General features: G+C 34.7%; 4 protein-coding genes across 12 annotated transcripts; 2 read left to right on the top strand and 2 right to left on the bottom strand.

Moving 5' to 3' along the window:
• Window positions 1-19,091: 19,091 nt before the first annotated feature.
• On the top strand, window positions 19,092-71,767 carry CDase (neutral ceramidase). 8 transcript variants are annotated; one of them, XM_085948330.1, is made up of 15 exons: window positions 19,092-19,166; window positions 22,136-22,318; window positions 53,720-53,885; window positions 57,342-57,485; window positions 58,676-58,852; window positions 59,393-59,520; window positions 60,347-60,551; window positions 61,474-61,683; window positions 65,129-65,251; window positions 65,338-65,541; window positions 66,931-67,158; window positions 68,049-68,144; window positions 68,266-68,433; window positions 69,896-70,014; window positions 71,233-71,767. In XM_085948330.1, the coding sequence occupies exons 3-15, from the start codon at window positions 53,769-53,771 to the stop codon at window positions 71,405-71,407; spliced, it is 2,094 nt and encodes a 697-aa protein (XP_085804456.1). In that variant the 5' UTR covers window positions 19,092-19,166; window positions 22,136-22,318; window positions 53,720-53,768; the 3' UTR covers window positions 71,408-71,767. The 8 variants fall into 8 exon arrangements, with proteins under 8 accessions (XP_085804456.1, XP_085804453.1, XP_085804455.1 ...); XM_085948327.1 differs by having other exon boundaries at window positions 19,092-19,327; XM_085948329.1 differs by having other exon boundaries at window positions 19,092-19,332.
• A 5,651-nt stretch (window positions 71,768-77,418) lies between these two features.
• On the top strand, window positions 77,419-83,695 carry LOC147071433 (uncharacterized). Of its 2 annotated transcripts, none has more exons than XM_085948317.1 (4): window positions 77,419-77,525; window positions 77,605-78,503; window positions 80,100-80,162; window positions 83,427-83,695. In XM_085948317.1, exons 1-4 carry the CDS (start codon window positions 77,517-77,519, stop codon window positions 83,440-83,442), a joined length of 987 nt encoding a protein of 328 aa, XP_085804443.1. In that variant the 5' UTR covers window positions 77,419-77,516; the 3' UTR covers window positions 83,443-83,695. The 2 variants fall into 2 exon arrangements, with proteins under 2 accessions (XP_085804443.1, XP_085804442.1); XM_085948316.1 differs by lacking the exon at window positions 83,427-83,695 and adding an exon at window positions 80,655-81,414.
• LOC147071432 (cilia- and flagella-associated protein 45-like) lies at window positions 83,692-92,432 on the bottom strand. The gene is made up of 9 exons (XM_085948315.1): window positions 91,317-92,432; window positions 90,226-90,418; window positions 89,266-89,401; window positions 87,966-88,237; window positions 87,356-87,534; window positions 85,376-85,525; window positions 85,164-85,268; window positions 84,984-85,063; window positions 83,692-84,452 (listed from the first exon to the last, which is right to left on the bottom strand). The coding sequence occupies exons 1-9, from the start codon at window positions 91,434-91,436 to the stop codon at window positions 84,272-84,274; spliced, it is 1,416 nt and encodes a 471-aa protein (XP_085804441.1). The 5' UTR covers window positions 91,437-92,432; the 3' UTR covers window positions 83,692-84,271.
• A 5,273-nt stretch (window positions 92,433-97,705) lies between these two features.
• On the bottom strand, window positions 97,706-134,576 carry lds (transcription termination factor lodestar). The gene is made up of 17 exons (XM_085948326.1): window positions 134,474-134,576; window positions 133,972-134,196; window positions 132,396-132,619; window positions 129,805-130,089; window positions 129,160-129,333; window positions 126,628-126,757; window positions 124,749-125,051; window positions 123,196-123,336; window positions 122,154-122,353; window positions 118,369-118,578; window positions 117,303-117,494; window positions 104,668-104,812; window positions 103,935-104,167; window positions 102,274-102,430; window positions 100,381-100,544; window positions 99,452-99,609; window positions 97,706-98,974 (listed from the first exon to the last, which is right to left on the bottom strand). The coding sequence occupies exons 1-17, from the start codon at window positions 134,493-134,495 to the stop codon at window positions 98,824-98,826; spliced, it is 3,114 nt and encodes a 1,037-aa protein (XP_085804452.1). The 5' UTR covers window positions 134,496-134,576; the 3' UTR covers window positions 97,706-98,823.
• Window positions 134,577-136,725: the final 2,149 nt, after the last annotated feature.

Genomic DNA, 136,725 nt, shown 5'->3' with positions numbered 1-136,725 from the left:
ATAAACTATACATTGGGCTGGGCGTAGACAAATAAAATCACGGCAAAAAAATGATTTGTAATTATTCTCCAGCACCCTTTTTAGAAAAATTTCTTAGATTTTAATTTCTAACACAAAAATTTCGGAACACTAATGTCGGGTTTTTTTAGAAACCCAATCCTGGAACTGTCAAAAATTTCTCGGTGTCCACTCAAACTCCAGTGTAGGTCATGGCTGGGGAGGGCTGACAGGGCTCTAGCATGGGGGCCCGGCGTGTCAGGTTGACCAGATAAGTGAGATAAACACACATCATAAATTAGCTTTAATAGCAAAAAAAAGTCGCCTGTGGTGCTATTATACTTTATGGCCATGAACATGTTAAATTATATAATTGTGCAATATATTTTCTGATTATTATGTGTCGATACTCAACAGCTCCATTATTATAGTAGATGTATTAAAAATCGCCAATAATTCACTGTATAAGTAGATACCCTTAATTTGAACTAAAACACAATTTGAAAAACGTTAATGTAGTGTTTCACACTGCCTTTAATCTTAGCGGTAGGTAGGGGGCCCGCCAAATATCCTAGTCTGAGGGCCCGTTTCAGGATGTGGGGGCCATGGTGTAGGTACACCGAGTGCAATAGACAAAACACAGATAAACGAGAAATTAGGCTGTGTTGTGTTGAGTAGGTTTGTGTATAAGTTAAATGCAATACTAGCTGTATGTACTGTATATACTGCTATACTTTTTTTTGTCCATTTTCAATTAATATTTTAGAACTTCAATAAAAAAAAAAACAAAAATCGACGATAAACATTCGGCGAAAAGAACGACTACACCCACTACAGTCGGTGGTGGTGTAAATCAAAAGAACATTTTTTTCAGTGGAATTCGGCATAAATATTGTAGCTCTTAATTACCAAATACAACCCTCACCATAAAAAATGCCTCGAATGCCGTATCAGGAATTTAACATCGATGTCAAACAGCCATGGATAATGGTTCACCTCCCCTGATTTACGAAATAACATCATCACAACGCATTTCGACAGCGGCGAAAAGGGCAAGTACCTGAGTCCAGCTACTAGGAAATGGTAACTTGCCGGGAGACAAACAAAAATTTACCGTAATTTGTTTCATCCCTTTGCACCCCCCCCCCCCCCCCCCCGCTGTCTCATCACCCATAGATCCGTCGTAGATAATTGAGTGTAGTACAAATTCTCCCGGGAGAGTGGAAGGTGTCTAGGACCACGCGTTCGGCGTGGCCCGGCCGGCTCTCCTCAACGCTTGTCTCAATATTATAATTCAGTGAATCTCTTTCCCCGTTATCGTGTTAATAATAATTCATATAACCACCCTCAAAACGAATTGTGTGTCCGATAAAGTGTTTCGGTGTTGATCTCGGCAATGTGCCTAAACATTAACCCGCCTCCGTGTTAGCTTCGAATGAATTAAAAGTGTTACGGCAATGGCCAGTAATAATAACGTGTCTTCTCTGTTGTAATCTACAATGTAATCTATAATGTAATATCCGTCGATGTCTGTATAATTTAGTGTAAATAAATCCCGCCTGCGCAGGGCTGTTAAATCAAAAGATGTGTTTTATATAAATTAAACCCCGTGATGTCACACATCTCCCAATCAAAATAATACTGAAGAAGATTCTACCACCGACATACATGTGAGTTCCTCTCCATTCTTCCGGGTATTACTCTCTAGACCGAGCGGGTAGCACAGCCGATATTATTTGAGTAATGTTATAGCATACTAGGCGCACATGTCCAGCATGGTCGCTGTTAGTCACTTCCAATCCGCCAGTCGCTGATGACACGCTCAACGGTTACCGCCACTATGCCTCCAATTAAAAAAAAAACTAGGAGAAACTGTAAAAATATACCGCTGTGTTTAAGTAGCATAGTTTTAAATAATTTTCTAATAAGGAAAATAGGTAAGTACGTACCATGATTTGCCTCATTAGGCTTCTTCACATTTTTCCTGACTGAAAACAATGTAAACCATGGGTGGCCAACCTTTTCAGCAACCGGGCCAGATTCTAAAAATGAGATTTCCTACCGGGCCGCACAACCGATTTTTTTTATTATACAAAACAAAAAAGAATTATATATTAATTACATTAATAAAATAAAACAAAAATGAGAATCAAACATAGACTTTTTTCAAATAATAAAAAATAAACAAAATAATATAAAAATAATAAATTTTAGTGAGAAGTTTGATTTTGTGTGGCAGAACTAAGTACATCAATATCGATTTCGAGTGAGGTTGTTCCTACACGCAAACAGTTTTCCAAATGCACACCAGTGATTTGTGTTCTCACTCGGGATTTGATATGCTTCATCCGACTATAAAGCTGTTCACACGTGTAAGTGTTTCCAAATAGCGAAATCATCATTAGAGCATGTTTGTAAAATGCAGGATATTTCTCCTTGTTCAAATATGTTTTGTAAAACATATTTGTTTTTGTCCTTAACTGTTGTTCCCAAAGCCCAAGTTTCTGACATAAGATGAGATGGCGTTGGAGAATTGAAATAAAGCAGCATTTGATATTATTTTTATTTTCTCACAGCTCCGCGGGCCACAAGTTGACACCCAGTGGGCCGCGGTTTGGCCACCCATGGTGACCATGAATGACCTAGTCTAGTAGAATTATAGTTAAAATAAATTATTATAATAGTACCTTCTGGTCTTCTATTAACTTTTCTTCATTCAAGGGTTTTGCTGTTTCGGCTGTAAGAAAAAGAAATCAGTATCAAAACATAATACATTCAAAATTAACATCTAACAGGAAAGAAATTACCAGAGAACGAATAAAGAGAGTCCATTAAACAAGTCCATTAAACTGTCATCGATTCTCAAAAATCCATTTTACAGTACCTACTAACCACCTTTGTGCATCATGGTCCTGTGTCTCTTCAGGCCGGAAAATTTGCCAAACGTCAGCCCACACTCATTACAGCTGTATATGTGGTCATTGTGATCCATTATTTACTTAAAATTAATTAAAAATATAATGAAATCCATTTTACAGTACTAATCACCTTTGTGCATCATCGTCCTGTGCCTCCTGAGACCCGAAAATTTGCCAAACGTCAGCCCACAATCATTACAACAGTATTATATGTGGCTATTGTGATCCATTATTTACCGATTATTTAAATACAATTTATTTTATTAACAATTATTAACAAAAAATTTCGACTTGTATACAGATCATACAGATATAGAAAAAGCAAAAGTGAGTTCAACTGTTTTAGTCCATTTGTTTTAATTTAAAATATAATTCGATTGTTCCATCTTATTTTTTTCAATATAATTTAAAGTGTTGTTATACCTATATGTTTTCGGTTTGAAATACGTGGGTACCGAATTTCGGCAGTCCGAGGATTAAAATATCAAGATATCAATAAATAATATTGTTTAGAACCAAGTGAACCACAGTTTACGTATATTTTCTATGACCCTAGTCATATTTTAGGCGTATTTAATGGATGTTCTCGAAACCCTCTGGTTTGCGTGTCATGAGAGATCGAGATTGAAAACCCACTTTAAAATATAAATATTACTAGCTGACCCGGCGAACTTCGTACCGCCTCAGAATCAATAATCGTGTGTTAACTTATTAGCTGAATTAAATTAAGTTTTTTGTTAAGTTAAAATGAATACTCAAAATGAATAAGTTCATTAAATGTGCAAAAATCAAATCAAAATGAAAAGTATTTTAATTACATTGAACTGTACACACTGTACACCCACGATGACCGCCGGTCTATAGTGTCGAGGGTCCCTGGTTCGAATCCTGGGTCTGGCAAGTTCACATATTGTTTTTCAATTTGTGCATAAGTCAGAGTATGGTCCTAATAGGTTGAGCAAGTGGCTGACATCCGTTTCTCGTAAAAATAAAGTCCGAAATGTGATGGAAAAGTTAAATTTGATGTCCGTTATGTAATTCTTTTAAAAAGCGTCCTACAAGAATTTCTTCTTGAGATTCGCGAATAAGCCGTTTGCTATGAATAACTTTGACGAATACGAGCAACATTTTACTGTAATGAATTATACCGAAAATGCAACGTTATGCAGAATGCTGTGCACAGATTACTTGGTTGAGTGGTCAAATCAGTATCCTGATTTTCCATGGAGTAAAATCGAGGGAGATATGGAGGGAAAAATGCTGAGATAATTTATTGTTTGAATGCGCGATAGAGATCGGCGCTAAACCGCAATCCCGAGCTTTGTATGCGACCGATATAATGCTAGCGTGGGAAAATAATGAGAAGGGAGAAGAAATCGTGCAGCCCAAACTGCTGGAGATGAATTGGATGCCCGACTGCAATAGGGCATGTCAATATTACCCTGATTTTTACAATGATATCTTTTCTTTATTTTTCTTGGACAAAGTGCCTGAAACCTGTTGCCTGTCAGTTGAAGATATTTCAGAATGAAATAGAATTTTATATCTTACTTATTTTTGTAATAAATATTAACCTTATGCTGTTTCTAAAATGTTTGTATTTTATATTAATGATTGATACAGTGAAATTGAAGAAGTTATTTTGTTCATTCTTTGGTTGTCATAGACATACGGCGAAAACTCCTTAACTACCTATGACTATTAGCGTTTACCTTGAGATATAATTTTTAATTAATTCAACCATTTTAAGGAATTAATACTGTATCTGTTGTGATTAGTGTCCACCCGTTCATAAATCGTACAATAGTATTAATAAAATGACTATCCAATTGTGCACTATTCTATTTGGTAAACTCCCTCTGATAGGCACTCTTCGCCATTGTCATGACGTGGCAAAATTTAATCCAGAACTGAAAATCATACGTGCTAATTTTAACAGCATATTACCACCTCATTTAAAACTCCCCCAAATGAGCATGGATCTATATTTTAATCTGTTATCTAACTTGTCGTTTATAATATATATTTACACCTACTGTGGAATAGTGGCACTGTCTTCTTCTGAAGCCATAGGTTACGGGTACAAATGGCTATAAACCTTATCCCCACACTCTCTGTGTATGCTTCGATTATGAGATACAATGGGAAGAAATAAGGTTTATCAATCCCTGGATTCATAGGTATCGAAAATAGCTCGGGATCCCGGGATTGGAATCCCTAGTTATGAGGTCCTGACAAAAAAGAGGATGTATTTAATATTCCATATACCTAAATATTTTTTTTTTTCGTTTCTGAGGGGGGTCTGGTTCGGACCCCCCCCCCCTTGTGTGCGCGCCTCACCCTGCTTGGTCTTCTCTGTCACAAAAAATTAATAATAATTAGAAATATCTTTTAAAATGTTTGACTACACGATATTTATATTTTGTACTTAATCCATAATATACAAATATATACAATAAAGCCGGGCTCACGGATTTAAATCCCTTAACTAGCAAATTCGCATGATGTTTTTCAATGTATGTTTTATCCAGAGCAATTACCTAATGGGTTGTGTTAATTTCTTCCCCCTTTTCCTCCCTATACCCGAAGATGAAGGACTCTAGAGCACCACGCACTATCCAGCCGGGAGGTGTTGTAAAGAAATAGTATGGGGCGGCACTTTGCTTAGATATGTCACTGTTAACCCTTTTTATTTGTAATTTACACTTTGGGATCCTAACAGATGTCATCCACGTAGGAGTTTCTTGAGATTATACAAAATGGGTTCCAAGGGTTCCGCCATCCAAAAAAAGTTGAAAATCATTGATTATTCTCTAAGGTTGCCATGAAACGATATTGAAAGCCATTGCTTTAACCTATTTTGCTATCGGAGCTGTTTTCTGGAATCAGATATATTATTTTAAATCATGAGTGCAAGCCATACTTACCGTTTGTTTACATATTTTGATATTTCAGTTCTTGGCCTACACAAAGTTGTGATGCAAAAAATAATAATATGAAATTAAGTGTTTCTTTGGTATGGATTCATTAGAATAAATAAATATTTTTATGTTTTGTGTCCAATTATTTCATTAATTTTTCTTATGAATAATTCATATTGGTCATCTCAAATAACTCCACATAGTGAATTCTAGTATTAGAAATATTATTTATCATCATTGGTTCTACAATATGCCATGGATTTTAGCTGTCTTCCGAAGAGGTTTCTCAACAGATTTTTATAAGAGATTGTTGTTATAATGGAACAACTTAACCTTGAAATTGCGCAGATTGCGATTTCTTCTACTGCGCACAAATTACATAGGTACTATGTAGTACATACATTATGTATAAGGTATATGGCGAGGGGTGGAAGTAGGCTGTTAAGATTCGACATAATAATAGTGCACAATAAACTTTGTCAGTCATACTTATTTGTTTTCATTGACCTAAGAATACAATTGCAGATGGTGCTGGTTAGTTTTTAAAATTCAATTAAACCCTGCATAAACCAAACCATAATAATTTAGGTATGCTATGGAACATCCGACAAAAATAGTGCACACCTTTTCAGTCATACTTATTTGTTTTCATTTAATTAAGAATACATTATATTGCAGATGGTGTTAGTTATTTTTTTTAAATCTCAGCCCTGTCTACTCAAAACCATAATCGATAAAAAATATTCTCTATCTTATTAAATATCTAAAATTATGTATTGTTTAATAGCATATACATATTTGGATGTTTTATAAATAAATGTCTAGTATGGCTTGCATTGGCAGGGTTTAATTGAATTTTAAAAACAAACAAATACATTTGACTGACAAATATTAGTGTGCACTATTTATATCGGATCTTAACAGTCTACCTCCACCCTTCGCTACTGGTATGTATTACAATTCGTTACCGTTATTATTTCCGACAAATCTTACATGAAGCCTATTGCATCGTTTTCTCTCGTTCGGCGTAGCTCTAACTACGTCATATTTTCTGCCAAAACTATCGGACTTCACTCTTATAAGGTATGTTTACAGCCATTCGATCAATAGTTAGGTACCTACTAAGTATATTATATATATATATATATATATATAGCGAGGGGTGCAAGACTAGTAAATGCGCTCCCTAAAGACATAGACATTTTCAATTATGTACTTTGCATTTTATTTTTGTAACTGTATTTTTATGTATAAAATTGTATTTTCGTTCTCAAAAATTATATTTTTCTGTATTAAATTGTACTTAAGTATGTTTTGATTATTTTTTTTTTGTTATTATTATTGTTATTATATATATATTTCTTTTTCTATATTCTCTTCTCTCTTGTGAGGGTAATGTTTGACTTATAATGTAAATCTCATGCTGTGTACGTCTTGAATTTAGATTTGTTATGTACACAATGTTTTGTATTCTTAAATAAATAAATAAATAATAACATGTTGATTTGCCAGTAAAGTTGCGGAATTCGAACTTACGATCTACGGGTTTCCAAGTGGACATGCACTGGTCTTTTGTATGAATGGATACAAAAGTTTCACACCGAAAATAATGTAGTGAAGTTCTTCTATAGCTACAGACAGGATTGATACTTGAAGAGTCCCTAGACTAATACGTCGGTATTGGCCCTCCCAAAAATCCAACTTATTAAAACAGATAATTTATTATATTAAATACCGATATATTAAATACCGGTATTCGTAAAATAATTGAAAAAAACAGAAGTATCTACCTACCAATAAATATAATATATTATGTAAACATCAAAAAAAAAATTATGACGACATACAAAGTGCATGTGAAGCTGTCTCAGCGCATGATGCATTAATTGTAATGGGAGACTTCAATGCCAAAATTGGAAAAGAACAAATATACGCAGAAATTGCTGGAAAACATAGCATGCATGAAACAACCAGCGAAAATGGAGAGCGTTTGTGCGGCTTTGCAGCGGCTAACAATCTCGTAATTAGTAGCACCTGTTATCCACATAAAATGATACATAAAGGCACTTGGAAAATCCCAGGAAGCACGGAGTGTAACCAAATTGATCATTTACTTGTATCTAAAAGAAGAGCCACAACAGTTGAAGATGTACGCTCTTGCACGGGGGCCAACTGTGATTCGAATCATTTTTTTGTGAAAGCGAAATTGAAGCAAAAAATGTCAAGAGCTCAAAAAAGCGATGGAAAGAAAAGAATAAAATGGAATCTGGAAAAACTTATGAATTCAGACCCCCTGAAAAACTACCAACAAGCGCTAGATAGCAAATTACAAGTGACACCAATTACTGATGACGTAAATGATGATTGGGAAAACACTAAAAGCTGCATAATAGCGAGTGCCACTGAAGTACTAGGGGAAAGAAAAGTACAAGCAAATAACGGCTGGTTCGATGATGCTTGCAAACAGACAATTATAGAAAAAAATAATACAAGAAAAAAATGCCTACAAAGAGAAACACGCCAAAATGCGGAAATTTATAAAGAAAAAAGAAAATATGCAACAAAACTCTGCCGTGAACGAAAACGCGAAAAATGTTGAGGAAAATGGTGGAGGGTATGGAATCTCAGAGAAGGTGCAATGAAACTAGAAAATTCTACAAAACTTTCCGGGATCTAACTAAATCATACCAACCCAGAATGAACATTTGCCGAGTCTCAAATGGAAAAATTTTAACTGAAAAAGAAGATATCATGGCAAGATGGAGAGAATATTTCTATTCACTGTTAAATCATGCGGACAATGAACAAGGAGGACATGACGATGAAATGGTATATCATACAGCGGAAGAAATCATTGAAGAACCTACGCTGAATGAAGTAAAGCAGGCACTAAGGGGGTTAAAAAATAATAAAGCTCCCGGTGTTGATATGATAGCTGCTGAATTAATCAAAAAGTGGGGACCAAAGCTGGAAGAACATCTGTACCAATTAATTCTCAATAAATGGAAAAAGGAAACACTCCCCGAAAAATGGAAGATGGGTATTATAGTACCTATACTTAAAAAGGGGGTTAAGACTAAATGTGAGAACTACAGAGGTACCTATCACTCTCCTTAACACAGCGTACAAAGTTTTTTCCAGTATTCTATATGCAAGATTACTAAGGTATACGGAGAGCATCTTGGGAGAATACCAGTGCGGATTCCGCCCCAATCGATCCACCGTTGATCATATTCACCTGATGCGGCAAACTATGGAAAAGGCGTATGAGTATAATATGATTTTGTATCATGTCTTCATCGACTTCAAACAAGCTTTTGACAGTATCAACAGAGAAAAAATGTTGCATGCACTAAAATTACTAGGAACCCCTCAAAGCTTGGAAGACTGATACATGTATCCCTAACTGATTCAAAGGCCGTCATAAACATACAAAATGAGCTAACGGACCATATTGTGATTGAGTCTGGTGTAAGGCAGGGTGACGCACTCACCACCATGATGTTCAACCTGGTTCTCGAGGCCATAGCCCGTAAGGTTGATATAAGGGGTTGTGTTAACTCTAACAGGTCAATTCCTGAGCACAGGACGCCAAAAATCATGACCAAGTGGATCCCACAGTGGAAACGGTCTAGGGGCAGACCAAAGAAGAGGTGGGCTGACTGTATCGAAGAGGACAGGAGAAAGATGGGGAGGGCTGGAGACTGGAGTGGAGCAGCCAGGGAAAGGAGCGTGTGGAGGACAATTGTAGAGGAGGCCAAATCCCGCCCCGGGATGTAGTGCCGAGAAAGAAGAAGAAGATGTAAACATTTCTTTAAAATATTAATATTTTATGGAATGTCCCATTGATGGTCACCAAGAACGATGAAGGGCCACGGAAGTAAACCAAACATCGCGTAACATGACAAAAAATACAGTCATGTTTGTATGTTAATTAATACATTTTGTTTCCGCTGTCAATACCGAATATATCGGTATTGTCTGATTTTTAGAACCGGTATTTCGGTATCGAAAAATACTGGGATACCGGTATTGCTATCCCTACTCAGTAGGTAACGCACGGCTGTACATAATTTTGTAAGTGTCATAAATCATAATATAATTTATTATATACTAGCTGAAGTACCCGGCTTCGCACAGGGTCGCTTCGTGGTTATATTTATCTTAGATATTATTTAAAAAATAATGAGAGGTAATTATTTCTTTAATATTAAAATATCAGTGTAATACCATATGGCAATATTAAAATAATTCTTATAGGAGTAAAGGTCAAACAAAAGAACACTAAATTAAAATCGAATCCAAAATATGCAAACGTTATTATTTGTATTAATATGTAGTAAAAAAAATCAAAATTGAATGGAACAAACTTTGTATTTTATATAATACTAATATAGAAACCTAAGCAGGTGTGCGCACAACAACTGACAAAAGTTTCATCGGAATCGGATGAATGGTATAGGAACGCATACGAATAGAAGAAGAAGATGATTTTCTAATTCAGAAATCTTTGTGGGCATGCGCACGACAATTCACCAAAATTTCGTTGCAATCGGATGAATGGTATAGGAACAGTGGCGCACCCAGGGGGGGGCCAGGGGGCCTTGCCCCCCCCAAAATATGAAAATCATCAGAATGATTTTACACATTGAAATCGAAAGCCAATAAACTATACCTTGGGCTTAGACAAACAACACGGCAAAAAATGATTTGTAATTCTCCAGCACCCTTTTTAGTAAAATTTCTTAGATTTTAATTTCTAACACAAAAATTTCGAAACACTAATGTCAGGTTTTTTTAGAAACCCGTTCCCTAATGAAATTCTCGGTGTTCACCCGAATTCCGGAGTGGTATAGGTCATGGCTGGGGAGGGTTTACAGGGCTCTAACCTGGGGGCCCGGGTTGTGGGGGGCCTGGCGTGTCGGGTTGACCAGATAAGTGAGATAAACACACATCATAAATTAGCTTTAATAGTAAAAAAAAAAAAGTTTATATAATTGTCCAATATATTTTCTGATTATTATGTGTCGATACTCGACTGCTCCATTATTAAAGTAGATGTATTGAAAATCGCCAAAAATTCACTGTATAAGTACGCTCAATTTGAACTAAAACACAATTTGAAAAACGTTAATGTAGTATTTCACACTGCCTTTAATCTAAGCGGTGGATAGGGGGCCCGTCAAATACCCTAGCCCAGTGGTCGGCAAACTCATTAGTCAATAGAGCCAAATATCAACAGTACAACGATTGAGATTTCTTTTGAGAGCCAAATTTTTTAAACTTAAATTATATACGTAGGTAGTAAGTAGGTACACTGCTAATTTACTTAATAAACTTTAATTAAAGTTTTAAGTCCTAATTAAATTATAGGTAGGTACACTGAATAAAACTGAATATCATACGTAATAATGATCTTATTTATTAATAAAAATTAAATTGTAAGTCAGGTATCCATAAAATTGAATCATGACAATGACTGACAAACTCAATGTGAATAATGGCCGTCCATCTCCTTGTAAAGTTTGGGTAAGTCAGGTTCGTATGTTGTTGATTTAATTTTAAGCACGATTCCAGGTTCTCATCAATAAATCGATTTCTTAATTTACTCTTGATTTCCTCTCTTGGAAATCTTTTTACTAACCACAAAACTTGCAATATTAACATTGTTGACAGATTTTATTCAGTACCTAATTAAATACAGAACTTTATTTTTATTGACTCTTCTCCTCAGCTGCTTTCTTCCTTGCATCATCGATAGAATATTTAGCGCAAAATTACGAGTTTTTAGTTGTATCTTTCTAAATTTCAATGCGCCAATTTTTCCCGACACATACATACATAAATACAGGTCGGTAAGCCATTTAAGTTTTGAATAAACGCGAAGTCTCGGTCTATTCAACATTACATTTACGGTTATCCTTTTCCATTTTCTTTGCTTCTTCTTTGTAGCCATGTCAAATATGGCAGAGAGCATCTGTGGCAGAGCCGCACTCAAGGGGCCAAAGAGCCGCAGTATACCGACCACTGCCCTAGCCTGAGGGCCCGTTTCAGGATGTGGGGGCCATGGTGTAGGTACACCGAGTGCAATAGACAAAAGACCAATAAACGAGATATTAGGCTGTGTTGTATTGAGTAGTTGTGTATAATTTAAATGCAATAATACTTTTTTGTCCATTTTCGATTAATATGTTGGAACCTCAATATTGAAGAACCAAAAATTTACGATAAACATTCGGCGAAAAGAACAACTACACCCACTACGGTGGTGGTGTAAATCAAAAGAACATTTTTTTTCGGTGGAATTCGGCATAAATATTGTAGCTCTCTAGACCAGTGTTCCCCAAACTTTCGACATCTGTGTACCCCTTCTATAATTTTCGTAACACTGAGTACTCCTCGTCAAAGAAAAATGCATATAAGTACTTTAATAACAATCAAAATATATTCCTTTTGTAGTACATAAACAAAATAATAATAAACGAATAATAAAATTCATTCATAATAAAATATAAATAAAAGTTATATTATAAAAAATAACATTCATTGGTTATTAATTTTAATCTGAGGTGCGGTTCCACACCCAAAAGGCTGTTCCTTTTTTTACGTAATGTCTAGAAATGCTGAAAAAGCAACTTCACATAGATATGAAGTTGGAAAAGGCAAGATGTATTTCAGGAATGTCTCTGTTAAAACTGGATACACATGTTGCATTTGCAACCTAAATGATGTTTAAGTACACTCCTTATATTTATTTTGCAAGAATCCGTCTGAAGCTAATAATTCCAACAATTGCTCTTCTTCCGCATGCGATAAACCTTCTAGCATGGATATTGTATTAATGCTTGTTGCACAAGGCGTAGCCATAACCCGGTGCAGCGCATACCCCCACCAAACTCTTCCCGTACCCCAGGGGGTACGCGTACCACACTTTGGGAAACACTGCTCTAGACCAAGCGGGTAGCACAGCCGATATTATTTAAGTAATATTTTAGCATACTAGGTATACATGTCCAGCATGGTCGCTGTTCACTTCCAATCCGCCAGTCGCTGATGACACGCCCAACGGTTACCGCCACTATGCCTCCAATTTAATAAAAAACTAGGAGAAACTGTACAAATATATCGCCGTGTGTTGTGAAAATATCTAAAAATATTTATATGAAGAAGAAAAAGAGCCTATGGGACTAATTTACATTCTCCTCCTTGCCCCCCCCCCCCCCAATAATAAATCCTGGGTGCGCCACTGTATAGGAACGCATACGAATATAAGAAGAAGAAGAAGATGGTTGTGCGCGAACCTTCGCGGGCGTGCGCACAACAACTGGTCAAAATTTTATCGCAATCGGATGAATGGTATAAGAACGCATACGAATAGAAGAAGATAAAATAGAAGAAAAGGAAGAAAAAATGGTTGTATCAATTCAGAAACCTTTGCGGGCGTGAGCACAACACTTGATCAAAATTTCATTGCAATCGGATGAATGGTATAGGAACGCATACGAATAGAAGAAAAAGAAGATGGTTGTACTAATTCAGAAACCTTCACGGGCGTGTGCACAAAAACTGGTCAAAATTTCATCGCAATCGGATGAATAGTATAAGAACGCATACGAATATAAGGTAGAATAGAAGAAAAAGAATAAGTAATGGTTGTATCAATTCAGAAACCATTGCGGGCGTGAGCACAACACTTTATCAAAATTTCACTGCAATCGGATGAATGGTATAGGAACGCATACGAATAGAAGAAGATACAATAGAAGAAGAAGAAGAAGAAGAAAATGGTTGTACTAATTCAGTAACCTTCGCGGGTGTGGGTATAAAAACTGACGAAAGTTTCGTTGCAATTGGATGAATTGTATATAAACAATACGAATAAAAGAAGATAGAATGAAGAAGTATAAGATGGTTGTACTAATTCAGAAACCTTTGCGGGTGTTACCACAACAACTGACGAAGGTTTCATCGCAATCGGATGAATGTTATAGGAGCCATACGAATAAAAGAAGATATAATGAAGAAAAAGAAGAAGATGGTTTTTATAATTTAGAAACCTTCGCGAGTGTGCGCACAACAACTGACGAAAGTTTCGTCGCAATCGGATGAATGGTATAGGAACCATACGAATAAAAGAAGAAATAATGAAGAAGAAGAAGAAGATGATGATTTTTCTAATTCAGAAACCTTCGCGGGTGTGCGCACAACAACTAACCAAAGTTTCATCGCAATCGGATGAATGGTATAGAAACGCATACGGACAGACAGACGGACAGACAGAGATCATTTATATATATATACTCTTCGCGAAAGTGCAAGCAATAAGTTGACAAAGTTTTATCGCAATCGGGTGAACGGAATGGCAGCGCATAAAATACGAACAAACAAACAAACAAATATTGATTTTTATATATTAGATTATATTATGTGGATTTGTCAAAAACCGAACGATCAAAATATCGCCCTTTGATTAATTCGAAGGTTAATTTTCTTTTGAATTTATCGGAGCGGAAACAGATTGGCGGAAGTACCATTCGTGACATATTGACATTTCGAACACGTAAGAGAACCGCACATTAATTATTATTTGTATTGTTTTTACAGATTGCTTTTAATTATGCGATACAGGAAGTGCAGCTATTTATAACACATGAATAGTATTTGACATTGAAATGATAAAAACAACACATATATCGAATATTTTGTCCTACGATTCCCCATTTTCAAACCTTCTGAATTATCCGCATTAAGTATATACGTTTGGCTGTGGTGATACATGATAATGAACAGTGTACATATACAATTTTAATATTTAAAAAAATATATAAATTAATCCATGTTTATCCTCATAGCGTACGATAACCAACGGATAGCTAGTGTCCGCCTGTCCTTCATTTTTAACATAATTTTGTCTTTTGGTGTTGACAATTTTACTTTATTTTTGCCGAACCCGAGAAAATACCTAGCACCCTACAGATTGGCATCTTTGAGGGGAAATGATTCAAAAAGGAACCAACGGATTCGATTAAGTATTTATTTTTTGTCCCGGGAAATCTTTTTGATAGGAAACAATGCAAACGGGAAAAAGTTAGAAGGAAAGCTTTAAAAAAGCTGTCAATCAGGATTCTGGATGGACTTTTTAATTTGGGGAAAAATTGGTGGGAAGAGCTAAAAAGTTGTCGACCTGTTCTATACGGAATTTTGAATCTACGTATAAAGTGTAGCAAGCCGGAAAATGTATCTTTGCACAGGTGCCTATAGATACCTACCAGATTTTCAACAGGTAGTCAGGTAGTCACTTAATTAAGTTATACAATTACGTAATTAAAGTATATTAACACCTTCAACCCTCAGCTGATTATAATATGGGTATCCGCAAAATGGAGAATATCGTCACTGTTCTGGCAGAAGACACTAATTCGAAAAAATGAATTATGAGTTAGTTATACCAAAATGTTACTTATTTCAAACTTTACCGTCTGGAAAACTTCTTAATAAATAAACAGTCTTTATTTTAAGCCATCCTTTTTTACGATTACTTAATAAACTCACACCATTTCAAACATTTTAACAACTTAAAAGTCAAATTACTCAAAACTAGTATTCTCCAGTTAGTGTGTTCTGCCAGAACAGAGACGATATAATATCAACATACTTTTTACGATGAATCGTTATTAGCCATACGCTCAACCCGTTCAGTCATATTTATTGCATTGGATTAACACACACAAAAAAATGTTTTCCAATCGTAGTATTTGAACATTGTTTCTCGTAGTTAGGGTTGCCAAATGTCCCGGAATTGAAGCCCTTGTCCAGGATCCCCGTTGGAGCTTACCCGGGACGCACAATATCCCAGATCTTTAAAAAAAACTGACAAAGTACAAACGTAAAATCAAATCGTGAACGTAATTATTTAAACATTCTGAAAAAAAATTTGGCTGGAAGAGCCAAAAAACGTTTTCGACCTTACGGAAAAATGTCCCAGAATTTTCTGAAATAAAGTTGGCAGCCCTACTCGTATCACCGGAACTACTAATGTAATTACACCATGCGTCAGCTAGGTCGGGAGAGAGGTAAGTGATTTTTTCGTAGAACTATCGTAATATGGCATCCCATTATTGAATAGAGGTGCCTTTTCGCGCTGTCGCTTGTCGCTACATAGGTAATTTATGTAAATGTCGTTTTTACTTCGTTATTGTGCTATGTAAAATTATTTCATATGCTTACCCCCTAGGAAAAATTTTGTTTAATACTCACACATATGAATTCATAATACATTTTTCTGAAATCTTCAGGTATCCAGCGGCAAAATATTTATAAAAGACAGCGTTTACATTATAATCACAGTGGGAGCCATGAATCCTGTATCCTGTAATATCCATCATCTCTTCAAGTGATGGAAAAATATTGAGAGATTGCCATTTTTGATATTTCGGCGCCAAAGAAGTAGGCCTCAATAATATTCATTCTGATTTATTCTAATTATTCATTTGAAAATAAAATACTCAGAACATTCAGTCGAGTGGAAATTGAAGCCATATAAACCAGCACTATCTTGTGATTCCAATGCCCGATTTATTTTTCTTTCTTATTAATCTCTGGTTGCAAGGGTGAAAGTATCACATTATATAAGTACCTGTACACACCTGAATAAACATTTTATAATAAGGAAAGTATTAAATGCCATTTAATTAAGAATTAATTGTGTATTTCCTGCTACCGAGGTAAACACGAACAGACAAACCTGCTACAAAGCTATGGTAAAACGTATATTAGGTAGGTATGTACGCCTTTCAATGCCTTTCCATACTGAACAGGACCGTCATAAGTAATTTCGAGTAGTGGTGCTAACTGTTAGGTATACAAAAATATACGAGATGGGGAATGTAATTGGCAAAAAAATGCTAGATTTTCACAAAAAACTGCATATAAATAGTACCTATAAATCGGTATTTTTTCAATACGTCATAATTTAAAAGGTTTTCGCGAATCTTGAAGAAGAAACTATTGTTAGTTACTAATACCTATAATAAGGGACAAGAATTGAAAGGAAGTCCAGAAACTCAATAACAGTAAGGAACATCCGAAACGTCGCAAGATCTGGATATCTGATGAAACATGGGAGGCCATACAAACAAGAGCCAATCTTAGAAATAAGGGACTTAATTCAACTATACAACATGCAAGGTACTCTGAACAAAACAAAGTTGTTCAGCGACTCTGTCGGCGGGACAAGAATCTTTTCCTTAGAAATAAGTGTGAAGACATCGAAACCCATGCTGTCAGAGTAGAAACTCGCGATCTTTTCCAAAAAGTGAAAGAAATCACAGGAAATTTTAAGAAAACGAACTGGGCCGTCGAGGAAGAGGACGGTACACTACTTATGGAGTGGGATAGGGTCACGGCAAGGTGGAAAACATATTGTGAAGCCCTATACAGAGATACAGAAGAGGATGATGATGTGGTTGACGTACGTATCGATGAGCAAGAACCTGAAATACTTTTTGGTGAAGTGATAGAGGCGATAAAGAGACTAAAAACCCACAAGTCGCCAGGTGGCGATGGTATATCCTAAGAAGCCTTAAAAAGGTCAATGATGACGGAATAAGAATCATACATCAATTATGCAACATGATCTGGAAAAGTGGTGTATGGCCCAAGGATTGGACAGAGTCAATTTTAATCCCCCTGCACAAAAAAGGTTCCTCACGTAAATGTGAAAACTATCAAACAATCTCACTTATTCCACATGCAAGCAAGATCTTATTACATATAATCAGCAGACGTCTGAAGCATTTCATCGACCGACAAATATCCAAGGAACAAGCAGGTTTTGTTATGGGCAAGGGAACTCGAGAACAAATTCAGAACATCAGACAAATAATTGAAAAATGCAGAGTTTAATACCCCTATGATGTTATGCTTTATTGACTATCAGAAGCCAACACCAAGTACATTCCAAAACCTCGAAACAGTCGACGAGTTTGTATATCTGGGATCGACCATCAGTGGAAAGGGCGGACGCGAAGCGGAAATAAGAAGGCGCACACAGATTGCAAAAAATGCGATGACACGCCGTACCACTATATGGAAGGATCGGGGAATTTCGATTGCCACAAAAATGATGCTTGTGCAAACATTAGTGTTTTCGATATTTCTATACGGAGTCGAGTCGTGGACCCTAAAGGCAATATAACGGAAGGCAATTGTGCCTTTGAGATGTGGTGTTGACGCCGAATGCTTCGCATTTCTTGGACGGAGCACAGGACGAACCAGTCAATCATCCAGAGACTGAAGATAAAGGAACGGCTCTCGACGATATGTCTGAGAAGAATTCTGCAGTTTTTTTGACATATTGTCAGGCGCGGACCGGACAACCTGAAGAGACTGATAGTTTTGGGTAGCCTCCAGGGAAGGCGAAGCAGAGGAAGAGCGTCTGCGCGACGGAGCGACCAAGTGAAAGAGCTGACTGGGGGCACCATCCATTCTGCCCTGAGTGAAGTGGAAGATCGAGAAGGATGGAAAGTCTTGGTCGCTCAAAGGATGGCGAAATTTAAATGTGGTCACGATCCTCAGCCATGAGTGCACGACCAAGAAGAAGAATATAATGAGTCATGGTCAGCGATCTTCAATTATTCAATACGAACACTCAATTCATATTATTAAATGTTATGAAACAATGTAATAAATAAACACCCAATTATTATTCTGTAGTATCATAGTGTAGCACCGCTGCAGGGCGAGGGAGGATTGGCCACGGCGACGACCAGGTCTCACATAGTGGGAGGTGCGCTTGCCTTATGTTCTTATGCTGGAGCGTAATGTGGTGAAGTAAGTTGAAGCATTATGGTGATTATAATATTCTCCAATATCACAGTGATACGTACCTTAATAGATATTCCAGTAAAAAGCACCGCCATACACAATGTTCAAAGTTCATTTAATGGATGTATCTTGGACTGGACTAGTCTTCAAAAAGTGAATTGGTCATGGAATACGAAATCTGTACATATCTCATTTTCTGCATATTATGACACACTGGTTATGAAGTAAGTACATAATTATTTGGATAGTACTAATACGATGGTTAATTTCGAAATTTAAAAAAAAATGTCATGTTCATTGAATCGGCCCATATGTGAAGTACGTCCCTGGTGGTATCGAATGGGTATATACACATGCAGTATGAAATTAAATTATTTAATGTTATTGGATGAATAGATGTTTTTCGTGTTCACTATTCGTAGTTCTCTGTCAGTTGAGCATGTCATGTCGTTAGCGATGCACGTTATACGGTACAATGCGTTGTGAAGTGTTCACGTTTTGTGAGGTAACAACGCTTTGTCGGATTATGCCGGGTTACCGCATCGCAGGTGTAAAATGCTAGCGTGCCATGGCTAACAAGTGACACTAAATTAATACGTAAAGAAGAAAGTGACACCATTGGCATTGGTGATAAACGAAAAATACAATTAAAATAAGGAAACACAAGTGACGTAGGTACATACTACTCCCACATTTACATATTATAATCTATCTGATTATTTGATACCATCATCAGCCGGGGGCGATCCAATGTTGGATGAAGGTCTCCCCTATCTACCTTCACTCCCTAGTTATTTGTTGTGACGCATATCCACCGAACCTTATGAGTTCGCCTACCCAGAGGGTTTTAGGGCGTCCCTATGGACGTTTAGTGCCCCTTGGATAGTTCATTAATTTGCCGAGGGGCATGTCAATTGAAAAATAATTAGTTAAAGATGTTCTGATTTTATTATTAATAAATTTGTTTAAATAATTATACATCTACCCAAGTGTATATCACTTAAATTTTATGTTTGTTTTTTTACCAAACAATTACTATAATAATTTAAACAACGTTAAATGTATGTATATAGGACGCGTACTTACGACATAGCTTGATGACAACCAATGGAAAAACCAAACCCAGAGTCATACAATTTAAAAGGGGGCCTCCAAACAGTTCATACCAGTCATACAATTATTAAATTAAACCAAAATCGATAAAAGACGTGCATTTCTCACCAATTAATTATTTTATTTTTTTAATAATATCGATTCAGATTTATTTTTACAGTGACTCTCACAGAAGAGTAAGCAGATCGTGCATTGCTAATATTCAGGAATTCCGAATATAATAATATACCCACTTACATATTTTATAGTAGATTTCGTGGACGTGAAATTATTATTTTTTATCTTAGTGGGCACAAGATCAGTCAGTGTGTCGGGCCTCTACATCATCAAACGCGTCACCGATGGCAACAGCGCCATCAAATGTAGGAGAATTTACATATAAATGACATTGTCGACAATGAAATCTCTCTATCCTCGCGTGAATCAAACTCATTAAAAACTGTTTTTATTTTACAATACAATTTAATATAGGTTTTATGAGGATATCGTATATTATGGAAAAAAGAATTTGGTAGCCGCTATCATGAATTAGATCTAGATGCAGCGTGGGATGATTTTCAGCATCCCAGAAAGATTTTTCTATACCTAATAGGTACATGTTATTGTTTTAATTGGTTTAAATTAGGCAACACAAAATTCTGCAGTTATTATAATTATTATGTGAAATATAAGGGTAATACCCAAATATTTTTCATTGCTTAATTTGTCCTTCACGAAAATAAAAGTTGATCATCACTAATTTAGATCGTCAAAGCAAAGTTACATATTTTTTGTCATTTCCGTTGTTGGTACATGTTGGAGAACTCCAATAATTTTAAAGAATCATATAGCCATAAAGGCTGCGATCTTCGTCGATTTTATAAATTAAAAAATAACTTTTAAAGACACAAATAGTCCATTTAAAATAAAAGCCTAATATTATTCATTCAATTTTATAATTGCTGAAAGTGTTGATATGACAGGTTTACATTGTATAGTTAGTATTTGCACAACAAATGTACTCAATCATAACACGTTTAAATACGATAAAATTATTGACAGTACAAGTAAATATTATCGATACGTTATTTGCAAGGCAGGGAGTAGAGGTTGCGTCGAGAAATCTCGCCTAGAGAATTCTCGAGAAATAATAAGGAAAGGTGAATCTCGAGAATTCGAGAAATTGTTACTAGGCAAAAATAACAAAGGGGAAATTGAAACGATATCGTCGGTTGAAAAAATTGGCATAAAAAATCTAAAACAACGCCCTCAACTTTGAACCGGAACGGAATTTCTTAAATTTAAATAATCTTGAATATTCGTGAATCTAAAAAAAAGCAATAAATCACAAGCTGTAACGTGAGAGGGGTTGGTAATTTAGAAGAAAATGTCTAATTGAAAGAATGCATTCACAATTTATCCATATATTATGTATTTCTTCCGATGCCTGCAACTCAGTTAGAATCTTGGACTTTTCTACCGCTTTCATCCAAACTCAGCAGATGCGACCCTTCTTCGCACTTCACCCCCTCTTCACAGCCTATAGCCTCCCGGGTGCGGAAATGCTAATGATAAGTCTCGCAAAAACTACACTTTAAGAAAGTAACATCAACGTCAGTGTGTTTGATTACAAACAAATAATTAATCTGACCTTTCTATATGATTTTATATGATATTTAGGCCTATCGCAGATGTGACCATTTGTGGTTGCGATCGGTGGCAGCCTAACGCTGAGGACGGTATTTTCCGCATTATTTGTATGTGATGTTTTACTTCGGAAGTCGATAACTCCCCAGCGTGCGAAGGAAACACACACATACCTAGACACTCTTCGAACACCTTGACTGCATATCCCACCAGCACGCTTGTCTACGATCTGTCACAGCCACAAGTGGCTACGCGTTATTAGGCCTTAGTAAAGTTTTTAGTCACGTGTATTGAATGGCAAAAGATATTTTGTTTATTTGACAATTGCCTCAAAATACTGAATGTTTTACTCAATTACAAAAATGTTGACAACTGTTGTACTCTAGTTTAGAATCACTGCATTAAAAACACGAACAAAATGTTTACTTGAAATATTCATTCTGTACTTAGCTACGAAATACGAAAGTTGAAAATGTGATGCAATATAAAAACGTGATTTTAAAACCACAATTTATCGGTGGACTTGAACTTGTCAGAACAGAATAACACAGCACTCTGTGTTCGGTTTATAAAAATATAATTGTATGTATGTCGGTATATGGAAGTATCTACTCGAAGCAATAATCACAGCATTACAGCTGTGAAACTTCGAGAGTTCAGTGTGTCGCGCCTTTTCACGATTTTCACCGGGTTTTATAATAATATTCTTTTTTTAAATTTATTATATATGCACAGAGAGACGTGAAAATCAATACCTACTAATACAATTTAATTTATGACTGAACAAAATAATAAGTGTATAAGTGCAATCTGACAGTGTCAATAAGTGATAATTTACAAGTGAGGATTCAAAGTCACGAAAGTCGAATTTCCTTTGTGCTGTGTGAACCGCTGAGAGGAACATGTTGCAATAAATCAGTAAGTATAAAGAAAAACTTTCTTAAATACATAATTATAGTACTGTTTATAATGATTATGAAAGTGGAACTAAAAAAGGGTTCTTACGTCAATAATTAATATAGTCGGTAAATCATTTGCATTGCAGATTAACTCGTAGCAAGTCTGAGATTCAATTACATAAATACAGATTTTGCTTTGAGATGCAAATGCCTTGCATTAGTATTACAAGCTCAAAAATCGTTTTGTATATACATCGAATCATAATAAATTAGCTTAGATTAACGATGACGTACTATCGCCAATTATAGTAGGTACATAAGCCAGATGTGTCAAAACCCAAAACATGCCACTGTTATCGTATTAATTATTTACAAGCTTTGCTGCAAATGCGATGAGTGATGAGTTGATGACTGATGAGAGTGATGACTGCGATGAGTATTAATAATTGAGGTGTTGAGGATTGAATTACTACAAGTGCACCGGTGATCAAGTTCAGTAAATCTACGAAATAGTTAACATTCTGCGTTTCTAAATCAATTCTACATAACTACATACCAACAGTCTTATTTTCTTATACTTGTCTTATATTTTTTTATGCACAGAAAAAAGTGGTATTTAGTATTTTTATGTTTAATGCAGCGCTCGAAATGAAAAATTTCGAAAGCGCTTGATAATTTACTGAAAATAATAACATTTTTGTGTAATTTTAATTATAATAAGTGGGTTAGATTTTTTGTTATACGTAGCTTAAACGGTCAAATTGAATAATAATCTTTTAACAAAATGTTGTCTGCGCCGCAGGTGAAAACCCCGAGCACGAGCAAACACGAGCCCTGGTTTAATTAAATATTTTTAAAAAGTTCATGACCTTTTAAGCGGTCATTTTTTATATGTAGATCGTCAGATTAGCTGTCAAAATAAATAAGTCAAATTTCGTAGAATCATCAAAAACCATTATCATGGAGTTCTGCCATGAAACACTAGTTCAATCAATATAAGTACATACATACTATATCACATTTTTTAGTATATTTTTTAATAATAAATTATAGTATCTAGGTAAATAATTATTATAATATTCTATACATTTTACGCAGTATCAAAATTATGGTAGGTACAATACTATAATTATAGTACCATTATCAATATTATCATTCACGAATCGCGATGTATGAACTTGTACATTGAAAATAATCATAACAAAATAATGTCGATTCAAAATGAATGAATTCCATTTTCGAATATTGATGGATCGGGGGGCGATTAATGTAATACTTACGTATGATACGACCATAGATTATTTTATTGTTTACGTATGTAATAAATAAATCATCTTTGGGAGTTATATGGGTAACTTGGGATATTTATGTTGTTGAGCATTTGGTACTCGTTGGCAATTTCACTAATATACTAAATATAATTCTTATTAGAACAATTCTATTGAATGGTAGTTCAATTGTTATGTTTGGAAACGGCTTGATTCGGATTGTTCCAATATCTTTAATATTATTAACCGGGATGATACACTGCTGAATGAAGACCTACTCGTGCCACGTTAACTATTACAATTCTGTCTTTGGTTATTCGTTGCCACGAATGATTAATTACTCATCGATCCACTAAGTTTTAGGGCGGCTAGGTATGTGGGTGTTTATAGTAATATAGTAGTGTAATAAGATAGGTAAGTAGGTACCTAACAAACTTACTGACAATTTGAGGGTGGCACTCACAGAAAAGAAAAGTTCCCTGGTGGCACTGTTTCTGGGAACGTCACTGGTTGTAGAATTCCATTGCAATCATGAGAGACAAGTTGTGTTGATTCTGACTTTAAAATAAGTAGTGTTTAGTTGACAACATTTCTGTTGCAAAATTAGTGAATCAATAAAACTTTGTTTCCCAACATTAAAATAGTATTCGCCAGTGCTAAAATTGGAATTTTTACGAACTGGTTGTCCTTGCTGGAATTATATTTCATCTGAATGTTTGTGTATAACTATTTTCATAGAACTATTGTATTTTTTTATATTCTATTGCAATACTATGTAATTATACCCACAAAGCGAAGGCCAAATCAATTATCACATAGTTTTGTTTACGTTTACAATACCTATCGACTTTGAAATGTCAGTAAAAATTAATTGCATTTGTATTATTGGCATTATTATCCTTGAAATATTAATACCATTATTAAATAACTTATTAGTAATTAATTATTATATTGTAGGTAATATTTTAACTATGCCTTCTAAATTGTTGAATGGACAATTATTGAGTTTTGTGTGCTCTCCCTTATTGTATCCTATATAATGAACGGGACTATCTTATTGATTTAACATAACTTCATAGATTGTGTAAGGTGCATTGGGGTAATTCCGACAGGAATTTCTATGAGATGACTAGAGGTTATATATTTCGGTTAATTATTCAAAGTGTTTTATATTTACTGCCATTATTGTTTTACCTCTGTGTACTTAAAGAAAAGATGTATGATAAATATATATTAGATTCTTGAATACATAGTTGGGTTCTTTAAATTGAGAGTTTGAAATATTGAGTCATTTTTTTTTGGCATTGGGGAAATTACGAACTATCTTGGGGTAATTCCGAAATTATTCAAAAGTTGATTTTATTGCACTTTGACCGAAGGTTTACCTTTCTTTTTCGACCGTGATTACTCCTAATACAAAATATCATCAATTTTGTTAATAGTTTCCATAATCCCTAACTTTTGATACTATTAGTTCGGAATTACCCCAAAAAAAGATAGTGGTTCTCAACATTTCAGTTAAGTACTTAGGATTATAGGGATTGTGGAACGGGATGGAGCAGAGCAGGTTTATTTACGGTTGTCACTACCAGTTTTGTTCCCACCGGTGACAAATAATGAGAAAAAATATCTCAATATGACACAAGTACCTACCACCTTAAATCAACAAAATAAAGACGAGGAAAATCATAGAAAGTGATAATTTAAAAAAAAAATATTTGAGTCTACATTCTTATTTGCCTACCTTGATAGAACAATATTTTTTATAAAGATATCTTTTGTTTACTTACTGCTTTTTGCATAGCAAAATAAACTTTCTTCATACCCATACAATTAAATTAGTCAACATTAAAAATGTTTAATCAAAGTCGGAACATGTCTTTTTAATCATTTTCATCTACTTTTATGGCATAAACTAGCATAAAAATTATTCCTGCTAGCAAACCCAAAACTAAAATGCGGGCTACACTGTTAAAAAAATATAACAGAATTGCTTAAGACACGGTCTGAAAGCCTCACATATACATAATAATGATCTATTGGTTAGGTACGCAATCAGTCAAAATAAATTCTATCTTCTTCACTATTAATGACTCTGGAACGTTGTCACTATCTTTTCTGTTGGTCGTAATAAAGGTTAGCTGCTGCTGTGGTCTCATAGTTTTTAAGAAGTTGATAGAAGTATGTTTCCTCATGTTTTATTATTATGAACCCAATATAGTACCTCCATTTTATTCTGATTGAATATCTGAGAAGCACTGAAACATTTAATTTGTAATTTTCCTTCTTCTTCTCTTTGAGGGTCCTTTTCTTGAGTTTTGTATACTATATCTTTATTTTTCAGTTTTAGTAGCAGTTGTTCATCTTTGTCTTTTTCTTTTGAGTCTTCTCTAGTTGTCATATTTTTTCCTTTTATAAAAAAATCAACGTTGTCTTTGTCATCTCTTTTAATGTGTCTTTTCTCTTCGTTTTTTTGTCTGTTTTATCCGCTTGATTTTCTTTACCTTTACTTTTTTTGCCAACACCTTTACTATTAGTACAGAGAGAATTTGAATCGTTGTTGGTGAGTATCTTTTCGTCAGTTAAACTTTCACCATATTTCACATCTTTTGTTTTTTTTGTGACCTTGGTTCTTCCATGTAAATTTTAAAATCATCTTCAGAGTATTCATCCATCAATACTTCAAAATCAAGATAGTCTATAATATCAGAATCGCTATATTCGCTCATGATGTCGTATACACTAGTTATGCTGTTATGTGAAGGCTGGCGTTACCGCACTTACCCAAGATTATAATAGGACTTGCGATAGCTTCTTATTAGGACGACGCTTAATTTACTTACTTTAATATTAATTTAATTAAGTATATTATGTACATCTAAATTAGATTTAATTTTAGTTTCTTTACAGATTGAGAATCACTGCCAATTACTATGAAAAAGTTAAGTGAGCTATTGCGGAATGAATATATATCGGAATAACCCCAAAGGGGTATTTCCGAAAAAAAATTAAAAACACAGCTAGGACGTTGTGTTCCTCTCACAAATTCGTAAAAAACGATAATCTATCGTAAAAGCAATCACTTATTCAAATAACTTACCAGTATTCCGAGATATGTAAGTTGGGGTAATTACGAATCAGCAAAAATGGCGCGAAAAAGACTTCTCCGAAAAAACTTGATGATATGCACTCATTGTTGACACTAGCGACTAGCGACGACTGATGGAGGCGAGCACAATGAACATGGTGTCTAGACTAAATGTTGCCAATAGGAAAATATCGCTTCGATTGGTAGAATTTTTGAACTTTCGGAATATACCCATATTCGGAATTACCCTAATGCACCTTATTATTTATTTATATTTTTTATTAATTTTTATTTACTTTTGACTCATAATTTTGTTAGAATTAATACCGCTCCTATTTGCTCGATTGTCCATCAAGTGGTGTGGTAATAATGTATAAACGAATTATTAATGAAATGTATCATGTTATTAAATATTGATTAATCAAAATTATTTTGTTTTGTGATATATTGCATGTGTTATTGTTATTAATATTATGTTAATACCTCAGTTGAGGCATGGTCTAAAAAGATCGTGGCTAAGCGATGCGCGGATTGCAGGTCGCGGGTGCAAATGACGCTTGCCAAACGAAATATAATTTGTCATATAAATTCAACATGCGTCCATTTAATGTTCTGTTTATTGTTCTATTAGTAACAATAATAATATATTCATTGACATGTTTTCTTTTTAAAGTAAATGGGTTTCGTTTTTAGTCATCTTTACACGATTTAAAAATTAATACCCCCGTCGCCACCACGAAACAAATTGACATACTTATTCACACTTCGACGTTCGGTCTCCGAGTGCCAGCGAGTCCAAAATTTCGTCGCGCCTATAGTTGAAAATTAATTTCCGTTTCACTGAAGTACCTATAGTATTCTTAATTATTAAGAATGTTTGGTTTTGGTGTCCTTTTAATGAGGTATTATGAAATATTAATATGCAATTTTATTCATTTTAATTACTAAGTGTTATTGACATAATATTATTTGATAGGATACTTCAATGTATTGGTTGATTGTTTTTGTCACGTTTGAATTTTTTATTAAGTTATTGTACTCGTATTATAAATGCCTGTTGTATGAATATTCTTTAGTTAAAAATGTCCCTCTGAGGCTAACGAAACCGGTCCAGATATTAAATAAAAGTGGAATAAGTATCTACGATAAAAAAATCGATTTATTAAATTAAATTTATAATACAATGCATTTCTACCATGAATTGCCAGTTAACACAATAAATGAAATTAATAATATGTAACTATCGGTGACGGAGTAGGTATAATCCCCCTAGCGCAAAAACGAACCATAAGTGCGAATGAGCTAGCATTCGGCACGTTTACGGCTGAATTAAATATTTTTTTGGAAACGTCGCCGGTAAATAGGTACTGACTTGAATGATTACATTCATTTAAAAACTGCGAGCACGTGTTGCTGAAATTTATTGTTTTTGTATTAAAAAGAAAGTAAGTGGTAATTATTTTTAGTTAATTCAGTAGAAAATATGTTTAACTATGTTGTGTTTAAATTTGGTGACCGTACTGAGAAACAATATGATGGTATAACTTTTCATAGTTAAGTTAATAATAATAAAATTGAGGTTCTACTGTGAGTGTTATACGCGAGAAAAACGGCTTCATTTGCCGAATAATATCCACTCTCTATATTATTACTCTGAGGTTCCAGCCCTTTTTATACAATCTTTGAAATTAACGTAATGAACGTTCAAACTTTACATTTGCGTTCGTAATTCTGCCAGAAGTGCGATATTAAATATAATAGATATAGGTATTCTTTGGTAAAAACATCTCACCTCAAGATTTGAACTCCGTACCATAAACAATAATGGCGATTGATTTAACGTGTACACATTGTACAATAGATTCGTGATCAGAAATATATATTTATTTAATGTACGCAAGAAAATACGCAGTGTGAACCTAAAACATTTTTATTAATTTTGGGAAATTGTCTCTTAGGATAGTTTTCACTGATTCAGTGTTGATAAGTAGGTAAGTATTATATTTTATTGAAAAGAAATATGTAATTATTGTCCAATAATAAAAAAAACTTTTAGGATAGGTATAAGGCCTTCGATGTCTTCTTCAGCAGAGCCATGAGCTGAACAGTTAGATGGCTTGCTGCTTTGTGGATTATGAGAAGGCTTTCGACAGTCCGCACCGCCCCTCCCTCTGGATGATACTGGGAGCATACGGGATCCCTCCCAAGATCATTGCCATAAACAAAAGCCTGCACGAGAATAGCGAATGCTGTGTCAGAATTGGAGACATTGTCACGGAATGGTTCGGGGTCACGACCGGAGTCAGACAGTGTTGTGTCCTTGCACCGTTTCTTTTCATCATTCTCTTTGACTTCATACTACGGAAGTCAATACCACCCGACCGAGGCATACCTGTTACCCCCACGGTGAAGCTATGCGACCTGGAATACGCCGATGACGCTGTCCTATTCGATAACTCAATCGAGGGCATTCAAGAGACAATCGACAGGTTGCATAACTACTCCTCTCGCGTTGGTTTGAAAATCAACGCGAAGAAAACCAACGTCTTGTGTAATAGTACCTGTCCTAATCCAGATTTCCCTCTGATTAGCGACGGACAAAACATCGAGAGCGTCGACAGCTTCAAGTACCTGGGGGTACACCTCACGGGAGATGGCATTTTGCAGAAAGAGCTCGCTATCCAAATGGGAATGGCTGGAGCAACATTCAACTCGATGCGGAATGTCTGGGACTCACGATTGTACTCGGTCAAAACCAAATGCATATGTGACGCTTGTATTCTGACGGTGCTGCTTTACGGTAGCGAATCATGGCACCTTACGAAGGCTCAGAGCAACCGTATACTGAGCTTCGAAAACAGATGTTTGCGACGAATACTGGGTGTGCGGTGGATAACTTTAGGAGCAACGAGGAGATAAGAGAACGCACCAAGCAGCCTCTCATCACGCTGAAAGTGAAGAGGCGACGTTGGACCTGGCTCGGCCACGTGCTGCGGATGCCAGAAGAGAACTTTAACCTGGCTTGCCTGTTCTTCAAGCAGACCGGATTCCGGCGTCCTGGAAGGCCGCTAAATACAATCTACAGAGTGTATATGGCGGAGCTACGGGATGCTGATTTGACCTGGAACGAAGCAAGAAGACTGGCGAGCGATAGGGATTCTTGGAGGCGCCGCGTAGTGTCCATATGCTCCAGTTAAGGGGCGGATATGGCAACAGATATAATAAGGTCGCGCAATGAAAGTTGAGGCGAACACAGATACGAAAGATTGTGTGTATTGGTGCATTTCTGAGGCAACGGGCATTGCACAACGTCTACGAGAAACAGCCGTTTGTCTTATTGCGCTTATAGCGAAAGAGGACAACATGCGTATACGTTGATGCCGATTTAAACATTTGAAACATCCTGTTTGTAAACAATGCGTCTGTGTCAGTATTGCTTCGCCTCAACTCTTGTTAACACATCTATACACTGTCCGACAGGGTTTACTGATAATATTATAGATTACGGTTTAACAGGCAAAATGCAGCAACACGTAAAAATATATTATACAATAATACTGAAGTCTGGCACAATTCTTAATAGGAACAACAAATTTCTATCTTCTTCGTCGGGACCTCATGAGTAAGGATCGTGCTTTGCTTCATCCCATGCATTTAGCGGTACGCAGGGCATTGTCAATGTGAAAACTGTGGCATTCTTGATTCAGTTTATCGATCTGTCGTGGATGCAATTAACACAGTCTGCAACGAGGCTACCAAAGCTCCAAGGATACATTAGTTGCGGAATCGCATTTTGCGTGTAGAAGCGAAGTAAATGAGAGCATTAATAATAATTAATGGTTGCTATGAATATAATAAATAATTATGTAATGTAGATTTTCGCTCCATTTTTAGGTAGGTAAGTAGTTAAAATTTGTTGCAAATATATATTTTATATTGTGGTTCCAATTGGTGCTGTGAGCCGACCCTGGTCATAATATTTATTTTATGACATTTTTGTTTCAATAATAAAAATCTTTGTTTAAAAGACGCCATTCTGTTTTTTCAATGTAGATAGATGCATCTCTATAAAGATACCTAAATAGTATTCTAAAATTAATTATGTATGCATTATATCAATACTAATTGTACTGTATACTCCCAAGTTGACAGTCTTTGTGGCTGATGTTAGTGACCACCTTTGAATTTTAAGCGACCAAGATTTTCCATCCCTCTCGATAATCTGCTTCTCTCAGGGATGCTGCCTCCGGTCAGCCCCTTCACTTGGTTGACTTCGTCTTTCCTGAAAGCCACCCAAAGCTACCGGTCTCTCCTGGTTGTCCGGTCCATGGCGAACAATATGTCCAAAAAAGTGCAGAAAGCGTTTTAGCAGAGTCATCTTTAGATTAATAAAGCCTGAGCATATCTTTTTGCACAAGCAACGAGTGGTCCACTGTTCAGCTGTCAAAATCAGATCCCCGATTGCTTGACATATTGATTCGCCCTTTCTTATTTCAAATTGAATTATAAAATATTCTCAAAGCAAATATATTAACTATCAGTGTTATTTATAAATGATATACATTCCTGTTAGTAGTCCTTCACACAAAAACCGGTTTCCAAAAAATATGTAGCATTGATCTATCCATTACATTTGTAGAAGGTGTGTTAATGATAGTGCATTATTTATCATGTAACTAATTTATCCAAATCAATCCATTCCCTGTGTCAAGACAGCTGGAAATATCGATTTGTAATAAGCACTAAATCAAATGAATCTGAAACTAAGAATACTCTGACAAATGAACACGACATGCGTCAGTATGAGCACTCTATAGAACAATGAAAGGCCATCCATAGACAACGGGAGGGGCAGAAAAGGTAGGACCAGTCGTGAATGTTTCGGCTTTCTCTCGAGTCGGCAATGGTTTCAGACATGTCGAGAGCCATTCCTTTATCTACAGTCTCGGGATAATAGATCGGTTCGCCCTGTGCTTTATCCAAGAAATACGAACCATTCGGCGCCAACACCACATCTCGAAGGCAGCTATTACCTTCAGAGCATTAATGTTAGCACAAGCATCATTTTTTTGGCAATTGAAATTCCCCGATCCTTTCATACGTGTCATCGAAATATTGTGCGCTCTTATCTCTGCTTCATATCCACCTTGTCCACTGTCGATCCCATATATACAAACTCGTCCACTGTCCTTTACCAAACAACCAAGTTGACATAAACCGACGAAAAGCGATAACCAAATAAGATAATGGCATGCTAGTTTAATAGTTGTAAATAATAAACATTTTAGTTTACCTTACAAAATGACTCAACGAAAGCGATAAAAAGCCTTTAAATTCCATTAGAATGTGTAATAAAAGCGAAAAAAGTCTCGGTCAGTTGCGTTAAGTAGAAATTTATGCTCATCTTGACGCAATGGAGAAATCTCTTCCATTATAAATGTTATAAATTTAACAAAAATAAATCATATTACTCACGTACGGCAATGTTGTAACGAATAAAGATGTTGAAGAACGTCATTCTCTGTGAATAGCATAGAATAGCAAAATATACAAGATGATTTTTAAAGCTAATGATTAAATTAGCTGAAAGTATTTTCACTCAAGCGCGCACATAGAAAAATGGTTTGGGGGGTCCATTTTGGAAATATATCCATAATATCCCCACATTTACCCCTCCTACTACTTATAGCTTCTCGTGGCTTGAACCGCTGATGTACCTACCGCACTTTTCCAGATACACTCCCCATACCCAGATACTCCGCACTTTGAGTCTAGCGATACATATCTGGCCTGCAGGTATAACTAAGGGTGTTCACCTACGAGTTATTGCGAGCTGTCGCATCAACAAGTGGTTAACGAATGAGCCTGGCTTAACGGTCATCAATGCGGCTCTTGTGGTCTATGCGTAAGGCGCTGACCTTTCACCCGGGAGCTCCGGGTTCGATTTCGGCGAGGACACAATAAATAATAATGCGATTTTCTCAAAGCCTGGGCGTTTGTGAATGTTTCACTTCTATTGAGTACTAAGTATACTAGGTACTGTTAAACTACACTACTGTCATCAGGTCTCTAGGTCTATGTAGTATTAAAAATAATATATATGTATATAAGTGTCCTTTGGTGACGTCCGTGCTGTCTTGTCTTTTAGACGTGCCGCATCAGAATAATAAAACAAACATCGGATGCCCCGGACGGTTGCATCAATTTATGAGTCCCAGTGATCTTCCAGTGACCACAGGGCCCTTCCGTGTCGTATAATGCCGAGTGGAGCAGGGCCAATCCATTGAGAAGGGTGTTGTTTGAACAGATAAATCACCAATGATCAGTCATGATCCTCAGTCGTGAGGTCCTGATAATCTATTTTAAACGGACGTACAGTAGGAACGGGATTGCGCGCCATGATACTGCCGGGATTGTGATGTGACATGACGTTTATATGCTCCGTCTAGCAGTGGTTAAGAGTGGAGGTAGACTGTTAAGATCCGACATAAATAGTGCACACTAACCTTTGTCAGCCATACGCATTCGTTTTCATTGAAATAAGACTACAATATACAGATGGTGTTGGTTAGTTTTTAAAATTCAATTAAGCCCTGCGAAACCAAAACATAATAGATAATAGTAAAAAAAATACTCGTCTATCTATAAAATATGTGAAATTATACAATTAAATCATACATAACTTTGGATATAATACTATTTTTTATTTATTATAATATGTAGTTTGGCTTAGGCATGGCCTAATGAATTTAAAAAAAAAATAACCAACAACATGTGTAATTTAATAATAATATGCATTCTTAGTCCAAAGAAAACAAATAAAAGTATGAATGAAAAAGTATGCACAATTTTGTCGTATCGCCCAAAGTATACCAAAACTTATATGGTTTGTGTTAGGCAGAGTTTAATTGATTTTTAAAAACTAATTAACACGATCTGTAAATTGTAGTCTTAGTTCAATAAAAACAAATACGCATGCGTATGGCTAACAAAGCTGTACACTATTTATGGCGGATCTTAACAGCCTACCGCCACCCTTCGCTAATGCCGTTTAGAGTGGAACACGAATATGGATCATAATTCATAACATAACATTCACTAATATATTTTATATAAATGTGGCTTGGTGTCGTGACCTAGAACTCGTGTCATAAAAATAATCGCTTATAAAGATTTAATTTAACATTTTTATCCAATTGAGTAAACTTTAAGTCTTCCAATTATTTTTTGTACGAAAATTTAACAAAACTAGAGAATCTAACTAAGTACCAATATACTGTATTTTATTACTAGCAGTTATCATTATATGTCATTATTTTTTATTGCCGGTGTCAACTCGGTGGCTCTTTTGTTATTTTTACCAAATCAGTGATTCCATTTATAAACCAATTCTATTAATTACATAATACTCAGTTAAAATTGTAGACATGCCAGGTTGATGATTAGTCTGGCAAAATTTAGAGATGGCGTAACGAAAAAAAGGTATTGATACAATATGTAAGTATGTTGGTACCGTATAGAGATAAAGTATCGATTGTGGGTTCTATTGGGTGATATTGCGATTTTCAGTCCCGGTATCTCTAGATTGATAAATGGTAAATATATAAATCCATAGTGTTTACAAATATACATATTGTGTTTTATCAAGACTGTACCTATATGCAGTTACATATCGTCACTTCAATACTACAACTAGATAACTCTGATTTGGTCATTGTTGGGAAAAATGAAATTTAAACTTTACTTGAGATTCATAAATCTGGGCTTAAGTTATTATTAAAAATAAAAATGGAAAATAGTGCTTGTCTAATTGGAAACAATTAAATAATGTTCAATTGTATGAAAACATATTGTAGATTATTTTATTTATTTAATACATTTATGGTTTTAAAGTTATTTAATATTTTTAAACACAAAATTAATGCAGTTCCCATTAACTTATGTCTTAGGTACCTACCTAGTTTTATCATTTTGTAGATAAGGAAATGTAGAATCAATTATTCAATAGCAGACTCAAAAACAGTGAAAATCAAGTTATCTAGTTGTAGTATTGAGGTGACGATAATATCTAAAAAAATGAGGATCATCCAAGAAATACAAGTCATGTACCTATTTACTGTTAAGAATTCTTCCAGGACGTCTTATATCAATAATTTTCAGTGTGCAATCTATATTATTCTGCTGAAAGTAATTACTACTATTGTCTAAAAAATACACACAGAGAAAAACGATAATAATTCCAATAATTGATTCGATACGTGCTTGTATAGTAGCTACTGATAAGTGCCAGTTGTTTTTTATCTTTAAATTGACAAAACTACTTATTGATAATGGTGTCCAATTGAAAGAAAAGTATAGGCACGGTTCCATGAATAAACAGAACATGAAGAAACAGAACTTGAAGAAACAGAACGGTGACAAAACAGAATACCGATTAACAGAACTATGACAGTCCAGAAAAAAATATAATATTTAATATTGAAATTGTCGTAGATATCTCTACATTGTGTTGTATAGATTTTTAATTACACAGGTTTTCAATACGCCGTAAAAAATCAAATTTTATAATTTCTGCATTTCTAATCGCTGGAAAGCCTCAATTGAACGAGACTCAACTCGATGTTGCCGGCAAGCTATGCTTGGGTGCTTCTTGGGTGACTAGGTATAACGAAATACCTAATTAGTTTAATAATTCTGTGCACTACTCAGTGCATGATTATCAAAATCAAGCAGATAAATTAAGGTTTTTACGCCGAATGGCCAACATGTAATGATAATATATACCTATTAAATATTTATATATATTTATTTTATATACTTACTTTTTAGAAGTATTTAATTAATAAATTGATACGACAAAAATAAATGTTTTATTTTCCCACTGGCTGTTCTGTTTTGTTTCTCCATGTTCTGTTTTGTCCGGTTACCGACTATTACCTACCTAAAAGTATCTAATTATCGGTCATAAAGCATTGCTACCATATGAACATCCCTAGTTAAATTAAGTACGGGCAACGGTACGTTTTTGTTAAAAAAATCTTTAGTATCACAGACCACAGTAACAGTTATAAAATATAATAACATCTATTATGTTGGTATATTAATTATAACTAGCTACCATAATACTATTGTTGTGAGATTACTGGCATTACTGTAACTGGACAAACATTAAAATGACAAAATTACCAAATATTACATTAAGGCTAAGTAAGTGATTTACGGAAATGTCAAATGGCTATTATATTGTTAACTTAAATTGTCCATTAAACAATTTCTTTGGTCTAAGCAGGGATTCCCGGTTACATGTAAATTGTACGTAAAACATTTCACCGTGGCTCAGTCAGTGACGTCCCGTGTGGATAGGCAGATTAAGCGTCGCTTGGGGGCGGCAGTTACTCGAAGGGCGGCAAATCGAGGAGAATCATTAGGTACATATAGAAATAAGTACCTAAACATAGCAATGACGGAATCTTTCCTTTAAAAAAATTCAGCTCACTGAATGGTAACAAAATATATAAAGATTTAACAGGACTGTATTTTTTTTCGGGTTCGCGATGTCTAGTTTACTTCCGTTGTCCTTGGACGTCACGTCCTTGATGATCAGCAATGACACGTGTAGTTTTGCGAATTATATTTGAATTATATGTAGGTACAACCTTACCTAATTAATTTATACAAATATTTTTGCCAGTCACTCGCGAGTTTTAAAATGTGCCAGGTGTATCTATATTTAAATGTATCTGAAACCGTGGACTCGCAATATTGTCTATTGAAGTAAAGGTGGCATTTAAATTAGATGTAGTGGTATATATTTTGTTAGTAATGTAAGTACCCATATAACACATTTCTTAGATATTGGAGCCATGAAAGAATGATAAAAAATGCGGCGGCATTTTGGTGCTGCTGCCTAGGGGCGGTATTTTGTCTTGGGACGTCACTGGGCTTAGTTCGCCGTGAGCTTTCTATCCGAAAAAAATTACCATGTACCTACTATACGGTCTCCAATTTTATTAGATTCAATATGAAAATTAATTCAATTTTCATAGCTGATTTTGGCATAATTCATGAATTCAAGAATGAAAACCTAACCTAACCTAACAAATAATCCAGTATACCGGATATTTTCAAAATTTGTTTGCTGCTGGCTTCCTGTAAAGTGTAAACTGACAAGAACCGTGTTTTATTTAGACATGAATTTTATGTCAGTAACCCCAACAGGTTGGATATACGGTTAATATACGGCCATATATTTCCAATACAACATTTCACGGTGAAGTGTGATACGGCGAACTGCATACGTAGGTACAAGTTTCCGGACACGACTTCCAATCCCCCGCGTTTAGTTTGCACCCCTAAAGTTGTATAATATCTATATTTAGAGTTGAAATAATTTAAAAATAGATGCCCACAATTTGAAATATTGAACCTCCAAAATGATATGCCGTACTATATTGACTAAAATAATTTATAATACGGCAATGTTTGCAACAGACGAGACTTTTAAAATGTGGTAACTCAAAATATCCCGCACTAAAAAGAGGGACATATCCCACTTATTATCGGATATGGTTCGGTGATTATTACGGATACGAAAATAGCGTAGGTACAGAAGACAGAACACAAACATAATAATTATTCAGATTTAAATAATTATTTAACATTGAATTTTGGAATGTTGAAGGCCATGCATTAGTTGAGGCACGGTCTAAAAAGATCGTCGCTAGGCGATGCGCGGAATGCGGGTGGCGGGTGAAAATGACGCCTGTCAAACGAAATATTAATTGTCATATAAATCCAACATACGTCCATTTTATGTTCTGTTTATTGTTCTATTAGTAACAATAATAATATATTCATTGACATGTTTTCTTTTTAAAGTAAATGAGTAACGTTTTTAGTCATCTTTACACGATTTTAGAATTAATTGACCCGTCGCCATCACGCAGCAAAGTGACGTGTTCCTGTGTCAACTTTATCTCAGTGAATGGCAGCGAGTCCAAAATTTCGTCGCCCGTACAGTTGAAAATTATTTGGCGTTTCACTGATGCGTCACCTTAAATAAGTACACTACGCAGTTTTCCGTGTCCGGAATTTTCTGGTACATAACGTATTATTATAATATTCAGATTTACTTAAATAAATATTTAACATTGGATTATAGAACTATAATTAAATTAGTTAATCAATAATAATTAATACACGGCTTACACGTGCATGGATTTACTGCTGACAGTACGTATTATCGCGGCGACAACAAAAAAAATGCACGTTTAAACACGTACTATCATGCAAATTACAAGCTTCTGAACTTTCACCGGTTTTCAATAATTGGACTGTGCGATATCACGGTAGAACGATAGTGGCGAAACTGCCGGTGAAAAACGAACTACACCGCGCAGATAGACTCATTTTGAGGTTAACTGATTTTCACGACCTGTCAAATAGTACCATACAATGATAACATCGCGTCTCGCTTGCTCTTGAAGAATGAGATTGGCGAGACAGTCAGCAGTTTTATACGAGTATGTAAACAGTTATTATCGCGATAGTTTAAAATACACAATATTGGTGCAAGTAAATCCATGCACGTGTACAGGCGCTATTATGTTACAATTACATTACAAGTTACATAAAAGTCCAATATAATAAGTTATATTATTGCTTTTGGATCACATGCAATATATTTTTAAGTTTACTACAACTTTCGTAATTGGCGACCCCTGGAAATTAATCATCGTGCGATCCCTCAAGGTTGGGAACCCGTGTACCGTGTACCACAATACGTCATCGATAGATATCATCAATAATAATAATGAAAAACAATTGCTTATCCAATAACTGAAATAGGTATAAAAATAAATGTAATGCCATTGTATCTAAATTTGATATGAGTAGCATTAATCACCACTAAAATCTCATATATTATGCACATATGCGATTAAGATTATAGAAAACACTGATAAAAGAGGATTAAAAAATCAGAATTCTTAGTAAGTATTTATTAAATTTATTATCAGTTAGTCGTGGAAGGAGAGTCGGTAAGTACAGGAATATATTCTTTATATTAGGTTATATTATATTTTTTGCAGTGTTAGAATTTCTCAATATGGATCAATGAATCTAAATTAAACTTGTGGGGCTTCCGCACCCTTTGCCGTTTTCGGCAGCTCCATCCCCGCCAAAGCCCCAGCCCACCCAAAACGCGCAAAATTGATGACGACAATGAAAAGCATTATGAGCGTTTCCGGTAAACGTTGCAGATTTCCGCTAATTATAATTTCTATAAATTCTAATTATAAATAATTGAGTTTTCCATGATGAATGAAGTTGCACAGTTTTCGACCCCGTCGACTCATTTCGTTACAAAATCTTACACCTCTGCCTAAATTGCGTCACATTTTTTTATCCTCAATTCGTTAGTGATTCTCGACAAACCAATAAAACAATCCCGAATTCTCGAGAAACATCCAGGGCTCGAAATAGATAATTTTACGAACCGGAGCGCTCGTTAATTTTTCAAAAATAATAACATAATTATCTAATTTTATGTATCCTATTTTAAAAATAAGTTTGTTAGATTTTTTGTTACCATGGCCTATCTATCTCAGACGGTCAACTTAATTTTTCCACGAGACTGAGCGATAACTTTGCCGATTTCATGAACCTGAACGGCGCTCCGGTGCGCTTCGTTCCATTTCGAGCCCTGGAAACATCACATTCAGTAGTGTGGAATGACTTCCAGCCATACCCAGCAATGACTATAATATAATCTAATACTCGTAATATAGTGGACTGCAGAATATAGTGACTATAATACCAGGGAGTCAACTAATTTTTACAAAGTTTTTCTTAGTTCGTATTCTTATTTGTCCGGTACAAATCTTGCAATCAATTTTTAACTAACTTCCCGACTAGCTAGACATTTTAAACTTTTAGAATATATCAGAACACAATGCCAATGCATTTTTTTAATACTTTTAGCCATCTTTAAGTAGAATTGAATTCATTTCCAGTTAATTCTGTTTTGTATGAAAAGTTATTTCGGCACCATTATTGGTTGCTAGGGGTCTAAATTATTAATATATACGTACGTTACTATGGAAATCAATATGGCATGTCAAGTACAAATTTTTTTGATAGTTTAAGCTAGTCAAGTAAAGTTTATATGGTTCAACAGAAAATTTAAAAACGTTGTAGGTATATAAAAAGTTCTTTTTATCTTGTAATTATTACATAATAAGATCTAATTTGAATAAAAAAAATCCTCCACGATCTACTTTTTCTGAAATTAAGGACATAAGTATAGTATAATTATAATATGTACATATATTTTTAAGCCAACATAGAAGAAACTTAAATAAAGCGTTGTGCATAGAAAAAAAATATTTACATAACTGCAGTTATTTTATTTTAAATAAGTAGGTACTTACATAAATTTTATTTTGAGCTTCCGGATGCTACAGAACTTGAATTACCTCTCCTACGTTGTGATGTAAGATGTTTATAATAATTTTTGAGCATTCTTAATGAAGTTTTTAAAACTGGTTAAAAAATTTTCACTCCGTATTTTTCCTTTTATCGGAATGAGTGTTGATAGAATTACATAATTAAAATTTTGGATAATAGAGATATGTATAATAAATAAAATCCCATTATACTTCCAAATTATGAATAAACAAATTAAATATTTTTGGCGATCGACCAAAGATCATTTTGCGATCGCCCTTTTTGAAACCCCTGCCTGCTCTATAAATTTAATATTATACGAATTTACAAGGACGTTTCTTATTCAACATTTTTTTGTCGACATTCTAGAACAGCGATGGCAAATTCGTGGCACGCGTGCCCAACTTGGCACGCTAAAACTTTTCGACGGCACGCCAAAAATAAACTCCTTTTATTTTTTTAATATTCAATATATTAATATTGAAAATATGGAAAAGCATGATTGATACTTTTATAACTGTTGAAAAACTAGCAATCTCGTTGTTGACCATTTTTTCTTCCACCTACTCATGTGAAAGTATCTTTTTTTTCTTTATCTATTGAATCATGTGCATTCAAAGACTAGAAATAGGTTGAGAAAGAAAGATTCAGCAACATGTATTAATTTGCAAACAATGACATATAATCCTGATATAAAAAGTCTCGCAAATAACATGAAACAAAAAACCTCAAACAAAAATCAGTGTGTTATTCAATGTTTTTATATTACTTATTTCCTTATTTTCATTCATTTTATGTGTATGTATCATTTTTTTTTTATTATATTCAATAAATATGATTTATATCAGTGGCGTACCCAGGGGGGGGGGGGGGCAAGGGGCCCTGGCACCCCCCAAAAATGAAAATTATCAGAATGATTTTAAACATTGAAATTGAAAGCCAATAAACTACACCTTTGGGCTTATATAAATATAATAAAAACACGCCAAAAAAATGATTTGTAATAATTCTCCAGCACCCTTTTTAGAAAAATTTCTAAGATTTTAATTTCTAACGCAAAAATTTCGAAACACTAATGTCAGGTTTTTTTAGAAACCCAATCCCTAAAACTGTCAAAAAATTCTCGTTGTCCACCCGAATTCGGAGTGGTGTAGGTCATGGCTGGGGTGGGCTGACAGGGCTCTAGCCTGGGGGCCCGGGCTGTGGGGGGCCCGGCGTGTCGGGTTGACCAGATAAGTGAGATAAACACACATCATAAATTAGCTTTAATAGTAAAAAAGTCGCCTGCGGTGCTATTATACTTTATGGCCATGAACATTTTAAATTATATAATTGTGCAATATATTTTCTGATTATTATGTGTCAATACTGGACAGCTCCATTATTAAAGTAGATGTATTGAAAATCGCCAATAATTCACTGTATAAGTAGACCCCCTTAATTTGAACTAAAACACAATTTGAAAAACGTTAATGTAGTGTTTCACACTGCCTTTAATCTTAGCGGTAGGTAGGGGGCCCGCCAAATATCCTAGCCTGAGGGCCCGTTTCAGGATGTGGGGACCATGGTGCAGGTACACCGAGTGCAATAGACAAAAGACCGATAAACGAGAAATTAGGCTGTGTCGAAGAAAAAGAGCCTATATGACTAATTTACATTCTCCACCTTGGGCCCCCCCCCAATATTAAATCCTGGGTGCGCCACTGATTTAGATTATATTATTATCATGTGTACACCTAAAAAGGAATTGCGCGAATTAAAAAAATCGGCTTATTTTGGCACGCCGATCAATTCATATTTGCCATCCCTGTTCTAGAATGTTTTTAGTAGGTATGATTAGTTAGATATACGCTAATTATTACGATTTACCTACGTGGTTATTCATTTATAACACTACACAGTTTTTTCATTTCAGTGTAGACTTTGCAAATAATACGTGTCAGACCTCAATTATGAATATTGCTACAAATTAATTTAATCGTTAACCTCAGTAACCTTCCCGCAATTTCACCTTCGCAGGCTAATGTTACATCTTTATAAAATGAGGTTTTATCAAAGAGATTGAAGACTGAATCTCTTAGGGTTTTATCCACATATTTGACTTACACTGTGGACCCCGTCGGCTGTAATTTTGCGGTTTTGACATGAATGTAGCTACTGCAATTTTATTAAAATTCCTTCATTATTGTAAAATGCTATTTTACCACGTTTTTATTAGCTCGTATTCTTGTTTGTCCTTTACAGATTTTTTCTTGTGCAGTACAAATTTTTTCTTGTTTGTCCAAGATTTTTAACTAACTTCCCGACTAGCTAGACATTTGAAACTTTTAGAATATATCAGAACACGGCGAGAATGCATTATTTTAATAATTTTGGCCACCTTTAAGCAGAATTGAATTAATTTTCAGTTAATTCTGTTTTGTATGTTTCGGAAAAAATTCGTTAAAAGTAATATTTACTACTCACTCTTATTGGTTGCTAAGCAGGGCTCGAAATGGACCGGAACGCACCGGAGCGCCGTTCCTGTTCGTGAAATCGGAAAAATTATCGCTCCGTCTCGTGGAATAAATAATTTGACCGCCTGAGCTGGATAGGCCATATATAATAGAAAATATAACACACTTATTTTTATGAAAAAAAACACATAAACTTTGATAACTTTACTATGTAAAAATCTTCAGAAAACTGTCGAGCGCTCCGGTTCGTAAATTTTTCCATTTCGAGCGCTGTTGCTAAGTGGGTCCTAGCAACTAAATTATTAATATAGGTATACGTGCGTTACTATGGAAATCAATATGAAATGTCAAAATGACATTTCAATATTCTATATTAAAATTTATTCAGTATTTCTATCAAGTACAATAAAAAGTTTTTATTAATACATAGAATTGTCAAGTTTATATGATTCAACAGAAAATTTAAAAACGTGGTATATAAAAAGTTCTTTTTATCTTGTAATTATTTTTAACCCACACCTGATTCGCAATGATCGATAAGCTTATAAATTGATAGGTATAAATATATATATATATATTTAAATGCGATGCGATTAGTAAAGTATGATTAGGTGAACTTGTGGCATAATCATGGCCAAGTATATTTTGCACTTTGTTGTTCGGTTATTTTTTAAGCAAAAAATAAACAAGTTTTTTTGCAAGATAGTAGCAACGATTTCGACACTGGTAATAAACAAGCAGATCAGTACAGACTCACTGAATAGGTACATCGATCAAATTGAAAATCAATATGTGTATTTCCAGACCCATAATTCGAACCTGGAACCCACGACATTATTTATCATCATAATTGTGGACTTTATCAACAACGCATTCTTTTAATAGTTTTGGCCGCAGAATTGAATTCATTTTCAGTTAATTCTGTTTCGTATGGAAAGTTATTATTGTTGGTTGTTAAGGGGGTCCTAGCAACTAAATTATTAATATATACGTGCGTTACTATGGAAATCAATATGAAATGTCAAAATGACATATCAGTATTCTATATTTATTCAGTATTTCTATCATGTACAAAAAAGTATTTATTAATACATAGAATTGTCAAGTTTATATGATTCAACAGAATTTAAAAACGTGGTAAGTATATAAAAAGTTCTTTTTATATTGTAATTATTTAAATCTTAATTTTCTCACAGGTCATTGCGAGTTACGAAATTATATATTTTTTGGAATTTACAATATGAATAGTTGCCGGATGGTTTTAAAATATTATCTGATGAAATTATACGTAGTGCATTTAAGAATATTATTTATCAAACGAGAGGATCGAATTGAATTTCGTAAATCGTGTGACAAATCACACGATTTACGAAATTCAATTCGTCCGGTTATTCAAAAACAACCGGCGATTCGATTGCCTATCTGCAGTTTTTACTAAAACGAATATTCAACTTTCTTAACTTTATCTGAACGATGCAATAAAAAACCTGTGTAGGGACGCTGATGCAATGATCGTTTCGTTTTTTCACAACAGATGTTCATCAGCCAGGTAAATTTAATTTAGTGGATACATTTAAGAAATGTTGCATTCGTAGTCGAGTAACTTGCCTGTCATAATTATCGTTGCGCTTATAATGAAAGTGAAACTTGATCCCGTGTGCGCCGTGAATTAACATTCAGCGCAGGTAACTTGTAGAATACAGTGTGTATTCTGTTTCGGCCTAACCGTCCGAGCGTCCGAAATAATCATTTCCGAGTGGCATTGAAATTATGGAAATTTATAATAAAAAAACATACCGTTAAATTGCGGCAAGAGGCATCTAAATTCTAAAACAGTGATACGCACAAAGACAAAGTTTATAAAGTACGTATTATACCTACTTACTATAAATTGTTTTAATTCATTGTTTTTCAATATTTTTTCCAATGCGCCACACTTGACCGTGTCCGGAAATTTATACGTATGTAGTTCGCCGTATCACACTTGTTGTATCGGAAATATTAATGTCTGTATAATAAAGACAATCCAACCTCTTTGGGTTGTATACATAGAACCTAGGGGCGGCAGGTTTATGAAAGTATGGTGAGGCAGGCTGGTATGGTGAAAAAGTATGGTGAGGCGGGCTGGTAATCAATTTGCGGCAAAATTTCCACGTTAACATTGTATTATATGGGTACGTTATGATGAGTAAAGTAAATCCTCCGTGATGCCCTGATTTTTTTTATCGCGTCGTTATTTCTCGTAAGTTGTCGGTATCTCTATGCCTAGAACTGACGTAAAATTCATGTCTAAATACAACACGGTTCTCGTCGATTTACACTCTACAGGAAGCCAGCAGCAAACAAATTTTGAAAATACCCGATATACTGGATTATTTGTTAGGTTAGGTTTTTATTCTTGAATTATCCATGAATTTTACCTAAATCAGCTATGAAAATTGAATTAATATTCTTATTGAATCTAATAAAATTGGACCGTATAGTATACGGTCAACTCTTTCCGATAAGTAATTTCACGGCGAACTGTGCCACGGTGAAATGTTTTACGTACAATTTACATGTAACCACAGTTGACCCTCTACCAATCTCCCATGGCACTCGATTATCTATATAACGGCCTCCGTAGTCCAGCGTTTAAAGCACTGGCATCTCATCCTGGAGCTCCGGGCTCGACCCAATGAAATCACAATACATGTGATTTATCTCAATGCCTGTGTGTATTGGCCATGGGAATCGAGTCACTCAATAGTCTCAGTAGTTGACTCTGAGACTTTCGTTCAATTAGAAGTAATGATATGTTCAGACTGTTTAGTCTCTACAAACTTATTTGAAGAACGGTCAAAAATGGAACTACGAACTACCATATGGACACCATATTGAAAACGTCATTCGAATGTCAGATTCTGTCCGCTTGCGAATCTTGATTGGGTAATTTTCGACTGTGGCTCCCCCATCAATTCTTCAGATACGTTTGTAGGAGTGTAATTTGAGTCGTTCGAGTTACCTAGTTGAAAACAGGAACATATTGCGAAATAGCATTTTAACACGGTAGTCTGTTTTTTTAATCTACATGTGTGTTGCATTCATAGAAAAGCCTGTGACTGTTGCACAGGCAGTCTCTGACTCTGAATATGTAAAAGTAGCCTTTTAGCAATACCGTCATGAGTCAGTCATATCATGACATATTCGCGTGAAAGATGGTGCATAATTGATTAACGGCAGGCTCTGATTCATGTGGTTTTATTCAGTGGTATATGAACGTCGCGCGTCTAGTGTGTATATTATGTGGTTTCACTTCAACTACTAAACTACTGTTTCACTACACTACCGGCATTGGGTCACATTGTCTTTTGTATGGTTAAATAATAATAACACTTAGAAACAACTCTCTCTATAAATAAAGTGCACCTCACACCGATCTACCGGGACACGTCGTGGTTATGCGGGAACAATCCCTGAAACGTACGAACGGACAGTTTGCTGATCGATCGTCGTAGTAAACTAATACACACGTAGGTAAATGAGTTGCGAAACAATATTGATCACTTAATTGCGTCTAGTTAGTAATTTGCATGTTTACGAATCGTTAAGGTATATTATGCTATCTACAAGTAACATTTTGCCGGCAAACCTGTTATCGTATCGGGTTGCCGTTTTTATGATGTTGTCAACTTGTATGTATACAGTCCTTTAACTTGTCATGCATTTGTTGGAATAGTGATTGGAGGTTTAATTTTTTTCGCCAATTTTTCTTAACCTTATCAGTAATACTTACAATTTGGTATTATTACGTAGGTACATACTGCGATTTCTTTTCTATTACCAATCTGACATTATCTAATCTCTCTATCTCTGTTTACTATATTATCACCATTAATTACATGATGTTGTTATTTTAGTTCGACAAAAACAGATTTTAACCCATCAATCAAACATGGTTGACGCAGCTAGTGCGTACCCACCTAAAGGCTCTGGCACACAGAACGCGCCTCCCCGTTACACACAGGGCGATCTGTCGCGGCGATACGGTTGTACAAAATTACAAAATCGACCAGGCGATCTGTGCAATGGCGGAAGAAACAGAGTTATTTATCGAAAAGTGAAAGAACATTTTTATTTATACGACAGGAAAATATAGAAAAAATCTAAAAGATTGAAGCTCAATAGAGAGGCGGTGGTACTCTCCAAATCTTTTCCTTGTCATATTGATGTCATGTACCGAACATCGTCTTTTTTTCTATTACCTACTTCGTAAGGCTAACCACTCACTCACTCCGAACTACTCATTCCGAACAAAAACGGTAAAAAAAAAGAATACACATCTGCCCACTAGGAAGCAACCACGTTCTGTGTGCCCGATGCTCAAATAAAATATCACCTGAGGAGCTTCTTATTCATTCATGTTCGTTACATGTGTGGGTTATATGGACACCATGCCGCGTCTTCAAGAATTTATGCTGCCGGTCAATCTTCCGGAATTATGATATTTAGCGGCCTTTTAGGATATTTTTTTAAATTTACTACATATTTCGTAATTGGCAACCCCTATAAATTAATCATCACCAGTGTTGATTCACCTCTTCACGGTCTCCAACCTCAACATTGTCGCTCAGGTGTGTGTTCAAGCTCTCCTGGTACCGAGCCAGTTCCTGCGGAATCTTCAGTTTCTCTGTGTCAAATGATGAAAGTGATGCTACAGAAGAAAACACGGGCATCAGACGATGAGTATAAAAAGCGTCGGCGTGACGAAAAGAAACTACACAAGAAAATGAAACGTGATTATTTAAAAAAGGAAATGATCCTACTCCAAGAACACTACAAAGCCCATGAAAGTCGGCTGTTCTATAGAAAGATAAATAATGTTAGGAAGGGTTTCAAGCCTCGTATCACAATGTGCAAGGATGACAATGGCATGATACTCACAGAAAAGCACCGTATTCTTGCACGGTGGGTGGGTTTCTTTGATCAACATTTAACACTAACATTAATACTCATGACCAGGAATCAGTACAAAGTGGCATGGATGTTAACGAAGAACCACCGACATTAAATGAGGTAAAAGGTGCCATGTCAAGGTTAAAAACAAACAAATCGCCTGGAATAGCTAACCTACAGAGTGAACTAATAAAATGTGGGGGAGAAAGCCTGCTCAAACATAGCCTAATCCACCAAGTATGGACTTCAGAAAAGATGCCAGAGGAGTGGAAGGATGGGCTGATTTGTCCCCTGCACAAGAAAGGAGACCAACTAGAATGTAGTAACTACAGAGGGGTGACACTCCTTAACTCTGCATATAAACTGTTGTCGATTCTGATATTCCAGCGGCTGGAACCCATTGTAGAAGGAATACTCGGGCACTACCAAGGAATTTTTCGACGAGGGAGATCATGTGTTACTCAAATATTCACTCTAAGGCAGATTCTAGAAATGACCATTGAATTCAATATGAACACGTATCACCTGTTCATCGATTTTAAGGCAGCTTATGATAGCATTAATCGATACCGGTTATACGAAGCAATGCGAGAATTTGAAATTCCGACGAAAATAATTAAACTTGTAGAGATGACAATGACACCAGTGCAATGCCGGGTGAAGCTTCAAGCGGAAATATCCGAGCCATTTATATCACTGAATGGCCTCAGACAGGGTGACGCTCTGGCATGCCTTCTTTTCAATATTGCGCTAGAAAAGGCGATACGGCATGCAAAGATTGATGCCTGTGGCAGCGGCACGATATTTACTAAGCCTGTGAAGCTGCTGGCGTATGCCGATGATATCGACATCATTGCCATATCAGAATTGGCGCTGAAAAAGTCACTCACAGCACTAGAAGCCTCTGCCAAAAGAATGGGCTTACAAATAAACGAGGCAAAAACACACACCACGAGAAGTCGCACCAAAGTTAGATATTGGTGCATACAAGTTTGATACGGTCGACAGTTTCATATACCTTGGATCTCTTGTAACTCTACATAATGGTATTACAGAAGAAATCAACAAGAGAATCATGTCTGCGAATAAATGATACTTTGGCCTGTTAAGACATTTTAAGTCCCGCTTACTATCTCGCCGAACTAAAAGCCAGTGCTCACCTACGCATCGGAAACCTGGACATTAACTCTGCGAAATGAACGAGCCCTGAACATCTTTGAAAGAAAAATTCTCCGCCGTATATATGGACCGATCAGGGATGGCACCAATTGGAGGAGAAGATATAATGCTGAGCTCTACGGGCTGTACGAAGATTGCAGCGCAGTTCAATCAATTAAGATTGGGAGACTGCGATGGCTAGGTCATGTGCACCGTATGAATGACAATGAACCGGCAGAGTGCCGTTACTTAATCACATCTAAAAAAACCTGCTTAAAAATAATAAGTTATTAAGTATTATTATAGACTTACCATCATCAGTTGTGAATAACGATATACAGCGAGCGTTTTTACTCACATATTTGTATCGCGGCGACGGGATGGGACTGAGTGACCCCACCCCAATCAGCGAAAAATAGACGCCATAGCTTTCTTATTTTGTAGATAGGTGTCACCGTGAAATAGTGCGTATTTAATTAAATTAATTATTTTAATACCGCGTAATCATCATTGTGTTATAACATATGTACTTTACAAACATTGCTTTATTTATTTGTGTAATAATAATAAATATATCTATAAAATTTCAACGGGTTTAGCGGTAAAATAAATTAAATAGTTCATTTAATCATATAATTAAGTAGGTAGGTATATTATGACAATGATAAAAATATCGGACGTGTATTTTTGACATGATAACGATGTGGGGATGTTCCCTACCAACCCTTAAGGTAGAGCCGCCCCTGCCTATATTAATAGTAAATAGGTAGTAATTATTACCGTATCATTGAAATCTGTTAATGGTAACCGAACACAGGTGAACTTAATAGTTATAAATAATGTAGGAACACGTGTATTTAGGTACGAGTGTTAGATTACGTAAAGGGCGCGTTTTTTTGTTACCGCCCCGGGCTCTACAACACTTTATTCATAGTTTACGTATTCTTAAAGTCAGGGAAAAGGCATTTTTCTTAATTCAAAAGCTTTTACGAGTATTAGAAAACCTGTACCGCTACATTTTTATGGTTTGACAACAGTTATCTGTATGATTTGTATGAATAATAATTGTAATCTTGCGGAATAATATGAACTGATTCCAGTTTCCAGTGGTGGCATGTGGTCTAGTTCAGTGTTCGCAAACCATTCAGTAATAAATAAATCCTTCATGCTTACGCGCAAATATCGGCCGTAAGACACTGAGCGAAGGTCCGGTGCACGAAATAGTCCGTGACGAGATCGACATTGATTTTGTTTGTTATTTTTTGGATTAGTCAAGAAGCGCAAACTGGTTTCCTAGATTTAGCGATACGTTGGAGAGGAAAAGACTTAATTAATTATGAAATCGGCAACTTAAATACTTATGGAATTTCATCGATTAATAATTATGGATTATTAGATTCGTTCTTTTATTTAGTTCATAAAATAATATTTTTATGTTAATTGTGGAAAATAGATCATTCGGCTTACTTCATTGGGTAGACAATCGTCCTGACAGGGCCGGCCCTAGAGAGTGCGACGCCCGATTTGAACATAATATCGTCGGTGTTTTGTAAAAAGGGCGAATCAACCATTTTGGCGAAATCGAGATTTTAATGAAAATACAATATGTACCCCACTAGCTTTGTTGTGTAAAAACGGCGAATTTTTATCTCCACAGGAAAGTACTTAAAAACGATAATCGACTAAAATTAAATTAATTAAAATTACAAAATAAAAAGCAAATGTGACATATTAAGCCTTTTAAAATATTATATAATAATACCTATTATAATGTCAGTATTCTTTCTAAGCTTTATTATAAACTTGTTAAATATTTATAATCATCTACAGGTAAAAAACAAATAAATGTCAAAAGTTAAAAACCCTTCTCCTGTAAAGTAGCATTTTGGTTAATTCGCCCTTTTTACAAAACACCGACGATATGCACGCTGCGCCTAAGTATTTAAATTATACCTATTCCCTTTGTAGATAAAATTATCTAACGTCGTATGCGATTCTCATCTTCACGAGAGGTACTTTGTAAAGTTGTGTTATTAACATTTATCCTTTCTTCATTAAATTTGTCGTCCCATGGAACGTGCCGCTTCTAACTTTCCTCTATTGTTTAAAATGATAAAGTCTATGAACTATTTATTCTCATCGATTATCAGACATAAAATCTATCACTGACAGAGTGTTTGACACGTAGGTATCTAATTTGGTTAATATGGTATCTAAAATCGGTTATTATTCTTATTCGGTTATCCGGTTTTATTCGCCTACCGATATTATCTTGAACCTATTTATAATGTGTATCCTGATAAGATAAGATAGTTTTCCCGAATAGTTTCATTAAAAACATGCCCAAGATGTTTTTGAATAATTGGGTATATTTTCCCCCTAGAATTCTCTTGTTGTTTCTTATAATATTTTAGACTTTCACACGGTAATTTTTTGTTATCGTATTTTTAGATTTCTGCGTTTTCACCGGGTGTATTTTTTCCTTATTTCCTCGTCTGTACACAGTACATAACTCTGACCAACGTTTGTTCTCAGTTAATCAGAATCCTTTTGAAATTCTTAGAGAGGCGTTCGCATTAATACACATATTACTACACTTACTTCGTCGAGGAAAGAAGGAAGAAGTACACACGGTGAAAATCCAGAAATCTATGAATACGATATAGTTTCTTCTTTGACGCCCGGAGTCACCAGAGCACGAGACCCAATCGGCCCGACCGCCCTTAGACCGGACCTGTGTCCCGGTATGACTGAATTATTCTGAAATATTATTTTAAATTTGCTGTGCATTCAATATAGTTAGTTTAGTTTTTATTCTACATCAGTTTCTTTGAAAAATCGGCGAAATGCAAAAAGAATGATATTTTTTAACTCAAGCGGCCGAACCAAATGGCAGCGTCTATCCGTATATCGAATTTGTTTCTCAGCATCAGTAGTACAAAGTAAAATTAGATGCAAAGTATTCAGACATTAATAATTATGTACACATATACGGGTGTAAACGCCCACGATGCCCAAGCGGCTTACGCGTTGGCTTATAATGTCGTGGTCCCAGGTTCAAATCCTGGGTCTGGCAAATGCACGTATTGTTTTTCAATTTGTGTTTGGTGTCAGAGTATGGACCTAACAGGTTGAGGAAGTGGATAACATCCATTTCTCGTAAACACAAAAATATGTTGATAAAAAACCTCCACCCAGTGGAGGCCCATAAATTATGATCTTATTAGGATCGGACATGGTTTAATAATAATAAATAGGTACAGGTTATTCTTCGTTTGTATGAAATATGTCGCTGATAAATGAGTAAAATTTTTTATACTATTATTTCATAAAAAATGAAAAGACTATATTAATTAAAATAAAAAAAAGTTAGGTTAAATTAAAATAAAGTGATCCACTTACTATTAATAAAAATAGCAATCGTGATATTTGACATCAGAGGATTGGGGATGGTCCTTATAAACATCTAAGGTAGATTTGCCACTGTAAGTAGTAAGACATATCATTTTATTTTAATGAATATAATGTCTTTCCGACAAGAATTGAAGTTAATACCAATAAATATAAAATATAGACTATACTAATTAGGGCTGCATTTGTTTTCGCGCACAGGCGGGGGCGGCCCTGGTTTTAAACATTATAAAAATCCTCCTTAAAAACAGGTTACGTCAATAACACCCAGTGAACTACCTAACATTTCCCCCGACATTTTCTTTACTTTTGTCGAGTCCCAATAGAAAAAGCGAGTGGGCCCAATCAGTTTAGCAGGCTTAAGACCGGCCCTGATCGCCAAATGTTGCAGAATATTAAAATTATATATGTAGATAAATGCAAGGCTGAGCAATAACTAGTTCCACTCGTATTTATCAGAGTTGATCGATCGAAAAAAACCGGTTTGGCATTGACCTGGAATCAATCGAGGGGTTAAAACTCGCAGAAATTCAATTTTTGATCGATAGTAAATCAATATCAACAAAGTATGTCTTTGATAAAAATAAAAAACGCAGTTATTACAAGAGGATGATGTGGGAGGTGGAAGATACGCGTGGGAATAACTTTAGATTAAGAGTAGCGAACCTTTTTATGGTTAGATGTAAAAAAATATTTAAATTAATTCATTTCTTGCCAAGGGACTTGGAAGGCCCTCTTTCAAAATCAGAGTATTTATTAGATGCTTAAATAAATTGTATTAAATATTATATTTTGAAAAAGATTTAAGTAAGTACCTATTGGAAAGTTTGACTATTTTAATGACTTCACTTATTATTACTAATTGTGGAAATAATACTTTTAGGTAGGTAGGTACGCAAGATATACCTTTAGTAAAAAAATGATTAGGAACATACCAACTATATAAGATAACTTTAGTCAATACTTTCCTGTTATTTTACATGAGGATGGTGCAAGTTTTTAAATAATTATAGGTAGATCCCTGTAAGAGCCGTTATAACCCCGCCGTTATAACCCAGGGCCCACAAATCAGTAGGGGCTCCAGATCTCTAAAAATAAAATAAATGTACAAACTTTTAGAAGATAGCAGGAGCGTAATTTTTTGTACATTTTCAAATGCTTGAATTACTTAAAAAAAATTCTCCTAGTTTAATATAATATACTATAAAATCCATATCCAGATATATATATATATATATATATATATATATATATATATGTATATTACATATTATATGCGGCTCTCTGGTACCTTTTTTATCCTGTTTTCTTGACAATTATTTGGCTCTTCTCACTTGACAAACTGACGACCCCTGATTTGGGCAGAAGGTCATTTTTCGCATTGTCGCAAATTAAAAATTATTTGGGCGAAACTATTGGCAATATATAGTGAAATATTAAAAATAAATAATTTTTATGAGTTGGGATTTCGCGAATAGTTAAAATTATGTTTTAATAAGTTGGATTTTTGGGGCCCCTAATACGTATTAGCCCAGGGCCCCTTCAAGTGTAAATCCGGCACTGGGTTCCTAATAAATTAGAAGCATTTAGATATTTTTTCGTACATCCTTCAATGGGCTCTCCGCATAGTTAATAATATTTTCGTTATTCTGTTTCAGTTTCCTTCGTCGTTGATTGCAGTTGCAAGAGAGTTTCCACACAGCCACAATGAAGCCCTTCATTGTCGCTCTGGTGGCACTGTCATGTTTTTTGACAGTGTCGGCCGACTACAACGTTGGGGTTGGGATAGCTGATGCAACTGGCCCACCTGTCGAAGTTAATTTTGTACGTATATTTTAACCCATACTCAAACAATTGCATGCGCATACAAACATATTCACAAGCTTATTAAAAAAAACTATTGACCACTCCCTGCGTTATTCATTAAAATTTATAAATACTATGTACCTATGACATTGCAACATAATAATTATTGTGTATTTTCCTCTCTTTCACCAAAAATATCATTTAATAATACAGATTGGAGTGTCGCCTTTGAAATTTTACTACTGATTAATTTAATAAAACGCAAAATTTTTTACTACTTATTCTACTTTTAATAAATAAATCTGGACCGGTTTCGTCCGCCTCATGGGGACATTTTCAACTATTTCATTCAGTACTGAAAAATTTTGCATTTTATTAAATTAATCAATTATACAATGCAGTTCCACCATGAATTGACAGTTGACACAGTAAAATAAATTTGAAATTTTAAGTGTAATTTAAATTTCTGGGGTGCATGGTTTATATATATGTAATTTAAAGTTACATCTATATTGTCTCAAACTTTAAATTTGATCCATTTTAGGTCACCTTTAGTACATGTTTTAACAAGCTGCAGACTCTTGTGGCATGTAGTTATGCCACTGATACATGTTTTAACAAGCTGCAGACTCTTGTGGCATGTAGTTATGCCACTGATACATGTTTTAACAAGCTGCAGATTCTTGTGGCATGTAGTTATGCCACTGATACATGTTTTAACAAGCTGCAGACTCTTGTGGCATGTAGTTATGCCACTGATACATGTTTTAACAAGCTGCAGGCTCTTGTGGCATGTAGTTATGTCACTGATACATGTTTTAACAAGCTGCATACTCTTGTGGCATGTAGTTATGCCACTGATACATGTTTTAACAAGCTGCAGACTCTTGTGGCATGTAGTTATGCCACTGATACATGTTTTAACAAGCTGCAGACTCTTGTGGCATGTAGTTATGCCACTGATACATGTTTTAACAAGCTGCAGACTCTTGTGGCATGTAGTTATGCCACTGATACATGTTTTAACAAGCTGCAGACTCTTGTGCCATGTAGTTATGCCACTGATACATGTTTTAACAAGCTGCAGACTCTTGTGGCATGTAGTTATGCCACTGATACATGTTTTAACAAGCTGCAGACTCTTGTGCCATGTAGTTATGCCACTGATACATGTTTTAACAAGCTGCAGACTCTTGTGCCATGTAGTTATGCCACTGATACATGTTTTAACAAGCTGCAGACTCTTGTGCCATGTAGGTATGCCACTGATACATGTTTTAACAAGCTGCAGACTCTTGTGCCATGTAGTTATGCCACTGATACATGTTTTAACAAGCTGCAGACTCTTGTGGCATGTAGTTATGCCACTGATACATGTTTTAACAAGCTGCAGGCTCTTGTGGCATGTAGTTATGTCACTGATACATGTTTTAACAAGCTGCATACTCTTGTGGCATGTAGTTATGCCACTGATACATGTTTTAACAAGCTGCAGACTCTTGTGGCATGTAGTTATGCCACTGATACATGTTTTAACAAGCTGCAGACTCTTGTGGCATGTAGTTATGCCACTGATACATGTTTTAACAAGCTGCAGACTCTTGTGGCATGTAGTTATGCCACTGATACATGTTTTAACAAGCTGCAGACTCTTGTGCCATGTAGTTATGCCACTGATACATGTTTTAACAAGCTGCAGACTCTTGTGGCATGTAGTTATGCCACTGATACATGTTTTAACAAGCTGCAGACTCTTGTGCCATGTAGTTATGCCACTGATACATGTTTTAACAAGCTGCAGACTCTTGTGCCATGTAGTTATGCCACTGATACATGTTTTAACAAGCTGCAGACTCTTGTGCCATGTAGGTATGCCACTGATACATGTTTTAACAAGCTGCAGACTCTTGTGCCATGTAGTTATGCCACTGATACATGTTTTAACAAGCTGCAGACTCTTGTGCCATGTAGTTATGCCACTGATACATGTTTTAACAAGCTGCAGACTCTTGTGGCATGTAGTTATGCCACTGATACATGTTTTAACAAGCTGCAGACTCTTGTGGCATGTAGTTATGCCACTGATACATGTTTTAACAAGCTGCAGACTCTTGTGGCATGTAGTTATGCCACTGATACATGTTTTAACAAGCTGCAGACTCTTGTGCCATGTAGTTATGCCACTGATACATGTTTTAACAAGCTGCAGACTCTGGTGCCATGTAGTTATGCCACTGATACATGTTTTAACAAGCTGCAGACTCTTGTGCCATGTAGTTATGCCACTGATACATGTTTTAACAAGCTGCAGACTCTTGTGCCATGTAGTTATGCCACTGATACATGTTTTAACAAGCTGCAGACTCTTGTGCCATGTAGTTATGCCACTGATACATGTTTTAACAAGCTGCAGACTCTTGTGGCATGTAGTTATGCCACTGATACATGTTTTAACAAGCTGCAGACTCTTGTGGCATGTAGTTATGCCACTGATACATGTTTTAACAAGCTGCAGACTCTTGTGGCATGTAGTTATGCCACTGATACATGTTTTAACAAGCTGCAGACTCTTGTGCCATGTAGTTATGCCACTGATACATGTTTTAACAAGCTGCAGACTCTTGTGCCATGTAGTTATGCCACTGATACATGTTTTAACAAGCTGCAGACTCTTGTGGCATGTAGTTATGCCACTGATACATGTTTTAACAAGCTGCAGACTCTTGTGGCATGTAGTTATGCCACTGATACATGTTTTAACAAGCTGCAGACTCTTGTGCCATGTAGTTATGCCACTGATACATGTTTTAACAAGCTGCAGACTCTTGTGCCATGTAGTTATGCCACTGATACATGGTACAGGGGGTCCTCATTATCCAAGTCCCCGCAGTTACGAATTTGAAGGGAAATGCAAAAAAATATAAAAACACATAAAAAACACAAGTTCAATAGCTCACAGTTGTCAACTGTCACTTTCAATCCCACACTTCTACTCTATTTCTGTCTTGTTCACTTGTCCTTTTCTTTTCTAAATGTGCCCCAATTAACCCATTTACTAAGTAATTTTGGTTCCCGTTTTAAGCAGATTTGCTTTAAGAGGTATTTTTTCGGTCCCAATTACCCTCGGATAACGAGGACCCGCTGTATAAATATTGTATCGAAAGAAAACTATTGATACAATTAATTGTTTCAAAGTATCGATTGGAAAAAGGATGGCCAGGTAGCCAGGCGTAGGATGCACGAGTGATAAAGTGTTCGCTTATGTAGTCGTAGGCTGCAGGCTTGAGCTCCGTGTCTGACAAATTCACAAGTTGTTTTTAAATCCATGTTTGAATCCAGAGCATGAACCCATTAGATTGATCAAGTGGCTAACATACATTTCTCGTAAAATAAAGTTGACTAAGATCGATGATGATGGTGAAGCATGTTAGGTTGGACTTTATTTCATAATATGTTCATTCTTTACTTTTCCAGATGGGCTATGCCAGTATTAAGCAAAGCGGACGAGGTCTTCATCTGCGCCAATTTGCACGAACCTTTATTATTCAGGATGGCGATACGAGAATTGCATTTGTATCGCTCGATGCAGCCATGATGGGAATAGGTCTAAGGAAAGAGGTAACTAATCATTATGCCATTTCAAAGGGAACACATTGACCCAAGTCATTGACTGTATGGTTTATATAAAAATGAAAATATAAAAATCAATCATATAATACATATGCGTATATTTATATCATCACATAAATTTCCAACAATCAAAAGCCGTTTTGGAGGATTCTTGTAATTTTGAGAAAGTACCTGAAACCTAAATCATATTAGCCATATTGACTGAATGGCTTTATGTATGGTGACATGTTGTTACTCACCAGAGATGTATTAAAAAATTTAAAGGCCTCTAATTTTAGGAAGGTTTTTTGTTTTACGCATTTTGAAATTTTGAACTGATTAAAGATACTAGCTGCAGGTGCGTTTCGTTTTTATCAAATAAGTAGTGTAGTGCTTAAAATTTCACACAAGAAGGCATTCATAACTGATTTTTTATAAAAAGTCTTGGACTAATTAAATTATATTACTCAAAAACTAGAATCATAAAATCCATAGTAACATCTGTCAATCAACAATAGTTGGTTGTGCATTTCGAAAGTGGACTGTAATTATTAGAAGGTGATGTTGGGAATTCCGGATATAGGGGAAGGGGGTGATGAATAAGAATACGAGGCACTGACCTTTATGATGATTTGAGGGCTGGTGCGCACTGGCACTCGTCCCGGGTCATACACTCACGTACAAGTTTGTTTGGGTCACCCTGTTTGCGGCACTTGATACACAGTGTATGGATGATAATGATTTATTATGATAAATGATAATGATTTGTATGTACGAATGTCTCACAGATTTGTTTTGAGTCACTCCTGAATTTGTATGTATTTTCAATTGAATTGCTAGCCACGGTAAGCTATCAGAAGCCCGCTCGCATCCGCTGGATGATAGTAACTGCATGTCTCTTGCAATTACGGTATTCTTTTACCCATAATTGCTTATTGATTGTCTGGTGACAATAACACTGGGAATTAGGAGATGGGTGGGAAAATAAGGAATGGAATGGGAATATAAATGGCCCAACCAATAAATATTACATAATACCTAATCGTGTTTGACGATAAGCTTAATAATTAGGTAAGTGTTGTATTCTAAAAACTATCTGAATTAAGACCATTGAAAAGAAACCATAAAAAATATGCAAACATATTATAACATAATGATTATGTGCTCATAATATAAACACCCGTTTCTTTGCTTTTCAGGTTTTAAAACAGTTGGGAGAAAAATATGGCTCTATTTATAATGAAACAAATTTAATAATAAGTAGTACGCACACGCATTCGACTCCTGGAGGATTCATGATGGATCTCCTTTTTGACATCACCATTTTAGGATTTGTCCGACAGACATTTACCGCATACGTCACAGGAATCGTTCGGGTGAATACCTTTTCATAATATCGTTTTCGTTGTTTTCAGTGGACAAAATCTGTACTGACACCATCACATTCATTACCAAAAACGGAGAAAAGAACTTTCTCAATAAGTATAATAAAAGAGTTATTTCTAGCAAACTTTGTACTCATTTGTCAATAAAACATTTTAATGCAATTTTAGATGCTTTCATTCAGTCAATTTCATAAATTATTAAATGTGCAGATATTGACAAGATAAATCATGAAACGATATAACAAAATGTCAAAACAAATCGCTGAACATAATAATATTACAGAAAATATTTTTTTCTATTGATACTAATGCAACCTAACTGAAAACATTGTGGTACTTATCACAATAAAGTGTTGTAATACAAACAGTTTATATAGGTATACTACAGTATTCTGTTTTATTAATATATGTGACTCATCTACACATTCTTTATTAAAAGGGACCTATCTACATGGTTGGTACATAACTCTCCCTTTTGTTGACACCAGAGAATCGTCAAAAATAATATTATGAATAATTTTATCTTTGCAGAGTATAGATTTAGCTCATCAATCAATGGTACCGGCGAAGATCTTTTATAACGAAGGGAATGTTAAAAACGCAAATATAAACAGATCACCGACATCTTACCTGCACAATCCTAAGGAGGAAAGAGATAGGTATGATAACTCCTTTTAACAATTAGAATTTCCCAATATTGCCACATTGAGAGGATCTATATACGAAGGTTCCTGGTATATTAGGACAGGTAGACGCAACGACAGATTACAGGATGTCGCAAGTTTGAAATTTATTTCAAGGGTGGCATCGTATATGGTTATTTTACGGTAGTATGCAATCTAAGGTCGGCTATATTCATCATTCCCTGTGCTTCCCTCAGTCACCGGATTTATGACGTTTGATACTTGCGCACCACACTGCCTATTTTCCTCATGTTTAAATAGTCCTTGCGTTGAATATCAAATCTCCAACTACTTGCAACTTATGGTTTTGTCTAACCATACTAATGTGCGACGGCGCTAAACAGATGTTGCAATATTTATTGCGGACAGAATTTTTAATTAAGGGATTATTAGAGGCTAGCTATTTTTTTCATTCCATGGTTTCTAAGAATTAGACAAAAACGATTGAAATTTCTTATATTTTTTTAAGCTGGTTTTTGTACAAATATAAAATGAATACGCCAATGCATATGCCATAATACCAACAAAAAAATATACGCTTACCTACCCTACCAGTATACAAAAAAATCAATTTAGGGTATTAGTCTCAATGTCTGTAACCTGGTTTTCAAATATATATTTTTATAAATTAACTTAACAAATGTCATATTATAAAAACTAATCCTAAAATCCTGGAAATTTTAACATCTGGGATTTTAGGATCAAGAAATCAAGCACAATCCAACCTTTTTACATAATAATAATAATAACACACTCCGTCGGAAATAAATGTAGCAAAATAATTATATTAATATTTCTATAGGTACAATGGTGATACGGACACAAAGCTGGTGCAAATAAAATTTGTAGCTAATAAGGACAATTCCCTAATTGGAGCTATTAATTGGTTCGCTGTCCACCCCACCAGTATGAATAATACAAATCAATTAGTTTCTTCTGACAATGTTGGCTACGCTTCAGTTCTTATGGAAAAGGCATTCAACCCTGTGGGAACATTCCCCGGCAAGGTAAGAATATCATAAAATATTATATGGAAATCATTGAACTTGACTCCAGAAATAATAATATAGAAAATACTAAACGTTCTATACACCAAGATTAATAGATATGCCATTTAACATATTATTTTATTTTAATAAGACCGTAATACTTCCAATTAGATAGTAATCACATCAGCACAGCTATTCTTAACAGTTAACACTTTCGCACGTTTCCCTTATTTTTATTGGTCCAAATTAACATGGAAGCAATTCTATACACAAGGCGGTTATCTACAATAATTGGTATATTCGTAATAAGGCGAAAATTTATGTTGGCAGACATATTGTGTGAAATACGTCTCTTATTTGTAAATCTCAGCCAAATTCGGTTATGTTTGTACTGGCGTATCTATGGTTTTTCCACCCGAACCTCGAAATGCTCGAAATTTTGTATTGAAATGTCAAATAAGAATTGAACATCAATATAACATATAATTTTATTACTCATATCATTGCAGTATGTATTTAAAAAAATATGTTACTACTCGCCACTCGATATGCGACAGCTTCAGGGGATCTATAAATTGAGGCGGCAGCCGTAACCCGTGACGTAGATTATTTTTCAAAATAGTCGCATCTCACATTTCAATTTTATATATATAAATTGACATACTCTATCTCTCTCTAAAAGTTAACACAGCCAAGATAGGGGGTTTTAAAAGATAGCACTTTTGACAGTTAACTAACTTCTTGTAGTAATTAACTGCCAGAATACATAAAAGTGATAAATGTGATATATTTATCAAGTGGTATCTACATCATATATTTATTGTGTTACCACAAATAGATATCTAAATATTTGAAACACAAATTTATAGATTGTCAATATTCCTGTGGAAGAATATTAATTTGTATTTGTGTGAAGAAAATGTGTTTGTTTTGTTTTTAGGGTAAATTTGTAGGTGCATTTTCATCCACAAACTTAGGAGACGTGTCACCAAATATCATGGGTCCAAAGTGCGAATCCACAGGAGTGACGTGTGACGTCCTTCACAGCACTTGCGCAGACAAGGAAGATCACTGCTTTGCGTCAGGACCCGGCAAAGACATGTTTGAAAGTACAAAGATGATTGCTGAAAGAATTAGTGCTGTTGGAATCGTAAGTTTTGGAATGTTGATAATAATTAACAGTAGGTACCTACTAGATGGTTTTTAAATTTTTTAACGACTTTTTAAAAGCATTTTATGACTTATCTTTTTTTTATGAACACAACAATTTTTGTGTAATTGATACTGTCATAAAATGTTGTGACAGTGAGATATCATTATTTCCTATTGTCTCCATAGAGCAGAGATTTCCAAGCTGGGAGGCGCGAAAAGTTTAACACAATTAATGTACGTTTGCAGTTTGCAAATGCATAGTTTATTAAACGGCCGCTAGTTATAAACTACATAAAAAAACAATCCTATAAAAGGTTGTTTGCAAACCTGTCTGAAGATATGGAGACTAATTTTATAATATAATTTTATAATAGTAAAAAAAGTCACCTGCGGGCGCTACTTTATTTCAGGGCTATTAAACAGTTTAAATATGTGGTTGTGCGTTGCAATTTGATGTGTTATCTATATGATGATTGATATACTTAATTGATGACTCCCGTGTATAATTTAGGAAACACTACTTTAGAGCACCACACTGCCCTTAACCTCAGCTATAGGTAGGTGGGTCCGTAGTAAAGTACTGCTAACATTCGTAACATCATATTTATGCGAAACGGTATTTCTCCATTAGCTGCAATGAAATCCAAATATCGATCCCGTTTAGTAGAAAAAGAGCACTTTGTACTAACAAGCACATTCATCGCATGAAAAACAAATTAAATTAAATTATATCAACCGTGTTTATTTAATTTTTTTTTTTTCATTTATGTATTTGTACATTTTTAATTATTTAAAAAGATGTCTTTTATTATTAATGAAATAAAGGGGGGGCGGCGCCAAGATTAGATTTTTTTTAAAGGGAGGCGTAGTAACATTAAGTTTGGAAACCACTGCCATAGAGCAAATCTATTTGAAGCACAAATTTAAAAAGTGCAATCCAATAAATAAAACACCCAACCTTTTAGTTGAAAAATACAATTTCAAAATTAAAATAAAGGTAAACCACTATTTACTCTCAAAATCAGAATGTATGGTCCATAGATGCTGTAGACGTGGAGCATGCCCAGAACTAATCAATAAAGTAGTTTGCAATAATATTGTGTATTTATTCTGAAACTCTATGGTCAATTTAAGTTAACTTTACTATAATTCCTCTATAATAGTTCAATAGTAGTAAAGTAGGTAAGTAGGTAGGTATACCATAATGTTGCTACCTGAAAACAACAGTGAGATAAAGTGAAAAAAGTCGATTATGAGATAAGTATGCCAATCGGTTGCTGAAAACTATACCTAAATAATGAATCACTGAGATATTTTTTAAAATTGTAATACCTATTCCATTTAAAAGAAAAATGACGCTGTTTAATTTATTAAAATAAATTGTCTTGTAACTTCGAATAACAGTGGGATAACTAAGGTACTCTGTTAATAATGGTATACAAAAATCCTACCATTATCAACTACAGTATAACCTCGTTTTTACGTGCCCTGAATTCACGTTTTCCCGGCAATTGTGTGTAATTTTTTCAGTCCCAATGTATTTCAGTACATTTAATACCCGCATTTACGTTTCTCTTTCCCGCGATTTACGTCGGAAATATTCAAAATATACGAGTTACGCACGCTTCTGAAGAACTGTCTGATGAAGAAAAGATTGATATTCCAACAAAAGAAGAAGCAATGAGGTTCATCGAGGGTTTAAAAACCTACTTTACAAGCTTTGCTGATTCAAGATGACACTTTTAAATGTTTATACAGTCTTGAAAGAGAATTACATAACAAAAAAACAAAAATGCAACAAACTAATATACATGATTTTTTCAATAAAAATTTAAATTGAATGTTGTTTTTTAATAATGTTCTTTTTTTCAATACCCCCCTTTTACATTTTCCCTCCAATTAGGTTTTTTTTCCAGTCCCTTAAAAAACGTAAAATAGGGTTTATACTGTATTATAAATTACAGAAAAAACAAAATAAAATTAATATAGGTAGTTAACTATTTCATTTGTATGACACAAACATTAAAGTTCAATTATCTCAAAACTAGAATTTTTTACTGACCGAACCGTTGCTTTCAGGTAGTGTTATATTTTTTACACAGAAACCCTGTAAACGAAAGTCACTGCACGCCTCTGGCCTCTGAGTAGAATTGAAGGGCCCGTCTGCTGTGTGAAGGTCGAAAATGAAGAATTTGGGGTATCTTTGCGAGCTTAGCCTAGATACTCTATAGATTTTATAGGAAAGATATATTATGTCATTATGATTCCTGTCTTTTCTCATCTTAGAAATTAGCAGTATTTCGATGACCACATAAAATATAATTAATAACATAAAAGAGTATTATTGTAAACATTGTTGTGTTGAAATTGAAAATAATAAGAAATAATAATAATCTTCAATTTTCATCTAATTTAACATTTTTATGGTAAAATATGTTCGGTAAATTTTTTAATGGAGCCACACCTGTTGTGCCCTAATTATTTGGCCATTCGATATAATTAGCATGTTATTTAAATGTGGTAATTAAATAGTAATTAAATGCTCCGCGGTGAAAAGGTTAATTGATTTGTAATTTCAGATAAATTGAAATATTTAGCATTCTATATAATATGAATATTTAATAAAGTGTACCAGAGAAAATGTGCTTATATGTATGTTACCTAAAGACAATATTATGTAGTTAAAATAAAATTGTGATTACTATCAAAAACGTCTCGTACATTGTGGAGCAAAGGCTAGGACACAGGCCTCTTGATGGTTCATATTTTTAATCAAATTCACATATTTGAGGCGTCTAATTCCAAAAAGCGATAAGTCCACATTTGGTCAAAATTGAGAAAAAATACGCACGTATTCTTTGTATAATTTTACACAATATGTATTGATCTATAAATTAAAAAACGCGACATAACCCTACGAAAAAAAATATTTTAAGTCTCGATTAATTACAAAAAGCGCCAAGTCCGTTTTTCATATTATTTAAAGCTTGGTTGATTTCGCGCGTGTTTATGTCAACCAATAAGGGAACGTTCAATATTGAAAAAGGCGTCTCCCATGCTGTAGCATCTGGTAAACTTATGACGAACTTATTACGAAATATGTGCCTTATGCGGGATAAATTAAAAAGTGAAGTACAAGTAGCGTTAAGTCCAATTTTATTTTGCCTATATTTATTACATTTAAGAGTTAATTGGCTGAAACAAATTGCCATTTGGTTCTAATTTTGACATAGAATACAACGGGAAAAAAAATCTCACGTTAAAACAAATAATTGAAGCTAGAAACATAAAAACGTTCTTTCCCGAAAATATTGAATTGTGGACTTGTCGCTTTTTGTAATTAGACGCCTCATTTATTCTATCATTTTGTCTGTAAATACACCTACGTACTGTGGAAATCTGTATAGCCACTATTATGCAAAAATAATGGTATATTTTTACAGAAACTTCTTCAGACTCCTGGCGGACACGAAATTAAGGGACCAATAAGAGCCGTTCATCAATTTGTTAATATGACTAATATCAAAGTACCAAATTATAATGCAGTAACCGAAGAATTTGAAACGGTAATTTTATTTCTTCATTCTATTATGAAATAAACATTAGATATTTTCTGATGATACCATGCTCGATTTATATAATGAACTTGCAGAATAAAATCGTACAAGGCTGCCTGCCAGCGATGGGATACAGTTTCGCAGCCGGCACCACAGATGGCGCCGGGGCATTCAATTTTAGTCAGGGAACTACAAGCGGAAATCCCCTGTGGGATTCCGTGAGAGATCTACTTGCCGAGCCAACTCCTGATGATATCAAGTGTCAACATCCAAAGCCCATTCTTTTGGCTACTGGGAGGGTGAGATGTCCTTTTAAATGAATCCTTAAGCTGGGTACTCATTAGCGATAATATATAGCAATAGCTGTAAACAACTCTAAATGCGAACTAATTATTTATTAAACATACATAACTTGAAAACACCTCAGATATATTTATTTTTTTTCAAATGTGATTCTTTCTAGTGAGTATCTGAGGTGTTTTCAAGTTTGTATGTTCAATATATGGAATGTTACATTCTCAAATCTTGTGAATTCGTTGAATAAAAGAAATGGTTTATTAAAAATTATTTATTAGGCTTATCCATACTAGTTACTGTATCTGCAAGATCGCTAATGAATACCTGGCTTTACATTATTACAGTTGAACCTCGATTAAATTGCGGGAAAACTTAGTTTGGATAATCGAAGAAAAGTATAAAAAACTTTTGAAATAAAGTTATTTCTAAAGATAAATCTGGATAATCAGGGTTCTACTTTTGTAGAATTTTTTATTTGGCAATGAGGCCCAATGACAATAGTGCAGTGAAACAGTATTGTAGTAGTAGAAGTGAAACGATTACGTAAACATCCAGGCTTTGAGAAAAGTACATAAATATATTATGACCTCACTGGAAACGGCGATGCGGGTCGCAATGTTTGCCATGAGTTTTATCCGCTACCTCTGTAGGACGCGAGATCATTAAATTTGTATGTCTTACCATCAAATCGTCTATAGAAATCGTATTAATTACATTGTCAATATGTTTAAAAGATACTTACGATTACATATAATTAGTTTCATAAAAGTTTCATTTAGAATTGCATGGTTTAGGTAATTTTTTGTTTGTTTCAAAATTAACAATGGTTTTATAATATCTAAATGTCAAAAGTTTTAGATGAGTTCTTTGATTTTAATACAATAACAGTAAGTATTGTTTTAATTATACAAATATTCTTTCTTGACTGGCATTCTGTACTGAAATATATGTGGAGATATTATTATCACAGTAGTAAACAATCTGTCATCTGCAAATCTAAAATTATTTTATAATTTGAAGCAAATAGTTCATATTCGCAATACTTAAGTTACACAATAACATCTTGTATTTTCCAGTGCGTATGCATATTTAAAAAAGCCTAAATAATTTGTTATGATACGCATGCGCAAGGGAAGTTATGCAACTAATTTCTTGTGATAGGAAAACGGTGCGTTGAGTACTCACTAATCTCAGCGCGGTAGATTGAACTTGCGACGGGTACACTGTGTAAAGCTGCAGGTCTTAGAAAAAAATATCATGTGATATGCCTAGATAATGTCCTGATACAAATCAAGTCAGCGCCAACAGCCAACGAATTCAGAACATCGGCTCTTTACAAGGACAGTTGTCAACACAATTTAAACAGAAATTAATACGTCCATCCTTTTCAGATAAAGTTCCCATACAGATGGCAACCAGATGTGGTTTCTTCGCAGCTCGCCGTCATTGGTGACCTGGTAATTGCAGCTGTCCCGGGTGAATTCACCACCATGTCAGGACGGCGGATGAGAGCCGTGCTCACTAAAACATTTAAGGCTGCCGGCAGAGATGTCAAAGTCGTTGTTGCCGGACTTTCCAACACTTATTCGGATTATATAACTACTTACGAAGAATACCAGGTAGAAATATATAAAGGATTATTACATTATATTACAATAATTATAAATGAGACTGGTCCCGTACAGTCACGGTCACCAATAAGTACTCATAAATCATATGAAAGTGAAGCAAAAAAACGCCTCTGGTCTACTGATTAGGTTAGGTAAAAATTAATTCACATTGTAAGTTCATTTAACAAGAACTTCACACTTCCATGACATTTAATTGCCAATTTTCTGACCAATAAGAAGACAATCAATCCAACGTGATAAGTAGATAAGTAACCAATAATACAACATGTCGGCATTATTATTTAGTTGAAAAATCATGTGATTGTTTATAGTTTTTTCAGGAATACTATAATTTTTTACACCATTCTAATATAATTAGCATAGAAAAAGGTGGCAATACTGTTGTGATACACCCAAAAGTAATAACGCCTGCATGGGTTTACTTGCACCAATAGTGTGTATTTTAAACTATCGCAATACCAACTGTTTACATGTAAAATTGCTGACTGTTTTTCCAATCTAATTCTTCAAGCGTAAGCGAGACGCAATGTTGTCTTTGTATGGTCCTATTTCACAGATTCAGATAGGTTTTGGACATGTTCGTCGATAATCGGTAAACACCAAAATATTCTGTGCAGTATAGTTCATATTTCTTCCGGCAGGTTCGCCACTATTGTTCTACTGCGCATGCGCCACCGTGCAAGGACCAATTATTGCGTGAAAATTCAGAAGCTTCTGATTTTTTTGATCCATGCTTGCAATTTGCACAATAATACGTGTTTACACGTGGATTTTCTTGTTATGGCCGCGATAATACGTACTGTCAGCAGTAAATTCATGCACGTATAAACAGGGTATAATGGATGTTTAATAATATCTATAATTTTAATATGTTCTAGCCTCAAAGATACGAAGCCGCCTCAACAATATACGGTCCACATACGTTGTCAATCCACCTCAATCAGTTCAACAAATTGGCAAAGGCAATTATAGATGTAAGTTAAATATTTATCACTGTAAACATTATGCTATTCAGACTGTTTTAAATTTCATTCACAGATGTCACTATTCTAATCTTGATAAAACTGTCAATTTTAATGCAAATTTGTTTTACAGAATGATTCTGTGGAGAAGGGACCTACACCGACTGATTTTTCAAAGGACTTGATATCTCTAGTAACTCCTGTAATTTTTGATATGGCTCCGTGGGACCGTAGTTTTGGAGAATGCGTGTTACAACCCCGTGATAACTATACAAGTGGGGATATTGTCAGAGTGAAGTTTGTAAGTATTTTAATATATAGTTATTTTGTTACCCCCCCCCCCCCCTATTGGCAGATAATTTGGTTTATTATAATTCACATTTTCAATATGTACAAAACTAGTGATAAGTGATAAGATTCGTGTAAGTCCAAAAATCGCATAAGTCAAATAAAACTTAAAATCATGCAATTTTTAAAATAATACGTGTTAGTTTCAATAGGTGAAAATAAATCCTCCTCTAATCCTCATTTTTTATAATTTCTGCTAGACTTGATAAAATTTGTAGCTCCCTTTGTATCTGCACTGACAGCCTCACCTGTTACTTTGATGTTGTGTAGTTTATTTGGCCTTTGAATTTTTGAAACCATCTGTGGCTTGCAGTGAATGTATGAGTATCAACACTAGAGGTGGGAAAACTGGTCGATTTTGAAGACTAAATATACTTACTACCAGTATAAAAAAATACTTAGTATCGAAACTTGTTCCAAAATACAAGATACTAGTAATTGCGATATTATATACAGCGTTTGGCGTACTTGACTTTTTAGAAGCCATTTTTACACAATATTATTTATCCATTGACACAATCATGCATAAAATTTGAATTCAGTTTATAAGTTCCAATATTATAAAAACACTAAAAAATCGAGAAACTCGACGCAACGAAACCAGATAAACGCGTACATACTTATCAGAACTCGAGCACTAGTACCTATTCCGGCACTTGAGACTGACGTCAACCGACATAAGTCTCATACTCAACTGGAACTAAAACTAACTCCATACTATTACTACAAAACGAACTTGTCACCATTTCTGTCCTTCACTATACCAACTTTACAACAAGGGAGAAAGGGAGAGCAACGACGCCAATGATAGTCGAGTGTATCACGGCTTGACATACGTGTATTATGCTATCTCGCTCGCGCACATTTAATGTCATTAGTATTGAGAGTCTGCCAACTAGCTTGCGAGTCGCGATGAGATCATCGTATGCGTTCTTTATTGGGCCTCACATACTGAGTATGGGTAGTTGCATCCGAGACTTGAGTACACAAACTGGTGACAGTATTTCCAAATCACCTCTAATCAACACTATCATCATTTTTACAATTTAGGTCTTGAAAACGACTCTTTAAAAGGCTTTTTCCTGTATGAGCATAAAGTTTATTGGAATTTGTTGATTTGTTGAATCCTTTGATATTAATTACAGGGATTTTGTTATGTTTTGGCTTATATTTTATGCTCAATTTGTGAGGAATACATTTCTTTGATATTAGTAAAATTTAATTGTATGACTGATTTGAATTGGTTCGAGATCCCGTTTTAAATCTTCCGACGAATCGATCGTTTTGTCTGTGTGAAAGAAAATTTTCACTGAGGACATGATAAGATCCTGCACACCAACACCTGACCGATCTTAGTGTGTATTAAAAAATATCCTCGATGGAATGTTAAGTATAATAAATAAATTTTATTTTAGATATCTGGAAACCCACGAAATAATTTGATGACTGAAGGCACCTACTTAGCAGTAGAGAGATTAAACAATGCTGACGATTCCTGGGAAGTTATCGCCACCGATTCGCATTGGGAGACGAGGTAATTTAATTTAACTGATTTTGCGTTATCTATAATATTATCATCATATTCACCCATTAATCCCCTTTGATGCATTCGTCCTACATTCCTATATCCCTGCTATTTCATCAGTTTATTGACATCTTTTAAAATGCGTACACTTGTCTTGTTCTTAACGATTTTTTTGTGCTCTGTTTGCATTACGCCCATCATGCATCTCTCGATACCATATTGCACTACTTTTAGTTATTGGATCTCTCTCATGTTACGGTTAAGCATAATTGGCCGATTGTACTTGGTCAATAGTAGCTTTACTCACACATGGACTGTTACGTATATGTCCTTATAGGTGATGAATGATATTATACCAACAACAACTATTTGGTAGATACCCACTTAAAATAATTATTAATATGAATAAATAAAGATTTATACAAATATTCATGCATTTTCCTCTGAAGTTAGTTGGCGTCCATTCTGTACCTCCAGAGACAACCTTTGTTTAATTTGGCAGTCACTATAAGTACTTAATTTGTTATTCGTGGGTTGCGCTTCTACGTAAATATTTTTTTTTTAAGTCAATTTCATCCATTTTGACCGTGTTGTATTACGTATATCACTTGTCTGAGCTCACTAGGTTGATTGAATCATCGGGCATGCGCGATTTCTCATTCAAAAACATTGGCAAACGCACTCGGCCAATCAGAAATCCCTGACTGGACACAGATTTATAAATGGGCCGATTTTACGATCATTCAAGCGAGCTATATTTGTCCAATCGGCTGATTAATTTATAAACAAACTTACATTTATTTTATGTATTTTATTATTTTAATTACTTACTTATAATTAATAAGTCATGCATTATGCACTATTTTATACTTTAGTGCAGGGGTTCACAAACTTTTTCATCAAAGGGACAATTTTGAAATGAAAAATATTTGGCAGACCGTCCTTTCTTTTGTAAATATTTTCTGTATTTAAAAAAATATAAAGCAAAAAAATTAAAAAATATTTCATTGTGTAAAGTTACATTTTTAACTAAATATACATTATTATTACTCTTATTAAACGTAACATTGGAGGTAAGAATAATACTTCATTCATTCCCTCGATAAGTGGCGTACCTGCATGCGATCATTTTGATTTATTTTGAGATGATAAAGATTCTTATTGCAAATTCAATTAAGCCAATATGTTTATTTATCGGAGGCATTAAATAATTTTATTTTGTTACAGATTTATGTGGGAGAGAACATCGTTAATTCTCGGAACAAGTAGAGTCAATATTTACTGGGAAGTCGGTAATGCTCCAAAGGGCACATACAGAATTAAGCACTACGGATACTTCAGGTACATATTGGGAGCAACAAAGGCCTACCAAGGATCTTCCAGAACCTTCAATATTTATTGATTGAGTGACTTTCATGTACACTATAAATCCACCGATTATTAATTTACTATAATAATATGTACTTCGTCATATAAAAATAACCAAAGACACGGATTCAAATATACAATTTTAAAATTCATTAAAACAATAAGAATATAATAATGATACTACTCATGATTATACTTTGTGTGTTTCAAGTTTGCAAACATAATAATTTTACTTTTCCATTTTATATAATATTAGGGCATATACATGATATTTTTCTCTTGCTCAAAAAAGTGATTTTGATGTAAATAAGCAGAAATGAGAATAGGTATTATATATTTGTATTTATTGAAATAATAAAGATATAATTTTTTCACATGGGGATGTGAGAATTTAAAAAACTAATATTGTTTCATTTATGGGTAGACCAACACATTTAAGTAGGGAGGACGACGGTTCGAACTATATTCAAATAACTACGCTAGCACCACCTTCTTAAACGTGTTGTAGTCTACTAATTTCCATCTTTGATTAATGACCTACCAAACAAATTAATACAACCTACAAACTTATCTAAAGAGAATTCTACGACCATTTTTATTCTGCTCGGGATAAACAACAAGTCAACATCATGCAGTCAGACTATGCTTGGTGACCGCAGTTTTAATTGAATTAATTTATAAATCCCTGTACAACGTATTTATTCATCAAATAATGTCATTGTCTACACACTCCAAGTTGTTTTTTGTGATTGAACCACCCAATCCTGCATTATACACTCCACTCACCAGCTAAAATATGCGAAGGGCTCATTCAGGCCTTCACAGTAGGTACCTATATTTGTTTACTTACCCATATTTGCAAATTGATACCATCGACTGAAGAATTCGAAGAATTAGATGGAAATTGAATTTAACTGTACAACCTATTTATTTTGCCAACTCACAGTTAGTGAGTTTTTCGGAAGGTTATTCTGAGATAATTGTATGTAGATAAATATACATCAGTGGAAAATAAATGGTTGACAATCAATCTTCCAGTCACTCAAGGGCGGGTGGGGAAAGAGTAAATTAATATGCTATATGCTATATTGGCAGTAATGTCCCATGAGGGTAAGCAGGTCATCTGTTGCACAGGGGCGGCGCACAAAGGAATGAATACAAATATTACAACGTTTGAAAGCAGTGGGGGTTTTCAACGAAGCAGACGATATGGTCACTTTAATAGAGGATATCGACATCTTAGTTTAAAAAAAATCGAAGCATTAAAATCCCGACAAGATAACTATATTTGTATTGTAAATACCCATATTGATACATATTGTTTTGGCAGTTTATTGCACAGGAAGTGTGATTCCAAACCTGTCAGTGTAGATTTTGTGGAAATACTCTAATTTTCTGTAGATGGTGTCTATGTAAATTTAAGATTTTTGGTGTATTTGTCTGTTTAAGATAGTTGAAAATGAATTATATAATAGGTAGGTAAGTAGGTACCTACCTAACAAATTTGCAGATAATTTGAAACTAAAAATAATAGGGGTGACACTTCGCCTACAGACGTCACTGTTTGTTGGGGTGGAAGTACATGATGGTGATTTACTTACTATCTTATTTCTTTTTGTCTGTACCTACCAACGACTACCCCATATTTTTTTTTATTTCAGTGGAACCATCATTAATAACGATGCATAGATATAGTAAATAAATAGATAATATACAGAAATGTTACAGTGAGCCAACTCAAAACTGCCACCCCCAAAAAATTAAGTATTTTTTAAATGGAAATCTCACCAAAATATTTATAATCTGACCAAATAAGTTTTACCACGGCTTTAATAATAAGAACAATAATTTGTTGTGAAACAAAAATTCATTATACTCACGTTAATATCCTGGCTATGTAGGTACCTACAATAATTAATTACATTTTGTTGAAATATTTGATGCATACTAAATATGACACTGAACCATTCTATGAAGAATAAGAGAATTCAGAGAATACTTTTCAGTATATTTTTATACATTAATAAATTGTGATGCAACGCATTTCATGGCCCCACAAGGGGGGGGGGGGCTGGTGGGGCTCTAGCCTGGGGGCTCAGGCTTAGAGGGGGCCCGGCATGGAGGTAAATTGAGAAAACACATAGATACAACAAATTTCCTCTAATAATAAAAAAAGTCGCCTGCGAAGCTATTTTCCTTAATGATTATTAAAATTTTAAAATGTGTGGCTGTCCGATGTAATTTGATGTGATATGATGATTGACATAATTAAATGATAGGCTATGTTTCCTAACTTACAAAATGGCTTTTTATCCAATATGGCGAAGGGTTGCATGTTTCTTGGTTACCACAAAAGGAAGTCGCGATCAGTGCTTTATATTATGCTAAGTGCCAACAACTCAATAAATCAACTGGATTTATTTAAAAATCGGTAAAAATACACGGAATACCCTTAACCCTGGAGTTCCGTGGAAACCAATTGGGGAACACAGCTGTAAAAAATTACACTGCGCTTAACCTTAGCGATAGGTAGGGGGGGCGCCATAGATCCTGGCCTGGGGGCCCGCTTTAAGATGTGGGGGCCATATCGCATTTAGTCATAGATCGGAGATCATTATATGTGCGTATGTATAAAATATAATATCATCCTTGTCGCCCTTTGAAAAGTGTCTAAACTCTGAAAACGTTAGATCACGACAGTCGTCATCGCGATATTTTTTCATAACGGTCGATTTGTTCCACTACTTACTATGCCAGTCGATGTAATCGGCATACTAATACTTTCCACATTTTCATTTAATCTATGCTCCGTATTTGCCATTAATCATTGCCGACTCAATCTTAAGATGGCGCTGCATTAATCCAATCTTACGTGCGGAAAAAATAAGCTGGGCTAATGTGATTATTGTTACGGTTGATAGTGTCGAGCGTACTTACATCATGCATCGCTTTATCTCGCGCGGCACCTCGCCGTCTATGAATATCGGAACTGTCAAAACTATTGAATCTCACGTTAATGTTTATAGCAACGTTTTTCAGCCCCCTTATGGGATGGTGCCAACAAAAATAATCATGCTTCACGTAAATTGGTGTCTAAAGCTGAAATTGAATCGTCAAATGACGTCTTTATAAAGTCGACCAAAGTTATATCAACAGTCCAAAAATAATCTCTTATGCTCACTCAGGGTCGACCCTAGACATTTTGACGCCCCCTCCTCATCCATATAGTAGGTACATCCATACTGTACCTATCTACATATTGTCCGTTTATGATGGATGATATCTGATGGGAGGGGTTTTAAAATAATAATTTCTGGATTAGAATTTACACAATTTTATATCGATACCTGTAAGCAACAGTGGAATGAGTAAAAAATACTAGTTTCGAGATAATTCAAGTTCTGTGGTTTATAATAGATATTAATGGTTGGAAGTTTTGTATTCCATTATTAACAGTGGGTTATCTCAGTTATCTCACTGTTGCTTTAAAGTTATAGGACAATTTTATTAAATGCAACAGTGACCTTTTTCTGTTAAATGGGTTATTACATTTTTTTAATCAGTGATTCATTATGTAGGTATAGCTTTCAGCAATTGAATGCATATTTATTTAAAAATCGACTTTTTCACTTTATATCAATGTTGCTTTCAGGTAGCGAGATTTTAATAATCATTTATAGAATAAAGCCTCTCTAGAATCTAACGAGTGTGAGTAATGAGTAAAAGATGCAATATTATACAATGATACGTATGACATGCCCTATAGGTCGAAAGTACTAAGCCACACGAGAAAGAAAGCACGTTGCAAAAAGATGCATATTATCCACAATCTCAGCAAAAAAAAACCATTCAAGTGTAAAAGACTCTAGGCAACATCAAGTAATGTATTCGATTTGTGACACTCATAGGAAATAAAATGATTGTAAGAGAGCTTCCAAACCTGTAAGATTAATCTAAAACCTTCACTAATTTCTGGGTAGCATCAATACCCGAGATGCTAATAGTATTTGCGTACGTCGTAAGGATCTACGGCTACTTATGTAAATACAACTACCCACCTAATATATTAAATTGATAGGTACATAACAGCAGACATGTTCTATATTTTATTTTGCCAACATCAAGTGCGCTGTAAATAAATGAATATATTTTTTAGTTAAAAATTTGGCGACCCCTAAATTCAGTGTCCCGGGCGGCAGCGTGGCCGCGTGTCGGCTCTGCTCGCTTTGAATCTGTTTTCACACCCACCCGACTGAAATATTCGCAGCTGATATTGCGAAATGGTTATTATTAACCAGAGTGGGTGATAATTTTCGTGATAATTTCGTGATAACGGGCTATTAAAAATACTTTATGTTGTTTATTTCTGAAACATGGATAGAGTTTTGTCCTTTTCTGAACCACGAGGCTGCAATGGACAGTCAGAATACATACGAAAAAGATTTTGCATCAGTATTGTCTTTGTGATTGGGTTTATAAGTATTTTTGGAGGTATGTGCACACTACATTTAAAAAAAAACATTTTATTTGCAATAGTCTGTACCTATCAGAGGTAAATAAACAAAGTATTCATCAGCTACTGGCTGATACTGATACTTGATTGTTATATAGGTTGCTATATGACTATAACGCCGTGGATCCCAGGTTTGAATCCTGGGTCTGGCAAGTACACATATTGTTTTTCAATTTGTGTGTGTCAGCGTATGGACCTAATAGGTTGAGCAAGTGGCTGACATCCATTTCTCGTAAAAACAAAATCTGTTAATACAAACCTCTACTCTGTGGAGGCCCATATGATCCTATTAGGATCGGACATGGTCGAAGAAGAGAAGAATTATTCCAGTGGCGTATCACAATGTTTATTCTAGTGTAATTATCTACCTATTTATTATCAGTAAAACAATTTATTATCATTATCTACATCGACTGTGTTAAGCCAAAACGTTATTGACAGTGTGCAAGTTTGCAGGAGAGTAGGTACTAATTTCAATAAAGAATTAATTGTTTCGTCATAAGTATATTTTTTGACGCATTACTGACGCATTTCTGGGACACTAAAAATGATATTCTTAAGAATCTAACACAGTAAATATATTATATTTGTCATCATAACGTCACTAATGCCTTTTATGTTTGGCACATCCCATATTATTTTATTCGTGTAGGTGGTATAATAACAAACTACATTTACATAGCTGAACTATATTTTAATTTAAAAAATTGTATTACGAATATTTCAGGATATTTAATCGGTAGAGCCTCAATGAAGCATGAATACGTATTGAAAAACTATAAAAATTTCAACGGTCTATCAGGATTAACGCCCGATTATCACAATCCCGATGTAGCTGAAAAACTAAATAGACTTTCACTTGCCGTAAAAAGTCTCATCGATGCTTCAAACTCTTTAATGAACATTAATTATACTTATGATATAATTCGAAATCATATAGAAAAATTTACCTGTATAAAAAACCATAATGTCGATTATGACAGTCATGTAATTTTTAATAGTCTCATAAATAATACAGACATTAAAAATGCAATAAACTCTTTTATAAAAGAAACTGTTTTCAATGATATAGATTTTCTAATTAAATGTACGAACACCAAAAGACTGAATTTAGTGTATTTGACTTTTGAGAAATAATAAACGTATTTATTTTACAACGGTTTGTTTTATTTGAAGTGTAGGGTCTTGTATAAAAATATTCATAAATGAAAGCGTTTTGTACTTACCGCGCATAATTTTACTTACTGCCACGTCTCACAGATTGGTTTGCCAGTATAATATATTATTCAAACCCAAAAGTGGTATCATGCCAAAGACTTTGTATCATGCAATAAATAAAATTATTATTGCTCTTATTATTATTGTAAATTGATTTTTGATTAAAGTTCTAACATAAGATAATTTATGCAATATAATATTATTATATTTGTGTAATCTTTAAAAATTTACTATTAAGAACCATAGAGAAGATGATATTTTAGTTTTTGAATATTTTACCCCTTCTCCGGTTCCGTTTCGAGGACGCTTGAATCAGACGCCATTTTGCAAGCCGTCGTTTGTCCCGCCCGCCATTGTCGTCGTCTAGAAGAAATTTTGCAGTCGCTGAAAAGTTACTTCTCATAACCAGAAAATGGTGCAGGTGAGTGTCGTAAAATATGTCTTTATCTATACAGGTGGCTACAAGATCATTTTGTGAACGTATACATACCGTTTTTCAGCAAACTAAAGTGTTCATCGGCAGCCTGCCTCTCGGCTCGAAGCCTGAGGATCTGCGCCGCATGTTTGAGCGCTACGGGGTCGTCACCGAGTGCGACGTCATGAACAGGTGCGGCTTCGTTCACATGCAGACCGAGGATATGGCGTCCGACGCCATCAGAGGACTGAACAACTCTTCCTTCAACGGCGGCGTCATCACCGTCGAACGCGGTCGCATCAAGGAACGCGGAGGCCGCACGGGCGGACCGCCCAGAGGAGGAATGGAGAGGGGAGGCGGCCCGGGAGGAATGAGGAACGGGATGGGAATGGGCATGGGCGGCGGGATGAGAAACGGGATGGGCGTGGGTGCGCCGAGGAGACCGGGAGGTGGCGGCCCGATGAGAGGACCCCCGATGGGCGGCGCCAGGGACGGCGGGGCGCCCTACATGAGAGACTCTAGGCCCCCGATGGGCGACATGGGAGGCCGAGGTCCAATCGGCGGAATGGGAATGCGCAACGGGGGAGGCGGATATGACCGCGGAATGGATCGGCGCGGCGGCAACGGCTACCCTGACGATCGCCTCGGTTTCTCCGGCGAGGACAGGCGCGGTTTTGCCCTGATGGATAATCGCGGCATGGGGGGCAACTTCGGAGGCGGCGGTGGCAACATGTACCCCGAAGAGAGACGCGGCGGCTACCCCATGGACGAGAGGCGTGGAGGGGGCATGTTCCCGGACGAGAGGAGGGGGGGCGGCGGCGGTGGTATGTTCCCTGAAGACAGACAGAACATGATGATGGACAGACGCAGCGGAGGAATGAGGCCCCCACCCATGCCGATGCCGCCTTCCTTTGAAAGAGGAGCTCCCCGCGGAAACCCTATGGCCAACGGTGACATGTTCAGTCGCAGATCACCCCCACAAATGTGAGTTTTCTTTTTTCCTTTACTGTCATGATGCTGATCAGACCTTTTTCCGATTTTCAAATTTTTATTGATTTTATAATTTATCTTATTCATTTATGATTTTCTCAGAATTGTTGACTTGGCTCACTGTTTTGAAGAATCTTATCGCTGATACGCTGATTTCAGTGAGAGTATCAACTCACCGGAATCATTAGCCAACTGAAAATTAAATTGCTATGTCAAGTATATCACTCATCAAATCAATCTCCTGTCCCAATACCCCCCCCCCCCCTCCCCCCCCCCGTTCACACGTGTATGCATTTACTACTGACAGTACGTATTATCACGGCCATAACAATAAAATGCATGTGTCAACACATTATCATGTGAGTTGCAAGATTGCAGCAAGGTATTTAAAAAGTTTAGCAGTTTCTGTATTTTCACGATTGAGATATCTGCACCTGCACAGTAGAACGATAGTGGCAAACCTGCCAGAAAAAAACAGGTACACTGCACTGAGCATTTTTAACGCGTCTCGCTTGCACTTAAGAATGAGATTGATGAAACAGTCAGCACTATTACATGTAAATAGTTACATATCGCGATAGTTGAATTTACACACTATTGTTGCCAGTAAATCCATGCACATGTACAAGCGTTATAACACTTGTACATGTGCACGGATTTACTGTTAGTAATAATACCGTGTAAATAAAACTTTCTCGATAATTGTTTACACACAAAAATTCAAATTGTCATGCCAATCTCAATTTTGTGTAGTGTCGCCAAGACACAGTTGTTGCTGTGTGCATGTTTTCTGGGCGCGCGGTGTAAATTTTTTGATCGGTAACTTGCATGGCAAAACTTGTTTACACTTGCATTTTGTTGTTATGGTTGAGACAATACAGACAGACGGTAGATCCATCTGCTATTGTTATCTACTTCTAGATTTCAAAATCATAATAAATTCTTTGAATTTGAAACTTCTTCAGCTTTGCAACCACAAAATTTGCTTTTATCTAAAATGAGTCATAAAATTCCCATAATTATAACATGTTTGAAAGGCAAACCACACTAGTGATTTTTACCACACTTGACTACTTTGTTCAGAATGTCTTCTGCACATGCACTGCAAAAATGTCTTGATGTCTTATATGTGTATTTAAAATTTAGACAGCATTTTTTTTTTACTTTACTGGAAAGCAGTATTAGGTAGTTACATGCGTAATGCTGTGCAACAGTTGGAAATTATTCATGACACATGATTTTTTTTTCTTTGAGACTTCACAGTTGATTGTTATATTAGGTTTATGGGTTATCACCGTGTGTTCTTTCCTCGAACTTTTGGGCTCATTGTAGAGACAACTGATCCATCACCGCCCTTTTTACTCTTAATCTTACGAGCTCTCATCTTTTGACACTCTGAGTTATGTTTACATTCATAAGCGTTACAATATATTTCACATTATCTCTTGGCAAACACATGGTGATAATCCAACCCAACACTAGAGCCGGCATAAATAAACCCTTGACTTCTGTTCTGACTACCCACTGTTCACGGGTAGCTTACGCAATTTCTAAGCTAGCAATGTTACATCGATGGTGTGTTTTGCTTAGGAGGGGCGGAGCCGGTTTCGGAGATAGAGATCCCTACAACCAACAATTCCCTCCACTAGGACGGTAAGTTTTATGCATACACATTGTAATCCCTCATTATTGACTGCCCTTCATGGAATTTCACTCTGAAATCTAAAGTGTTAGTTCGAGAAACACGAGTCGATGCACTGAGATGTGCCATGATGAAGTGAGACGTTGCGAAACTTATCGTACGATTGGGCAAATTTACAAGGATCGAAAATTGCTTCCGTATACGTGAACTCTGGGGAAACACGTCTCGTTGCGTCCGCCGGCCAGGCGAATGAATAAACGCCACGGTGCCCCCTTCGCTAACTCATCTATGGGGAGGGGAATTGACTATTAAACACCACCCGTTCAGGGAATGAAACAAATTTTATCAGTCCTCTATATTGCCTTGTAATTAAATTAATTCAGTAAACGATTGATTAAGGCGTTGAAGCCTTGGCTGTCTTCAGTCGGCAGCGTTTAGCTATTAGCAAGTAAGGATTATTGGTGGGCGGCTACTGCAGTTGGATTTTGCTGGTTTATGTTTAGTGTCGGCGGCGGCGGACCTCGCGGAGGTCGCGACCTCGGGATGGGACCGCGCAGATACTAAGGGCGGCGACTACAGCTCTACCTCCGAGTCCTAGACCGTAGTTAGATACGTTCCGTTCCAAGACCTCGGTGCGGCGCTCGCCTTCCCTCGGATGGGAAACTTGCGGCGTTAGGATAATTTTCTGTATTTTTTTTACTGTACCTACCGTGTCGACCGGAAGACGACCGTCTTCAGCGGTCACATCACGTTCAGACGTGCGCACGATGGCGCGTGAGAATAAGTTATGAGACAATAGTGGTTAAGTTGCAATGTTCAGTTGACCCATATTCAAATAGATTAGTGATAATGATTATGTTAGATGTTAATTATTGTGTGGTGACCTCGACGAATTGGTTGCGTCGGCCGTGTCCCGTCTCGTATTGTAAATCATAAGATCAAAATATAATATTTTTTAAAATAGTACCTGAATTTTGTTTGTCGCTCTAACCAGACGTCTGAGTACTGTGTACTGTAATGAAAAACATTATCGATGCAACCGTTTTTGCTCCGCACTTGTCCTCTCCATACGAGTTTCTTTTTCTTTAATATTCATTTTTGCAGTAAATAATAGGACAGTGCGTTAGGAACTTTGTAGTCTTTTGTGTCTGGTATTTTCTTTTTTGTGCATTATAACTTGCGTTATAGTTGGTTCGCCACAAAAGTTATGAATGTGAATTCATGTATATGACGAAATTATTAAAATTTAATTCATACCATAAATGATTTTTTTATTATTTTTCCCTCGACAGCTTTAGCCTTTCTATGGTTATAATTATGTAAAGTATCTGTGACTAGTGACTGTCTGTTACGCATTGGTGACCTTCTTCTTTCTATGTTACCGAATGCTATCATTGATTGAAAAATCTTTTTTTATACTTTCACTGCAAGTGGACACTTTGTCTACGAGCAATTTTTGCAGAAAACCACCAGACAGTACCGTAATATAATATCTTTTGTAAATATCTAAGTATAAACAGACATACATACATTGATATGACCATTTTAAATGTCTAGATTGAAAATATATAATAGCGAAGGAAGGTCATTTGATAATATCAATGTCAAATGTTATTTTGTTGATACACTTTTCTTGCGTTGCAAAATTTTTGTCTTCACACTAAATAAAATTATTGATTTGCTAAGTATTAGATTGAACACCAACTATTTTATGATAAATATCTTCGTAGTTTTCTATTATTGTTTATGCTTACAATCGAAACTTGCATTTCAATTCGTGATTTAACAATTTTATTGCTTTGCGTTTTCAATAAGTGTCCACAAAACTGGAGCAGAGAATGCGTTTTGTATATGACCGCTCACGTGGATCTGCGAGTTCAGTTTAGTGCGAAGTTCGAGGCACTCCATTTCATATGAAAGGGATATATGTATCAATGTAGAATACACAATCCTCAGTAGAAATTATCTTGTACATATTTTAAGTTAAACAGATCTTATTAATGTAATTTTTCCACTCACTTTATCTAGGATTATTACTTCAAGTTTGTATAAGCGACCTGTGACAAGTGACCTATACCGATAGACAATCAGTAAATGAAGTAAAATGCACGCTCTGCTCTGTATACAGGAAATTGCAATATTTTCACTTGTAGTGTTGTTGACTCTGAAACAAGCAACTGATTGCATTTAGTATTGTTACGTTTATATTTTCTGATTTTAAAATAGAAAATGACTGAAGTTGCCATTTCAGTTTCGTTGTTAAATGTATTATCTGGAAAGGAAATGTAATTTCAATAGCCTTAATTCACCTTTGCTTTGTAATAATTTTTGATTGGTAAAAGTAAAAGAATGAAATATAAACTCATAAAATATTCAGGACATTGAATGTAAGTAGTGCAAGAGTTTCAAAATCATGAGAAGATCTGCAGTGGCATTTAAATTGCAAAAAGCACACGGAAGGCGGTAATTGCGGCAAGACACATTAAACATATGTGCGGCGGAACGTAATGCGGCAAATCAAGATGGCGACGGCTTAAAGCGGAAGCGGCTACCGACTCGCAGTTGCGTTTACGCGTGCGTTCAAAACTTCCACCGTCTCGAGAGCGTACCCTTGTCTTTATGACGAATCAATCGTAAGTAGCCCAGACTGCTATGTCTCGACAGTCTTTAGTTGCGTTATATAATAGTCCTGGGCATTCACAATAATTGCTAGAAATTCGGATTGAACATCTTGTAGTGCATGCTCGGTGCAGTTTGATCAATAAAAATTTAAAGAATAGCGCATTTTGAAACCATTTCAAGGAATCACAAATTTCCCCGCTGCGCCGGTTCGGTGTTAACGGATTGTATGTTTTCCCACGTATCTCAATTCGAAACGTGCAATCTCCCGGTAAGGGAACGGTTGCGAGATAAGCACAATTGACGATGCTTCTCCGTTTATATTAAACATGCCTCTCACTGGCATTTCACATCATAATTATTAACAATCGAATCGATTATCTGGCTTCTATAGCGATCTTCATAATCCAAACCCCTTTTTTATTTTCGTTAATCTGCATTACAATAATATTATGTCTGCACATTTAATCACTGTCCACTGTATTATCACTAGTATTTGCTACAATTGATTTTGGCTTGATCATTTGGTTTTTAATTGTAATAATGATTTGACAAAATTAAACAAATTGAGAATGTTGATAATGAGGCAGTAATTAAATAGTGCTATTTTTACAATAGTCTTGTCATTTTTACTAATATCTGTTTTCTTTCAACAGCATATCGGGCGGCTGAAGAGCAATTGCAATCTTATAAAACATGGAAAAAACATATGGTCTATATGAGGCCGGCTATCTTGATGTCTTTTCAGATGAATTGCTCGGATTGAAAATCCCAAGAAGAACTTACTCCCATCCGACGAGACGATGAAAGAAAACATTAATTTGTCATCGGGCTCTCATAAGTTTAGAGGGTGCAAGATATTGAATTAAATATGAAATGTGGAACAACAAAATACATCAAATAAAATGCAGATTACATTTAAAAACTGTTTTATATTTTCTGAAACCTCTCCTATCACACAAACATATAAAACGGGCATTGTTGTGTATCTATACCATTGCAAACACATTTCACACTCAACATTGTCATACTAAACTAAGTAAAAAATGTGTTTTCCATTATATATCAATTATAAGTAGGTACATTGTGGTACATTACTACAGAAATATCATTAAATCTAAATGATGCAAACCAAATTGCCCAAGCGTAGGTGAGAAATATTTTGTACACAAAATTTCAATTGCATTAAGTATTCAGAATGGCCTTCATGAGTACTATTTATTTGCAAAATATTGGCATGAAACAGTATCTCACAATATTAACATTGCAGCGACTCTGAAACTTTGACGAAAGGAGGAATAACACTCGGGACAGTCCAAAAACAAATACAATAACAACCAATTGAAACTCAGAACAAATGTCAACAAACTACTCTAAACAAAATTTTAATTGAAATTCAATATTTACTACTGCATAGACTTTACAAGATGATTAAAAACTGTTTGCAAACACAGATAGGTGAGTACCTTTCCAGTTCAGGTCAAATTAGATCAAATATAATCTAATAGTATTTGAGTTTGGCTAGCTGTTGTTCGACCTCAGTGACATACGCCTCTGGAATTTTCTGTTGTCTCATTTCGTCCACTTTCTGCCTGATAATATCTTTCTCCAGCTGGTTTTGGCGTTCCACTTCTGATATCAACGCCATCCCTTCATCGGTCATCTTCTGCCTTAGATTCATTCTATAACAAATTATTTCAACATTTATAATTAATTCAGTTACTGCTTCACTGCTTTTTGACATTACAACAATGATTACATTAAAAGAACAAGTTATAATGTCGAGCAGTTGAACAGAATAGTAAATTTAATATTTCAGTGAATAGTAGAATGAAATCAAATTATCGGGCATAGTAGAGTTTAATCCTCTTCATAGAATAGAATTGGAGTGAACAGAGACAACAGCATTGAAGATGGCAGAATTCGTGGAATACATTGAATCCTGTGAGGGGCTAATGCCGCATTTTCATGTTTATGCTTACACTAAACTTGAAGAACGAGATAGGTGAGACAGTAAGTAAGCACTTTTGCGTGTAAACAATTATCGCGATCGTTTAATTTACACACTATTGCTGCCAGTAAATCTGTGCACGTGTACAGGCGCTATTAAGGCAAGTTATGAATCATACCGCCCTCAAAACTAAGCGGGCAATGTCGAAAAATAAAAAGCGTTATAACAAAAACAGAATTTGAATATAATAATTGTAATATACCGCTCTTTCTCCTTTTCGTTGATTTGCTTTCTTATAATAATGCGGTGTTTTTCGATTGCCTCTTGACGTGCCTTTTTCATCTGAGGAAAAAAACAGAACAATCAAAGACTGACACGCTAATTTGCAGTTATTAATTTGTTGTGGTAATATCACCATTTCTAAGCAGAAAGTGTCACCAACCATTTCTTCTTTTTCAATATCTTCCTTGTTTTGCCGCACAACCGTATTGAATATGTCTTCTTCTCTTGATATTTGCAGTGCCATTTGCTTATGAATATCTGCAACCTATAAATTTAGTCGAAAGTGTTTACATACAATGTGTAATAATCCCAGTGCACCCATTTTAGATACACCTATAAAGCTAGATTACATCGTAACGCAAGAGTATGTACCTGTTTTTCCCTGGCTTCCTTGAGCAGTTTCATATCATTTTGCTTCTTAATGGCGATATCTCTTTCTTTCTTTCTGTACTCTCGCTCAACGTCCTCTTGTATCTTTAAGTTTCTGTAATGCTCCATTTCTGTTAGCATGTCTTTTTTCACCTTTAATAAATTTTATATTATATATTAATGTGAATGCTCCGCCTACCGGAGGCACCTGGCGGGAGAATACAAAGCGGAGACTATTTGAAAGTGTTTTAATTAATATACCAACGGTATTGTGCTTCATTTTTGATGGCAAAATATATGGAGGTGAGGGTCCTAGAGATAGGAGTTTCGGCAAACCTTGTATCCCACGTAGCAAGTAACCATAACTCTACTATAATAAAGATGAATGATATAAAATCTGAAAATTTTAGGAATGTATTCTTTCCCCAGATCTCTTCAATCTTTATGGCGAACATATTATGAGGGGAGCACTTGAGAATAAATTTGGAAAACAGTGTAGCTGTTCCAAAAAAGTCTCCAACTTGAAATACGCGAATTACACATTACTCATTGTGGTATCACCCGAGGAATTGATTATCATGCTCCACTGGGTTGAATAATAAAGTGAACTGATGGGCTTAAAGATGTACATATCCATGACAAAAATGATGATCATAAATAATACTCCGCAACCCAGTCTGCTGCTGAAATTGTACCTCGGAGGCAGGTGGATGCGACTGTCATATTCTCAATTGTTCAGGAGAGCAAAAACAATTAATATTTTAGATGAATGCCTACAACTTTTTAGAACATACACAAAAGATGATCATTTTTTTGCATCTTTTAACTCAATTAAATTCTGAATATAAAAACAAATTATTAAAATAAGTAGTATGGATTTGCATTCTTCTGCCTGTAAAGACATTTCGTCACTGTGGACAAAAAAATGTTTGCTTTTAATATTCCGCTGCCAGGCTGGACAGTTCGGATGACACAAACTGACCATTAGACCATGCGCACTTGATAACCACTAGTGGATGTAACAGGTCGCAGCAAACCATAGCAGTCCGCGGTTGAAGCAATGAAATAGGAGTAGATGTCGGTAGCACTATCTTGATTTCGCTAACCAAGCCGCCGTAAAAATTCAGTGCCTGGTAAATTATTATGTTATGGATATTATTTTTTTCAAAATGGACCCCCTTTCATATATTTTTTTTGTGTGGGGCACCTGCCACAAGCCAATAAGATTTTACAATATTGTGATTAAAAATAAAATTACATTCATATTAATTTTAAATAAAATGCTAAAACATTTGTAAGGCAATAGTGACTTCACTCAATTTTTAATCCTTACAGCGCAGACGGCACACCTGTTGTGTCCTCATTAGGGGGCCATTAGATATAATTAGCATGTTATTTAAATGTGGTGATTAAATAGTAATTAAATGCTCCACGGTGAAGAAGTTAATGGTATTATGTATACTGTATAGTAGGGTTTCCGAATAATATCTAGAGCCGGAGTACAAAGTTATGAAGCGTATACTCTACCCCAGTGTGTCAAAACAAGCTACCATTGTTTTACTTCCGCTTACTACGACATATTTATGTGAAGCAGGATTTTCTTATGCTGCAAAGTCCAGGAACAGGCTCGACGCCACAACAGATATAAGAGTTAAATTTTTCATCGAGAAAATTTGCATTTCAAGGACCAAAAGTCATTAAGAACTTCATTCACTTGGATTTTTACATGTTATGTTTTAAAAATAATTATTGTTTCTTCTCATTTTTTTTTTTTAAATTTATCGATTATGTATTATTTACCCACTGTACAAAATAAACTATGTGTTCCGTTAAAATTTCAGGATTTGGCGAAGTGTTCAATTGCAGGGAAAGTTTGGGAAACCCTTGTAAGATTTAATTGACAATAAGCAAAAGCATACATTGAACATTGAAAATACAACTTTAATTGAAACATTACAAAAGAATAATATTTTGGGGTCGAACCTTTTGTTCGAGAGCCATCGTATACACATCTTTTTCTTTGGCAAATTTGGCAACTCGAGCATCAGCTCTGATTTTAGAATCACGTTGCTGCTTTTGTTTAGTGAAGTTTTGAATTCGCTGATTCATTATTTTGTCTTCCTCTTCTCGCATCCGTTTAAAGTACACCAGTTCTTCGTTGCCTGTAAACATATCGCAAAAAAGGTGAATTGGATCAGGCCAGTTGTATCCACAGTGTGTCCCAGGCCACCGTGAACAATTCACAGGGGCAATGTAGATTGTTAAAAAAAAATCAACAACAAGATAGGTACCTACTATTATCTTTTTTATTTGGCAACACAGAATATTACTTTTTTATAATTCAACCATACTAAAAATGTACTAGTATCACCGTCAAGCATTCAATATTACTTCATTCGCTATTCAATAGTAGTAAATAATAATAAATACAGTTGTTCAATATTTGTTATTGTTTAAAGTATTTTAGTGTTGGCGGTTGGTGCACACTATCTGTGATAACATTGATAACAATACAATAAAACTTAGAATATCTAATAAAAATAATACTTCTTCAATGTGATGAGATTTTGTAGGTATAGTATAGGGTACTGACATTTATCAAGGAGTTTCTTTAAATTTTGCGAAGTCTCCCGCTTCTTCTTCCGTTCCTCCAGTTCACTGAGATGCACGGCAATGCCCACCTGGTTGAGTTGAGCGCCCTCCTTGCCCAACCGTTCCGACTCAAGCAGCTTCGATCGCTCATTCTCAGAAATCTGCTGCTTAATGCTCTCAATGTTCTTCAACCTGCGAGCTTTCTGGTCAACGGACACCTTCTCTTCTCTTTTGAGAGCGGCAATGCGATATTGCTCCATCATCACGTCCAGTCTAATGGAAAACCAGATAAACTCATCAAGACATTTTGTTGGAAGTTATTTTAAGAATTCTCACTCAGAGGCGGAAAAAATGTCACAATTTTGAGTTTTTTTTTCTTTCCATTTTGCGACTTACTAAGCGATTAAGTAGAGCCCAAATTAATAAAAATAAATTTTACATTTTTAGATCACATCAGTAATAGACTATACAGAGACAGACATCTATACGTGTAAATAATTTGATAGTTGTCGCAACGTTACGTCAGTTCTTTCGCTTTCAAGTGCTGTAAAAATCTAGAAGTTTTCATTAATGTACCCATCAGTCATGACCCCCACACTGAAGTAGGCTCCCAGGTTAGAATCTTTGGTGGGCCCCTCTACCTATCGTTAAGCTTAAAAGCAATGTGACGCTATACAAGCATTTTCCAAATCGTGTTCAAGGTAAAATAATTATGGGTGTAATTTAAAAAAAAAAAAAACAAATTGAAAACATCTACTTGAATCATGGAATTGTCGACACATAATATTTAAAATGTTAATATTCTTGAAGTAAAATAGCGCTGCAGGTGACTTTTTACTATTAGTGCAAATTTTGAATGTGCGTGTATCTCACTTATCTGGTTGACTCGCCAGTTCAGGCCTCTCCTAAGCCCGGGCTCCCAGGCCAGAGCCCTTTTAGCCCCCCCTCCCTTGTGGAGGCCATGCCATCAATAGTAATAAATTACTATTATCTTTGTTATTCGTGTTAGTATGACTGACAAGTGTGCAATATTTTGATCCACATAGCCTACCTCCTTCCAAAGGTCACTTTTCACCAATGGCATGTTGTTCTCATTTGACAATACAATATGTTGGAAAAAAGAAATTAACATCAACCATTTACGATTTCAACACAAAATCGTTTACTGAAAATGTTGTATTATATAATAATATATGGATTTATCAGTGTTTGGTAATAGATGCCAGAGTAATATTAAGTTTATGATGTAAAAAACAAATTTATCATTGTGATATTGATTAAATTAAGTAATAACATGAAACCTTTGTTCTTCCTCCTTGAGTTCTTTTTGAATCAGGGCTTTTTCTGAAACCTGAGCGTCTCGAATGGCATGGCATTTTGAAGCGAGAATTAATTGGCTTGCTATTCGCGGCCCCTGAAATTCCTCATTTTTCAGATCTGCAAATATGTATAAGTTTTGTAATGTAAGTTGCAATACAACAATATTATTTTCCAGGGATAACTAGTGCAGAGAGTTTCGTGTAACTTTTGTGCCCCTCACATTATAATTTATCACTATAATACGGGAAGTGGCGCAAAACAATCACAGTTCACGTTTCAAATAAGAAATCACATTGACATTGTTCATTACAATGTGGTGCCCACGTACTTGACATGTCGAAATATAAAAAACACTCATCAGTTTATAATATTTTAAATTAATTAATTGATTGTTATAAAATGTACCACATTATCAAGAAATGTTTGACAGTTAGGAAACAAGAGAGAAGTGCGGCGATACAACACGCGCAATCTAAGCACTATTGGTAGCACATAGACAATAAACACATTAACTCCGTCTACTTCCTGCGAATGGGAAGCACCTTTATTGTTAACCAGTTCCAGTATGGCTATCCTGTCAACCCCTACCCACTAGCCCGGTGGAAAGAAAAGGAGATTGAAGAAGTGAACTTCAAAAAATTCACCATCCCATGGATTGAAAACTGTCAATTAAAAATAACTGCAGTGACTGGAAGTATCAACAATGAAATTAATACAGTGATTCACGTGGTGCTAGGTAGTGCCTAGGGGGGCAAATTAAAGAATACGCATGGAAATAAGATCTTTATTTAAAAATGCAAAATATTTTAACTCTACAGTTTTATGGCTTGTTTAAATGATAATATTAAAAAGAAATAATACAAAATCGGATGGATTTACATAAAGTGTATGACAAAAGTTGAAGGGGGCTGGCTGAGGATATGACTGAATTAATACCTCACCTAAGGCGCGTTTCAGAGCGCTGGCAGCTTTTTCAGGTTTTTCCGAATCATAGCCATCATCCTCACTTATACCGGCTTGTATTTGTTGGCGCTCTTTCAGCTTCTGGATACGAAGTTCACTCTCTTCGATTTTGCGTTTCTCGTTTTCTTCAGCCAATTGAGTTGCGATTAATCGCTCCTCTAGAGTAGTCACCTGATGCGCGACATTGATAAAGTAAATATTCACATAAAGAGATACTTATATACGTATGGAACGGATGACCCCTCAATTTGGAGTTACCTTAAGAGGAGGACTGTTCATTGAATACCTATCTAGACATGTAGAGAGAGCATTACACACACCCTTGCCCGGGACATAAATACACAATATTGTGAGCTTTCCCCATCCAATGGGATTCCAACTGTAGACTCCTATATCAACTAGGTACTAGAAATAGTGGTTTATCATTCACATAACAACAGGATTCTCCCTCATAAACAAAATCTCAACTTTAAAGTGGATGCGTTTTGTATTTGCAAATTTTCCCATAAGAAATTATGGAAACTCAGATACGTTCCAAAACCCAAAAATATTCAAATAAGCATTTTACAAAATACGTTTTTGTATTTATATTATTTAAATTAAATACCTATAAGGTGATCGAATTTATTACTTGTGGGACAACTTTCATTGTCACCAATGGAATCACTACTATCTGTCGGCTCACTCTTTATTTTTTTGTCCGACTTCAATAAGGAACTTATCCAATAACACTTGCTTTCACTTCCTTTTGAGGATTTCTCAGCAAGAGAGAGATAGAGAGAAGAATCATCAGCTCAGCTGTGACATGACGCTCGGCAGACAAAACGTATAATACGTACTACTCTTATTGATCACTCATTTATCAAGTTAAAATTTATTAAAAAAAATTCTCAAATTACTCGCAATCCAATCGCAATAAACTACCATTGTGACACGTAATTCACTGCCCTGGCCTGTCTATAGTCGGCCTTGGAGCAGACCCTGGCAGGTTTCGATGTCTAAGGGCAAGTTCATTTACGAAGGCTATTTATTTTAATCTTTCATGTTAAGTATATCTCGAATAGTTTACCTTTGCTTGTTGCCTGAGTCTGTCGTATTCACTTTTGGGCCAAATTGCCGGATATAAGTTCTTTTCCCCGGTAGGAACGATCATCGTACGCCATTTACCATTTTGTGGCACTTCGATCATCTCCTTTCCTTCATAAGCGTTGATCTTCTTTTTATGAATGGGACGATTGTCTATTGGAAATTTTAGATTGCATCGTGAAGGTCTGACGGAAATAATAATTATCTTAAATTAATTAGGTTATGCACAAAACATAAGAACAATTGGTTTTAATAAGGTAAGATGCATGTAATTTTTGATGTATAGACCTACAAACTTATCTGAAGAATGGGATGGGGGAGCCACTGTCTAAAACTACCCAATCAAGACTCGTAACTGGACAAAATCTGACATTCAAATGAAATTTTCAAAATGACGTCCTATGGTAGTTTGTAGTTCCATTTCTGGCCATTTTACAGATAAGTTAGGTCTGTACAAAATAAAGCATGCTAATAATTGCGGGTCTGGACATTTGTACGTATGCAGTTGGCCTTATCACAGTTAATTAGATGTTGTATGGGAAATAGATGGCTCTATAGTATTGAGATCAAATTCATGTCTAAATAAAACAATTAAAAAATATGTAATAAAACCATCGGAATACAAGTGAAGGACAGAAGAAAATAGGTAGGTAAATAATACAATCATATTGTATAATTCATATAAAAAGGTGCTCATAAATTTCAAGTTATACATCAAATATCTGATAATAATGGCAGCGGTACCAATCAATTGAATAAAATTGGAACATTACTGTCTGCAATGCTCCATGAACAACGCATTTTTCCCATCTCAATGCTACACGGCCATCTCTTTCCGGTAAGACAGCTCATGGTGAACTGTGATATGGCTAAATGTAATACGACTCCTCTCTTAAGTATCCAGCTGTACGTAACAAATGTCTGATAATGATTTCTGAAATTAATATTCTTATTCGACCATGTCCGATCCTAATAAGATCATATGGGCCCCCACGAAGTGGAGGTTTGTATAACAGATTTTGTTTTTACGAGAAATGGATGTCAGCCACTTGCTCAACCTATTAGGTCCACACTCTGACTCATACACAATTTGAAAAACAATATGTGTACTCCCTGACCCATGACGGTATAGACTGGCGCTTAAGCCGCGCGGCCATCGGCCATTACACTGTAATATTCGTAGTGAATCTAATAAAATTGGAATATTTACTGTTAGCAATGCTCCACAAACAAGCCGTAATTTTTTGATCTCAATGTTATATGGCCAGCTCTTTCTTGTAAGACTACACAGTGAACTGTGCAATGGTGAAATGTTATACATACTAGTTACATGTAACCTGCTAATTGAGGTGCCGAGGATTGAACTAATTACAAGTGCACCGGTTACCAAGTTGAGTGTATCAAATTTTATGTTAAATATACCATTGTAACTTTTACGAAACTGTTTTTAACATTCGGAGAATGACGTCTCCTTGTCAAATACATTTTATTACTATTCCATTAAAAAATATTGATATTTATTTCTATTTGAAAATAATAAAAGCATTTTATACACCATGGGATATAATTACTTCAATCTTGACAATATAATGTTTATATCTTTTCATATAAGGCAGTTAGCATGTTTAAATCTTGATTCACGCATACCTACGTGTAAATAGGTAGGTACCTACGTAGATTTGTGATGATGTGAAACCTGCTCCTAAATATTTTTTTAATTATTTAATACCTGTAAGTACTTGTTTAATTCTCAGCACTTCAATGAGACTAAATTTCAACAAAATTAATTAATATATTACCACAATTAATTATAGATTTTATTACCTACCTTAATAATTAATATTCAACAAAGATAATATGATTATTTAGTAATAAAATTTGTCAGTATCTGTAATAAAAAATAATGCATTTTACCTATGCAATGTATAGCACCCTGGGACTATAGTTGCCTTTTCACATCTATATTTCGCGCTGTCTAGCTTAGTTAAATTGGACATTTTTATGGAAGGTAACTCAAAAAATACAATTTAAATTACAAAATATGTATGGATGCAAACCAAATGTAGGACTTGTATGGATTAAATAAAATAACATCGTAATGCACGAGTCATACATTTGTTTTTTTTGTTTCCATGGGAAGGAGCAATGTTTGTTTCACAAACACCCAGTAATTTTTGTTTCCATGGCAATAAAATTGAGAAGAAATAATACATATGTACCAACTGCATTTAAATTAAATAATAATTAACTACTCCTACACAAATGTTCTTTCAACTAGGGCTGCAGACTGAATATTCTTTCCAGTCGACTTGTTGGAATCTTCCAGTTAAAAAGGATAATCTATGCATTCGTTCTCACATAATATATAATAATTCCTCTGTTACTATAAAGATACAGAAATAATCTTTTATGGTACTCCGATAATTCAAATAGGCTTAATCGTAAATTTTACATAGATAATTAATTGTTTTCAACATTCTGTAAAGGAGGTCTAATTGTCCTCAAATGATATTCCAAATAGAAAAACTAATTTCGCTATGAACTATTTTTTATTCACTAGGTAAGTAATAATTACTTACCTTAATACTTTGATATTTTAATAATACATTGACTGCTGGCTAGATAATTACTTTTTAATCACCACATTTAAATAGCATGCTAATTATGTCGAATGTCCACCTAATCGTTACGCGCTAGGTGCGTCTTTACCGTCCAATGTATTAAAATACAAAAGTTGACTGCCAACTTGCGAACAGAGAGGTGTAATTTCACCGCAATTGGATGTTAATTAATCTTTTTAGTGTAAGAGAACCTCAGGGAAATCATTGATATCATGTACCCCATATTGTATGTTGCTATGGAAATAACATTTTATACACCATGTCCATGGGATATAGGTAATCCAATATTAGGAATAAAATACTTATAACTTTTCATACAAAGCAGTTGTTTGAATCTTGTTTCATGCATACATGGGTGACTCAATTTTTAATAATTATTTCACTCATACCTAGGGTTGGGTTTCGGGAATTCTCGAGAAATTTTCGGGATTTCCCATCCCGAATCTCGAGAATGGAAATTTTTAACATTTCAGGAAATCCCGGATCTCGAGGATCTTTTCTCAGGATTTCTTTATTATCAAATATTAATTGAAAAAAAAACGATTTTCTATATGGAAAAAGTGGACAGAAAACACAAAATTCAAGGACTGATCGGGGCATTTAACACAATTAAGCCAACGTCGAATCAAAATGAGCGCAATTTTTGCAACATCAGGGAATTTTGTGTCTCAAAAGCTTACGTGATTGTCAGACACAGCCATGACACAGCAATTGACAGTCTGTGTTTTTTGAAATTCTATTTTAATGAGTAATGTTTTAAATTATTTTTGTTTTCCTACCTCTATTTTGTTTGTCTTCTTACATAAATAAAAAAAATACATATTTTTTTGGAATTTGTCTGTTTATTACACAGATTTTAGGATTTTTACAAGTTTTTTTGAAATTCCCCGATTTCTCGAGAATTCTTTTCTGGAAATCCCGAATCTTGAGTATTGAAAATTTCATCATTTCGGGAAATACCCAACTTTACTCATACCCCTCAGTACTTTTAACTAATCTTATTATAAGTAGGGATACTATCGACCTGAATTTCTTTTATATAGCATGTACATAGTGAGTTTTGTGTCATACAAACTTGTTCTATAACATTTGACACCGTTCCAGGAAATGGTTGAATTGATAATTACTATAGAAAACATAATATGGTGTGGATAAAAAAAAATTACATTCTATTTCTATTTTGCCTTCTGTTTTGGCAACTTACCACTCAACTGCGATTTTTTTGTGAAATTCATTCTATAGAAAATTCTTTTTTGGGGTTTGAAGTTCAGTGTGACCCAGGAAAATATATCTAAAAATATATCTATAAAAACATTTTAATTTTTTTTTCATTAAAAATTTAAATTTCAAATAAACATTTTAATTTTAAATTTTAACCAAATTTTAATCATTAACTTCGGTATTTTTTTGTTCAGTTAAAATTTTTTCACTGATTCAATATTCATAGAAGACAGTTCTATTTAATATTTTCCAAGTACAGGAATATCTTGAACGAAAAGCTGCCGGTGTACGACCAATAAAATGATTAGTGAGAATTTTTTCAAATTCCTACAAAACCACTTCTTCTTAATCGATGTCCGCTATTGCGTTGGAGCATATGGAAACTATGCAGCGCCTTCAAGAATTCCTCTCCCACGGCAGTCTGCTTACATCCTCCCAGGCCATACCTCTAGTTCCGCTGTATTAGGTGTAGTATTGGCATTGTTTGTTAGAATGCTGGCAAACAACATCACTATCACTGCAAATCACTTTTGCTACACTTAGCGGTGCCACTGTTCAATGATTTACTTATACTTTTAAATTTATGATACCGCACTCTGTATCCGCCGTAAGCATCAGGTCTCGAAGATCGTTATATGGTTACTCTGAGTATCCGTAAAGTGCCATTATGAATGCAAACGTAAAACAGGTTGCATTTGGTTTTTACCGCATCGTGTTGAAAATTGCTCCAGCCATAAATAAAAAAATAAAACACAGAGCAAACAACATGTAATACTTGTATTATTTAATTAAAATGAGTACATAAATATGGCAAGTAGTATTTACATAATATTGGACCTAACATCAAAATTATTACGATTACATGACATCAATAATTAAATTAAATATTACATTCTGCCAAAAAAGAGAAACACATAGAATATAATGAAAATATCCAAAAAAGATGCTGTACGGGTGATATTATTTAGGTGATATTATCGTTGCTATGCAAATAAATTAATAGTACATACTTACTATAAAAATAGTTTGGTTAATTAGGAAGGTTACGAAGAACATCACGCTGAAAAAAATCATCAGTTTGGCATCTTTCTAAGTGCCCGGATAGTATATTACAATACAATGCTACCTTAAGCAGATAACTTGTTTATTTTGACAAGCTAGACTAATTTTCATCCTCCGTCCGCCATTTGAACCATAGAGAAAACAATACAATAACTGTATATTTATAATACAAGAAAATGAAGCCATGTTTTTTATCACTACGTGGGGATTATTGACTGGTAGTTGGCAAGTCAAATAATACACTTATACCTCAACTACGTACACAATATACGACTGCTCGTTATACATTTTTTTCGCCATAATGGCCTTTTAAATCTGTATGGGAGAGTTTGCCTTCGATAAGTCCAAATTTGATGAAATTGAGTTATTACCATGTTGAAATGTAATTCTTCATGCACTATCTACAATTATATAATTTGTAACTCATAACATTACTCATATATTCATAACATATATATTATTTTAAAAAATGTGGATATGTACTGTGCGTTGGAAAATATACCATCCACAATGTCTATTGTTCTAACTGCAAATATCAACAACTATGGGGGCTTCAATTGATAATTTTTTCATATAAGGAATTTTTACTAAAGAAGAAAGGGTCTAGGACGATTTGGCACCGGACAACTGGACGCCACGGAATTCGAAAATAAATAGACGTTAGGTACTTTAAAAAAAATATGTAATATTATTATTTATATTTAAATGATTATATTATGATTTAATAGTTGGTGAGAATGTAAATATGCAGACGTAAATCATGATTTAATCGTGCATATGTTTAAGTTCCAACGAAAAAAGAGTTTTTTATTTTATAGAAAGCCTTAGGCATGGTAATTCTCAATCCGCAATAAAGAATACATTATGTTAAGAGTAAAATGAATTAAAACTACTAAGTAGTAGATAGAAACTGATTAAAATACCTCGTCTACGTTCTGTATACGTGTCTACGACAGTGCGGCGTCCAATTGTCCGGAGTCCAGTCGTCCCATTCCCAGAAGAAAAACAACACAATATTGTAGTATTTTAATTCAGAGTTGCTTATTTTAAAATTACAATTGTTTCAGTGTGTAGGTAACGAATTAATAAAAAAAATATTTCTAGTTTCCACTATTGTTGAAAAAAATTATAATTCTATCCGGTCCCAATAAAAAATTACTACATACATTTTGTAAAATAAAATATTGAATGAAAAAAACTCAATTTTTGGGAGACTTTTCAACAGAGATGTTAGTTGTGATAATATTGAAAATGTCCTGTATTCACATACCCCAAATCTGGACATCGTAGCCATACAGCATTACACTATTATCATTACATCTTGGCATTATAAAGAGGTATTTATCAGAGCGTTGGAGCAGGAGCACGGAGTACTGGTGCAATGGGATTTTACCCGGAGCAGGAGCGGAGCCCGAGCACCGAAAATTTGTAGTGCTCCACTGCTCCGGATGTTTTTTTTTATTATTTTCATCCTAAAATCCAATGAAAATATTATATTTTGACACTTTGCAACACTGGAATTATTTGAAATATGGCAACGCTGCCGAGTGATAAATAACCTCACTTTTTTGACAGAAGTGGCAAATAATGAGAGACGATTTGCTGTCGGATTTTGTTTAATAGAATTAATAATAAAAATGACGATTATTTTAGAACTACTTATTTTTTTAACATTTGTATACATATACCTAATACTTATTAAAACTTTTTACCCGGAGCGGAGCCGGAGCAAGTATTAGGTCCCGGAGCGGAGCAATTCAAAAAAGTGTCTGCTCCAAAGCTCTAGTATTTATGCAATATTTAATTATTACCTAAGTTCAAAACGAATGAGGTAGTCAAGCCAGAGTGGCCTAGCTGAGTTTTGTTATACTATTATTTATTATAACCTTGCATACTACAGGTACATGGCTTCTCTAGTTATTATAATTCTCTATGATTTTATCAATTAAAATAGTGGTAAATGCGCCCACCGTGTCAGAGATCAGAACACTCACATTTTAATCTTTGGGTCACAGGTCAGACTCTGACACTGTTTAGATCCAGGGTATGGTCCCAATGGGTTGAGTGAAGGGCTAGCAATCAAACCTATACATTGCTAGCTGAAAGCAACAGTGAGATAAAGTGAAAAAAGTCAATTTTGAAATAAGTATGCCAATCGGTTGCTGAAAACTATAGGTAGCTATAATAGCTACATAATGAATAACTGAGATATAAAAAAAAATTGTAATACCCCGTTTAAAAGAAAAAATGCCACTGTTGCATTTATGAAAATTTTCCTGTAACTTCAAAGCAACAGTGGGATAACTGAGATACCCCACTAATAAGGATATACAAAAAATCCGATTATCTATTATAAACTGCAAAAAAACAAAATAAACTCATAGTTAACTATTTAATTTGTATGAAACAAACATAAAAGTTCAATTATCTCGAAACTAGTATTTTTGACTATCTCACTGTTGCTTTCAGGTAGCGAGTCATTGTGAAGGTCTTACTACCGAGTGCCTTCAAATTATTCAAATATACATTTAACAATAAACTGTGCACATTATCATAAATTGGAAATATTATAATCTAAAAATACATCTATTGCATATTAAACATGAGTTTCAGATCTTCTATCGAGAGTTTGGAAGATTGCGTCATTTTAGCACCAGTGAGCACGTTCTCCGCCAACGCAAGCTTTTTGTCTTGCAATAGTTTTATACTATTTTCCACTGTCTCCAAGCACATGAACCTGAAAAACGAAAAACGTGAAAATTAATAATGTAGGTATGCACCAACGTCTGTAAAGTTGTCCTCGATAATGATTTATTATTGACTGACACATAATTATTGTCAATTTATACCCAGGTTGGTAAGAAATATTCTGACCTCTTGTAGCTAACGAATGACAGGTTTTATTTATTTATATCATCAGAAAGTTCAGGATAAAAGAGGGTTAATTAAGTTTAAACTTTGTTAAAATAAATTAAATTTGATTAAAATGAAAACAGATTCCTCTGCATAATTTGTTTTTTTTAAATTTGACAACCCGTGTGCCCTCTGGCATTTCACCTGCCGCCAGTTTGCGGTGGAGAAAATTTTCCCCCAAGATTGTTATCAAAATATCTTTGTATGAAAAGATACCATAATCCAAAAACACTGTTTTGAGGTGATTCTCATAGATAGCATACCAAATTCAATTTTAATGAATGATGTAATGTCAACTCACTTGTAAATGTGAACAGGTTTCTTTTGTCCCACTCGGTATATCCTGTCTTGCGCCTGAGCTTCCAACTGCGGATTCCAATGGAGGTCAAGTAAAAGGAGATGGTTTCCTCCAACCAGGTTTAAACCAACACCGCCCGCACATAATGACAGGAGCAGGACCTGAAATCGTTTCAATAACGATACAATAATGGCGTATTACAACACGATACATTGTGATTTCGGAACATTCTTAGTATAGTTAAGGTAGTATCTTTTGGCAGATTGATTGTAAATAAAATTAAAATGGCGGCCTGCAGTGGACTAACTTTGGTTACGTATTTAAGAACTATTTGTGATTTTATGTAATTGTTCAATCTAAATAATGTTGGTTCATGACGTAAAAACTTCTTTTAAGCATGTAACGCTAACTATTTTTATCTCAAGAGTGTTGAATGAACCTGCAGCTAATTTAATTATTAGTAAAAGTAACCTTGCATCAGCTGCATCACCATAACATATTATGTAATGCTCAATCTTCATAGACAAGGGTTTATCTTCTATATCTTCAACAACGTCAACATGCTTTTTGATGTTGCAGGAAATTATCGAGGTATAGTAGATACACATTACAATATTATCAGTTATTACCCACTCCTAAACGGCTCAAATTAGTAAGAAGGTGTGTTCAGATGTTTCTTACATTTCAGCCCCTTAGTACCAAAGAAACGTATCCCATTTTTCTCTACTTTAAAGGAGACACCGAACACAAGTAAATCTACTGACATAACAAAAAAGTATTTTCAAGAGATACATATTGAACTATCTTTGTCACTTATGTCCAGTACCATACGTAACATAAAATAGTTAAAAATTGATACAGGTTTCTTTGGTCCTAAGGGGTCGATTTATAATTATTTTATAGGCAGTTATTGTATGTTATTGAGTACATACTTGTATATTGGATGAGGCGTCATTGAACCGTTTGACAATCTCCTGTCTGGAAAGGACGGGAACCTTTCCACTCAATGTCGCGCATCGCACTCCATTCTTCTTAAGGTTTGCTTCTACGATGTCGAGCATCCCAGTCCATTGGCTGACCACCACTGCTTTGTCCTCTGCAACGTTAAGTGAACATTTGCAGGGAATTTCACGAATGTGTTGATGGATCACTTATATATCCTATCATCAATGTTCCCTGTAAGGTGTGCACGTGTACAAAATGTGTCCGCACACATATTTTCATCCCCCGCACAGTCCTCACACAAAAATATTGTAAAAGAAAGTTTCCTTTGCCAGATTTTAGTTTTGCTCGAATACACAAAATATGCACGATTCTTCGACTCATTTCTCAAAAGGCTAAGGTCAAGTGCGACTAACGCGAGCACGCAAGAGAAATTTTACATCGAGCAGGATCACTATGTCCGTCGCGTTCCCGAGTATATCCCGCATCGTATCCTGAGCCAACGTATACGAAAAGAAGATATGTATTTTAGTGTTTATTATCTGGCTGGACTCCAATGCGATATAGTACCAAGCAATTGGGTAAGAATACAATTTTCATAAAATTAATTACTTTCTAGTGTTTTCGCTTTGCCTGGGGTGTTGAATCGCCTAGGGCCGGTCCTGAGTATATACTGTATAGACAAAATTCGGAGAAAGATTTTTTTACGTAGGTACCTAGTTGAAAAATTAATAAGAATTTGTTGCTTCACCCGAAAAGAAACACATTTTTTATTAATGTTTATTTTGCATAAAAGTGTATTGAACAAAAACAACCCAACATACAAATATATAGATTTAATATAAATATAAAAAAAACGTTCTGCAAGTTTAGTATTTAATATATTTTATCAACGAATACTTTTATTCTTTATTTCCTATTCTTTTTATTTACTTCAAAAATTATCATTGTTAGTGTTATTATTATATAAAATCAAAAATTAATAAACACCTTAAAAATATAAGTTGTATGTGTGTATTTGTGGGGGGGGGGGTGTAAATTTACCGCACCGGGTGACGGCCCATCACTGACGTTACCTAGTTGACCTGGTTACGCCACTGCTCAGATACGTTGATGATCCGCCACACACAATAGAAAAATTAAAAGGAACGTTGCATATCACTGGTAATATTATGTAATAGAAACAATGTATGTATTACAGTGACAAAGAATTTGGACTCTTATAGAACGAGTCTTACACACATTTCGTATTAGGAATTTTAAAGGTAGTTCGATCTTCGAATCGAACAATTACACTCGTGGTCGTATTTAATCTGTCGCTTTGTTTACATAACCTACGTACACATTTCCCAGTATTTTACGTGATTATTAATCATTTAAACAATGGGCAATGTATTGCTTTTAGCTGTCTACATAAAATTGTCAAGGAAGTATCTTTCCACGGGTAATTTATAGCTAAATTTCATTTTCAAATGTCTGCTTTGATAGATGTATGAAAAGTTCAAATTGAAATTGATTTAATTATACACTATCCAATCCTAGGAATTTAATTATTCAAGGGTTGTTTTGGCATCATCTGCACATATAATCATGTATGTAATTGGCTAATTGGGTGACACTGAAATTATAGTGGAATGTCATAGTAGAAGTGTGAAGTTCTCTTCGAAAGAACTTGCAATGCAAAGTCAATTGTATCTAACTTAATCAGTAGATCAGAGGTCCCTTTTTCAATTTTAACTTCAATTTTAGGCTCATCTCTATAGAAGAAGGTTTTATTAAATATCTTTGTGCAGTTTTCATTCTTATTCATTCATTCATTATTTGTATTTGACATTTCTGTCTGAGACGGTTGCACTACATCAGGTACGTATATTGATCCTTACCTGTGTTTATAAATACATTCTCTTCTAGGCATTGCAATGCTGCATGTATTTTCGTGCTCGTCCGTTTGAGATCAAAAACAGGATTAGATGCGCTTAGGACTCTGCTCATGGCTACGGCCACTGAGGTGCCTTCAATTGGCTCTGCTAGCGTTTGAACCTGTAACATTACATTGACTATAAAATAGAATAAAAAATTACGAATGCTCACTCAAGTTTAGGACCACTGTTGAATATTACATGTCATGTGGCGCCCTCATTCAGCGGACAACTTATACTGGTTCAACTCATTTAATTGGCTATAAACTTGAATTATTCAAAATTTAAATGAGATACTACAAACCGTGTTATAACGTTATTTGTGATTAAAAGTGATTAATGCACAACTATTGTTTTGTGATGTCATGGTGATTATTAATTTCCTTCAAAAGCACAGTGAGATAATAGTTTTTGAATAAGCGTTTGAATCTATATCTGCGCGTGTAATAGTAGTTTTTGCATTATATCTGAGTATAACTCTACCTTATTACAACTACTTAAATGCAGAAACATTCATTTTAATGGCGATCAATCCTAAGTGATAAAAATTCACATAGAATTTTTGAGGGTGTTGGTTTCAAAGTCAGTTATAGGTAAATCATTCTACAGTGGCACCATAGGCGATTTGCCAGTATATTGGAATTGTTTGCTGCAATGCCTGTTTCAATAGCAAATAATACCACTACAACTGCAAGCCACTTTTACCGTGGCTATGTTGTCACTGTATGATACACCTATACATACCTTCATTTTTTTTTTTTTAAATATTTTTTGTAATTCTGGTTCTCTAACCTTTCCGTCGTATGTATTTTGACATACTATTAAATCCAGCTTTGTTTATTAGTAAAATAGTATTAATCCAGAGGTTGATTGCAAAGTCGGTTATATTCAACAAATTTAAACAGGTTTTTTTTATTACGGCTATACTTCAGTTGAGGCATGGTCTAAAAAGATCATGGCTAGGCGATGCGCAGATTGTACAAATGACGCGTGCCGAACAAAATATAATTTGTCATAAAAATCCAACATGCGTCCATTTAATGTTACTACTATATCCATTGAGATGTTTTCTTTTTTAAGTACATACGTAAAGTTTTTTAGTCATCTTTACACGATTTAAGAATATTTTCATCTAACGCCATGACAAAACAAATCGACGTGCAGACAGCTCGACTATCGGTCTCCGATTGGCGACTAGTGAGAAATTTCGTCGCACCTACTGTTGAAAATTATTTGCCGTTTCACTAAAGTACGCTCTTAATTTAAAGACTTTTGGGTCATTTTCTAATTATTTAGTAATATGTTTGTAAAAAAAACCTTCTATTTACAGTGATTATCTCAAAATGGCAGAATAGGTAACTGACTTAAAAAAAAAATAGGTAACAGCCCCAGTTCATATATGAAAATGTTTTTATTAGAGCATTTCGATCTGAGATTTAATCTTTCTGCACAGAGTTGGGCCTGGTTCATTCAAGGTCTACTCATTCTAATCCTGTTTTTTATAAAAATTGCACTCAAACTAGTTCTGAATTAACATGATTACAGTAAGGGTGACTGACAGCTGGGTTGTGAATAAGTTTAAAATAGTGAATTATATAGAAGAAATGAATACAATATTTTCTTACATCTCCTCCTGCGGCGTCGATGGCGGGCTCATCTTCGAGTTCGTCCTCGAGATTCATCTTGGACAGTTCACTGAGCAGATCTGACTCGGGATTGCTGTTCCCCTGCGAATTGTCGAGGTTCCCCTCGTACTGCTCGTCATCCAGCATGGCGTGGATGAGGCCCGCGTGGCAGCAGATCTGTCGCAGCCGCAACAGCAGCACCAAGATTTCGTGCGACTTCACCGGTTTGACTCCTACAACACATCTTTCATTTGACTCATAGACAACATACATACTTTACCTATCAGCTAATGTTTCCAGGGTCATCGTGCATTTAGTATAGCGTTAGGAACTTTACCATAGTATATAACAAAAAAGATTGTTCAGTGTAGCTTGTCACAGAAGCATCTGTCTGTTTTGGACCTTAAATGCTTCCATTTTGTTTATTTAGTAGGTCATTAATAAATTTTAGCCTTATCGGTGAACTGAGCCATTCCACATCTACTTAAAAATGGTTATTTTTGATTAAATGACCTAAACTAGTTAGTAAATGATCTGATAAATTTATATTGCTATCCGAGACCGTCCAAAGCCGCATCCCTCCAGTTCCCAAGATCTCAAATATTTTGAGTAAAAATACGTGTTTAGAAATTTTTCATATCTCAAACATTTACGAATATGAAAAAGGCCAAAGGCCATATGCACAGAGGCGAGAGTAAGCCAATTATATCGAGACTTAAAATAATAATCATACCATGTAACGCAACCATTTTTTTGTGCATTTTGTAATATGCTCCATTCGGATCATTAACTTTTTCCGAGCTGTAATCTTCACCATTTTGCTTCTGTGCTCGCTGGTGCAGAAATTGACCGAATAAGTTTTTAGAGAAGACCAGCACCTAAAAACATTTATTACAATCAAACATACACACAAGAGTATGGTAATAAATACTATGCGTCTATCAGTGGCGAAGGCTCCATACTAAGCGATTATTTAAAGCTTACCTTCTATTTTCAAGTATTTAATTTATATAAATAAATATCTATATTGTAGGACATTGTAGGTTATAATAAAAATATTGATTGCCATCTATCGTCGTTATTTATAAGTAGAGCTTTTAATTTAGTCATGTTTCGAATCAAAAATAAATGACGGAACGTCCAACGTGAGTGCTATTTTTAGAATTATTTCAACGATAATCCAAGCCGAATTTTCTACCGCAATTCAGTTGCCAACTTCATGCATGTCTGCGTTTTTGTTCGAGACTCGGAAGCGTTAAAAGACAAGCTTATTCGAAATCTTGATTTGTTTATTGTCTTTGCTTATCTTTAAAAGCAAATAATAAATAATAGGGATGATTAAAAAAAATAATAACTATTGTGTTCGATCACATATAATTTATAAATTGTTATTAAAAATAAATATTGTATTAATTCGCGATTATTATTTAGGTTACTTCAGTCATAGACAAACATAACATGCTATTCACAGTTTATGTCATTTTGACATTTCAAAGCGGTGGTAAAGGTTTATTTTATAATACAAAATTCATTGTGTTACTGTGAATGTGGATAAATTATCTCATATTGTACCGAAATCATTCGCCAGTGCTTTAAATATATAAGTATTTATTAAATTGTGTAGTGTCCCGGTAGAAATGTGCGAACGATTGCATTTAAAAATTATCAAAGCTTGACCTTCCAAGGGTTCATTTAGATTTGAATACAGCAAAAAAACTTATATTAGACATTTTCACAACAATTTATAAATGATAAATATTTGTTTTTAACTGGCAGTTATACATTAAACAAACTTTTTTGTTGGCGATGCGTATTGTTTGGTAAAGAAAGTATGCGTGGAATTCTACTGCCATAAGTGATTTAAATAATTTGACAAATTCAGCGGTGAAACCTATGACCAGTGTGTCGTTGTCATTAGTGTGCACCTATTCATCAGTAGTAATATCGTAAGTATTATCTTCTTATTTCCCGTAAGTTACCTGACAAGTGTGCTCTTTTTCTCTGATCTCCACAGCTTACCTCTTTCCAAAAGTCACCCTTCGCCACTGGCGTCTATTATTAATCCCACAGGTCAAATTAACATTTTATTCATAAACAATGTATTCAGTGCCGCCACGTTGAGAATATTAATATTTCTATGGCAACCAATTCAACAACATTAACCTGGCACTCGCGGCCTATTGTAGTATGACGAATTCACTCTCCGCGGTGACGGTTTTTGTTTAATTTAACTTCTGTGTTTCATAATAAAAATGGCAATAAAAAATGAGTTTTATGGCTCTTTAGGCGCCTAGACATGTTCAGATTATTTTACAACATTAAAAAACCGTAATAAATCAGTCATAATGTCAAAAATATCCGAAGAAATTAATTCTATACAAAGACTCACCATTTATAAGATTTCCGCCATTTTGTTTTATGTATATGGAGCACTGCAAGGCTTGCATTTTGTTATTCGTCAAGCTCGTGCTTGACGCGAGTATAGAAACACTTCACAAATGGTAATAAAATCACACATAATGTTTTTTCCCTGAGTAGGGTCGTAAAAATAGCACAATAATTTTAGACTAAACAAACTTTTAGGCAGACACTTAAACAGCTATTAAATATTATTACTGAGTTACATATTTATTTTTACTTTACACATTTAAAATTGTTTTGAAGAGTGGTAGATTTTATAACACGGACTAAGACATAAAGCCACATTGCAAATACAACACATATATCTAGATAGAGATGTTTTTTTTTATTAATTTTTGAATTTCCGCACACATGACAGCGTCTTCTGGGCTTTTTATTATTTGCCGTGGGCGGAATGTGTTGCGGCAAATGATCTGTTAAAGTTCTAGGCAACAACCTCAATGGATTTTCACTAGTCGATGGTCTGGGTTGTGGAGTTTTCGTGATTTTCACAGCGTACTTAGCAACTAATTGTTTTATCACGACTAACTGAAATTCTCCTAAAGTTTTTTTACTACCAGTAACAGATTTATACATATAGAACGCATTTAATAAATAGAGGTCAATCATGTGAAATGCTACTTTTTTGTACCATTTCACAGATTTCCTCATGCACGACAAGCTGCTGAGCATCATGTCGGCCTTGTCGACAGTCCCCATATTTTTATTATACTCTAAGATGCACTTTGGCTTCATAATGGGTTCTCCGGTTCTAAAATTAGTTTTACCGGTTGGACCGAAGGAATCATCGTGCATGGTTGTAAGCATGTGGACATCTCTTCTGTCACACCATTTGAGAGCCAACAATGGGCTGTTTGACTTTACCTCTGTCTCCCCCTTTTTCAGCTTTTTGAAGCATGGCATTTCTTTGCGATTCTTACGTACAGTCCCACAAGCTGTTATAGCACGGATTTACCAGACTGCCATTGACACCAAATATCGTGTTAGGGAACGGCTTCATTGGGAAGCCTTAGCCCAACACGGCAACGCAAAGGTGGAGGTCGCGCCGCATGCCAACTACCGCGGCAATAATGAACTCTAAACAATAACGTTTTAAACTGGTTGAATTTATTCAGAGTTATTTTAACATAATTGACATCGGCAGTTTATTAATTAAATGTTTAATTAACGATACGGCATTTTAAAGAGATCGACAATCATCGCGGGAGCTCCGGCGGACAGACGGTCCTGCCTTCGCCTCCCGGATATCAAGCCCCGAACAAAGGGCTCACAACATCTTTTATAATTTAAGATACTTCATGTTACTGCACTTACTGGCTAACAAAATGGTTTGGCGCAGCCTTTATTAATAAATTTATATATTACAAGATATATTCATATAAGTGATATTATTCCATAACAACCCCAATGTTAGAGTAAAGTAGCAGACTCGATGTCGGTTGCTTTACAGGCGTCGAATAATCGTGGAGTAGTTTGTTTCTTTCTTCAAGACATCGTAAAAATGTGACATCAGTTTTGAATTGAAGAACTGCGTTGACCTTGATTCAATAATCTATAAGTTGTGGCCTCGATTACATTGGTGATAAGTTCGTCTCCATAATGGTAATATTATATTGTCCTCTTCTTTGAATTGATTAAGTTTTGAGAACATCTTGGTATGGTACCTACATCAGTCGTTGATAACTAATGTTGATTTCAAATGATTTTGATTGCATTTGATGTAAAATTGTTGATTTCAAATGATTTTGATTGCATTTGATGTAAATTGTTGATTTCAAATGATTTTGATTGCATTTGATGTAATTGTTGATTTCAAATGTTTTTGATTGCATTTGATGTAAATTGTCGAGTGTCATCTTATATTTTAAATGACATCCCTTCTTCTTAAATTAACATTTTTGTTAAGTACTTCTTTTTTCCATTGATTTTGTAAATTATTTGATTTGATAATAATTGATTCCATTATAATTGTTTGATAATAATCTTTCGATAATAATATTGTTCCTTGGTTAAAACTGATTTCATAATAATTGTTTGATGATGATCATTTCGATAATAATATTTTCCTTGGTTAAAATTGATTTCACAATAATTGTTTGATGATGATCATTTTGATAATAATATTTTTCCTTGGTTAAAATTGATTTCATAATTATTGTTTATGATGATGCCTTATTAGCTTAGGCATAATATTTGTTTTTGTTACATCCATAATAAGATTCACTTTTCTCCATTTCGAATTGTGTGACATCCTTCAGTTAGTTTTTTTCCAATTGGTATTTGTTTATCGCAGATTTTTAGATTAATGCAATAATACAGGATTACAAGGAATTTGGAACATTTTGGATACAAGGATTATATAAAATTAATAGTAAAATATCCTCTAATGAGATTTGATTTGTATGTTAATTTTTTCTTAATATAACTTACATGTTATTATTAAAACAATTTGATTATTTTCTAATCATAAATCGATATTTTCGAATTAATAACGATCGAAAAATAGGTTATTTTTTTAAACCCGAATGTTTAAAATACACATTCTAATATCTCAAACAATAATAAGATACTTTTCTTATTAGATACTTGTTTACAAAATGCATTTTATTCGCATTAAAATAATATGTACCTATAGAGAGCTTTATTTTTCTCTCTCTGCATTGATTCTTTAACTACCGATATGGTTTGTTTTTAATTTTGAATCTTAATTAATTAGACACATTGTTCCTTCAACAAAATTTAACATATTGACGTATGTTTATTCATTCATGATAACATTACGTATGGCATCATGTTTATACTTACATTTAAAATTAGATTCTAAAATATTTCGATAGAATAAAACTAATCGACATAATACACTAAATTTAATTAGCTTTTATTAGTATGATATTAATATTTCTTTACTCTCGTGTATTTATTACTCGTTGGTAACTATCTAGTCTCTAACAATCTACTTAATTATTTGATAAGGAAATTATTTCTAATTGTCTTACTTGCAATATAAGTGTTATATACGCAATAATTGATTCACTGAGATTTTTAATAATTAAATGACAATAATTTGGATTTTAATTTTATAATAGACAATAACTTTACTCGAAAGATAGACTTCTTAAAACAGCTGATCTGTATTTATGTTTACAACAAAACACTTTCGATTTCTAACGGTTTTTGACAAAAGGTAGTGCAATAACCTTTAAAATTTTGGGATTCACTACACACTATTTTTTTTTTCATTGTTACCTACTAACATTCATAAACAGGTAATTCATTTTCTTGTTTACTCGCACAACCTGTGCGTACAACTAAATGACATTTCATCGTTTCACTTTTACGATTCTTGCTTATTTTTTTCTTCTTATGAACTTAATTATAGTTCCAATAATTTTGCATGTTTGCAAATATGCGTTACGCATGACATCTTAATTGATTATAAACGCATTGATTACAGAATTTAATCTGAGAGGATTTTAAACCTCGATTCATCATTCAATTTTGAGATTTTCACCTCAAATATATACTTATGTATTTATCTATGCGATCTAATACGAGGATTATAACCTCTGGTTCATGAGACCTCATTTTACAAACTTAGGATTTGAAAACTAGAAAGAAAAATGTTTATTTTATTATATTCAATTGGCAGTTCGTTGCATTTAATTTCACGCATTTAATTCATTCCTCAGAATTACAATTTCTAGCTAATGCATACTATAATTTTTATAGCTCTTTTACTATTATAATACCTTTCTATTATTTTATTATAGTCTAATTTGATATACAAGTATATTTTTATCTTGTTCGATTAACAGTATCTATATGAACATGAACTGTTCTAATCACTTCTTCTGACAATTAATTATTGATTGTCAACAAATTTATCTAAAAATATTACATGTTTTGTTTTACATGTATATTAATAAAATAACAATAACACAACAGTTATTATGCAATAAAAGTAATGATTTGATTAATTGATTACTTAATTCTTTTTCATTATGCTCACATTATTCATTAATTTATTTTTATTTTTAACTTCATTTATGTTTCATTCCAATGGATAAGAGAATTTATTAGATTTATTTATTTATTTATTAGAATTTATTAAGAAAAAGTATGCTTTTAATATAAGTACTACAATAAGTTATTACTTATACTCATTTAATTTTATTCTTTATATTTCTGATTAACACGCTTCTCTATTTTACATATAACAGAATAAGATTGTGCTTGATTGATATTATTTATTATCTTGTTTTGAAATAAATACAGAAAAAGATGTTATAATTTTATGTGAAATTTTTAACTTTGGTATTTCTAAATAATAGATTTTAAAGATTACATTGTTGTAATTTGTATAATAGACGCAGATAATTCACAACATCGTTGGCCATCGAAATTGAAAAATAAATTGTCCTTTTTGGGGTTACTTTATTCTATAGGAAATTGCAATATTTTTTTCTTCTTAAAATTGCATAACGCGGCATTTCTTACTGTAATAAATATAACAATTTATTGGATTTGACTTCAAAATATTCTTGACACCATTGTCTGGGCAAATATTAAACAATTTTGTAAGTAAGGGTCGGCATTGTTAATTTATTTATTGTATGCCAACGGAATTTCTATGGAAATTGCAAGATTTCTTTTTCCTTGCATTCGACAACCGTTCCCATGGTAATAATTGAGGCAATTTATGGGATTTTACCTAAAAGTATTCTTGATATATATTTTGTAATCATTGTTCGTGACAGCTATCTAGCGTCATACCTATTGATTTTTATTACGGTGTAAGGTATCTATCTATCTATTTAATTGTCTACCTCCCTTTTCACCTGGCGTTTCACAAAAACATAACTATGCATTTTATTATGTTGGGTAAGTACACTATTCTATTTTATGAAAGCATTTCTTATTTTTATTTAATTTTTGACACGTCCTAGCTAATGTATAGCATTTTTTCTCCTGGAACTATTTCGTTCCAACGTATTGTTTTGAAAAGGATTTTTTTCCTATTCTTAGTGGTATAAAGATAACCATTGTTTAATTTTCAACGTGTGTGTTCTCAATCGATCTTATAAATTTGATTTAATTTGAAATAATTTATTCCATACATTTATCTACCATTTTCTCAATTCTCATTTATCACTTTACGATATAAAACAATATTTCTCTAACCCTTCTATTTTTATTCTCCTCTCTTATCACTGATGATATCTTACATTTTAACAAAACTACCTAAAATACAGCTCAAGATTTCGCGTTTCTTTCACTATATAATATAAAGTGTCTTGGCAAGAACTATCATTACAGCGATTATATTTGTAAGTGTAATTCAATCGAACCCACCAAATATAGATAAGGTTTTATGCTTTCGCATCAATTAATATGACAATAATTAATTATCAATATAATATAGAGATTTACGCAACACGTTAAAATCTATTTACCACTTATTTGATTTCCAATTTACATTGAGAACTGATTGGCAATATTATTTTTCTTCTTGTCATAAATCACATGACTATAATATTTAATTTTATGAGAGAACACTCCACTTGGTTTTTAGACGCTTGTAAATTATATAGAAGATCTTTTGATCTCTATTAATCGATAAAGACTTTAAAATTCGTAAAACTCGGCATACGGTTTCAAATTGACACATTTTGTCATCACGCATTTTTTTTTTCAGGGATTATTTTTAATTATTTTATCCACTTTTTAATTAGCATTATATTGCCTAATGTAGTTTTTCCTGGACTACATTCTTGTATTTCTTTGAATACCCATATTCATTGACACATTTTGTCATTTCAGGGAAACACAATTATTTTTAATTATTTTATCCACTTTTTAATTAGCATTATATTGCCTAATGTAGTTTTTCCTGGACTACATTCTTGTATTTCTTTGAATACCTATATTCATTGACACATTTTGTCATTTATTATACGTTTCTTTTCACGGAAACAAGAATTTTAATAATTCTTTCTTTTATTTCATTAGCATTAGTTTGCTTAATGTAGTTTTTACTGGACCACATTTTCGTATTTCTTTGAATACCTATATTCATTGACACATTTTGTCATTTATTATCCGTTTCTTTTCACGGAAATACGAATTTTAATAATTCTTTCTTTCATTTAATTAGCATTAGTTTAATGCTTAATGTAGTTTTTACTGGACCACATTTTCGTATTTAATTGAATACATTCATTTAACATTTAGCGAACACAATTGAACTCATCTTACTTCACAATTTAACTTTGAAAACATGAAATTTAAATTTATAAAAGACATAATCTACGTGTACTATGCTTTCTCGCGTGTAGATATTACGCAAACTATAATAGGTTTTTTTTTCTACAATATTGATTGATTATAGTAACTTTTATCACCTGAACACTATCCCAACAATGTTATGGCACGGATTAACCAGTCTGCCATAATTATTTAAAAATAAGTAGTTCACGATTTTATCATATTAAAAATTTATTTATTTGACAATTGTCTTAAACAGGTATTTAAACACACGAAATTTCGTATGGGATCTGTAACAAAGTCATCATAAGGTAATATTTTAATATGAAGCTTGATAAAACACAGTTATCATATAATAATCACATTTTGCATGTGTTTTTCCATTTATTTTTCATTTGGGAATTTACAAAGAACTTTGATACTTTAAAAATTTAACATTTCTGTCTATTTAAATTATTCGCTTGCTTCATGTTAATTATTATTTTATCTTGAAAATGTATTTCAATACATTTTAATAACGTAATTTTGATACTTGTCTTTAACTGACAGGCTACGATAATTGATTATTTATAATTCCGTAGTAAAAACTGAGTATTATTAATATATTATATTTAATACATTAATAATTGATTATTTATAATTCCGTAGGGAAAACTGAGCATTATATATTATTTTTAATACATTATTAATTTTTGATTTATAACGAATTTTAATTTGATACATTTTGATTTATAACGAATACCTACTGACGATTCTAATATTCGTTATTCCTACATTTCTGATCTAAGCAATAATAACTTTCTAACTTCGATTTAGATTAGTTTCACACATAAGGATAATTTATGAGAGTGTACTTTTAATTAATACAATCGTAACAGATGACTATTCTGCACATCTAACTATTCCGGTTATATCCGAGATATAGTTATTAATAATTCATAAAACGTATTAATTTTGCTATAGCAACAATGCTTAGATTTTTAACACTTGATTTTATTTTGCAGACAAATAAAACCCATTATGATTTTTGACACTTAGTCGATAATTCAAAAATTAAACGTATTACTTTAATTATAGATTCAGTATTTAACTTCTTGACATTTGATTTTAAAATATTTTATAGTTGCTAAATTATTAATTACGCAATTTATTATGCGATATTAATCTAATAATGAAATACTGATAAATTGATAAGAAAACATACATAAGACCAAATATAATACAATATAATTGGGATAGGTAAGTACATGGGAATGGACATTGCAACAAATCGAGTTGATTAACTTGATTGACTCACGGTTTTGCTGTCTCACTGGTACTTTTGCTGTTTCCATCTTTTCTTCATTAATTAATGTATGTTTACGGATTCTTCATGAGATGATCTTATTGTCAGGTTTTCTCATCTCATCTCATCTCGTCTTATCTCGTCTCATCTCATCTCATCTCGTCTCATCACGTCTCGTCTCATCTCGTCTCCTCTAATCACGTCTCGTCTCATCGCACTGTCTGACACCAATTTAATGTTATAGCACGGATTTACCAGACTGCCATTGACACCAAATATCGTGTTAGGGAACGGCTTCATTGGGAAGCCTTAGCCCAACACGGCAACGCAAAGGTGGAGGTCGCGCCGCATGCCAACTACCGCAGCAATAATGAACTCTAAACAATAACGTTTTAAACTGGTTGAATTTATTCAGAGTTATTTTAACATAATTGACATCGGCAGTTTATTAATTAAATGTTTAATTAACGATACGGCATTTTAAAGAGATCGACAATCATCGCGGGAGCTCCGGCGGACAGACGGTCCTGCCTTCGCCTCCCGGATATCAAGCCCCGAACAAAGGGCTCACAACATCTTTTATAATTTAAGATACTTCATGTTACTGCACTTACTGGCTAACAAAATGGTTTGGCGCAGCCTTTATTAATAAATTTATATATTACAAGATATATTCATATAAGTGATATTATTCCATAACAAAGCATTGGTTTTATTTTCATGGAGGTGTTTGAATAACTGTGGACCGGTGTACCAGTTATCGCACCACAACGAATGCCCTTTGCCCAGATACTCGGTCAGCAGCGTTGTCACAACAGCTCCGGAAATTCCAAAGTTTTGGCTATCCACTATGTCTGTCCCGTCACCACAATAAATAATAAAATCTAAAATATAACCCGTCATAACGTCACACAGCACGAACATTTTGATACCGAAACGATGACGCTTCGATGGAATGAATTGTTTAAAAATAAGTCTCCCTTTAAAAACAATAATGCTCTCATCGAGACAGAGATTTTGATGCGGAATCATCGTGCCTTTGAAAATGTTGCGTGTATGCTCTAAAAGTAACCTAATTTTATTTAGTCTATCTGAGGTAACACTTGTTGGATCGGAAAAATGGAGCATTTGGAGCAATAACTCATATCGGTCTCTAGGCATCGTCTGACCGAAAATGGGTGCACTTAAAAAACAATCCGTACTCCAGTGTTCTTCTAGTGACAAATGTTTGTTTCGTGTCATGAGCATGACACCGCAAAAAATGCATATAATTCTGATACAGTTGTATCGATCCAATTATGAGAACGTGATTTTGGTCCAAGTTCTTGAGTGTTATACTGGTAGTGGAAAAAAATGTTTGTTTGTTGGACTACCTTCAACATTATATCACGGTTTAAAAAATGTTCAAAAAAAAGACACTCAGGCGAAGTCTCAGTCAAATCGCTGTTTGCTATGCCGGATTGAAAATCATCAAACTCATATACGATCGGAACATGGGGTCCGGATGTCCATGTTCTCAAGTGTTCAATTGGCTCTTCTGATATATCTACATCACTGAGGTCAGATGGTTCCAATTCTTCTTCAGACATTTCGTAATCGGAGTCCAATTCCTCACTTAAACCAGCCATATTGAAGTTTGAAAAAAGTTCTCAACCAAACACTCACACGATAACAAAGGTAATATAGTCCAAAAAAATATAGTCAAAACACTTTTTAACAGTTTAATACACATGAATGGTATAGTTAAAAACACATAAACAATAACACAGACAAAATATTATAATAAAATTCACACAATACAATAGATCGCGTAAAATACGTAATATTTTGTACGGAAAAACGACAAGAGCGATTCCTTGCACAGTCCTCTCACAACAGTGATATTACGCATACTGCGCAAACGCAGTAAAGTGGCACGATGTTTCAAACCAAAATTAAATGAGCGTAGATTGACGGCCTGTCGGAGGCATGTCAAACATCTTAGTTTTAGTATTGTAACACAATTTATTTGACAATGTTACATATATGTCACCGTTGGTAATGAAATAAGGCAAATTATGGTAGAGATTTCAAAATCATGCGTCATGTATATTCTACATAATCGACCGGCGCATTTTTGTATACAACATTGGCGACAGAAGCGCTGTAGCCCCGTAGTTTTGCGAAATTTCGCGTACTACTCTCGTGACAGAAGCGGGCGCCGGGTTAAATGTTTAGCAGGTTTATTCAAACTTGTTCGAGTGCGAATAAATTAGTTGTATCGATGACAAATGATCATATAATAATTATTCCACCCATGTTTGAATCGTGGAACGTTCTTGTGAACGATTCCGTAAGTGAGATGTTTGTTGCGAGTATTTTCCGCGGAAAATCATTAAATTCGTATACGTCTTAACGTCAAATAGTATAGACATAGAAATCGTATTAATTACATTGTGGAATATGTTTAAAAGTTACTTAGATTCCATACAATTTGTTTTGTAAAGGTTTCGCTTGAAATTGCATAGTTTAGGTTATTTTTCATCCGTTTTCAAACTGTTCTGGGTAACAGATCGTCGGTCCCTATTAAAAAAGTCGGATCTGAAATTTTGTCATTTTCGGATTATTACGTAAAAGTTATTTAAACACTTTAAACATTTATACCACAATCACAGTTTTTTTGATCTGACAGTTGCTGCTATGTTCACCGGACAGACGGATGTTTTTATAAATGTTTAGAAAAGTTTCTATAACCCGTATTTTTGTTCATTATGGCAGGCAATAGGTCACAAAGGATATTTGATGAAACATCTTTGATTGCTCGTACTGAAAAATAGCATTTTGCAGATCCGACTTTTTTAATAGGGACCGACGAGATGATGTAGCGAAGATGGCCCTGATGGTGGCCGACCTCCGTTAAGGAATGGCACGATAGGAAGACTATATTTTTGCTCATATCATTAAAAATTGCCCATATTGCGCTAAATTCTATTGTTCTAAGTGCCCAATTACAAAAAAATATTATTATAAAAAATTTATGAAATGTAAAAAAGACATGAGTGACACACAATTTGGTTTCAGAAATGGTATGTGCACTTGAAAAATACTTTTCAGCCTAAATGTCCTAATACAAAGATGCCTGAATATTAATGTAAATATATGTTTTGTCAACTACGAAAAAGCATTCGACAGAGTAAATCATCTAAAACTCCTATAACCATTTATCACAGGGAAAAGGCATTGATGCCAGAGATATTCAGCTTATACCTAACCTATGTTACGAACATACAATCAATATAACCCATAAAATAATAAAATATATGTGTTTTAAATGCGTCATGGTTTTTAAATGAGTTGGCGACTTCCGAGTCATCAAATGCATGGAATATTATTATTTTCAATTAACTTTTCGTCAATACCTTTTGATAAACGTTCATTTCTTCCCGTGATAATTTAACATCGATATGGTGCATGGTTTTCTGCGGCAAGCACTCCAGACTGTTTTCGTCTTGCAATTGCTGCTTGGTTCTCCTCAAAAGAAGAGTCTTCATTATTGCGGAGAGCCTCTCCTGGCCTCCTGTCGATTTGTTATCGATCCATTTCTTCCATAGCTGGAAGTGAACACACGAATGTATTTAAGAAATTAACCGACAACGATAACATACTATCGACTGAGGGAAATTGAATTTAAATTCTATTCGGCATCAGCAGGCTGTATGTGTAACGAAAGTGTTTGGCCAAAAAGATGCAAGTGACAATTTGTAATATTATACGAGAGCAATTTCACCCTTCAGAACACGAACAAGTATTCTATTAATAATGTAACTTCTCTGGGTTTGTTTGCTACTATCGTTCTACAGTGCAGGCGTAGATATTGCACGGTCCAATTGTCGCATGAAAATTCAGAAGCTTCTGAACTTTTTTGATTCATGCATGCAATCTTGCAATTTGCATGATAATACATTTGCATTTTTTTGTTATGGCCGCAATAATATGTACTGTCAGCAGTAAATCCACGCACGTGTAAATGGGGTATAAGCCCGCGTATCATAATAGATATATGATTAAAAAGTATTCACGTCAATACCATTTTAGAAAAAAAAATCTCAAGATAGATAAATGTTACAATAAATAATACTAAGGCCTCTTTCACACATCAACTTGGCAATTCTTCTCATCTGCATGGGAATATCCGTGTGTAAGGGTTTAAACAAATTGCATGGAACCGTAGCCTTACTATTATAACATATCTGCAGACATCTTAGTGACAATATGAGTAACTACAAATTCCCTACTCTTTCACGTGGGTATTTATATAATCCCCAACCGCCGCTTCGGTACTTAACATTACATGCAGCACTATGAAACCACAACCACTAGACGTTGGCTGTAGAATAACATGCTGCTTGTAGTGTTTGAACGTCTGCTAAAATTCACGTGTGTGTAAGAGTCCATAATGTCATAAAATAATTTGAAAAATCTCACCAAAATGTCATTGAAAGGCGAGCACCGTAAGAATTTGATCAGAGCGAAGAGATCCAGGTCTTTGTTGTGGACGGGTGTCCCTGTGAGGCACCACCTGGCCCACGCCTTCAGCTGAAAGACGGCTCGGGCAGTTAGCGACTTGTGGTTGCGGACCGTGTGTGCTTCATCCAGTATGACCCTGGTCCACCTCACTCGCATTAGAGTACCGGTCTATAAATAATATAACATTGGCAATAATTTTTAATGTCTTCATTATGTTTTATCTCATATATTTATTTATATACAACATTTTAGAATGCCAAAGATTTTTTTTTAAATACGAGGGTGGGTCAATAAGTCCTTAGAAAAGCCGACAGGTGGCGCGACTAGTACTGTTAGCGGTTTGTTTTCATGCAGCGGCACTACCGATTCAGTATGCTGCGAAGTTTCAATCAGATTGGTCGGGTTGTTGTTTTTTATTTTCGTACATTTAAAAAAAAATTAGCTTGTTTACAAAAATGGAGAAAATTGAGTTTAGAGCTGTTATTAAACATTTTAATATAAAAGGGTTAACAGCAAAGGAAATAAAAAATGAGTTGGATTTAGTTCACGGCATATCTGCTCCTTCACTTGCAACTATTTATAACTGGTTAAATGAATTTAAACGTGGTCGTACATCAACAAAGGATGAACCACGCTCAGGACGTCCTGTAGAGGTGACTACACCAGAAATGATCAATAAAATCCACGATATGGTGTTAAGTGACCGAAGATTAAAGTTGAGTGAGATAATTGAGGTTACAGGGATCTCAAAAGGTAGCGTCATTTCTATTTTACATGACAAATTGGGCATGAAAAAAGTTTCTGCAAGATGGGTGCCGCGTTTGCTCACAGTCGACAATAAACGCAATAGGGTGGTGGCCTCTAAAGCCCTGTTGTCGCTCATGCAACGCAATCCGGATGAATTTTTTCGTCGCTTTGTGACTGTAGATGAAACATGGATACACCACTATACTCCCGAGACGAAAGAACAGTCAAAGCAGTGGATTGCGAAGACAAACCATGTCCAAAGAAGGCGAAAACCGTAAAATCAGCTGGTAAGGTTATGGCTACTGTATTTTGGGATGCACGTGGAATTATTTTCGTTGACTATTTGGAAAAAGGAAAAACAATAACAGGGGATTATTATGCATCTTTATTGGACCAGCTAAAAAACGAAATTGAAGAAAAGCGGCCTCATTTAAACAGGAAAAAAATCCTCTTTCATCAGGACAATGCCCGTGTTCACACATGTTTACGATCAATGGCTAAAATTGAAGAATTGAAGTTCGAATTGGTCGACCACCCACCGTATTCGCCAGATTTAGCCCCCAGTGACTTTTTCCTTTTCCCAAACTTAAAAAAATGGCTAAGTGGACAACGTTTTTTTTCAAATGAAGAAGTCATCGATCGGACAAATGCTTATTTTGAGGACCTTCCGAAAACTTATTTTTCTGACGGTTTAAAAAAAAATGAGAAACGTCTAACCAAGTGTATTGAGCTCCAAGGAGATTATGTTGAGAAATAAAAAAAAAATACAAAAATAAAAACTGTTTTAATGCTTTTTTCTAAGGAATTATTGACCCACCCTCGTACATAAGGCATAGTCACACATTCTTTGGTATTTTTTAACCCCCGTCCTCCCATCATCACGCTTTGTCACAAGATCTTTTACCCCATTTATTGTGTCACATTTTTGATCATCATTCGTTAAAAATCAAATTTGTTTAAAATGATCAATTTCTGTCACAGAATATTTTATTTTTAGTAAAAAATGAATATATTTTGTTGGTTTAGTAAACTAATCCTTCAACAAAAACCGTCACATAAATGGACGACCCCGACCTTGAAAAACCGAATAATATGGGTATCTATTAGAAAAATTCCTAGAACAAAATCTTGAGCCAAATGGATGTTTTTTTGAATGCCCATATTATTCAGTCTTGAATAAAAAAATATTCATAAGTACATGAACTCCCACCAAAAATTTTGAGTAATCTAGACGCCCTCTATAAATTACATTGAGTACTGATGTTTACGTTGATTTAATATAAAACACGGAAACAATCTGTTGACGGAATTTAAAATATCCTAAGATAGCTATTGTGTGTTTTGTGCATATTCCAGGTCAAGCTACACAACATGTGCGTGAACAAATAAACATTGTATAAAAACTATATTTGTATTCCATCACAGATTGAACATACAGATTAGAGGTGAGTTGGAAATACTGTCACCAGTTTGTGTACTTAAGTTTCGGATGAAACTACCCATACTAAGTATTTGTGGCCTAATAAACTTGTTTCAAGAAACTTGAAACGTATTAGATGTCCGAATTCGAACGCATTCGATGATATCATCGCCGTGACTCGCCGTGATGGTGGTTGACTTTCAACGCTATTAATATTAAATGCGCGCGAGCGAGATATCATGATACACGTATGTCTAGCCGTGATATTATACTCAACTGTCATTGTTCTCCCTTTCTCCTCTGTTGTAAAGTTGGTATAGTGAAGGACAGAAATGGTCACATGTTCGTTTTATAGTATACTATTTGAGTTCCCCTTAGTTTTAGTTTTAAGAGTTTTAGTTTCAGTTGAGTATGAGACTTTATCGAGTCCCGGAGCTCGACGCATGGTATGAGATCTCGCCGTTCGCTAGCTAGTTTGTAGTCTTGCTACGTATGAAATCATCACCTCGGCGTCGCGACTCGCGTATGTTTAGTAAGACTACGGAATTAGTTTTGGTTTCAGTTGAGTATGACATTTACATCGAGTTGACGCCAGTCGCAAGCCGGAATAGCGGAGTTCTGATAACGCTAACTGACTATGCGTTTATCTGGTTTTGTCACGTCGAGTTTCTCGATTTTTTAGTGTTATAATTGGAACTTATAAACATAAACTGAATTCAAATTGTATGCGTGGTTGTATAAATGGATAATAATTATATTATACTTAATAAACAATTTGTGTAAAAATGGCTACTAAAAGGTTAAGTTTCGTGTGGAATCGTTCCAAAGAAATAGTAACAAATTATGCCATCTGTAATGTTTGTAAAATAAAAAATTCATACAAGTCAATGTCAAATTTGAAGAAACTTTCACAGCGCAAGCACCCAACTATTCATATTGAATTTGCCAGGCAAAATGTAGCTCCACCTGTAAATGAAAATGCTTTACAGATAAATGAAACCAGTGCTTTTAATGCTTCAGTATTTTCTACTGAAACAGGAGTGACTAGTGCCATAGTTCCAGCTGTACCTGTCTCGAAAATGGGACTTTTCGAAAAGCGGATGTATTTTTAACGATTCTATTATAGCCGATATTTCAAATACTAGTAAGTATTTTGAAACAAGTTTCGATACTAAGTATTTTTTAATACTGGTAGTAAGTATACTTAGTCTTCAAAATCGACCAGTTTTCCCACCTCTAGTACAGATATTCTGGGTTTGGATTAGAGATTAGGAAATATCTGTAAGAAAGATACCTAACCCTCAGTCAGTAAGTTAGTGTTATAAATCGACCAATATAAATTACCCGTTGAGTGAGGGCTTTACTTGCGAATTGACATAATTTTATCATTCAGTATTTTTTAAATCGTGATGAGCTAGTTCCAAATTCTGAACCCTCGCACCGATAGTGAAAGATGCATGTTCAAATCCCACTCAATTTAAGATTTTTTAATATGTAATCGCTGATGTCTAGGCTTTTTAAAGGTTGTGTATTTGAATAACGTATTCATACAAAGACGCATTAATACTCCAATTACCTTCTCAAGTTCGCGTTGCACCAAATTGTAAGTGGTTATAACGACATCGTTCTGAGCTAGCCGGTTCGCTTTTGTCTCCCTCTTGAGGCCGTGATGGATTAGGACTTTGAGGACATTCTTCTTGCAGTGATTCACTATCTCACCGTGCCACTGGCTTAGTAAAGACGCCGGGCAGATCACTAGAGTGCCACCCGTTGGACCTAGTAAGAGATAAAGAGATTTAAACTGTCTGACGATTCCTTCTCAATTATCTTACCTCAAGAGTTTCATAGTTGTTAATTCATTCATCTTGAAATTTTGTGACAGCCCAATAACCAAATACAGTTTTATCTTCCCACCTATTTTACTGATAGTACATACCAATTATTGTTTTTGATTTTTATTGACTGTTTACAAAGTTTTTGAGGGGTACACTGGTACGACCGCATCATATCCGATCATGTTTATGCTATACACGCTCACATACAAAATATCAATATTAACCCAATGCTTACGGGCCCTTTTAACTAATTTTGTAATTAACGTGTTAATTTGCATTTGGAAAGCAATTAGCAAAAACACAATTTTGTGCGGCCCGTAAGCACCGTAGAACAGGTCAAATTACCCTTATTGCAATGTAGATAATCCATTTTTTAAATGTATCACATGGTATAATATGTGAGAAAAGGACAGCTGATAAAATTTCCAAGTTACATTTGAGTGGAAGAGGTGGGAATTTGTTATGTGAAACTGGTGAGCAGGGAGCAATTAGGGTTTGTGGCTGAGACTCCAGATACCGATTGAGAGTGACACAACCGCATGGATTTGGGCATTGTGGTCAACCCTATAGCACCCAGTGATATTGTTACAAGAATGGTATACGTGCTGCAGATCTGACATGGATGGAAGGCGCAGACAAAGGCGTGGCCTTCTGCTTGAGCATGGCAGAGTGCAGTAAGTTGTAAACACAGTAAACTGATATCAATTATTAGTTCAACGGATGTTCTATTTTGACAATATTAATATGATGAGTATGTGAGGAAGAAGAGGAATTAATACATACATTTCCTACTGTCGGAATCAGAATCGTCATCATCATCATTTTCGTCATCAGCTCCGCCATCGATATTATCTTTGTTTTCTTCCTTGGAGTGAAGTATAAGCGAGATCATTGTTAGCGTTTTCCCGAGACCCATATCGTCAGCTGCAAATAACAGACATGAAGATTAGAAATTATACCTACTGCAAGAAGCAAAGATGTTAAATCTTCTTGCAGATGGAGTCTTCTGTGATTTCCCTTAAAAGTCACTGAAGCTAGTTCCAGTTTGACGTAACAGCCATGTTTTTTAAGGAAGAAAGGATAACTAAGTCTTGCCTAATACTGAGAGTTTGAATGATTTTTTTGACTCACTTTCATACATTCAGGCCCCATCTCTATACAAGAAGGTTTTATTTAACAACGAAACTTCTTGATTATTAATATGGAAATAAATGCACTATATGCTTACCACTATATCACAGCTTGACACGTCTCAGCAGCAATCTGCGAACTAAAAATTGTCTCTGTCTTTCCTTCCTTTACACTATGTACAGAGCTATGGAAATCTCAGACATGACTCTGAGGCTGTAGAATAATTTAATGTTTACACAGTATACAGTTTATACAGTAAGTATTAACTATCTTATATCAGCAGTATCATCAGTTGTTTGTTCTCCCAAAGTCCAATAGGTACTGCACAATTAGGACGGCAATAACCATTTTCAACTAAATCACATCGGTATAAATATATGTCACTATGAGGGTGAGTTTAAGGGGGATGCTTATACTATCAGAGGCGAAAAGAGGCACCTAACGGAAAAATACGAAGCTTGCAATTTGAGATTTTTTTTTGATAATTTACAATTTAAACTGTAGTAATTAATGAATATGTATCTGAAAACACTAAAAAGATTTTTTATTTTTTTTTAAATTTAAAGATAAACTGGCAATTGTAAAAAAATTTAATAAAATGTGAATTCGTTGCAGGGTCAAATCTTATTATTACATTATATTTTATGGCCATATTTATTATTAAAATTTAGTTTATTAAGTGTTAGATTTTCTGTCGTTTAGATTTTTGACTAATTCATCGTTTTAATATTTTTTATATATATTTTAAAAAACATCGATTTTTATAAAAATATAAATGTGTATAACTTGAAATCCTTTTTATTTATGGGTCTCCAAAGAGTGGAGGTTTGTATTAATACATTTTTGTTTTATGAGAAATGGATGTTAGCTACCTGCTCAACCTATTAGGTCCATACCTTTGACTCCAAGCAAACAATGAAAACCAATATATGTATTTGTCAGACCCAGGATTCGAACTTGGGAGCCCACGACCCACTGTGCTCGCAGTGGAGTAAATATAAAATGCCTGTCTCCGAAGCCATGAATCCCGAGTTTAAGCCCAATTGCTCATTTAAATTCACTAATAGTTCTTTCATCAATGTTTTCTATATTGTCATTGCGCTTTTAAAACTGACTGTGTCTTTTGCAAAACTATTCAGGAAAAATATAGGATACCCATTACAGTCAATTTATGTTTATCCCAATATAGTAAATATAAAGTGTACCCAGAATGCCTCCTTTCGGTTTCTGCGTCTCCCTCCACGCCAGCCAGGCGAGCGCGTGCTGCTGGTGAGGCATGAGCTGCGTGATGAGGGCGCGGGGAGCGACCGCTTTCTCGTCGTCAGCGGGACGCGTCCCGAGCGAGGAGTGCAGGTTTCTCAGCCGATCCAGCGTCATGGTTCGCTGCGTCAAGTGTGTGTTCATGGCCTGCGTTCCGAACATTCTCGGCTGCACCGCCGCACTACCTGCTTGCAGGTCGTCCCACGATACAAAACCGTCGGTTTTGATGTTCTGCATAGTCGGGGCAACTTAAAATAAAATCATGCTTATTTCATATCACTGCGTACAAGTGCACTGCGCTCCTAATGATTTTATAAAACATCACTGAACACACCACTGAGTGAAATAGTAGTCATCATGGCAGCAATGAAAGAGTTAGAAATAAACTTTTGTCTGCATAATGACGTCCAGAGATATTGTACACCAATATTGTACGTTTTAACTTGTGACTAAGCTTAGATAGATCATAATCTTGGACATAATTTGGAACAGCCTCGGAAGCATCAAACTAAAGCATTAATTTTTTTTCGTTGAAATTTGTCAGCATTGTAAATTTTGTATCAGTTGTAGATATCCAAATGAAGTAGATGAAACCAGTCATTAATGTTATATGGAATAAGTACTGCATAATATTGTGTTTTATTATATTTAATACTTGAAATCCCATCCATCGCATTGGTGAGCTCTAGATTCAGTTACCAATACAATTGCTAATCATGCGGAAATTTCCTAATAACTATGCATTTGAAATGTTATTTCAAATTCAATAAATATTGGCTATTGTTAAAGTGATAAATATATAATATGTAATATACATATTTTAATATTATAAATATATTAAGCCTTCACCGGGAATCAAATCCGGAGCCCCCGGGTGAGAGCCCAATGCCTTACGCAAAACCATTGCCAACATTTCAGTAGAGCATAAACAGTGAATTCTCAATTTAATCTGTATTTGAAAATCATGTAACATGTTAAGATATGAAAAAAATCATAAGAGACGTTTTTCAATGTGCTAATTTGACAAGACTAAAACAAAACGATGACATGTTGTATAGATATAAATGTAAAATCGCTTGTGTGGTTTAACTGCACAACAGTCGATACCGTAGTCAGTTGGCTTTAAATATTGTGTAAAAAAAAGGGTGTCAATTTCGTCACCCCAAAAGCAAAAGGGCACTTGTGCAAAAATAGAGTTGAGAAAAACGCATTTTAAGTTTTTTTTGAGTGAAAAAAGATTGTGTGGAGGAGTATTTCTTAATACCTATTTTGAAATGAAATTCAGAGCACAGGTGACTTATTACTCAAAGATCGAAATGCAATTTATATATATTTTTTTTCATAATATCTTGTAAAGATTCTCATCACAAGGGCCCTTTTTCTGCAACAAAAACTTTTTTTTTTTGGACAAAGGCCTTTACACATTTCAAAATAATTACACGTAGTACCTTTTTCTTATATTATTTTTGTAACCACTGCACATAGACTGGACAAGTCGTGTACATGTTACGTTTTTGTTATACGTTAATTGATGATTAGTTTACAAATACACAAGTGACCTTTATCTTCTTTCGTAAATTGTGATTAATTCATGCATTTAGCTTCACAAATGCCATTTTGCCTATAATGTACAGAAAAAAATTACGAACAAAACTGCATTCATAAGTCAAAACCATCAAATGTCATAAGTTTGCTATGGCCTTTTGTTTTTGTATTATATAATAATATATAACCTCCACTCTGTGGAAGCCTATATGCTTCGCTTGAGTGAAATTGGTGAACTATAACTAAATTTTGACAATAGATAAATAATTACGTGGATACCTGGTTCGACAACCATATTGGACACTTTTTCTGCTTGTTTCCTCACTTCTATTTTTAAGGCTTCGGCTCTTTGCTTGAGTTTTTCTCCTTTATCAGGTAACGTCGACACTTTCATAGAATCCAGAAGATACTGAAAAGCCATAGAAATGTCTACTTTAATACTTATCACATTTATTTACGAAATAACTATTTTCTGTTTTTTAATTTTTAATGGTATATGACAGGGTTGGCGAACCTTTTTATGTACGCGTGCCAAAATTTCCCAAATATTATTTTTTGACTGTCTGATGTGTCAAGTAGTTTTTCATGGTGAATAAATAATTTTTAGAATGCGATTAACCCGATCGCCGCGGATGGGACATATGTTGTTTTCTACATAAGCTCTGATACTGGGCAGATGTCGCAACTGTTGATATCGAAAATTGAAATGTCGGTAAAGTAGGAAATACTTCACGCATAGTATTGATTTTTGTATTGAAAGATGCTCTGATTCGTGTTCGTACCGCCATATCAATAACTTTGTCAAAAATATGTTGTTTTAATTTCATAAACATCGATCTTTCGAACCCCCTCGATCTATTGAGATTCGCCGGTACGATTGCATCAGTTCAAATCTACGCGGTATTTTTCGCGGCTGCGCAGTAGGTATACAAAATATATTTCATTCGAGTTGAGTGTGCGCCGAGTATTTACCGTGTAAATTTGAATTCACCGCGATTTTTACATCATGTGCGGGAATACGAAAAAGACAACCAAAAAACGAAAAGAAATTTGTCGTAATATTTCTAAAAATGTACTTGAACTTGTGTTCTGGATTATGTCATTTATTACTCATGTGTCTCCCCAATTGTTTCAAAGTCATAAATCAAGCTCATTATTGAAAGTCGTAAATATTTAGTAAAGATGCGTCCACACGGAATGAAAAAATATATATTATTATATTTTAGAGGATTGCAAGTTTTACCAATAAATTACGAATTACTATGAAGGAATATATAAAACGTATAAATTTTTGATAAAAAAACACACGGGTAGGTATACAATATAATATAAAATATAAATCATGGAATATTGACTTTTCAACTATATTACATATTATCTTCGCGTACAATTTAATGCTTGTAAATTTTTAAAACCTTACCCAAAAAAAAGTTTTTGTAGCACTTGGAAAAATTTACGCAATTTAAAAAATAAATATTGTTTTTTTTACAAAACATAAAATGACAATCACTAGCATAACACAATGCTCAATAAACTGAAAAGTAATCTACAAAATCCAAGTTTCACTAAAAAAAAAATAACAAAAAAATTATTATAATATTTTCAACCAGTGTGGACTCACCTTTAACGCTTAAATTAGAATGGCCCATAAAACATGTAAAATGCTGACACAATCTATGCCACGAAATAAAACTGGGGACTACCATCCAATTTTAATGGATTTGTCATCAATAAAACTTACACTAATTAGCAATAATTCATAAGTCACCAATAAAAGCTATTATTTTCAATAATTTTTATGGCATTTTTAAGTGTTTTTAACACTCATCGGCGCACTTGTTTTGAAGTCGAGTGTTATGTCGTCGAAAATGGCGACAGAGTTTATCGGAAAAAAGCAATACGGTAGTTTTGTTAAAGTAAACACAGCTAAATTGAACACTCCATTATGTGTTTTAGTGTGGCACTTTGATCCTTATGTATCTAGGTATGATAGCTCTTGTAGCCACAATTTTTAACTGCCGTATTTATTATAATACAGCGAAGAATAACATTTCGAAAAACCGACCGCGGACAGTACATCTTTTGTATGGAAACTTTACGCGCCGATCGAGTTAAAAAAGTTCAAAAATTACAACTGAGTTCAAAATTCTATTTTATACCACGTTTCTAGCCCAAAGCATATCTTTTAACCTTTGAATAATTTTTTACTTGTTTTCAAGATTTTCAAAGAGATCGTGGAAGCATTTTAACTACGCATCTTTAATATATTCCCCCATCACTGAACGGTTTCCCAATTTTTTAGCGATTATGCTTGAGGCAAAATAAAAAGCAGCTGTTTATATTTCAATGACTGCCGATAAATTTTATCGGGTGTGTTGGTTGAATATCAATTGCCCGATTAGTCTCAATCATTGTAAATCGATCAAAATTCGGCCAGAGCGGCTTCCCCCGTCGCCTGATGAGGTAAGTGTGCTCATATTATGTGGTGCATAAAGCCTAAGCACCGGCATATGCAATTATATATTTACATTAAACGTAATGCTTATTCTTTATACAATGTGATCATTTATGCATGAATTTCGTCGTTTGCGCATCGATTGGTAAATATTATATTAAAAACCAAATAAAATACAAATTGCTATGGCGTCATTATTTTTTAATATTATGTATACAATTATTTGTAAAACTTTTTTGTATTTTGTTTTAATTATTGTAGGTATTTTTTTTCTCTTCAAAATAAAACATTCGTGTGCCATAGGTTCGCCATCACTGTTATATGATAATAAAAAAAAATGATACACACAAACTTACAGTGACTTTTTGTGAATCCAGTTTGAGACCATTAAGTTTGTTCATTTCATTTTCTTTGACTTGTTTGGAAACGTAAACAACTTGACTGTTGGGATATGTCGGATCGCGTTGTAAGAAAGTGCTTATTTTTGGTTGTACTAAAATACCGTCTTTATTGAATGACTTTCTTGATCGCTGAAAATATATATTTTTTTAAAAAAACACGAAAAACAAAACAAAGACATTTTTCACATAATATTATGAAAATCCAAAAATCAAGAATTGCGCAACATGACATGAAGAGGTGTTTGTTAGGCATCACCGTAAAGACACAAAAAGAATCGAATGGATAACGGAACAAACGAGAGCATGACATATAATTAAAATATACCAGACACATAACTCGTAGACGAGATGGTCACTTGATGAATGTGTTAATCCAGTGGTATCAAAGGGATACATTGGATTGACTAAATGTTAAGGATTAGCAGAATTACGTGGCATCAAAGAAGGTACTGAGACGGATAAAGAGAACTTGAAGAGGTCTTCTTCCAGCAGTGGATTGAAACATGCTGATGATTATTATTAGTATATGTATTTTAAAGTTATGTACTATTATGAATGTACAAAAGATGTCAATTTAATTGCGACAATAACGTAACTTACATCAGCTCCAGGACTAGGAATTACGATAGTTTGAGCATCATCATCACTGCTGATATCAATTACAGCTTCCCGTTTTGTTTCAATCAGCTTTACGGGTTGTTCAAGGACCGAATATATGGATCCGTCTAATGATGTGGACTGTTGCTCGTGATGATCGTCGATTGCGGTCAAAGTGGCGTCCTGATCACATTCCGCATCATCAGGTAGCCGTGTCGATGACATTATGGCATGAGGATTCGGCGCCATATCTGATAGGCTGCAATCCGATGATGACAAGGATTTGCGCTGGATGGAAAAATTACAATTATTACTTTGAATATACTCATTACAATTCTTTAAGTTAACTTTACAATGAAAATTCTTGAGGAAACCTTTCTTAATACATTTGTATGTTTAAGGGTGTGGGAAAGAATTAAATACAAATAATTTAAGCCAGAAACAAAAAACTGGCGCACCACAAGTCTTTTCTGCATCATCTCTGGCCTCCAGTCTCAAAGCATACACCTAGCGCAAGTCCATGGCATCCATTGTCCAATGCGATGGCCTACACTCCATTCCATTTTAAAACTGCATTGTGTAAATCTTTCATACTTCACAGCTTGCACTCTAAGGCAGGGTTTGCTACTACAACTAATTCCACGAGGTTGGACGATTACATCCTGGAGTGTCGCATCGCTTGTTATAAATAAGAATTCACAATTGCTTTTCTGCAGTGGCGGCTCTAGCACTTTTCAGATGGTGGTTACCATCGATAACTCCCTTATTATAAAGAAAAACATTTCCACGTTAAAACAATACTTTTAAACAAACTGACAAGTCGAGAGCGAGGAGTGGTGCATTCTTCTCCTCGCTCAGTATAGTAATTATCGTCTGTTGTAGGGACTTCGGGAATGAACAAATTCAACACCGGAATGGGGTCGAAAACGGCGAGGTTTTATTTAAATATTACTATATGACAACTACATTTTTTTATAATTTTTTTTCCGGAGCGCATGTTTTACTGTTTCGATGACAGAATGCTTCTGCCAGATTCGACCGCGCTTGAGAATCGTTGCAAACAAGAATGTGGTGTTGCCGTTCCATTAAATTTTGGGACTCAAACAAGTACAGCATTGCTGGTTTTATTATTATTATTATTATTATTTATTCTCGCAATCAACCCTTACCATTCGTCGTCTTGATAATGGTTCAGGCCTCTTTAGACCCATAGAGGAGACATCCCCAAATGGAGACCATTCAGGGGCTGACTTAGTACCTAATTCTGGCTTAGTACCTTATATTAGTAGACATCTATATATTACTATATCATTGATAAAAAAAATTATAGGTAGATAAAAGAAAAAAAAATAAAAGCATTATTATAAGAAACACAATTTTATAGGATACGGTGAATCGGCACTGATACATAAAAATGGTTATAGTATGTTCACGCATTATATTAATATTCACACCATGAACAACGGTGATTTTTACAAAAATACGTGGTATCAACTAAACGCACATAGAGCTTTCAAGTTATCATTGTACACAATACGTTCAAACATTAATGCTGCAGATTCGTATGACGAAGGGATGGTTGGAAAAATCAACGCCGCTGACCGTTAGTTGTATTAGTAGGGCGCAATTCCTGTCCTATCGGTGTCAATAGAGATGGGATCGACAAAAAATAATTAAGATGGGAAAACTAAACATAAACATTATTATTCAATATTAAAATTGATTTACTATTCATTTATACATCGACGAAATATATAATGAATGTAGGCACCTACATATTTAATTAATTTCTATGGTAGGTATATTAATTTGTAATATAATAAATATGTCGTATAGTAAGAAGAAACTGCTGATGTTAATAAAACAAATGTTTGTTTTCTTTTGTCATTTTCATTAACAATAGAACCAAGTATGATGATACCCTTAAGCCCCTAAGGTAGAGCCGTCACTGCTTTTCTATATGAAAACAACAATATGTATTTACTTACTGTTCATTGTTTTATCAATTAAATCCGACATTCCAGCTACGACTGACAGTTATATGCATGGAAAAGGAACTTTTGGTTACACACAGTTATTTGTATGTATCATGCCAAATTTGGTCAAATAGAAGCTGAACAATACTTTACATATGATTCGCTTAGTCACCAAACCCACTCTGGGCAATTTTTCAATAAAATTAGTTTTGAATGTACGTATGTTCTATATCTATGGGTCTACCAGCCTAAGAGGTGTGACTTTTTAATTAAAAATTAATATTGAGTTGACTCACCAAATCCGCTCTAGGATAAATAATAGGCTACTAAATCCGCTCTACATAGCCGACCAATCAGACATCGCGATTCAAACCAAGATTTTTAGCATACATTTAAATCGCTATACAAACGTTACCACTACTAGCATCAAGATCATCGTAAATGTACAAAACAGTTTTTCATGATTTACTCAAAACTTAAAAAACCCTCCAGAGCGGGTTTAGCGACTAAGCGAATCATCATATTCTAAAATTTTATGAGTTAGGTTAGGGTAAATTTGATGTAATCTCGTCAGTGTGTGGAATAATAAAATTAAGCCTCGTGAATTGGCGGTCTTACCAAGTCACCATCAGACTCGATAAAGTCTGATTCGTCAGATTGGGCGCTGAGTCTTTTTATGCCATATATGCTCATGCGAGTGGCCGCTGAGATCACCAAGTTATCCTCACTCTCGTCATTAATTGATAGGCAATCATCAGAGTCGGAATCTGATAAAAGAATGTTCCTTTTCACGCTTCTCGTCGGCTTGATGGCAATACTGTCATCTGACTCCGAATCACCATCTAAAATAGAAAAAACAACTTTTTAACGGGTCTTGGTGAGTTGCAAGCCTTCTTGGGAACTCCGAACTTGGGAAATGAATATAATTGAAAATAAATAGAGTAATATAATATGTATTTGAAACCATGTCCGGAAACTTGTACGTATGCAGTTCGCCGTCTCACATTTCGTGAAATGTTGTATCGGAAATATATGGCCGTATATTAAAGACCGTCCAACCTCGTATAGTACTGACATGTCTAAATAAAACATGGTTCTTGCCGGTTTACACTTTACAGGAAGCCAGCAGCAAATAAATAGCCGATATACTGGATTATTTGTTATGTTAATGTTCATATTGAATCTAATAAAATTGGAGACCGTATAGTATACGGTCATTTCTTTCTGACAAGAAAGCTCACGGCGAACTGTGCCACGGTGAAATGTTTCACGTACAATTTACATGTAACCATTTCAAACTGGATCTTTGGTTACCGAGTACTCTTGATAATGATTAGGCTACGTGTAGTCTTGTTACTGAGTTAACTGCTAATGAAATCATTTTTAAATGAGAAATATGGTAAATAATAAAACAGTATTGTTGGATATTCAGGGAGAGAAAATCCTAAAATGTTATTTGCATAACTTTTTTTGCTTCAAAGCGTTTCTTTCATTCTCCCAACATTTGTTAAAATCGATATACAGTGTTGTTGCAGGGGAGGTCTCAAATGTAATTCTTATTCTTGAAGAGTAATTACCTGCTATTTTTTATACAATACGATTTGTCATTTACTATTATTATAGGTATACTTTTTCTCTTCAAAATAAAACATTCGCGTGCCATGCAAAATCGTCTCGCATGGTACTAGTGGCTTGTTGGCTAGTTTGGGAACCACTGTTCTAGCATATCTCCCAAAAGATGGAAAGAGGCTGGGAATTATAGTTAAAAACCTCGATATAACGGATTTCGGATATAACAGAAAATTTGAAAATTAAAACCATCCTGTTACTGTTATACATGTTTAAATCCAATTGTCATTACTTGTAAATAATGTTCTACGTGTGATAACCGTGTCATACATCTCGCACTCGAATTCAAGTTATAATGCCGTCCTGATCGAAGACTGAAAGTAGCACTGACGTTTGCAACGTTGGCCGCTAATTCTGCACAGCAGTTTAATTTATTTACTTGAATTGAATGGATGCATTTATTACTCCATAGGTTCGCCACCACTGTTACAGGGCATCTCAGTAGAAAATGAGATTCACATGACGAATCAATAATCAAGGATTGAGGAACAAGAATCAAGGAACTAATTAGCCAAACATGTATGTTTAATAAATCGAGTCGTAAGTGACGATAATATTTGTTTACCTTCTGAGCCTGATTCAGGAACAACAGTTGACTTGAGATTTGGGGTACAAGCTGCTTGTTTTCTTGAAAAAAATGATGAATCATTGCTGTCCTCAATGACATCAGAATCGTCGTTTTCACTGTCTGATGATGTGGATCCGTCTGATGCGGAACCAGTACCAGTACGATAGTGCTTGAAAGACTTATCATGCATACTGGAATCCATGACTTTCCTCTTCTCGAAAACTTTCAAATTTAAGTAAAATAAGATTAGTCAACGTTGCTAAATCAGATTTGGCATTGGTGGAATTAAAAAATTATAATATCATTGAATGTAACTAAATTAAACAAAAGAAGTAAAATCGTCTTCAACATTATTATATTTATGAGAATACACGATGTTAACAACACAAGGAAATGTCATCTCAGTAGTGAAGTTTAGTTAAGTTTCTGGAAAATTTGATTACACAGAGTAATGTAAATACAGTTAAACAAGATAATTCGGTGGTATATAATAAAATACCTTTCATCTGACTAGGTTCCATTGGATAATTAAAATTACGAAATATTTAAATCTCAAAGAATTCAAAACGTTGACCAAAACATTTGAAAATAATATCATAGACAAAAATTAATAAGCTACTTCAGTGCTGCCAGTGTTGCCATATTTTCAAAGTGAAATTATAGTACAGAGCCTACGAAAATATGGTAGGTAGGTATTTCGGCAAAAAATATAGTACGCGTTGAATGACGAATACTTTTCTGAATTTTCAAAAAATTACACGTTAAATGATTAATAAGGAAAAGCTGCTAAAAATCAGGAACCGGAAAAGACGTGCGGAGGACCGTATCGGCTGGAGGACGGCGGTGGAGGAGGGCCCAGGGCTCGATTTGAGCTGTAACGCCATCGAAGAAGAAGATTAATAACGAGACCTTTTTTTAGACAAAATTCGGATGTAAGGTAATCAACGTCTCCTTTTTTTAGACACAATTATTCAGATGTAAAGTAATAGCAACATTCAAAAGTACAGACCTACAAACTTCAAATAATTGTAATTGTTGCCAACCGTACTATAATTATAGTATTTGTACCATAATTTTGGTCCGCCTACTATGTACGATAGACCAAATCTATGTATAATTAATAAATAAAATATTTAAAAATTTTCAATTTTTAAATGAAATCATCAACTATTTATTAGATCTATATACAATTTTTCACAAAACCATTATTTTTAAAACAATGCATTTTTTTTATAAATATAGTATATCAAAGTTTATAGAGATAAAATAGGTATAGTACGCCCAAAATACTATAATTTTGAATATCGGAAAAATATGTAAAAAGTACTAAAATTTCGATATTTCCGTTCGATAAATTGGTACAAAGAACTATAATTTCGCAATATAAGAAGACTTGGAGAACTTGAAAACAAAATTGCTCGAAAAACATAAAAAAATCCCTTGACGTTGGTTTAAAATGAAATTTCTTGAATTCTTTAGTAAGAATTTTTGGTCGGAAGAGGTACCTAAATAAAAATGGTCTCGGAATTTCTCAAATTCTCCGTTATTTTACAACGTTTTTCTTAGATCGTAATCTTATTTGTCCGGTACAAACATAGAGCTATTAAATTAAAAGAGGGGCAAGGAATCGGCTTTGTCATACAGCTGAATGAAGCAGGCCAACAATAATAGCCGATAATATAATGTTTGAGGCTTTCACGGTTGTTTTTTATCGTAGTATATTCTTGGGTTTTCACCGTGTCTTTTTCTTCCTTCTTTACTCGACGTTTACTACGATAAAAAACAAACCGTGAAAGCCTCAAACATTATATAACAAACCTTTATGGGGAGAAGGTTTACTTTTCAACACGCCGATTGGACACTCTTCGACAACGTAGGGAGCACCTTTTATGTACGTTGGCCTTTCTAAAACGTTGTCGAGTGGACCAAACAATACCATCATTTATTCACATCAAAACACATTTCTCATCAAAGAAAGTAGACAGGGTCTGCAGACAAGCGGAAGCTGCACTGCTTAGAGAAAGGATTCAATTCACTAGAACGGAATTAAACCACCTATCAGTGGAGTTATACAAACTTCACATGGACGTATCGCATATACTGAAGATTGACGACTGGAATTTGATTGACCGGATATCCCACAACCAAGCAACCAGACGATATATTTTGGACACTGAAAGGCACAAAAAGAAATTGAGCAGTCCATCCGTTAAGAAAGGTGTTTCGCTTTCACTCAATTTGAATGTTGTTAAGAACATGTCTTCAGCTGTCTTGGACGACGCAACAATAGCTGTACTCGGAAAAGGAATAAATTTTGCAATAACACCAAAACACATTCCTGTTGACGACATCATATGCGAAGTTGAATCTTCTATAAACAAACTACCCGCTGCTGTTGCATAAGAAATACGACAAGACGCCAGCCGTATCCTCAGGAAATCAAAACCGCCACAAAGTAACATAACGCCTGCGGAACGTCGAGCATTACGCGATTTGCGAAAAAACGACCAACTGGTGGTTTTACCCGCTGATAAAGGAAACGCGACAGTCGTTATGGATGCGACGGACTATGTTGCCAAAATGGAAGAGTTACTGAAAACCCCTGTGTATAAACATGTAAAGTGGAACCCCACCGACAAGATTGACAGAAAAACTCTATCTCCCGTGGTTGCGAATTTTTTCATGGAAAATTTTGAACAGACAGCTCTTGACACGTGTAGATTAAAACCTTCGTGCTGGTTACGGTATGTC

The sequence above is a fragment of the Rhyacophila brunnea genome, unplaced genomic scaffold, assembly GCF_057557595.1.
Source record: "Rhyacophila brunnea isolate RB1 unplaced genomic scaffold, BYU_Rbru_1.0 scaffold_20, whole genome shotgun sequence".
NCBI classification, from domain to species: Eukaryota; Metazoa; Arthropoda; class Insecta; order Trichoptera; family Rhyacophilidae; genus Rhyacophila; species Rhyacophila brunnea.
This window is presented reverse-complemented; position numbering and strand designations above follow the sequence as displayed.

Excerpts from the sequence above, each read along its gene's own strand:
- LOC147071433 (XM_085948316.1), top strand. Across the intron at positions 78,504-80,099 it reads CGCAGATCACCCCCACAAAT|GAGGGGCGGAGCCGGTTTCG; the intron begins GTGAGTTTTCTT and ends TGTTTTGCTTAG. Across the intron at positions 80,163-80,654 it reads CAATTCCCTCCACTAGGACG|TGTCGGCGGCGGCGGACCTC; the intron begins GTAAGTTTTATG and ends GTTTATGTTTAG.
- CDase (XM_085948330.1), top strand. The coding sequence starts at position 53,769 with ATGAAGCCCTTCATTGTCGCTCTGGTGGCACTGTCATGTTTTTTGACA. Across the intron at positions 57,486-58,675 it reads GAATAGGTCTAAGGAAAGAG|GTTTTAAAACAGTTGGGAGA; the intron begins GTAACTAATCAT and ends TTTGCTTTTCAG. Across the intron at positions 59,521-60,346 it reads CCTAAGGAGGAAAGAGATAG|GTACAATGGTGATACGGACA; the intron begins GTATGATAACTC and ends ATATTTCTATAG.
- lds (XM_085948326.1), bottom strand. The coding sequence starts at position 134,495 with ATGGAACCTAGTCAGATGAAAG. Across the intron at positions 125,052-126,627 it reads CAATATGGTTGTCGAACCAG|TTGCCCCGACTATGCAGAAC; the intron begins GTATCCACGTAA and ends TTTTATTTTAAG. Across the intron at positions 102,431-103,934 it reads TCGACGCCGCAGGAGGAGAT|GTTCAAACGCTAGCAGAGCC; the intron begins GTAAGAAAATAT and ends GTAATGTTACAG.
- LOC147071432 (XM_085948315.1), bottom strand. The coding sequence starts at position 91,436 with ATGATCGAAGTGCCACAAAATGGTAAATGGCGTACGATGATCGTTCCT. Across the intron at positions 85,269-85,375 it reads AGGAAGCCAGGGAAAAACAG|GTTGCAGATATTCATAAGCA; the intron begins GTACATACTCTT and ends CTAAATTTATAG. Across the intron at positions 85,064-85,163 it reads ATATTGAAAAAGAAGAAATG|ATGAAAAAGGCACGTCAAGA; the intron begins GTTGGTGACACT and ends TTTTTTCCTCAG.